The sequence below is a fragment of the Coregonus lavaretus genome (genome assembly GCF_964263955.1).
Source record: "Coregonus lavaretus genome assembly, chromosome: 12".
Taxonomy (NCBI): Eukaryota; Metazoa; Chordata; class Actinopteri; order Salmoniformes; family Salmonidae; genus Coregonus; species Coregonus lavaretus.
In genome coordinates this window covers 49,883,923-50,007,178 of record NC_139999.1, presented here as the reverse complement: position 1 = coordinate 50,007,178, position 123,256 = coordinate 49,883,923, and the positions used below count along the sequence as shown (strand labels likewise).

The window sequence follows — 123,256 nt, the reverse complement described above, 5'->3', positions numbered from 1 at the left end:
AAAAGATATTAAGGGGGTTAGCAATCAGTGACGGAGTTGACAGATATGGAACAGACATTTTTTCCTCAAAAAATAAAAGTTCAATACAAACAATTATTAATTTGAAAATAATAAAAACTCCATTCTATCAGATCTTTCAGCACTCTGACGGAGTTGACAAAAACTCTGACAGAGTTAATGTTTTACGGAGTTGACACATTTCTTAATTCAAGTTGTATACACAGTAGCAATGTTGTTTTTCCTCAGTTACTTTACGACTAAAACCTAATTAAATGTAACATATTTTAACCAAAATTAATATTCTATCTTAATCCATCAGGCAGATGGAGTTGACAGTTTATGGTTGTTACCATGGTGATTTCAATATTGTTTGTTTAAATCTATCAAAAGTACTTTACAGACCATGAGTGGTCTTGTTGCACTACATCTAATGAGGACATGAACAAGGGGTCCTTATGGTATACAGTGCCTTCAGAAAGTATTCACACCCCTTGACTTTTTCTACATTGTGTTACAGCCCGAATTTAAAATGGATTAAAATCTAGATTTTTTTGGTCACTGGCCTACACACAACACCCCATAATGTCAAAGTGGAATTATGTTTTTTGAAATCTTTACAAATTAATTAAAAATGAAAAGCTGAAATGTCTTAAGTCAGTAAGTGTTCAACTCCTTTGGTATGGCATGAGTAAAACATTTGCTAAACAACTCACATAAGTTGCATGGACTCACTTTGTGCAATAATAGTGTTTAACATAATTTTTTTATCACAACCTCATCTCTATAACCCACCCATGAATATAATTGTAAGTTCCCTCAGTCGAGCAGTGAATTTCAAACAAAGATTCAACCACAAAGACCAGGGAGGTTTTCCAATGCCTCGCAAAGTCCTTAACGATTACAAGCATACCCATAACATGATGCAGCCACCACTATGCTTTAAAATATGGAGAGTGGATAATTACATTTACATTTGAGCCATTTAGCAGACGCTCTTATCCAGAGCGACTTACAGGAGCAATTAGGGTTAAGTGCCTTGCTCACGGGCACATTGACAGATTTTTTCACCTAGTCGGCTCAGGGATTAGAACCAGCGACCTTTCGGTTACTGGCACAACGCTCTTAACCACTAAGCTACCTGCCGGCCATTAATTAGTCATGTGTTGTATTGGATTTTCCCCAAACATAACACTTTGTATTCAGGACAAAAAGTTATTTGCTTTGCCACATGTTTTGCAGCATTACTTTTGTGACTTGTTGCAAACAGGATACATGTTTTGGAATATTTTTTAGTCTGTACAGGCTTCCTTCTTTTCACTCTGTCAGTTAGGTTAGTATTATGGAGTAACTACAAAGTTATTGATCCATCCTCAGCTTTCTCCCATCACAGCCATTAAACTCTAACTGTTTTAAAGTCACCATTGGCCTCATGGCGAAATCTCTGAGCAGTTTCCTTCATCTCCGGCAACAGAGTTAGGAGGGCCGCTTGCATCTTTGTTGTGACTGGGTGTATTGATACACCATCCAAAGTTGAAATAACTTCACCATGCTCAAAGGGATATTCAATGTCTGCTTTTTTTTACCCATGTACCTATAGGTGCCCTTCTTTGCGAGGCATTGGAAAACTTCCCTGGTCTTTGTGATTGAATCTGTGTTTGAAATTCACTGCTCGACTGAGGGACCTTACAGATAATTGTATGTGTGGGGTACAGAGATGAGGTAGTCATTCAAAAATAATCTTAAACACTATTATTGCACACAGAGTCCATGCAACTTCTTATGTGACTTGTTAATCACATTTATACTCCTGAACTTAGGCATGCCATGACAAAGGGGTTCAATACATATTGACAAAATTCAAAAAAACATAACTCCACTTTGACATTATGGGGTATTGTGTGTAGGCCAGTGACCCAAAAAATCTACATTTAAGCCATTTTAAATTCAGGCTGTAACAACAAAATGTGGAAAAAGTCAAGGGGTGTGAATACTTTCTGAAGGCACTATACACATCAATGATTTTTCTCCTTGCTTTATGAGTCTATCCTGCACTGCTACTCCCTAGATGAACTGGCCCTGTCCCATTCCCCATAATATTTTACTATAAAATGTTTTATTAAACGTTTTAGGTTAAAATAATTTATCTTCAATGATTTTTGAAACACGCTGTAGCCTCCGTGCAGTCCACGCCTGTACCGTGGGTCTCCCATCCTCCTATATTTTTCAAGTTACCAGACTTCACTGACACGCACACACACAAAAATGTGTTTTGTGAACTCAAATCTGAACCTATACATGTGCTGTCTTACTTTCAGGCGGAGTATGAATGTAAAGCACGAGGGAATGTTTGGCTGTGAATGCTGTCTTACAGGCCTTATTACACACATACACACGCACAACATATGTAGGCATACAAACAAGAGAGAGAGCGAGAGAGATTATATTGATAGAGAGTGTGGTGTCATCTACAGTGGGGGAAAAAAAGTATTTAGTCAGCCACCAATTGTGCAAGTTCTCCCACTTAAAAAGATGAGAGGCCTGTAATTTTCATCATAGGTACACGTCAACTATGACGGACAAAATGAGATTTTTTTTTACAGAAAATCACATTGTAGGATTTTTAATGAATTTATTTGCAAATTATGGTGCAAAATAAATATTTGGTCAATAACAAAAGTTTCTCAATACTTTGTTATATAGCCTTTGTTGGCAATGACACAGGTCAAACGTTTTCTGTAAGTCTTCACAAGGTTTTCACACACTGTTGCTGGTATTTTGGCCCATTCCTCCATGCAGATCTCCTCTAGAGCAGTGATGTTTTGGGGCTGTCGCTGGGCAACACGGACTTTCAACTCCCTCCAAAGATTTTCTATGGGGTTGAGATCTGGAGACTGGCTAGGCCACTCGAGGACCTTGAAATGCTTCTTACGAAGCCACTCCTTCGTTGCCCGGGTGGTGTGTTTGGGATCATTGTCATGCTGAAAGACCCAGCCACGTTTCATCTTCAATGCCCTTGCTGATGGAAGGAGGTTTTCACTCAAAATCTCACGATACATGGCCCCATTCATTCTTTCCTTTACACAGATCAGTCGTCCTGGTCCCTTTGCAGAAAAACAGCCCCAAAGCATGATGTTTCCACCCCCATGCTTCACAGTAGGTATGGTGTTCTTTGGATGCAACTCAGCATTCTTTGTCCTCCAAACACGACGAGTTGAGTTTTTACCAAAAAGTTATATTTTGGTTTCATCTGACCATATGACATTCTCCCAATCCTCTTCTGGATCATCCAAATGCACTCTAGCAAACTTCAGACGGGCCTGGACATGTACTGGCTTAAGCAGGGGGACACATCTGGCACTGCAGGATTTGAGTCCCTGGCGGCGTAGTGTGTTACTGATGGTAGGCTTTGTTACTTTGGTCCCAGCTCTCTGCAGGTCATTCACTAGGTCCCCCTGTGTGGTTCTGGGATTTTTGCTCACCGTTCTTGTGATCATTTTGACCCCACGGGGTGAGATCTTGCGTGGAGCCCCAGATCGAGGGAGATTATCAGTGGTCTTGTATGTCTTCCATTTCCTAATAATTGCTCCCACAGTTGATTTCTTCAAACCAAGCTGCTTACCTATTGCAGATTCAGTCATCCCAGCCTGGTGCAGGTCTACAATTTTGTTTATTTGACAGCTCTTTGGTCTTGGCCATAGTGGAGTTTGGAGTGTGACTGTTTGAGGTTGTGGACAGGTGTCTTTTATACTGATAACAAGTTCAAACAGGTGCCATTAATACAGGTAATGAGTGGAGGACAGAGGAGCCTCTTAAAGAAGAAGTTACAGGTCTGTGAGAGCCAGAAATCTTGCTTGTTTGTAGGTGACCAAATACTTATTTTCCACCATAATTTGCAAATAAATTCATTAAAAATCCTACAATGTGATTTTCTGGAAAAACAGTTCTCAATTTGTCTGTCATAGTTGACGTGTACCTATGATGAAAATTACAGGCCTCTCTCATCTTTTTAAGTGGGAGAACTTGCACAATTGGTGGCTGACTAAATATTTTTTCCCCCCACTGTATTTGATACATGCAGATATACAGATCAAATACATTTTGTACTCCTTTGAAAAATGTATCCATTTCTTGAAGAACTTCCCCCCTTAAATCCTGTACAGGCCCATCTCATTCTGTGGCTATGTTTGAACAATTCTTATTCTTACCAAAGTTTCACATTCTTACAACCCCAAGCTCATCGTTAACTCTTCTCATAATCTTCAATTCACATTGGGTACGTGTACATGCACACAATAATACGATTATTGTGAATAGTCAGATTAATATAACAGTTTGATAAAAACTTTGACATGCTCGAAGAACGTTTTCCCTAATAATCCTGTTTACATGGACACATCTGAAATCAGGCTACCCAATGGGACTTTGATGAATGCAGAAAATTGTCAATCGAAAAACAAACGTTCTACCACAGCGACCATGTCATTTTTGGGAAGGCTATTTGATTATAAAGTTTGTATATGAAAACAATTTCTAAGATATATACTTTCCGTTTTTCCAAACTCTCTTCACTGACACAAAAGAGGGAGGCTCGCTGGGCTGGTGCTAGTACATGTGCAGATCAAATACACCGTTGGAACTCGGATTAAGGTGTTTACATGTCCAAATAACTTGAAAGATTGCTCAGAAATCCAGGTGTTTTAATCGGTGTATGCTTACTTCGATTATGACCTTAAGCAGAGTAAGGTGTTTACATGACTAATGCCATACTCGGCCTACTTCCATAATCAGTTGAATATCAAATTATTAGTGTGCATGTAAATGTACACATTGACATGCTTGATAATCTAAAATCAATACATAAACCATTGTACTGGGCTTGGCTCTTGCGTTCACCAAGACTATATTATTGCTAACCCTAACCATTAGCTTGTGACCCATGTTCTGTCTATCAAGCCGTTAATTCTGCTAGCTAAACCGCTAACCATTGCAAAAACAAAGCTTTTTTGAAAAACTGTATGTAGTTCGAGGCAGTGGAAAACCTCAATGTTTTTTGTGTTTTTTTGAAATTCACTTCTCAACAGAGGGATCTTACAGATAGATAATTGTGTGTGGGGTACAGAGATGAGCAACTTTTTACTCCTGAATTTATTTAGGCTTGTCATAAAAGGGTTGAATACTTAATTTGTGATTCATTTGTAAACATTTAAGAACAATTACACTGACATTATGGGGTAGTGTGTGTAGGCCAGTGACCAAAAAAAGGTAATCAAATTTAAATTCAGGCTGTAACAAAATGTGGAAAAAGTCAAGGGGTGTGAATACTTTGAAGGCACTCTACACAACAGATCATTTTCCCATTAATATCCATTATTGCCAGTTTTTAGAATTTAGAACGTTTTTTTGAGAGTTTCAATTCGGAAAGTATTCAGACCCCTTGACTTTTTCCACATTTTGTTACTTTACAGCCTTATTCTAAATGGATAAAAATATTGTTTTTCCTCAATCTACACACAGCAACCCATTATGACAAAGCAAAAACAGGTTTAGACATTTTGGCAAATGTATTAAAAATTTAAAACAGAAATACCTTATTTACATAAGTATTCAGACCCTTTGCTATGAGACTCGAAATTGACCTCAGGTGCATCCTGTTTCCATTGATCATCCTTGAGATGTGCCTACAACTTGATTGGAGTCCACCTGTGGTAAATTCAATTGATTGGACATGATTCAGAAAGGCACACACCTGTCTATATAAGGTCCCACAGATGACAGTGCATGTCAGAGCAAAAACCAAGCCATGAGGTTGAAGAAATTGTCCGTAGAGCGCCGAGACAGGATTGTGTCGAGGCACAGATCTGGGGAAGGGTACCAAAACATTTCTGCAGCTTTGAAGGTCCCCAAGAACACAGTGACCTCCATCATTCTTAAATATAAGTTTGGAACCACCAAGACTCTTCCTAGAGCTGGCCTCCTGGCCAAACTGAGCATTCAGGGGAGTAGGGCCTTGGACAGGGAGGTGACCAAGAACTCAATGGTCACTGACAGAGCTCAATAGTTACCCTGTGGAGATGGGATAACCTTCCAGAAGGATAACCATCTTTACAACACTCCACCAAATCAGGCCTTTTTGGTAGTGGCCAGACCGAAGCCATTCCTCATTAAAAGGCACGTCAGCCCGCTTGGAGTTTGCCAAAAGGCACCTAAAGACTCTCAGACCATGAAAAACAACATTATCTGGTCTGATGAAACCAAGAACACTTTGACCTGAATGCCAAATGTCACATCTGGAGGAAACCTGGCACCATCCCTACAGTGGAGCATGATGGTGGCAGCATCATGCTGTGGGGATGTTTTTCAGCAGCAGGGACTGTGAGACTAGTCAGGATCGAGGGAAAGATGAACGGAGCAGAGAGATCATTGATGAAAACTGCTCCAGAGCGCTCAGGACCTCATACTGGGGCGAAGGTTCATCTTCCAACAGGACAACGACCCTAGGCACACAGCCAAGACAATGCAGGAGTGGCTTCGGGACAAGTCTCAATGTCCGTGAGTGGCCCAGCCAGAGGCCGGACTTGAACACGATCTAACATCTCTGGAGAGACCTGTGCAAAGCTGTCATCAAGGCAAAGTGTGGCTATTTGAAGAATCTCAAATATATTTTGATTTGTTTAACACTTTTTTGGTTACTATATGATTGTATGTGTTATTTCATAATTTTGATGTCTTCACTATTATTCTACAATGTAGGAAATAGTACAAATAAAGAAAAACCCTTGAATGAGTAGGTGTTCTAAAACTTTTGACCGGTAGTGTATGTACTGTTATGCACAGGCACAATTGATCCATTACTTCAAAATTAGAAAATGTAATCTCAGAGGAATCCTTACATCCTGTCTTGAGTGGCTCAAACATTTTGCCAAATGTTGATATTTTCATAGAATGTGTGAATCACTGCAACAGCTGGAGAAAATATGTGCTTAACTTGATGGCTTTTAATTGTTGTCATTATTGCGTCACTCAGTGTTGAGAAATTGAAACATCTGCACTGTGATTCGGGATAATGGTGACGAGATTTAGTTTGGTTTAGTGAGTCTGTGGGGAGGCATTGTTGCCGTTGGCTGCCAAATTCTGTCAGGATTAAGACCCACCTAAAGTTCCCTGTTGAATAAGTGATGTGCAAGCAACTTCACAGCTTTGATGAGGTACATGGAAACGTATCCAAATATGGGAGAAATATTAATTTATTTGATTATCGGGAATTAGAATGGAGTTATCTGAAAACCTTGTCTCACCATATCAACTCTGGTATAATAAAAAGCTCAAATAACATTGTCAGGCAATTTATTATATAAAACAGTTCAGTTTAAAAAGGCTCAATCATGATCGCAAGTTAAGTTTGCCACTACACTGTGAAGAAAAGACTGAATAATTCATTGTAATTCCTCATGGACAGTCAATATGGGGCTTTCCCCCAAAGTGATTAAAAAGTATTCTCCCCAAAGCCTATGCATCTAACCTCAGAAATCAAAACCCCTTTATGAATAAGAAATACCAAGCTACTTCTGAAAAAACTGCCACGAAACACCTTCCCAATACATCTCAATAGATCAGTAGCATTGCTTGCTAGCTAAAGTTAGCTATCCTACACTTGTAGTATCATCCTTTGACTTCAAATTTCTCCAGTGGAATGGTAGATTTTCATTGGGGACGCTTGTTTTGCGGGGGAAGCCTAGTTATTGCCTGGGTGGGCAGAATTGGCAGTAGATTTGCAATTTAGGAGCCTGGTGGCGAATGCCCCACTCCAAACAGACGAGGCTAGCTATGAGGGGTGGAGTCAAAAACAAAACAACAAAATGCAAGTGGAGGAGAACTTCTGATCATTGATTAACAAACAAATTAGAGGAAAATGGAAATGTCGCGGTGCCATCTGAAAAACGATTCTTCCTTTTTTGATCTGTCTGAATTTCTCCTCATCTGTCGTGATTTACTTAGTGATGACATTCGCAGACCCCTGTCTCTACAGTACTCGGATAGAATGGCAAACTCCTCCTTCGCCGCTTTTGTAGTTCACCGTCCGCTAGCTGTGCATAACGAGCACACCCATTGAGAACCATGTCATCGTTATTGTTGGCTGGCCCAATCAGCGTACTCTGTGAGAATATTCAGAAAGTATTCAGACCCCTTGATTTTTTCCACATTTTGTTACATTACAGCCTTATTCTAAAATGTATTTAAAAAAAAAAAAATCATCAATCTACCCTATAATGACAAAGCAAAAACAGGTTTTTAGAAATGTTTGCAAAATAAAAACGGATATATCACATTTACATAAGTATTCAGACCCTTTATTCAGTACTTTGTTGAAGCACCTTTGGCAGCGATTACAGCCTCCAGTCTTCTTGGGTATGACGCTACAAGATTGGCACACCTGTATTTGGGGAGTTTCTCCCATTCTTCTCTGCAGATCCTCTCAAGCTCTGTCAAGTTGGATGGGGAGAGTTGCTGCACAGCTATTTTCAGGTCTCTCCAGAGATGTTCGATCTGTGTTCAAGTCCGGGGTCTGGCTGGGCCACTCAAGGACATTCAGAGACTTGTCGCGAAGCCACTCCTGTGTTGTCTTGGCTGTGTGATTAGGGTCGTTGTTCTGTTGGAAGGTGAACCCTCGGCCCAGTCTGAGGTCCTGAGCAGGTTTTCATCAAGGATCTCTCTGTACTTTACTCCATTCATCTTTCCCTTGATCCTGTCTAGTCTCCCAGTCCCTGCCGCTGAAAAACATCCCCACAGCATGATGCCGCCGCCACCATGCTTCACCGTTGGGATGGTGCCAGGTTTCCTCCGGACATGACACTTGGCATTCAGGCCAAAGAGTTCAATCTTGGATTCATCAGACCAGAGAATCTTGTTTCTCATGGTCTGAGAGTCTTTAGGTGCCTTTTGGCAAACTCCAAGTGGGCTGCCGTCTGGCCACTACCATAAAGGCCTGATTGGTGGAGTGCTGCAGAGATGGTTGTCCTTCTGGATATCCACAGAGGAACTCTAGAGCTCTGTCAGAGTGACCATCAGACCAAGGCCCTTCTCCCCAGATTGCTCAGTTTGGCCGGGAAGCCTGATCTATGAAAAGTCTTGGTGGTTCCAAACTTATTCCTTTTAAGAATGATGGAGGCCACTGTGTTCGTGGGGACCTTCAATGCTGCAGAAATGTTCTGGTACCCTTCCCCAGATCTGTGCCTCGACACAATCCTGTCTCAAAGCTCTACAGACAATTCCTTCGACGTCATGGCTTGGTTTTTGCTCTGACATGCACTGTCAACTGTGGGACCTTATATAGACGGGCGGCAGGTAGCTTAGTGGGTAAGAGCGTTGTGCCAGGAACCGAAAGGTCGCTGGTTCTAATCCCCGAGCCGACTAGGTGAAAAATCTGTCGATGTGCCCTTAAGCAAGGCACTTAACCCTAATTGCTCCTGTAAGTCGCTCTGGATAAGAGCGTCTGCTAAATGACTAAAATGTAGACAGGTGTGTGCCTTTCCAAATCATGTCCAATCAATTGAATTTACAACAGGTGAACTCCAATCAAGTTGTAGAAACAGCTCAAGGATGATCAACGGAAACAGGATGCACCTGAGCTCAATTGAGTCTCATAGGAAAGGGTCTGAATACTTATGTAAATAAGTTTTAATAAATTTGCTAACATTTCTAAAAACCTGTTTTTGCTTTGTCATTATGGTGTATTTTTTTTAAAGGTTTTTATTTATTTAATCATTTTTAAAATAATGCTGTAACATAACAAAATGTGGAAATAGGGAAGGGGTCTGAATACTTTCCGAATGCGCTGTATGTGCCGTTCATTGGAATCCATCCAAATTGTGCCATGATGCCATTGGCAACATCTTGAAGTGGTATTTTGAAGTCATGTGGCATTTCCATTAATTGGAATCCAGTCATCTTTCTACCATAGTGATGTTATAGTACTAATAGGTCTGTAGGCTATAACTGCACTGAGGTATTGTTTTTAATTGAACACATTTGCATAAATGTCTAAAAACCTGTTTTCCATTTAGTCATTAAGTGGTATTGTGTGTAAATTGCTGAGTATTTTGTATTTTTAAATCCATTTCAGAATAAGGCTGTAACGTAACAAAACATTTGAAAAAGTGAAGGGGTTTGAATACTTTCCGAATCACTGTGTACCTTTATCCTATTCTGCCAGTTAACCTCTACAGGATCGGTGTCCCGTATACAGGACGGTTGAGCTAACGTGTGCTAATGTGAACTTTCCAGGACATAGACGTCTTATATGGGCAGAAAGCTTACATTGTGGGTAGCTTAGTGGTTAAGAGCGTTGTGCCAGTAACCGAAAGGTTGCTGGTTCTAATCCCCGACCCAGTGAAAAATCTGTCGATGTGCCCTTGAGCAAGGCACTTAACCCTAATTGCTCCTGTAAGTCGCTCTAGATAAGAGCGTCTGCTAAATGACGTAAATGTAATAATGCACTTATAATAATTATTATAATTATATAATTATAATTAGTCATTTAGCAGACGCTCTTATCCAGAGCGACTTACAGGAGCAATTAGGGTTAAGTGCCTTGCTCAAGGGCACATCGACAGATTTTTCACCTAGTCGGCTCGGGGATTAGAACCAGCGACCTTTCGGTTACTGGCACAACGCTCTTAACCACTAAGCTAGTAATCTTGCTCGGATTTGTCATCCTCAGTGTCCCAGAGATAAAATGTAGCATATTCTTGTTTGATCAAATCAAATTTTATATATGTAAGAACTGGGTTCTACAGTTTGAACCCCTGCTGTCTCTCGCTCCACACCCACCCCGCCCGGCCATCTAGATGTGTGAAAGTTAGTGTATAAGCTAATGATCCATCACGTATGACATTCCTGGGAGTGTGTAAACTTACAATTTGTATTACCATATCATTTTTGTATGTTCTCTATAGTTATGTACTTGAAAATGTATCAATTGACCAATTAGGCACATTTGGGCAGACTTGATACAAAATAGTCCAGTAATGAAATGCTTCACTGGATCAACCTGAAACTTTGCACACACACTGCTAAAGTGCACCTAAACTGCAATATTATATTGTGGCCTTTCTCTTGCATTTCAAAGATCATGAAAAAAAAATAAGAAATTAGAAAACGCATGTTTTTTAGTTTGTATTATCTTTTACCAGATCTAATGTGTTATATTATCCTACATTAATTTCACATTTCCACAAACTTCAAAGTGTTTCCTTTCAAATTGTATCAAGAATATGCATATCCTTGCTTCAGGTCCTGAGCTACAGGCAGTTAGATTTGGGTATGTCATTTTAGGCAAACATTGAAATAAAGGGTCTGATTTTTTTTACTGCACATAAGGTCAAGTAGGTCAGCCTGGCAAGTCAGCATCCAGTAACAAACTCTTCTTCCTTTTCCTCTGTGGAGAGGGACGGAGCCCAATGCATACCATAAACATAAGCAATCATTTTTACACCACTTTATTTATTTATTACAATTAATTAAATTATATTTTCTTGAGTGTCGACTACTCCTTTCCTTTTCCATTTAAAACAAGTTCGGTATGTGACTATTCTTTTTAGAAACTGAAAAGTCCTGAAGAGAGTGGGTAGGGAAGACGTCTGGGATGGGTTTTGAGTAAGGAAGGAAGGAAGGAGTGATGACTTCCCCAGGTGCCTCTACTCCAGGTGAGGAGATATTCATATTTAATGTGATATTCTTTCATTCGCTGGATCTCCTCTTCTTTCTCCCCTTCTCGTTTTATTCCACGCCGTTCTCCGCGTCATCTCCTTGCTCTCCGTCCATTAGCAGAGCGGCGTATTTACTGGCTGAGCTGAAATTCTGAAACAAAAAACAAAATAGAACATGAGAGATCCTAACATTGCTCACTTGGTCCCACTTTACAATAAATGTTCTAAATACTTATGGTACCACAGGTAACGGATATAACAGTTGTCGTAAGACCTATGTCACAATGTGCACCTAAACTGTAATTACATTGTACCCGCCTACGCATTATATGTATGCATAACTATTATGTATATAGATATTAGAACACTTGTCATAAAGTGGGACCCATGTTTTTCCTGTTATATGACTTTGCAATAAAAGCCAAAAAAGACAGAAGAACAAAAAAGGAAAGATTGAGGGAAAAAGCTGTCGATGATGAGGGATACTGAAAGGGCGGTTCCAAGGACTGAAGCCAATTTGAAGGGATAATGGGTTAAAGGACTGAAGACCGTTTGGGGACAGTTTCAGTGGAAGACTGAAGATGATACAGGGGTAAGTTTCAGTTTCTGAATAATCAAAACTTTACATGGGAGAGGGGAATAGTGTGTGAGGCTTTGGGGAAAATCCAAATACACAATAGGGTGTGTCAAGACCACTTGATGTGGCACCAGGACTCACGAGGGTGGGGGACTCTTCGTATTTCTTTGGCTCTGGGGCAGGTCTCGAGTCTCGGCTTCTTCTTTTATCCTTTCTATAAACAGAATAAACACCCAGTTAAACTTCACCGTCCAGCTAAGTCTTACAGGTCAGAGACTGTGCGCACAAACTGGCACTAGCACACTTCAACAGTAGGACACCAAATAATTATAATTGATCCAATATAATCCACTCATAACTGTATATGCAGGAGAAGACTAATAGTATTCACCCTCACAATCTCTCGAGTAACCTCTAAAGGCTGGCTAATAGTTAATTAGTCACCAACAGGAGTGTTTCGACTTAGAAATGTGTCATGTTGAGAACCTGTTTAAGCCCCACACAAGCATTCCTTATTTAACTACTCAACTAATAGTCAAGCTCAGGTGTGCTTGTGCGGGGCTAGAACACAAATGTTATAAGTTGGGGGTACTGACCAACGTGTGAAAACACCATAGGAACGTATGCAGCCTTAACCAGCGCCATCCAGTTTAAAATAGGAACTGTGACAAAAAAAAATACTAAAACAAAAATCGTTTCCACTTTCGACGACACATGCAAGACAACACCCACATGAACGCACGCCTCTAAGACACAAATAACGTTTCCAGTGGGATTTTTTTTACATGAGGAAAACCAAAGCGAAATCAGCCAGTACTATAACCAAAGAAATGTTGGTTCGCCAAGTTAGGCTACTTGCAAGGAAATACTAGTGAAATATTTCTAATCATAATTATTATTTGCATGGCTAGCCAACAAGCTAGCAAGAATTTTGAGTGTTGCTGGCAAGCTAACAAGTGAGCTAGATGCTACAATAGCTAGCTTTCTGGCTAGTTAGTCAAAACTAGTTTGCTAGCTTGCTATCCTCACTGTCAGCATCTTTTCTTTTTAAGTTTTCTTAAATTTACACTGACAACTGGTATATACCGCTAGCTACTGTTCTGGAGTGTAAGACGCATAAAATGCGCTTACTGTTCGTGGAGTCCCACGCTTGAATTAGCTAGCTAAACAAAGTCTTGTACAAATATATAAGTGTTAATTTTATTCCCCAAAACCATTCAGTTCAGGTTTTACTGTTACCATAACAAGGAACTACAACCCTTGGAAGCGGGTAATTATTATTTAGTTATTTTATCATTAATATTTACATAATACAGTCATGATAACATGATGTTCAAAACTTCCAAATTATCATGTTGTGCTGTTGTCGTGGAGGCAAGCTAGCCCTTGCTTCTTGTCTCATGCTAAGCAGTCACCTTCGGGGGAGCCAAGAGTCGAGGAATTGGCGGTTGCATCTGCAATCTCCTCACTGAAGACAGCATTGGGCCCTGGTGAAGGCGCTTCCACTTAGCTAGCAAGCATTTGGTGACCTTTGATTTGACGGATAAGGGTAGCAATTGCATTGTTTTTAACTTTCTTCATTCCCAAAAGCGGTTGACGCGTCAACCATAAACCAACCTTTAGAGGTTCCCTGGCTGCAATACCCTGCCTATTCCACTAATGCCACTCGTTTTGGGCTGACCTGTCTTCCTCCCTTCGTCGGTTTCTGTTGGCCCCCTCTCCTCGGCCCCGCCCTGCTCCAGGCCCCGCGGCCCCCCCTCTCCCCCGTGGGGGGCCCCGGTCCAGACGCACACCGTCCACTTTATTCTCGTCTGGAAGGGAGAGCCCAAACAGTGAGGATTGAGGGAGGGGTTTGGGTGGCTGGAACTCCACTAAAGGCTACAACAGCATTCCACACAGCCTACGGCCCAGGTTGCGTTCAAGATCATTACGTTTGCGCAGCTATGCAAAAAATCTAGTGTCGAATGGGAGTTTCACACTTCAAACCTTTGTAATCTTGAATACAACCTGGGCCTGGGGAACCCATTTTCCTTACTAGCCGCAGGGTCTGCTGCTTTTACTGACTGACAACCTTCACCTGATTAATAAACCAGAGTCATTAAATAGGTACTCATCTTACCTCATTTTCCAGGAGTTACTGTCATATTCATGGAAAAATCTGTCAACAGCTTGATAACACAAGGGGTGTGATCAAAAAGAACAAACAAGAGAGAACACTTTCAAAATGTTTTACGGAAAGGAGTGTTATTAATACTGGATTCAGGTCGTTTGGTGCCTTTTAAATACTGCCCTGGGAACTAGCAGACACTGCACCCCTACAGGACCAAGCGTTCCCCACTTTTGCTTTACACCAGGGCTGCCCAGTTTTGTTCCTGCCTTCTCCTCTTTCCTGGGTTGTGTCAACTGACAATTAAGTAAATTAGAGTTTGATTGCAATTCTTCAAAGTTGCTTCAGTTGTCCTACCTCATCATCCTCATTCATTTGAAATTATTGTGTGTGAGTGAAGTACTGGTGGGCGAGCTTCCACATTGCTTTTTGTCAACACTCCAGACCAGCTAGCCAATGAAACCAGGCAAGAGAAACAACAGGAGAGATTATCCAGGACCAGAATTGGGCAGTGCTACACTTCAATCCATTTTAGTCAAGATGTGGCCTCCTCGTCCCAATCCACCCATTCACTCCCATATCCTCTGCTTTAGCTAATGACCAAACCCTAGAAGGGTAGAAGAGCTAGAAGGGGAAATAATCAACAATTTATACCAAAATATAAATGTAAAGTGTTGGTCCCATGTTTCATGAGGTTAAATAAAAGAAATCCCAGAAATGTTCTATACGCACAAAAAGCTTAGTGTTCAAATTTTGTGCACGCATTTCTTTACATCCCAGTTAGTGAGCATTTCTCCTTTGCCAAGATAATCCATCCAACTGACAGGTGTGGCATATCAAGAAGCTGATTAAACAGCATGTCATTACACAGGTGAACCTTGTGCTGGGGACAATAAAAGGCCACTAAAATGTGCCGTTTTGTCACAGAACAGAATGCCACAGATGTCTCAAGTTGAGGGAGTGCAATTGTCATGCTGACTACAGGAATGTCCACCAGAGCTGTTGCCAGAGAATTGAATGTTCATTTCTCTACCATAAGCCACCAACACCGTTTTAGAGAATTTGGCAGTCCAACCGGCCTCACAACCACGCCAGCCCAGGACCTCCACATCCGGCTTCTTCACCTTCGGGATCGTCTGAGGGGAGGGATTTTGATTTGATTTATTAGGATCCCCAATAGCCAACACCAATGGCGACAGCAAGTCTTACTGGGATCTGAAGGGGACGTTGCTGAGGAGTATTTCTGTCTAATAAAGCCCTTTTGTGGTTGGGCCTGGCTCCCTAGTGGGTGGGCCTATGCCCTCCCAAGCCCACCCATGGTTCAGCCCCTGCCCAGTCATGTGAGATCCATAGATTAGGGCCTAATGAATTTATTTCAATTGACTGATTTCCTTATATGAACTGTAACTCAGAAAGAAACAAATAAATATATATATATATATATGAAAAAACAATATCTGAAATTGTTGCATGCTGCATTTATATTTTTGTTCAGTATATTTTAGAATTGGAACGTGATCAGGGCTCGACATTAACGCTTGTCCTCTTGTCCGGGACAAGTTTAATAAAAATGCCTGACAAGAAGAATATAGATTTAAGTTGTCTGAATGGACAAGTAAAGAAAATGCCAAAATCAAACAATTACTTAGATCAGAAATGGATCATAATCAGAGAGGCCAACATTGGAATAATACTCAAATCTATTGTTAATGTACATACAGTTGAAGTAGGAAGTTTACATACACTTAGGTTGGAGTCATTGAAACTCGTTTTTCAACCACTCCACAAATTTCTTGTTAACAAACTATAGTTTTGGCAAGTCGGTTAGGATATCTACTTTGTGCATGAAAAGTAATTTTTCAAAAAATTGTTTATAGACAGATTATTTCACTTATAATTCACTGTATCACAATTCCGGTGGGTCAGAAGTTTACATACACTAAGTTGACTGTGCCTTTAAACAGCTTGGAAAATTCCAGAAAATGATGTCATGTCTTTAGAAGATTCTGATAGGCTAATTGACATCATTTGAGTCAATTGGAGGTGTACCTGTGGATGTATTTCAAGGCCTACCTTCAAACTTAGTGCCTCTTTGCTTGACATCATGGGAAAATCTAAAGAAATCAGCCAAGACCTCAGAAATAAAATTGTAGACCTCCACAAGTCTGGTTCATCATTGGGAGCAATTTCCAAATGCCTGAAGGTACCACGTTCATCTGTACAAACAATAGTACGCAAGTATAAACACCATGGGACCACGCAGCTGTCATACCGGTCAGGAAGGAGACGCGTTCTGTCTCCTAGAGATTAACGTACTTTGGTGCGAAAAGTGCAAATCAATCCCAGAACAACAGCAAAGGACCCTGTGAAGATGCTGGAGGAAACAGGTACAAAAGTATCTATATCCACAGAGTCCTATATCGACATAACCTGAAAGGCCGCTCAGCAAGGAAGAAGCCACTGCTCCAAAACCGCCATAAAAAAGCCAGACGACTACGGTTTGCAACTGCACATGCGGACAAAGATCGTACTTTTTGGAGAAATGTCCTCTGGTCTGATGAAACAAAAATAGAACTGTTTGGCCATAATGACCATCGTTATGTTTGGAGGAAAAAGGGGAACGCTTGCAAGCCGAAGAACACCATCCCAACCGTGAAGCACGGGGGTGGCAGCATCATGCTGTGGGGGTGCTTTGCTGCAGGAGGGACTGGTGCACTTCACAAAATAGATGGCATCATGATGAAGGAAAATTATTTGGATATATTGAAGCAATATCTCAAGACATCAGTCAGGAATTTTAATCTTGGTCGCAAATGGGTCTTCCAAATGGACATCAGACCAGAGGACATTTCTCCAAAAAGTACGATCTTTGTCCCCATGTGCAGTTGCAAACCGTAGTCTGGCTTTTTTATTGTGGTTTTGGAGCAGTAGCTTCTTCCTTGCTGAGCAGCCTTTCAGGTTATGTCGATATAGGACTCGTTTTACTGTGGATATAGATACTTTTGTACCTGTTTCCTCCAGCATCTTCACAAGGTCCTTTGCTGTTGTTCTGGGATTGATTTGCACTTTTCGCACCAAAGTACGTTCATCTCTAGGAGACCGAACGCTTCTCCTTCCTGAGCGGTATGACAGCTGCGTGGTCCCATGGTGTTTATACTTGCGTACTATTGTTTGTACAGATGAACGTGGTACCTTCAGGCATTTGGAAATTGCTCCCAAGGAAGAACCAGACTTGTGGAGGTCTACAATTTTTTCTGAGGTCTTGGCTGATTTCTTTTAATTTTCCCATGATGTCAAGCAAAGAGGCACTGAGTTTGAAGGTAGGCCTTGAAATACATCCACAGGTACACCTCCAATTGACACAAATGATGTCAATTAGCCTATCAGAAGCATCTAAAGCCATGAAATCATTTCCTGGAATTTTCCAAGCTGTTTAAAGGCACAGTCAACTTAGTGTATGTAAACTTCTGACCCACTGGAATTGTGATACATTGAATTATAAAAGTGAAATAATCTGTCTGTAAACAATTGTTGGAAAAATTACTTGTGTCATGCACAAAGTAGATGTCCTAACCGACTTGCCAGAACTGTAGTTTGTTAACAAGAACTTGTGGAGTGGTTGAAAAACAAGTTAATGACTCCAACCTAAGTGTATGTAAACTTCTGACTTCAACTGTACTTCCAAAGTTGTGGCAAAATGGCTTAAGGACAACAAAGTCAAGATATTGGAGTGGCCATCTCAAAGCCCTGACCTCAATCCTATAGAACATTTGTGGGCAGAACTGAAAAAGCGTGTTCGAGCAAGGAGGCCTACAAACCTGACTCAGTTACACCAGCTCTGTCAGGAGGAATGGGCCAAAATTCACCCAATTTATTGTGGGAAGCTTGTGGAAGGCTACCCGAAACGTTTGACCCATGTTAAACAATTTAAAGGCAATGCTACCAAATACTATTTGAGTGTATGTAAACTTCTGACCCACTGCGAATGTGATGAAAGAAATAAAAGCTGAAATAAATCACTCGCTACTATTATTCTGCCATTTCACATTCTTAAAATAAAGTGGTGATCCTAACTGACCTAAGACAGGGAATCTTTACTAGGATTAAATGTCAGGAATTGTGAAAACTGAGTTTAAATGTATTTGGCTAAGGTCTATGTAAACTTCCGACTTCAACTGTACATAAAAAAGCCTACATAATAAAGTGTAGGTGATATGCATATTGGCTACAGCCTCATGTCCAAACCAATGCTGACATGAGGTGCCAGAAAATGTCGCCACACTTTAACGAGACTTAATAACATAACTATAGGCTAAACGCCAGTTATGTTTTACAAATATAATAACATAGGATAATTAACATTAATGTCTAAAGGCTTGATTCTGTCGACATAGCCTACTCGAGGCATGGTTCGTTCAGATCAAATGGTCACAAGACCACAAAGTGAAGAACAGAGCCTGTTGCGCACCACATATCACCCACCTTGAATCTGAGCGGAGGCGGTCAGCATTTTAAAACCATTTAACCATAAACTTAAGAGTGCAATATGCAGAAATCGCTCCGCCATTTCCTGGTTGCAAAAATTTGAATAGTTCGCCTAATTTACGTTTGTACCAAAACAAGCAAGCGTAGAGAATCATTGTACCATCTAAACCGCTGTGAAATATATTTTCTATAACCCAAAATATTTCATTTATCTTTTTGAAGCTGGTGTACAAAACCGAAAGTAAAAGACGCAAAAACAAAACTTATCGGGACGCATAGAAATAGAACCAATCTACCACTTCATAAAATGGCTGTCAATGAGAATAATAGATGTATAAACGCACATTTCTATGAGAATTTGGTTGGGTCACCCAAAAAGTTACATATTGCAGCTTTAATTGTTTAAAACTGGAGGTTTATGTCATTTTATGAAGCATATCTTACCTTGGTTCAATCAAAGTAGCCTAGCCAAAATACAACCATATAAATGTTGAGGGAATTATTTTATAAATACTTAATATTCCATTGAAACCAGCATTTTTCTCATGTTCTATCGGTTTTCAAAAATCAACGTTAGTTTATTATCCAGCAGCCAAAGGCATAATCCTAGTCATATTCGCAAACGCATGCTAGTTGATGCGTTTTCACATTTACATTTTAGTTATTTAGCAGACGCGCTTATCCAGAGCGACTTACAGTTAGTGAGTGCATACATTTTCATACTGGTCCCCCGTGGGAATCGAACTCACAACCCTGGCGTTGCAAGCGCCATGCTCTACCAACTGAGCTATAAAAGATCATAATCCAGCAGTGATTCAACAGCGAGGGGGTGAATAGAACCCAAAAGTGTCAATCACACTCATTCTCCCTTCTTAATTTCTAGCAGATATTTTCATCCCTGTCACATGAAACCGCTCGCGTGTGCGGTGTGCTTTTGAGAACAGCGTTTTCCCGCTAATTGCATTTTGGAACATTCAACGTGTGTATTGTTGAGCTTATAATATGAAGAAATAAATCTAACATTTTAAGAAAATGGTCTCATCTGTTGCATCAGCCTCATTGCTTTTTAAATGTTTTAATGTGCAGCAGTTGTATGGATTTTGAATCTGTACTCCCAGAACTGTCCCAGAGTGTTTTGAACCGTAGACATATTTTTTATCGTCCCAGGGAAGACGAGACACCCTTAATTAAGAGCCCTGGAGGGAATTATTTTATAAAGACATAAAAAACTATATGGTTGTAATTGTAATGTAATATTTTATAGGCCACCAACGCTGCGTTTTACACAAGTAGCCCAAATCAGATTTTTTTCACCAATTGGTCTTTGACCAATCAGATCAGCTCTGAAAAATATGATGTTAAAAGATCTGATGTGAATGGTCAACAGACCAATTAGTGGACAAATATCAGAATTGGGCTGCCTGTGTAAACGCAACCCATGCGTGGCAAACAATTGCCTGGCCACCCAGACTCCTTGCTCAGGCCAAACGCTACGCCACGCCCATGTACGTTTTTCTTCTTCGCAATGAGTCTGGATCAGAGTACATCCCCGACCCTTCACCGAATGCGAACACATTCAGGGCCGTCTGATTGGTCCAGTAACTGATGGGTTGGGCCAGAGCCAGAACACACGTTGGTAAAGCGGCGGTTTGAAAATTAGGCTTTGATATTCTGATTGGTTAGAGCCGATCCAATAGCTGAGGATTTTGTTTTTTACAACGCCCCTAGTCAGTGTCACCACAAACAACTTCAATGATGGCAGTCTCAGACCAAAGTATGTAGCGAACGACAGAGCAGCAGAATAATTTCATGTGAGTCGTCAGGCTAACCATTCTCCAGCAGAGCCTTAAAGAGGCAGTGTTGTATTTTGAGACAGGCTTGAATATGCAAAAGAAGCCAATAGCCAGAGTGCAGTCTACATTTTTGTCTGATTCTTTATGGTAAAAAGATAGCATTTTATTTTGTAAAGTGGTTCCTTGCAAATCTATTTTTTTATTTTTAAAACAAGTGACTTGGGCTTTTGAACAAGAAAAAAAAAAAAGGACAAGTGGCTATAAAAGTTAATGTCAAGCCCTGTGGATGTTGTAAAATATCATAATCCAGCAGCGATTCAACAGCGAGGGGGTGAATAGAACCCAAAAGTGTCAATCACACTCAGAATCTCTTAGTTTGAGAGTAGGACCGAAAGGCCTAGTCGGTCCACTCTGGGATTAGATTAGGACAAAGTCTCCATTACTCCTTATTTGGAAGGTACTTCTAACACACAAGCACAAGGTCTTTGCGGTCTCAGAGTCTTACCCTTTCCAGATCCTCTTTCATTTGCAGAACTCGAGCTGAAAAGAGAGACGGGACATTCAGACGTTTAACTAACTAGCTTGCAACAAAACTATTCTAAACTATTCTTAGCTACAGTCACTAAAATAGACAGGCTTTTGGTAATGGCTGTGACATCAATACGAGACATAATTGGCCACTTCGTTATCCAGAGATGCTATACAATATACAAGATGTATAAGAACGTGTTCTGACCTCAGTTTGTGGGGTGCCGCGTCACTGGGGGAGATAGGGGAACGTCCCTCGCTGGACCCTGCGCTCACCGCAGGCCGCTTGGCCCAGGCATTCTCCTTAGGTGGCGGTGCAGGCATCACCTTGAGGGGCTCCTTGGAGGAGAAGGTGGAAGAGTTGGCGGAAGAGGGGCAAGCTCCGAGAGAGGGAGGGTCGTCCTCCTTACCGCTGAATACTTCGTTCTCCACGGAGCGCTCGCTCTCTCTGCGCCGTGAGGCTGTGGGGTGAAGATGGGATGCTGTCTTTTTAGTTTGGTGCAGATAAAGAAGAGAAGTGCAAAGCAAGACCATATACAGCATGCATGCATGCATGCATGCATGCATGCATGCATGCATGCATGCATGCATGCATGTATATATATATATATGTATATATATATATATATATATATATATATATATATATATATATATATATATATATATATATATATATATATATATATATATATATATATATATATATATATATATATATATATATATATATATATATATATATATATATATATATATATATATATATATATATATATATATATATATATATATATATATATATATATATATATATATATATATATATATGCACAGGGGTGCACATAACTGGTACGCAAGCGCGACAGAAATCAGGAATGCGTAATGCCACTTGTGTTACTACGCGCCTTTGCGTACTTGACCGATCTTCTCATCTAACCTTACACATGACATGTTGCTTGTCAACTACTGTCAGGGATGTCCAAAAAGCAACAGACATTAAGCAGCTTCTTTGGCGTTTCGCCACCTACAAAGAAACGCCAACTGGAGCCAGAGCCGAAGAAAATACTTTTTTCGGAAAAGTGGCTCCAAGATGTGCAGTGGCTTGAAGCTAACGATGAGCGCACTGAAATGTGGTGCAAGATTTGCCGCTCAAATCCACATCTAGCAGACAAAACAGGTGCATTTTATAAATATCAGATGGTCTGCATGGAGGCATGAAACACTTAAAAATATCAAGACTATTGCCAGCCATTAAAATGCAACTGGTTACGAGTGATAACAGTGACTTGCAGCATATCTGCACAGAGCGTTTTCAGTGCTTTCTGTCAAACATACTTGACATTTGCAACATTTTGAAGACCACATCCATTAGGTTTCAGAAGGAAAAGCTGACCATTGGAGAATGTAAGGATGAACTCATGGTGGCCATTGGACAGTTCACACTTCTGCTTGATGGTGAAAGCCACAGGGCACACACTGTTTCCAATGCTGATGCTGACAGAGACAAGACACACTTACTCAGGGGGTTAATTGAAGAGTTTGAAATCAGATATGACTCCCTCAAGTCATGTGATCATTTCCTAGTATTTGATCCTTCAACATGGCCTCAGGAAATGCAAGACCTCCACAGTTTTGGAAACACAACCGTTTGCAGCATTCTCAAGAAATATGAGGCCACCTTGCAACTTGACAAAGATACCACTGTGACAGAATGGATGCGCTTAAAGCAGGCAGGAAAACGCCTGGGAGCCTCTTCTGTGTATGACTTGGTCCAAATAGTAAATACAAGTAACCCAGATGCTTACTCCAACATCAACAAGGTGGTTAAGCTGTCTCTTACACTGCCTTTAAGCAGTGCAGCTTGTGAGAGGGGATTCTCACATCTCAACATAATAAAAACCAAGTACAGATCTCGCCTGTCACATGCTCGTCTCTCAGCCCTGATGCACATTCACCTGTCAAAGCAGACCACAGAGACATTTGACCCAAAGCCTGCTGTTGACCTGTGGATGGAGACAGCTAATCGGAGGCTCAACCAAGGACAGGGAGGTGCATCTGCAGCATCTTCATCATCTACCATGCAGGAAGCTGAAGCAGAGGACAGTGGGGGCGACACTGAGGAGGACAGTGGGGGCGACACTGAGGAGGACAGTGGGGGCGACACTGAGGAGGACAGTGGGGGCGACACTGAGGAGGACAGTGGGGGCGACACTGAGGAGGACAGTGGGGGCGACACTGAGGAGGACAGTGAGGAAGACTGCACTTATTAAGACCACGCTACATATGGGGTGAGTACCAGACACCATCTGCTGGTACTCACCTGAGTAACTCACTGAAAAAGTTATGTGCACCCCTGTATACATACATACATACATACATACATACATACATACATACATACATACATACATACATACATACATACATACATACATACATACATACATACATACATACATACATACATACATACATACATACATACATACATACATACATACATACATACATACATACATACATACATACATACATACATACATACATACATACATACATACATACATACATACATACATACATACATACATACATACATACATACATACATACATACATACATACATACATACATACATACATACATACATACATACATACATACATACATACATACATACATACACACAATTGCTCAGATAAATATATTTTGTTTATTGACACCCCTATTTTTCAATACCTCACCTAGCGAGGATAACAATAGAGGATAACAATAGACCTTAATGCTTTATGAGTTGGAGAACACATTGGGAGTGATCTTCGTAGGGCTGTGACGATACCAGTTAGAGGTCTTCACGGATTCACTTGTACTGAATAACCGAGACCCCATCTGGGACCCGAGCGGGTCCGGATCCGGCATTCTAAATGTCACGGGTCTGGGTCGGAGCTGATATGATTGTCACAGGTCTCGGGTATGTGTAACTTTAACTCACTTGTCCGGAAGGGCCCGTACAGATCCGAACGAGACAGCGGCAGCCGAGAGAGAGACATATGATCATTTATGCTGCTGCTTTTCACGAGTGGAGCGTGGCGCGTGTAGCTTGTTGGCCAATCATAAGTCATCAAAGCAGCAATAGGCTAGTCATGGAATTAAAATTACAGAAATAAAAATTAGACAAGGATAGGCTACAACGACCAAGAGCCAACAGGTAGGCTGCTACTTACAGTGCCTTCAGAAAGTACCGTAATTTTCGGACTATAAGCCGTGCCTTTTTTCAAATTTTTCGACCCTGCGGCTTATATAACGGTGCGGCTAATCTATTGATTTTTACAGCTAACGGGCCACTAGAAGACCTCCTAGGTATTAAACATTAAAACACCTGCGGCTTATAGTCCAGTGCGGCTTATATATGTACACATCATTCAATTTAGCTGCTGCGGCTTATACTCCGGTGCGCCTTATAGTGCGGAAAATACGGTACTCACCTTTACTTTTTCCACAATTTGTTGTGTTAAAGCATGAATTTAAAATATTAAATTTAGATTTTTGGTCACTAGCCTACACACAATACCCCATATTGTCAAAGTGGTGTTAATTAAAAATGAAAAGCTGAAATGTCTTGAGTCAATAAGTATTCAACTCCTTTGTTATGGCAAGCCTAAATAAGTTGAGGTGTAAAAATGTGCTTAACAAGTCACAAAAGTTGCATGGAATCACTGTGTGCAATAATAGTGTTTACATTTTTTTTTGGGTATGACTGACTATCTCTGTACCCCACACATACAATTATCTGTAAGGTCCCTCAGATGAGCAGTGAATTTCAAACAGATTCAACCGCCAAGACCAGGAAGGTTTTCCAATGCCTCACAAAGAAGGGGACCTAATTGCTTCATGGAAAATAATTATTTAAAAAAGCTGACAAAAATATATTTAAATAATTTTGAATTCAAGCTGTAACAACAAAATGTGTAATAAGTGAAGGGGTATGAATACTTTCTGAAGGCACTAATATTCTGAATGGAGTTATTTGTAATTGTAGGATGAGAAAGCGCATGCAATGCAGCCTCAATTAGCCTAACTAGCTAACATTAGCTAGTTTAATTAGCTTCTCCTGGTTTGATGCAGTCGAGACAGGTACTTCGTAATCATATTTGATAATAAATAACCTACCTAAGGCAGCTATTAGTCTTCTAAAGCGCAAGTCTGCTTGGTTGGTTGCCGTTTCTCTTCTGTCCCTCACTCCCTCCCTCCTCCGTGTCACTCGCTCACAGTACAGCCCCTCCCCCCTCCTGCTAGAGGGGCACCTCTCCTCTTGCGCTTTATCAACTCCGGTTAATAAAGTAGCTTAAAAAATGACTTTCGGGTTCTGGATCCGACCAGGTCTATACGGAACAGGTTTAGTTGTTCTCGGGTCCAATCGGAACGGGTCTCTATATGAAAAAATATATAATTATGCATATCGGATCCGGGTGGGAAAGCCCCAGGTCCATTTCGGAACGGGTCCAACTTTTTGGACCAGTGTAAACCTCTAATACCAGTATCACAATATTTTTTCCATGCCAAAAATGACAACACAAAGCAGACCAAACACCTTGGAAAATAAATAAAATATGACTCGATGACAAGACAATTGTTTGTTTCCAGCATTAGGGCTGTTTTCCTAAATAAGTTACATCCGCTTCATGTTTTGTTTCCTTGCCACTAGGGTTGGGCAATATTTGGGGAGACCTCTTCTACGATATGCTACTCCAAATATTGCGATAACCGATATAATCATTTTTGCGCCGTTAATGACTAAATTATTTCAGACTGTGCCATTTTTGTGCTTATTAACAATATTATAGTCACATTCTCATTAAATAATCTCTGTGGCAATCAAATAAGGCTTAATTCATTTAGACTTAATTTTCAACATATTGATACAGCCCAACTGATAAAACTGCACAGTTTTGATTTGTAAAATTCAAGTAGAGTATAGTCTTGCACTTTTCTCATGATATTTGATTTAGTCATACATCGGCCCAACCATACTTACCACGATACTAATGAGTATTTCGATAGTGGTATTGTCCCGGCCCTAGATATTAGACCATTCACGTTGCATTTTTTTTTAGTATAGCTCAGTATTTGAACTATTTATTTTATACAGTGATTTTTGCTCATCTTTATCAAGGGTGTCAATCATTTCGGACCCCAATGTATCACAGGAAGCTGGTGGAACCTTAATTGGGAAGGACGGGCTCGTGGTAATGGCTGGAGCGGAAAAGATGGAACGGTATTAAATACATCAAACACATGGTTTCCATTCCATTTGCGCCTTTCTAGACATGATTATGAGCTGTCCTCCCCTCAGCAGCCTCCACTGGAATGTATATATTATAGATATGCATTCCCTGAAATAATGCTGAAAAAGAGTGGCCACTAGTCTGATAACTGACAGAAAACAAATATCTACCGTGACAATACATTGAATATTGTGGTTTAAACTTAAAAGCTGATCATGTAAGGGTGCTTAAACCACAAGCAAAGAGCCCACAAAGAGAACCGGATTGAACTCAGAAGAAGCAGCTAAATAAGGTTGACCCTCACCTCTCCCTCCAGATGTACTTCCTGGCTGTGATGACTCACTTCCTGTGCGGGACCGCTCAGAAGGTGGCTCCTCATTCCTCCAGCTTGGGTCCCTGAGGACAGAAGAGAAAGGTTTTGAGTAAATACTTTAAGACGATATGCATAATATCAATTACATGCTGACTAGACCAGTCACGCGCGTCCATGTGCGCATGTTGATTTTGTCCATCCACACCAGACGCAATCTAGACACGCATGTTGAAATATCAAAACTAACTCTGAACCAACTATATTAATTTGGTGACAGGTCAAAACACATCAAACATTCATGATCCTCTGTAGCTCAATTGGTAGAGCACGGCTCTTGTAACGCCAGGGTAGTGGGTTCGATTCCAGGGACCACCCATACGTAAAAATGTATGCACACATGACTGTAAGTCGCTTTGGATAAAAGCATCTACTAAATGGTATATTATTATTATGGTATATTTAACTAGCTAGCTTGCTGTTGCTAGCTAATTTGTCCTGAGATATAAACATTGGGTTGTTATTTTACCTGAAATGCACAAGGTCCTTTTTTTCCTGGATCTTTGTAGAATTTTGACCTATTTTAGGTCACAAAATCGTGTGTTCTCTACTCCGCCAATTAATCCACAGATAAGGGGAAACCTAGTTAGTTTCTAGTAATCTCTCCTCCTTCAGTCGTCTTTGACTTTATATGGCGGTTGGCAACCAACTTTAAGGTGCATTACCGGCACCAACTGGATGTTCATCTTTCAATCACCCACGTGGGTATATGCTCCTAAAAACCAATGAGGAGAGGCGGGACTTGCAGCACTTCAAGCGTCAAAAATAGAACCAAGTTCTATTTTATCGCCTGGCTACGCAGACAGTCAAGAAGTTTGGATGAAATTATTGAAAATAATGTATGTGTCAATTTATTTTGGTTGCAACGCGGCCGGTGTGGTCAGCATGTTAGTTCTAGCATTGACTAGGCGAGTCAGTTATGAACAAATTCTTATTTACAATGATGGCCTACCCCGGCCAAATCCTGATGACACTGGGCCAATTGTGCGCCTCCCTATGGGACTCCCAATCACGGCCAGTTGTGATACAGCCTGGAATCTAACCAGGGTCTGCAGTGACGCCTCTAGCACTGAGATGCAGTGCCTTAGACCGCTGCGCAAATTTATAATTTAGAGCTGAAAACAGACAGATACGGGCACATAATCTGAGTTTTAGTGCCAATTGCCATGCTGTTTATGTTGCACCAGGTTTGCCCTTGCATAGTGTTTTGCTTACCATAACATTACTCAAGAATTCTGCCAGACCCATGCTCAAGTCAGCTCTGCCGCTTCCTGCTATACACCCAACACCTCACCTGTCTCTGTCGCGGGGTTTCCTTTCAAAGCCCCTGGACTTGTCCTCTTCCAGCTGCCTCTGGAGCTTCTCCTCCACCTCCCGCTCCTTAGCCGCTGTGTCCACGGGTTTGGCCCCTCCGAAGATGGAGGCTCGACCAGAGCTGCGGGCGGCTGCCGGAGCAGCTGGGGGAGCCCCACCACCACCGGCCTGCTCCACCTCCTTAGGCATGCTGCGAGGCTTCAGGACCAGCTTGGGCCTCTCGGTGGGACCACCTGGTTGGGGGGGGGGGGGGGTGGGGGGTTACAGGGTTGACATTTTGTCTATATTTAACCTTTATTTGAACCTTGGATACATCTCCAAGGGAGACCTGATCATATTGTGCTGGAATATAACACTAATTATTTAAAGGGGATCTAGGCAGGGGACCTGAGGGAAGGGTGGTGTCAGTGGGGGGTAGCAGGATGGACATGTGGTTACGTGGTTGAATAATATACAGAATAATAATAATAATAAATAAAATATTGAGCACAATTTGAGGGTAGTTTACCCTCACGTCTCTCCTCACTCCCTTCGTCCTGCCTCTCGTACCGGTCCTCCCGGTCCCCACCGTAGCGATCCCGGTCCCCGTAGCGGCTACCACCACCCCCGCCACTCTGATAGTCATCGTCACGGCGGTACCCACTGCCAAAGGCACGCCGCCCGCCGTCATCCCTATCCCTGCGGGAGCCAAAGGCTGTGGTAGAGTAGAGGGAGTACAAGCGCCAAGACTTAGACAGCGGTATTGATAAAGCGACTGAAATATGAGATACAGTAAGTTTGGACACACTTACTCATTCCAGGGTTTTTCTTTATTTTTACTATTTTCTACATTGTAGAATAATAGTGTTGTAACCAAAAAGTGTTAAACAACTCAACATTTATTTTATATTTGAGATTTTTCAAATAGCCACCCTTTGCCTTGATGACAGCTTTGCACACTCTTGGCGTTCTATTAACCAGCTTCACCTGGAATGCGTTTTCCAACAGTCTTGAAGGAGTTCCCACATATGCTGAGCACTTGTTGGCTGCTTTTCCTTCACTCTGCCGTCCGACTCATCCCAAACCATCTCAATTGGGTTGAGGTCGGGGGATTGTGGATGCCAAGTCATCTGATGCAGCACTCCATCACTCTCCTTCTTGGTAAAATAGCCCTTACACAGCCTGGAGGTGTGTTGGGTCATTGTCCTGTTGAAAAGAAAAATGATAATCCCACTAAGCACAAACCAGATGGGATGGCGAATTGCTGTAAAATGCTGTAGTAGCCATGCTGGTTAAGTGTGCCTTGAATTCTAAATAAATCACTGACAGTGTCACCAGCAAAGCACCCCCACGCCATAACACTTCCTCCTCCATGCTTTACGGTGGGAACTACACATGCGGATATCCGTTCACCTACGCTGCGTCTCACAATGATACGGCGGTTGGAACACAACATTTCAAATTTGGACTCCAGACCAAAGGACAGATTTCCACTGGTCTAATGTCCATTACTCGTTTTTTTTTTACCCAAGCAGGTCTCTTCTTATTATTGGTGTCCTTTAGTAGTGGTTTCTTTGCAGCAATTCGACCATGAAGGCCTGATTCACACAGTCCCCTCTGAATAGTTGATGTTGAGATGTGTCTGTACCTTGAACTCTGTAAAGCATTTATTTGGGCTGCAATTTCTGAGGCTGGTAACTAATGAACTTATCCTCTGCAGCAGAGGTAACTCTGGGTCTTCCATTCCTGTGCCGGTCCTCATGAGAGGCAGTTTCATCATAGCTCGATGGTTTTTGCGACTGAACTAGTTTTGATGTCTTCACTATTATTCTACAATGTAAAAAATAGTAAAAACAAAGAAAAACCCTTGAATGAGTAGGTGTCCAAACTTTTGACTGGTACTGTATATTTATCTCATGAAGGCACACAAATACACATGATGGCTGCTTTAAAAGCTGTTCACAGAACAAAAAAATGGAGCTGCCGTATTTAAGAAACTGCTAGATTTTAGAACGAGCAACCGCAGTCAGATCAATGCAACTGCAGGATCTAAACTTTGCCCCTCTGCAAGGTGTCAGGATGAAAAAAAAGACTTGACTAATGCCAAGCACCCACAGTACGAGTTTGGAGAATGATACTGGCACAATTCACGCGTTGGACTATTTTTCATTATCTTTAGGTCCAAAAACTGGAGCACATGAATCGCACATTGTGGCAGGGTCAACGACATCTGATTTACTGCAGTTGCGAGCTATGGAAGTGCACCAGTCCCTCCTGTAGCAAAGCACTCCCACAGCATGATGCTGCCACCCCCGTGCTTCACGGTTGGGATGGTGTTCTTCAACTTGCAAGCAGCCCCCTTTTTCCTCCTAACGATGGTCATTATGGCCAAACAGTTCTATTTTTGTTTCATCAGACCAGAGGACATTTCTCCAAAAAGTATGATCTTTGTCCCCATGTGCAGTTGCAAACTGTAGTCTTGCTTTTTTATGGCGGATTTGGAGCAGTGGCTTCTTCCTTGCTGAGCAGCCTTTCAGATTATGTCGATATAGGACTTGTTTTACTGTGGATATAGATACTTTTGTACCGGTTTCCTCCAGCATCTTCACAAGGTCCTTTGCTGTTGTTCTGGGATTGATTTGCACTTTTCGCACCAATGTACATTCATCTCTAGGAGACAGAACGCGTCTCCTTCCTGAGCGGTATGACGGCTGTGTGGTCCCATGGTGTTTATACTTGCGTACTATTGTTTGTACAGATGAACGTGGTACCTTCAGGCATTTGGAAATTGCTCCCAAGGATGAACCAGACTTGTGGTGGTCTACACATTTATTTCTGATCTTGATTTTCCCATGATGTCAAGCAAAGAGGCACTGAGTTTGAAGTTGGCCTTGAAATACATCAACAGGTAGACCTCCAATTGACTCAAATTATGTCAATTAGCCTATCAGAAGCTTTTAAAGCCATGACATCATTTTCTGGAATTTTCCGAGCTGTTTAAAGGCACAGTCAACTTAGTGTATGTAAACTTCTGACCCACCGGAAATGTGATACAGTGAATTATAAGTGAAATAATCTGTCCGTAAACAATTGTTGGAAAAATTACTTGCGTCATGCACAATGTAGATGTCCTAACCGACTTACCAAATCTATAGTTTGTTAACAAGACATTTGTGGAGTGGTTGAAAAATGAGTTTTAATGTCTCCGACCTAAGTGTATGTAAACTTCCAACTTCAACTGTACTTCTGCCAGGTAAGCCTACTTTGCAGTTAATATTTAATTGAGAAGTTCTGGGGGAAGTATTTGGCAACCCACAAGATAGTTATATCAACTGCTAGTGATGGGCATTCCGAGTCTTTTCTGTGAGCGGCCTCATTTGGCTCCAATCACCTAAAAAGATACGTTAATTTGGCTCCCAAACGGCTCTTAGTTCAGTAATGCTTAGAAATTTAACTAAAACCATGAAAAAGTAGTCGCTCTAATTTAAGGCCTAAAACATTGCCTACCATTATCTCAGATCGTGAAATGCAAGTTGACATTTTTACCTGACCAAATTATTAGATGGCCTGTAAAAAACACTGCAGAGCACACAAAAAAAGAGTGCGGACCAGAATGAGGCTCTTTCCTCAGTATATTGTTCCTGCACTGAGGAATTATCATCCTCAGAGAATGTTTAGACTTCGCATTTGCTTTTCCCATTTTGATATTGTTTGCTCAATTTCACTTCTTGTTTAATTGAATTTTGGTCATTCAAAATAAAGCTGAGAGAGAATCGCCTAGTCTCCGACTGTCTCAACTGTTACCATTTGAAAGCTGCAACTTTAGGACATTAAACGCTATTAGAATAGCCTATTTGGGAAACACTTCATAACTTCAACTTGTCTTCATGCTTTTGATAGGCTATTTTAATTTTGCTTTTGGCAGTTTGGTTCGCAACGGCAAGAAGGGATGCATGCATTATTTCCTTTAGACTAAGCTTTGCTTAAGGTGTGTTCAAACTACTCATTAGATTTTTTTTATCTTGCTATTGTTTGTTTTACCTCATTATTTCCTTAGGCCTATCATGTTTTTAGGTTATTCAAAAACAAGTTAAAACTTCTTGAACTCTTAGATAAATTACTTAATCATGACAGGGTTCATACAGACAGTGGCAAGTCAAATTCAAGGACTTTCAAGTACTTTTTCAAACACTAATATTCATTTTCAAGGACCATCAATTTGTAATAGTATATATAGTATATATGCAATTGTTTCTAGTCGCCACCAGATGGCAGTATATCGCAAAAAAACCTCATGAAAAAACAAACTTAGTATTCATCACTACCTTACAAGTTCTACTCAATAATACGTTGTTTCACTACTTATTAACTACATACATGAGCCCCTTCATGTGGCTCTTCAGGGCAGATTCACCCATGCTGACACATTTTTCCACCTTACACGGTGTGGGTTGGGTCCAGTGATGTAGTGGGTAAACTATACCGAACAAAAATATAAAAACGCAACATGTAAAGTGTCAGTCCCATGTTTCATGAGCTGAAATAAAAGATAGCAGAAATGTTCCAGACGCACAAAAGGCAAAATTGAATCTACATTTGCCCGGCATCTTAGCTATGGATGTGATATTTGGCGGTTCCAAAGTCAGTTCTATACCTGCCTGGCTGAGTGGCAATGTCGGTGGAATGAGCGAGCTCGCCTGGCAAGCACAGCGCAAAACACGTGAGGAAATAAAACTCTGTAGTCTGCCTGGAAATTAATTGAGACCAATACATTTTTCTAATATTTTTCATAAAAATATTTGAACATTAAATCAAATCAAATGTTTTTTGTCACATAGACATGTTTAGCAGATGTTATTGCGGGTGTAGCGAAATTCTTGTGCTTCTAGCTCCGACAGTGCAGTAATATCTAACAAGTAATATCTAACATTTTCACAACATATACCCAATACACACAAATCTAAGTAAGGAATGGAATTTAAGAATACATACATATATGGACAAGCAATGACAGAGCGGCATGGACTAAGATACAGTAGAATATTATAGAATACATTTTATACACACGAGATGAGTAATGCAAGATATGTAAACATTATTAAAGTGACTAGTGTTCCATTTCTTAAAGTGGCCAGTGATTTCAATAGGCAGCAGCAGCCTCTAATGTGCTCGTGATGGCTATTTAACAGTCTGATGGCCTTGAGATAGAAGCTGTTTTTCATTCTCGGTCCCAGCTTTGTAGTGACCTCGCCTTCTGGATGATAGCGGGGTGAACAGGCAGTGGCTCGGGTGGTTGATGTCCTTGATGATCTTTTTGGCCTTCCTGTGACATCGGGTGCTGTAGGTGTCCTGGAGGGTGGGTAGTTTGCCCCCGGTAATGCCTTCGGCAGACCGCACCACCCTCTGGAGAGCCCTGCGGTTGCTAGCGGTGCAGTTGCCATACCAGGCGCTGATACAGCCCGACAGGATGCTCTCAATTGTGCATCTGTAAAAGTTTGTGAGGATTTTAGGTGCCAAGCCAAATTTCTTCAGCCTCCTGAGGTTGAAGAGGCTCTGTTGCGCTTTCTTCACCACACTGTCTGCGTGGGTGGACCATTTCAGTTTGCCAGTGGTGTACGCCAAGGAACTTGAAACTTTTCACCTTCTCCACTGCGGTCCCGTCAATGTGGATAGGGGGGAGTGCACCCTCTGCTGTTTCCTGAGTCATTATCTGTTCTCCTAATTTTAATTCAAGTACTTTTCAAGTACCAACTTGAGAAAATGTCTGATTTAAGGTATTCCAGTACTTGAATTTCAGAGTGCCAAATTCAAGTACTTTAAGCACCTTGTGTGAACCCTGTCATTAACTAGAATGGTGGAAGGCAGAGGAAGAAAGCCAGCATGCATAAACACTGACGTCATATTCACATCAAATGGAAAGAAAATACAAAAATGTGGCTTTTGAAATTATTAAATACCGGAGTCTCAGATATAAAAAATTAAAAAAGGGGTAGGCCATATGGCCCAGGTCATCCGACGTTGAGAAAAATAAATACATCTGACTGGACATTTGCACTTTACTGTGTGGTGCCAGTCAAGTTGAAATAGGCTATACATAGTCTGTCGCATCATGTTGTCACCATCGACGATGGCTGTCAATCATCTTCGATATCCGATACTATCATAATATCGCCCAACCCTACTTAATATTCATAATCATACAGGAGGCGTTGGGGATTTGGATAACAAAGTAAATACAGCAGTCTAGATTGATGACGATACGTTAAGTTTTGAGCAGTAGTTTCACCTCCGCTCTCACCTCCCCGGTCGTCATAGCGGTCTCTGCCGCGGTCCCGGCCACTGTCCCGGTCGCCACCGAAGCCGCGGTCCCGGTCGCCACCAAAGCCGCGGTCGTTTTCCCTTCGAGGCCCGTCACGGTCTCCGTAGTGGTCGCGTGACCCTGAGAGGGCACAAAAGAGTTAATGGAATTATGAAAGGGATACAAATCAAGTAAAAGTCTCTTGAGATCCAAGCATTATTAAGAAGAAATGTCAAAGGATGTGGTTCTGGTCACACAGTTGCAAGATAACTGGAACTATGTGGACAGCATAAAACATACCCATGCCTGCTTGACATTTCAGATAAATAGTGTAGCATAGAGCTTTGAGACAAAAGGACATTAAGAAAGAGGTTTTAGCAGGGTGCTTTAAAAGAAGGGATGTGTGCTTGCTGAGTGCATACATATAGTCTATAGATCTGTGGCTCTTTTAGCTTAGAGGGAAACACTCTTACCGAAGGCGGATTCCTCTCTCTTTGGGGGTCCATCGTCGGCGTCTGCAGTGGGCCGTGCCCTCCAGTCATCACTGTCTGTCTTTTCAGGGCCTCCCATGTCTCCCATACGGCCCATCCTGTCTCGACCGCCCATCTGGCCATTGTCTCTCCCCTCTGGCCATTCAAGGTTAGGGATCAAATGATAAGATAAATAAAGAAAAAGCCCACACTGTAAATGCTGCCCCCAAGTGCTTTATTCCTACACCACAATAGACAACGTTTGGGCTGCAATGGCCTTCAGCAGTGTTATTTGGCCGGGCACTGGTGGGGAAATGTGGGACGTGCATCAACTGACCTCCTGACACATAGGACCAGTTTGCAAGACACAGATTAAGCCTAGTCCTGGACTGAAATGCACTTTTAATTGAGAATCGCCATTGAGAATACTTTTTAGTCCAGGACTAGGCTTAATCTGTGTCCAGGAAACCACCCCATAAGATAAACATGGATTTATAGAGGCTCTTTTGCCATTCTGTACCCATAGTACAGTAGAAAGTCTAGAATTCGTATTGAAATTACTAAATCGGTGCATCTTTAATTAATTAGGAAGGTCATGGGAAAGTCCCTCTGGATAAGAGTGTCTGCTAAATGACTAAAATGTAAAATGTTGTGTGTAACTTACCCTTGTCGTTGGACTGATCTGCAATATCTACCCGGATCCTGCGGTTTCCCAGGTTCTATTAGGTCAGACAGGCAGGAAACAAGCTCAGAGACATGCAAGTCATTACCAGTAATGTGGCCTAAATGACCAACTCATCTCCTTTCCATAATAGCATGTTCCAGCGTGATAGCTTGAAACTATTTACCTGTCACTAACAGTTAAAATTCCATATACTTGTCTTGAGCACTCATCAAAAAATTTTTTTCCACTAATGATTAATTGAAAGCTCTCTTACTACTTTACTAAATCTACAGCACATCGTTTTTTTTGTTTTTACTATGTCCCTTGTAGATACTGAAGTAAACTACAGACAGGTTGGTTGTTTAGCAACAAAACCGGCGCGTGCGCAACTATGGGGCAAAACAGACGAGTTGGCTTAGATCACATGTGTCAAACTCATTCCACGGAGGGCCGAGTGGCTGCGGGTTTTCACTCCTCCCTTGTCCTTGATTGATGAATTAAGGTCACTAATTAGTAAGGAACTCCCCACACCTGGTTGTCTAGGGCTTAATTGAAAGGAAAAACCAAAAACCTGCAGACACTAGGCCCTCCATGGAATGAGTTTGACACCCCTGGCTTAGATTGTTGACATGTCAACTATATTTAGTCTCTTATTGGAAACAAATGAGCACTTCTGTCTCAAATACATCATTACAGTTGTTGGTTAGCTAGCTAGCAAATGTTTGCCATATTAGCATTGACATGAAATCAGCCAAAACAAAACATGGTATCAAGAACTTACAATTCCCCACATGGCAGTTTGTCATTGTTGGTAGCTATGTGGCCATCCAGAATCACAACTCAGACTTCTGCCCCATTGAAGCGTGCGCATCATTTTCTTGACGTTGTCAGCTAACCCATCTATTACCAAACTATTACCAACGCTGAATGGATGTTGAGATTGATATGATCAATGTATGTGTGATGAATCCTAATTAGAGACAGACACGTGGTTCAGCATTAAGACCCTTCGATCCTTTCTCTCCTCAGTGTGCCGTTCCTTACCTCCTCATTGAGAGTCAGCGCCCTCAAGAGGGAGTCCACGTCGTCAAACTCCGCGTAACCAAAGCCCTTCAGCCTCTCTGGGTTACTAGGCTCCCGTGGCAAGCGCACCGCACTGATCTGAGAACAGAGGGGAGATGTGGACCAGTGAGAGGGTGAGAGGGCTGATGGGGAACTGTACTGGTCTGAGGTTAGAAATAAGACGGACGAGTGAACGCGAGAGGAACCCCACTATAGTCTCAGAAGAGTGGAAATACTGCAGTGACATAACATAAATGGATATATCATGGGTATGGGTATCGTGAGATGAATCAAAATGTCCTTGAGGGCAATAGGATAAACACTTCCCTAGCTTACATTGCCAGCTCTATTCCCACATAACCTTTTGTAATTCCATTTCACTGTTTAAGCTACAGCGAAAAAAAAATGTTTTACTGCAACAACTCCAGTAAAATCTACATTTTTGAGGCACCCTATGTTGACGTGAAAGATATTCCAACGTATGGTGTTTATTTCGCTACACCCACAATAACATCTGCTAAATATGTGTATGTGACCAATAAAACTTGATTTGTATAAAACAGCAACATTTCAGGCAAATCATCTTAACCTTTGGGCAAGTATAAAAATGCTGCCGACTTGCCCAATGGGCAAGTGTCAATCAAGTGTTAATGTCAATACCCAGAAGACCCTTGGTGCTTTCAAAACAGCCTAGACAGGTTGATGGTTTCAGTTAAGCCTATTCTATAGATCTAGGCAAAGGACAACCTCATGTGGTTTGGATGTCAAGCCAAAAGGACAGGCCTTGAATTTCCCAGCGGCATTCCACCTTGTGTGGCCGTAATGCCCCCTAAACAAATCCATGCATTGTGGCCAAAGTGGCCGTTGTGCCCTTGGGCTGAACATAATAATTATAATTCCCTTTTCCGGGCTGCCAATCGCCCTGCTCTGAAGCACCTCTCACTCACATGGCTCTCTCAGATATCTCAATTCTTATTAGCCAACGCCCTTCACGTGATCGGGTCCTTCTCATAGGCATCGCAGCTCCGAAGCAGGTAGCTACAAGTGAAGACGGACACATCAGGGATACAACGGCGCAAGTCCTTCTTATCGAATTCGAACGCAAATATTGAATATGTGAGAAGAACTGTCCACATTTACTTTTCATTACCCAACAAGATGAGTAGCGAACAGCAAAAGCATTAGCCTATGCCAATCAACTATCCTCCACAGAACAAAAGTTGACCTATTCTATTGGTCAGCTTGTCGTTCTGTGCTACAAATAAATATTCCAAACATAGCCTACTCTGGGACAGTCGTGGGACGCAAATTCATACAACCACTGTATATCAAAACTTTTAAAAGCAAATGAGGCTGATGCAACAGATCAGAAAGTTTAGCTTAACATTTTGATAAACTATTTCTTCACATTATGAGCGTAGCAATGCGCACACGGCAGTAGGCTGCAAGCGTGAATGTTCCAAAATGCAATTATTAGCAGGAAAACACTTCTCAAAACTGCACCGCAAATGCGAGCTGTTTCATATGACAGATGAAAATATCCTTCAGTAATGTAGAAACTGAGCATGGGTTGTTAATATGACTAGGATTGTGTATTTCGCTGCTGGACTACGAAAGAAAGTTGAGAACACAAGAAATACTGGTTTAATGGCATTTCAGAAAATGTTTATAAAAGAATCCCCTTAAAATTCCTATGGTCTTAAAATCCCTATGGTCGGAACACAGCAAGACATGTCTCATAAAATGCCAAAAACCGTTGAGGTTTTAAACAATTAAATTTACGGTTAAATAAGTGGGTGATGTTGCAGTGCGCAACAGGCACTGGCCTTTATCTGAACTAAAAGTGCCTCAAGTATGTGGACAGAATCAACCATTTAGACGTTAATTTTAATAATGATCCTACATTATATTTGTCAAACATGACTGGCATTCAGCATATACAGTACCAGTCAGAGGTTTGGACACACCTACTCATTAAAGGGTTTCTTTATATTTACTACTTTCTACATTGTAGAATAATAGTGAAGACATCAAAACGAGGAAATAACACATATGGAATCATGTAGTAACCAAAAAAAGTGTTAAACAAATCAAAATATATTTTATATTTGAAATTCTTCAAAATAGCCACCCTTTGCCTTAATGACAGCTTTGCACACTCTTGGCATTCTCTCAACTAGCGTCATGAGGTAGTCACCTGGAATGCATTTCAATTAACAGGTGTGCCTTGTTCATTTGTGAAATGTATTTCCTTCTTAATGCGTTTGAGCCAATCAGTTGTGTTGTGACAGGGTAGGGGTTGTATACAGAAGATAGTCCTATTTGGTAAAAGACCAAGTCCATATTATGGCAAGAACAGCTCAAATCAGCAAAGAGAAATGACAGTCCATCATTACTTTAAGACATGAAGGTCAGTCCGGAAAATTAAGAAGTGCAGTCGCAAAAACAATCAAGCGCTATGATGAAACTGGCTCTCATGAGGACCGCCACAGGAAATGATGACCCAGAGTTACCTCTGCTGCAGAGGATAAGTTAATTGGAGTTACCAGCCTCAGAAATTGCAGCCCAAATAAATGCTTCAGAGTTCAAGTAACATACACATCTCAACATCAACTGTTCAGAGGAGACTGTGTGAATCAAGCCTTCATGGTCGATTGCTGCAAAGAAACCACTAGTGAACGGCACCAATAAAAAGAAGAGACTTACTTGTGCCAAGAAACACGAGCAATGGACATTAGACCGGTGGAAATCTGTCCTTTGGTCTGATGAGTCCAAATTTGAGATTTTTGGTTCTAACCGCTGTGTCTTTGTGAGACGCAGAGTAGGTGAATGGATGATCCCCGCATGTGTGGTTCCCACCATAAAGCATGGAGGTGGTGTGATGGTGCTTTGCTGGTGACACTGTCTGTGATTTATTTAGAATTCAAGGCACACTTAACCAGCATGGCTACCACAGCATTCTGCAGCGATACGCCATCCCATCTGCTTTGCGCTTATTGGGACTATCATTTGTTTTTCAATAGGACAATGACCTAAAAAACACCTCCAGGCTGTGTAAGGGCAATCTGACCAAGAAGGAGAGAGATGAGTGCTGCATCAGATGACCTCCACAAATCACCCGACCTCAACCCAATTGAGATGGTTTGGGATGAGTTGGACCGCAGAGTGAAGGAAAAGCAGCCAACAAGTGCTCAGCATATGTGGGAACTCCAAGAATGTTGGAAACGCATTCCTCATGAAGCTGGTTGAGAGAATGCCAAGACTTTGCAAAGCTGTCATCAAGGCAAAGGGTGGCTACTTTGAAGAATCTCAAATATAAAATATTTTGATTTGTTTAACACTTTTTTGGTTACTACATGATTCCATATGTGTTATTTAATAGTTTTGATGTTTTGACAATTATTTTACAATGTAGAAAATAGTAAAAATAAAGAAAAACCCTTGAATGAGTAGGCGTGTCCAAACTTCTGACTGGTACTGTATGTGTGTAATCAAGTGTCATTAAAGTTAAATTACATTTTCAGGCGCCTCCCTCATGTTAGCGTCGGTCTGGTCATATTCATAAATTGCGTAACACAAAAAAAGACTGTCGTTCAACACATCTAAAGTAGTCAAGTCTCCTCACACCAGGGTCAAGTTAGCTAAACATTTAGAAATTGGGTCGTTCCATATTAATTCAATCACTTTCTGACTTCACCCCTTTAGATTTGAACGAAACCTTCCAAACATGTTTGCCCATGGTAGAAGTGGTCAGAAGTGACTTTTTAGACCTGAATGCCAAAACATTCAGGAGATAGGTGCTCAAAGTTGACCCACTTTGCATACCCCACCCTACCATGAGACATCCATGTCTTCATCACTGAAAAATATAAAAGTTGAATTTGATATCATTTGAAAACTTAATAACAGGATTGTCAAACTATAATTTCTTGAAAAAGTTGTATTTTTTAAAATCAAAATGTGTAAACTCATATTGCTTTCATTTTCACATATGTTGTAGCTTAGACCCTATTTTACATTGAGGTGTTTGTGTTGTGCCCGTCATCGGTTGAGACACAGCATTCTCTTGAATACAGGCTGGGTGTCATTTCAATTATAGAAAAATAATTAATAGAATGGACCTATCCCTTCAGACCACTGCAAATTAGCTGGTACACCATTAAAATTGATTTGTTTTATACTGAAAAAATATATAAAAACGCAACAGAAATTTCACACACAAAAAGCTTCTCTCAAATTGTGTGCCAATTTGTATACGTCCCTTTTAGTGAGCGTTTCTCCTTTGCTAAAATAATCCATCCACCTGACAGATGTGGCATATAAAGAAGCTGATTAAACATAATTATCATTACACAGGTGCACCTTGTCTGGGGACAATAAAAGGCCACTAATATGTGCAGTTGTCACACAACACAATGCCACAGACATCTCAGGTTTTGTGGGAGCGTGCAATTGGCATGCTGACTGCAGGAATGTCCACCAGAGCTGATGCCAGAGAATTGAATGTTAATTTCTCTACCATATGTCGCCTCCAACTTAATTTCGGAGAATTTGGCAGTACCTCCAGCCGGCCTTAAAACCACATGTATGGCATCGCGTGGGCGAGCGATTTGCTGATGTCAACATTGTGAACAGAGTACCACATGGTGGCAGTGGAGTTATGGTATGGGTAGGCATAAGCTACAGACCATGAACACAATTGCATTTTATCAATGGCAATTTGAATGCACAGAGATTCCGTGACAATATCCAGTGGCCCATTGTCGTGCAATTCAGCCGCCACCGTCGCCTCATGTTTCAGCATGATAATCGCAAGGATCTGTACACAATTCCTGGAAGCTGAAAATGTCCCAGTTCTTCCATGGCCTGCATAATCATATATGTCACCCATTGAGCATGTTTGGGATGCTCTGGATCAACGTGTACGATAGCGTTCCAGTTCCCGCCAATATCCAGCAACTTCGTGCAACCATTGAAGAGGAGTGGGACAACATTCCACAGGAGATGTCATACTGCATGAGGCAAATGGTCACAGCAGATACTGATTGGTTTTCTAATCCACGCCCCTACCTTTTTCTTTAAGGTATCTGTGACCAACAGATGCAAATCTGTATTCCCAGTCATGTGAAATCCATCGATTAGGGCCTGATTTTCATATGAAATATATCTTTGAAATTGTTGCATTTATATTTTTGTTCAGTATAGTTTCAATTACTACCAGAAAGATGACCACTAGTCCACCAACCATCAAATGTCAACTTGAATGGAAATGTCTATTCTATTATCTAGATTTCAATAGGTTTCCTATAGAAGATTGACAGTTTAATTTAAAATAGAGATGTCACAAAATGACATTTTTGCTTAACCTTTGAACAGCCATTTATCGGTTTTCCGTAAATGGCGACGCTAATATTTATGTAAACTCATCACAGTTGTGTTCTGTGGGTGTCACTGAGTAGGCTGATACACCATTTCAATGTTCCACAATGCATAGATAAGGCTGTAAAATGAAATATAAGTATGCCCCCAATGCAATTCTGATGTCTAATACATCCAAAGTGCTTTTTCAGATGTTTCTTATTTTCAAATGAACTAATTGTCTTTTGCTGAATTTATATATAACATTCTAACCTTGTTCAGCATTATCTAGTCCAAAGACGACATGATTCCACTATTTGTATTTGCATCACTTTCAAAAGAGGGACTTTTATTTTGAAGGCGAACTGAAAATTCCACTATTGTGGCTAATCCTTATTGTGGCTAGCTTCACATAGGCGCTAAGGTTAGCCTACCTCAATACAACTCAGATTTGGCTTGGAAATCATGATTGTGATGTCGCCTGATTGACTTTAGATGCAGTATAAGTTTAGCCAGCTACGAACTTTGCTACTAACAGTAATGGCAACATTGCAATCTCCCTAAAGTAAATCTGACGATATGGCAAAGTTGTTTCCTACGAATTATTTGCCTACTTTAAAACAAATGACATCGTATTTTCATCTACAGTAGAAGTCGGAAGTTTACCTACACCTTAGCCAAATACATTTAAACTAAGTTTTTCACAATTCCTGACATTTAATCCTAGTAAGAATTCCCTGTCTTAGGTCAGTTGGGATCACCACTTTATTTTAAGAAAGTGAAATGTCAATAATAGTAGAGAGAATTATTTATTCCACATTGCCAGTGTATGTAAACTTTTGACCCACTGTAATTGTGATACAGTGAATTATAAGTGAAATAATCTGTCTGTAAACAATTGTTAGAAATATTACACAATGTAGATGTCCTAACCGACTTGCCAAAACTATAGTTTGTTAACAAGAAATGTGTGGAGTGGTTGAAAAACGAGTTCTAATGACTACAACCTACGTGTATGTAAACTTCCAACTTCAACTGTAAGTTAGTGTAATTTATACAAAACAGTCACAGCCTCCGAGGTGCAACTCATGTCTAGGGCACAAATAAATATTGGATGCAGCAATGGTGGTACTAGCCAACTCATGTCTGACTAAAACTGTGTACTAACAGCAACAAACTCAAACCAACCCAGGGCCATAGCAAAACATGTCACAGTTGGTTGTTTAGTGTAATGGCATCACCAGCCTGAATCTGGAGCCAGTCAGTCTACATCTTAAAAGCATAGAATAATTAGCTTCCAAACGAGATTACATTATTTCTCTAACTGTGTTTATAATTGAGGGATGATGACAATCGTTGAACCTGTTTTTCCAGTTAGACAAAGTGCATAGTTGGGTGCCAGACTGATATCCCCTGGTCATGAACGGATGCCGGGACCTACCAGAAGGAGTAAAGGTGGGCATCATAACATGTCCAGCAATTTGATTGCAATGGATTAGCGACCTCCAAAATAATTTTATTAAAATTGTTCACTTGTTATTTTCACAGCTTGTCAGGCAAAGCCTCAGAATAAAAGTGTTTCATGCGACACCTCCGCTGTTGCCAGGCTCCCATGAAAAGGACAAGCCATCATGAGGCCTATGATAGTGACTAGAGTTACTGCCCTGTTGACAGACGGCTTCATCAACAATGACAGGTAATGTGTGTTATGTGAAAAGTTGTATTAAAAAATACCCGGCTTGATAAACTAGTAGGCTAATTCCCAAGCAAAGCAAATACAACTAGTAGTAATTTTGGTTGTGAAGTGCATCAGCAAAAAATGTGGTCCTTTCTCTAGAACAAAATGCAATTTACCACTTGGCAGTCAATTATATCACCCGGTCAAAGGCCCTCCCAGTCAACACCACCTCATAAGATTGCCTGCTGCAGTTCGAGAGATGTCCAGTTTGCAGCTCAACATGCAGCATAGAGAAGACCAACAAGGCTGCCCTCATCAGCAGCATCATGCAGACATGCCCTCGCTGTGAGCATTCCTACAAATAGAACAGTCAGCCACGTTGGCAAGTATCCGGCCAGCAAACTTCACCCGTCAGCAGCAACAGCTTTCACAGGCTCATCATTTGTAAAAATACAGACTGTAACCCACTTCATTACTTCGATAACCCAATTATGAAACATAATTTATGTAAACTGAAATGGGTTGCTTATTTTATACTTCTTAGATGCATATAATCTCCAGCGATCAGATTGGTTCCACCAGGTTAATCCCATAACCCCCATTGATAATGTAATCAGTGCTCTCTGTGTGTGTGTGACTGACCAGTATCTTTGAGGGGGGGCCAGGAGCTGATCTACGCTGCTATGCCCATTAATAGGGCTCTGGCAAAGACCTCCCCTCCAGCCTCACCAAAGGTTGTCGGTGGGGAGAACAGAATTCGGTAGGTTTAGTCTGACCTGTCCAACTTTAACATAGGATAGTATATATGTTTGTATCAGATTTCCCCTAACAGACATTTGTAATAGAACAGTGACTACTTGTGTATGTGTTCACAGACACATGCATGAAGAAAGCACGGAGACTTGCAAAATTATGTGCAGACTGACTTGATACTTGTGGTCCTCTGTAGCTCAGCTGGTAGAGCACGGCGCTTGTAACGCCAGGGTAGTGGGTACGATCCCCGGGACCACCCATACGTAAAAATGTATGCACGCATGACTAAGTCACGTTGGATAAAAGCGTCTGCTAAATGGCATATATTATATTATACGGATGTCTCTGAATGGAGAGACACCTGCCAATCGGCAATACAATTTTACTACACAACTTTCATTTGTATTGTCTTTTTATTATTATTTTATGGTATAAGTCATTGGGGGAGGGAGAAACCCTGATCAGGGAACTCCTGTTGTATACGGGACACCACATAGGAAGGTATGACCACTCTGACATGTTCGCCATGGTAGCCCCATTACCACCAGACTAAATGGCGATAGGCACAGTATCTGTATCGGCTGGGAAAGACAATGAAAGATGAAAGGTGCACATTGTTATATTAGCTGAACCCTGCTTCTATGGTATTATGTACAGGGTTGGTTATTCTATATGGACCTGTTACTACACTGAAAGCTATAAAAACACTTAGTTTAGAAAATCTACATAAATTCAGCAGTTGCATCCTTCTCATGTTACTCTGTAGACTACTGACCTATTCAAAGCTTTCTCCAGCATCTCTCCATGAAAAAACAATTAAAACAATGGATATTCCCAATCAAGTCAACATTCTCTGATGTGTGGACCTCCAACCATCTTTGTGGTACCATTTGAAAGTTAACATTTACATTTTAGTTAATTTATTAGCCAAAACATGACACCCACCCTGTATTCATGTACATGCTGTCTCTCAACCGGTGGTTGGAATAACACAAACACCTCTGAGGATGTAAAATAGTCTAAGCTACAACATATACTGAAAAATAAATGCAAAATGCAACAATTTCAAAGACTTTACTGAGTTCCAGTTCATAAGGAAAATCAGTCAACTGAAATAAATACATTTGACCCTAATATATGGATTTCACATGACTGGGAATACAGATATGCATCTGTTGGTCAAAGATACACTACATGGCCAAATGTATGTGGACACCATCTCATTCCAAAATCATGGGCATTAATATGGCGTTGGTCCCCCCTTTGATGCTATAACAGCCTCCACTCTTCTGGAAAGGCTTTCCACTAGATGTTGGAACATTGCTGGGGGGACTTGCTTCCATTTAGCGACAAGAGCATTACTGAGGTCGGGCACAGATTTTGGGCGATTAGGCCTGGCTCGCAGTCAGCATTCCACTTCATCCCAAAGGTGCTCGATGGGGTTGAGGTCAGGGCTGTGTGCAGGCCAGTCAAGTCTTCCACACCGATCTCGACAAACCATTTCTGTATGGACCTCGTTTTGTGAATAGGGGCATTGTCATGCTGAAACAGGAAAGGGCCTTCCCCAAATTGTTGCCACAAAGCTGGAAGAATCGTAATCATCTAGAATGTCATATTATGCTGTAGAGTTAAGAATCCCTTCACTGGAACCAAGGGGCCTAGCCCGAACCATGAAAAACAGCCCCAGACCATTATTCCTTCTCCACCAAACTTTACAGTTGGCATATGAATTGGGGCAGGTAGAGTTCTCCTGGCATCTGCCAAACCCGGATTCGTCCGTCGGACTGCCAGATGGTGAAGCATCACTCCAGAGAACGCGTTTCCACTGCTCCAGAGTCCAATGGCGGCAAGCTTTACAACACTCCAGCCGACGCTTGATATTGCGCATGGTGATCTTAGACTTGTGTTCGGCTGCTCGGCCATGGAAACCAGACGAACTGTTCTTGTGCTGACGTTGCTTCCAGAGGCAGGACTTGGTTTTGAGTGTTGCAACCGAGGACAGACGATTTTTACGCGCTACGCACTTCAGCGGTCCCTTTCTGTGAGCTTGTGTGGCCTACCACTTCGCAACTGAGTCGTTGTTGCTCCTAGACATTTCCACTTCTCAAAAACAGCACTTACAGTTAACACGGCAGCTCTAGAAGGACAGAAGTTTGACGAACTGACTTGTTGGAAAGGTGGCATCCTATGACGGTGCCACGTTGAAAGTCACTGAGCTCTTCAGTACGGGCCATTCCACTGCCAATGCTTGTCTATGGAGATTGCATGGCTGTGTGGCTGAAATAGCCGAATCCACTCATTTGAAGGGGTGTCCACATACGTTTGGCTATGTAGTGTACCTTTAAAAAAAAAGTTAGGGGAGTGGATCAGAAAACCAGTCAGTATCTGGTGTGACCACAATAAGCCTCATGCAATGACATAGAAATCATATGGAATGACCCAATTGTAAACTAGCTTTCTGATTAGACAAGTTCAGGTAGGACTAGGACTGCACAATTAATCGAATTCAGATTGAAATTGTGATATTGACTTGTGCAATATCCATTTCGTAAGGGGCTGCCATTCTCTTTTCTTTGACACTCTGTTAATGCAACAAAAGCTAGACTACGGTACCTCCTCCAATGAGATGTGCTAGATGTTCATTCACTATCTACATGCACAGAGGATGCTGACCAATCACAAGCGGGCTCTCTCACGCTCTGCATGGCATGCACATGCTGGCCAATCACAAGAGTCCCCGCTTAGAGCATGAAGTTAGATGCTGGTGAGCAGAGAAAGGGCTTTACCTCGGGGTGTGTGTCGGAAACATGAGTGCTGCAAGTGCTAACAAGAATGTCGATTTGGTGCCAAAGGCGGACACATTTTCAGTGGTATGGCAGTATTTCGGCTACATGCAAACCGATATCAATGAAATGCAAGTGTTGTGCAAATAGTGCCTGAGAGTTGTGGCGACAACATGAGGCAACACGACAAATGTATTCAATCATTTGAAGAAAAAACACCCCGCAGACACATAGAAATCACAGAGGCTATCACATAGCCAAAGACATGGTTCCTATTTACAGAGTCAGCAAAGAATGCTTCAAGAAGATGAAGAAGCTGGACAGGAGATACAAGATTCCATCTCTCATATTTCTCCCAAGTTGCCATTCCAACACTGTATAACAAAATGAGAGAATTTGAAACATTGAATGTCGCGTTGAATGAGTGGACCAGACTCCAATGTTTTGGACACAGGCTGCACCTTGCAATCGGTAAGCTACGTGTTACAGTACATGTTAAGGCACTTTGACTTATAATTTAAATTATAATAATAATAATTAAGCCTACTTATACATAATTACACAATCATAAGCTTCCTATTCCATCTGCAGCCTATGGCTGCCTGAATAAATAATTAACTTAGTTTATTTAAGAACTCATAGGCTTAATGTTAAGTGCTCCGCTTATATCACACTACATTTTGATGACCATGTTAAAAATGTATGTTTGTTAATATACACTGCTCAAAAAAATTAAGGGAACACTAAAATAAAACATCCTAGATCTGAATGAATGAAATAATCTTAATACTTTTTTCTTTACATAGTTGAATGTGCTGAGAACAAAATCACACAAAAATTATCAATGGAAATCAAATGTATCAACCCATGGTGGTCTGTATTTGGAGTCACCCTCAAAATTAAAGTGAAAAACCACACTACAGGCTGATCCAACTTTGATGTAATGTCCTTAAACGTGCCTGTATGACCTCCCTACAACGCCTGGGCATGCTCCTGATGAGGTGGCGGATGGTCTCCTGAGGGATCTCCTCCCAGACCTGGACTAAAGCATCCGCCAACTCCTGGACAGTCTGTGGTGCAACGTGGCGTTGATGGATGGAGCGAGATATGATGTCCCAGATGTGCTCAATTGGATTCAGGTCTGGGGAACGGGCGGGCCAGTCCATAGCATCAATGCCTTCCTCTTGCAGGAACTGCTGACACACTCCAGCCACATGAGGTCTAGCATTGTCTTGCATTAGGAGGAACCCAGGGCCAACCGCACCAGCATATGGTCTCACAAGGGGTCTGAGGATCTCATCTCGGTACCTAATGGCAGTCAGGCTACCTCTGGCGAGCACATGGAGGGCTGTGCGGTCCCCCCAAAGAAATGCCACCCCAAACCATGACTGACCCACCGCCAAACCGGTCATGCTGGAGGATGTTGCAGGCAGCAGAAAGTTCTCCACAGCGTCTCCAGACTCTGTCACGTCTGTCACGTGCTCAGTGTGAACCTGCTTTCATCTGTGAAGAGCACAGGGCACCAGTGGCGAAGTTGCCAATCTTGGTGTTCTCTGGCAAATGCCAAACATCCTGCACGGTGTTGGGCTGTAAGCACAACCCCCACCTGTGGACGTCGGGCCCTCATACCACCCTCATGGAGTCTGTTTCTGACCGTTTGAGCAGACACATGCACATTTGTGGCCTGCTGGAGGGAATTTTGCAGGGCTCTGGCAGTGCTCCTCCTGCTCCTCCTTGCACAAAGGCGGAGGTAGCAGTCCTGCTGCTGGGTTGTTGCCCTCTTACGGCCTCCTCCACGTCTCCTGATGTACTGGCCTGTCTCCTGGTAGCGCCTCCATACTCTGGACACTACGCTGACAGACACAGCAAACCTTCTTGCCACAGCTCGCATTGATGTGCCATCCTGGATGAGCTGCACTACCTGAGCCACTTGTGTGGGTTGTAGACTCCGTCTCATGCTACCACTAGAGTGAAAGCACCGCCAGCATTCAAAAGTGACCAAAACATCAGCCAGGAAGCATAGGAACTGAGAAGTGGTCTGTGGTCACCACCTGCAAAACCAGTCCTTTATTGGGGGTGTGTTGCTAATTGCCTATAATTTCCACCTGTTGTCTATTCCATTTGCACAACAGCATGTGAAATTTATTGTCAATCAGTGTTGCTTCCTAAGTGGACAGTTTGATTTCACAGAAGTGTGATTGACTTGGAGTTACATTGTGTTGTTTGTTTAAGTGTTCCCTTTATTTATTTTTAGCAGTGTATATTATCATATGTAGCCTACAACAAGGTTGGACAATATTTTTCATTTGGTTTTGTATTCAGTTAGCACAGCATGTATTCATTCATATGTTGTCATTTTAGAAGGGATGTTCTCTACCGTGACAGTTGTTTTAACCAAGTTCTTAAAAATCGCAATTCATAATCGCAAGTGCAATATCTGGCCCAATAAAATCACAATTCGATATTTTGTCCAAATCGTGCAGCCCTAGGTAGGACAAAAAAATGTTGCGCCATTTTGTGCAAACTGAACACGACCCAGATTTTGTCCCCATTTGATAACACAGCTGAGTACATACCGCTAGGCCCCGGAAGAAGTCCTTGATAGATTCCTCTGAGACGTCGTAGGGCAGGTTGCCCAGGAAGGCAGTGTAGGGGGGGCTGCGGGGGAGGCGCGAGCGGTCCACATCGGGCTCGCGGGCCGACCGTGGCGCTGTGGGCAGGATGTTGCGGTCTATTGCCGGGGCCCGGTAACTGTCCTCCCCTGTGTGCCAGGAGGTGGACACTGAGGGAGAGAAAGATGGAGGAAAAGAGGAGTGAGGAAGAGGGATTTGTTTTTCCAGAGACAAATGGATTTCAATGGATAGGTGAGATGTCATAGCAAAAATGTGGAACAACAAGAGATGATTCCCAATGGTACATGACAGAGAAGCATGTTAGCTCTTTACAAGACATTTCACAGATCTGAGACATCCTGTACATTGCACATTGAAACCCTGTAAAGTTTGTTTCTTTGGATGTGCCCCCATATGAAACTTCAAGAATGAAGTTGTCCCTCACCATCTCCTTCCAGGTCATCGGTTTCGTCAGCCCAGCTGGTGGACTTGGCGTAGCTGGGTTGCGGTGGTGGAGCATTGCCCCCACTCCCACTGTCCTCTGCCAGGAAGTCAGTAAGCGTCAGTGTCTTCCCCTTCTTATTCCCCTTTTTCTTAGCTGGAAAGAGAGCGAGTTGAGAGCTGAGGGGTCTGCCTTCCGTTTCTGCCTTCCTGAGAACTCCTTCTGGAACTGTCATGACAAACATTGTTGGCAAGAGCGCAAACAGATCTGGGATCAGGCCAGGTCTGGATGGGTGTAAGTAATGTGGCTCCGACTGGTGTATTGCTTAGACCTATCCAGAGTGTCTTCAGGTAATTGAAAACCGAAGGGGTAAGGGGACAGGTTAAGGGGTTGTATTCGGACCAGGCATGGGAGTAATTGTAATCAAATTTAAATGGACCACGTAAAGTGGGATATGGCTTCAAGTCATTACATCAGCCAGTGTCTTCAAAACTGAAGACACCAAGCAGGTGGATGGAGAGCTCTTATGTAAGATAAAGAGGGTACATTTTGAAGACACTGATGTAATGACTTGAAGCCATAGCCCACTACACACGGTCCATTAAACTTGATTTGTAACTACTAGCCTCCAGGCAGCCCACCACTTGTTTCGCAAACCACAAAGAAACAGTGTCCATATGGAGCTAGTGGAAATGCCTGAACCTATAGTGCATCGTTTTCACATACTGCCATTGACATTCTCTGACAAAAGCGAAATAAGCGCATTGGTTTAGAAAAGGGCTCAAACCTCCCTTTATGCCGACAGCTGCGCACAAACGATTACTCTATTTGAACCGTTGTTGTAGAGTGCTCTGGTCCAGCAGCATGTCAGATAAGGGAGCGGCAATGTGCAGACCATGATAAGTGTGTGTGTTTAATGGTCCTTCATATTGTGTGTGTGTGGGTGTATGGCCAAAGCCAGCCAGATGAGCCTTGGCTTCACTCACACATTCTAAAACAGGGAGTGGTCCCTCTCGCTGCATATTAACCGCCACTATTTTGCAAAGTTCCAAAACAAACTGGGCATCACAGACAAGTGTTTTTACAACTCAAAATACGAGTAGGTGGAAGAGAAGGGTGCAACGAAAAATGTCAGCTTATCGTATTTACAGCAACTGAGTTTGATTGTTTCTTCAAGGGCAACACCACTTAGTGCCTTCAGAAAGTATTCAGACCCCTTGACTTTTTCCACATTTTGCTGTGGTACAGCCTGAATTTAAAATTGATTAAATTGAGATTTTGTGTCACTGGCCTACACACAATACCCTATCATGTCAAAGTGGATTTATTTTATTTTTTTCCGAATTTATTTACAAATTAATTAAAAATGAAAAGCTGAAATGTCATGAGTCAATAAGTATTCAACCCCTTTGCTATGGCAAGACTAAATAAGTTCAGAAGTAAAAAATTGCTTAACAAGTCACATAATAAGTTGCAATAATCGTGTTTAACATGTTTTTTTAAATGACTACCTCATGTCTCTACCCCACACATACAATTATCTGTAAGGTCCCTCAGTCGAGCAGTGAATTTCTAACACAGATTCAACCACAAAGACCAGGGAGGTTTTCCAATGCTTCGCAAAGAAGGGGGTTAAAGATGGGTAAAAAAATATTATACACATTGAATATCCCTTTGAGCATGGTGAAGTTATTAATTACACTTTGGATTGTGTACCAATACACCCAGTCACCATGAGGCCAATGGTGACTTTAAAACAGCTACTGAGTGTAATGGCAGTGATAGGAGAAGACTGAGGATGGATCAACAACATTAAAAACAGATTAAAAAATATTCCAAAACATGCATCCAGTTTGCAACAAGGCACAAAAGTAATACTGCAAAAAACGTGGCAAAGCAATAAACTTTTTGTCCTGAATACAAAGTGTTATGTTGGGGGAAATCCAGTACATTACTAAGTCCCACTCTCCATATTTTCAAGCATAGTGTTGGATGCATCATGTTATGGGGTGCTTGTAATCGTTAAGGACTGGGGAGTTTTTCAGGATAAAAAAAGAAACTGAATGGAGCTAAGCACAGGCAAAATCCTAGAGAAAACCTGGTTCAGTCTGCTTTCCATCAGACACTGGGAGATGAATTCACCTTTCAGCAGGCCAATAACCTAAAACACAAGGGCAAATGTACACTGGAGTTGCTTACCAAGACGACATTGAATGTTCCTGAGTGGTCTAATTATAGTTTTGACTCAAATCTATGGCAAGACTTAAATAGTTGTCTAGCAACGATCACAACCAACTTGACAGAGCTTGAAGAATTAAAAAAATAATACATGTGGAAATATTGTACAATCCAGTTGTGCAAAGCTCTTAGATTTACCCAGAAAGACTCACAGCTGTAATCGCTGCCAAAGGTGATTCTAGCATATATTGACTCAGTGTGAATACTTATTTCATTTTCAATAAATTTGCTGAACATGTTTCCACTATCATTATGGGGTATTGTATGTAGATGGGTGAGGGAAAAAATATATTTAATCAATTTTGAATGTGTGTAACAACAAAATGTGGAATAAGTCAAGGGGTATGACTACTTTCTGAGACACTCATCATAATGAGTTTTAGTGACCTAGAAATGGTTGACTACTGCTTCCAGGGGTTTCAATGGACCCAGCTATTCTGATGGAGCAGGTTTGGTCTGTTTATTTTGGTTTGAAGCAGACTGAGAAAAACAAACGAGGGCTGTGAGTGTCATTGTGAAAATCCCAGCTGTCAGGACATTCTTTTCACACACTCCAGAGCATCACAGCCTGTTTACAATTGGTATCTAGTCAGTGGGTCACACACGCACACTGTTTACAATGGATGATGGCACTCGTGCAATGAGTAGCAACTAATACCATGAATGCACACTTGAACTGTAGAAGTAGTGAGTTATGAGCTTTATCCATCCTGGCAACTAGCTAGCCTTATTTATCCTAGCAGACAGCATATAGGCCTACGTGCAAGGTATTGTATCATTATTATGAATTATCTGAAACCAAGTTAAGGATAGTCCCAGTCGGTATTAAACATAACGTTGCGGCTCTGCCTGCCTGTTGGGAAAACAACTTGTGGTTACCCCATTGGCTAACAGCAAAAAGTATCTTGCTGTCTGCTTGTTTTAGTCATTTAGAAAAACTACATTTAAGATAAGTAAAACATTACGTTTCAACATTGCCTGCTCCCACGTGTTCTCACTACTTAGAAAAACGTAATATTGTAAGTCTTCTCTCATGCTCTCATTAGGGCAGCAGGTAGCTTAGTGGTTAAGAGCCTTGTGCCAGTAACCGAAAGGTCGCTGGTTCTAATCCCCGAGCCGACTAGGTGAAAAATATGTCGATGTGCCCTTGAGCAAGGCACTTAACCCTAATTGCTCCTGCAAGTCGCTCTGGATAAGAGCGTCTGCTAAATGACTAATTATTAATGCCCCTTTTCATGATGGCGCTAATGTTAGCAACATGAGTGCTAGCTAGCTACCAACCAGTTAATTATGCTTACCAAGATCAACACAAACAAACGGACTATAAAACTACAAGTAGTGAGTGGAGTTACAAACGGACTATACTAAACGAGTTAAATGTCTTACCTGTGATTAAATGTTTTCCACACACACAGTTAGGTGTAGCCTACTTGGACACCGGGTCCCCAGAATTACCCACTCGATTTTTGACCTGGTTACATGTCCATTGAACAACACAGCAGCTTTTCGGCATGTTTTGTTAAATAAAAAATCTAAGACGAAGTGGGGGGTTAATTGGAAAGAATGTTACCCCCAATTTGTGGGCGTGGTCGAGGGGAATTCCTTCTTATGACATGAATACCGACTCAGAGTTTAGCCACCTTACCAAAGCTTGCTAGTTACACAAATCCATTTAGAACAACTAGATGGTTCCTAGCTAGTTATCAATACAGATTAAGCTCACTAGCTAGTTACTAACCCATACCTAGACGCTAACTGGTTTTAGCGCCTATTGACGATAGTATCTTCTGGACGGGGGAGTTTTGTTAACAGACCCAACGCTCGTTCTGAAAGTTTAAACGGTTTTGGAAACAAGGGACGTAGCCATATTTCATATCAGCAATAAAGGAAAGGTTAAATTACTACACACCTTTATAGGGTTAGTGATCCCACACGACCATATCTCCATGTTACAGTGCATGTTTACGGAAAACAGAAGGAAGACAGTCGACTACCTCAGCTAATTAGGTATCTGCGCCTCCTAACACCTGTGTGTAAACGGAAGACCGGCGCCACAAACGTGTTGTCAATAAGAAACAGTCGGCTGCAACTGTTAAACCCGGTTAACAAGTGCTAACACGGTGCTTCTAACAGTAAGTGTATATTTGGCATTTGTGAAGTTATTTTGATGTAATATGAAAATAGAGGGATTTATCTTTCTAGACCGTACTGCAATTGAGAATCGATTCACGTTTAGATGCGAGTATTTGGCTGTTTTGGCTTCCAGTGCCAATTCACCTTTAAACAGAACAATGTAAGGTCCTTGGACTATAAGGAGTAACGTTAGGCTCCTTTAGTCCAATATTGGACTAGCTAGCTACCTGCTAAGCTAGCCATTGTCATTACACCCACTTGCTTAAGGCGTCAGCATGCTTCAGTTCGGCTAGCGCCTAGCCAGAGTGTGCTCGCATACTCCCTTAAAATACAATTTTGAGACGCATTAGCCAGTATACACGTCCTCAAAATAGTTAGAATTAATCTAAGATAACTCAAGAAATCGGCCATACATTTTACGTTTTTGCCGAGGAGATCTTAGTCGCCCAATTTTACATATAACCAATGTTTGGTGAATTGAAAAATGTTGCATGAAAACGAGTCATCTCTCGTTGAATGACAAACACTTCATTGACGAATCCCTACTGTTGACCAATTACCAACGAAGGGGCTTAGACTTCTGCTGCCAATTTAGATTGCCTCAAGAAAAATGTTGTGCCCGAACAACAGAAATAACCTTTGCCGAAGACCAAAACATCACAATGTCATCATAATATATGCACAAACTGTTCTGGCTGGGAAGCATGCAGTCGCCTTTAGTCAGCAAAAGACAGGGAAGACTGCTTGAATGAAAGTGAAACTAACAGCGTTTAATCCATATCATGTTTGGGAAGGCATTTGTGAAAATTCTATAGCAATATAGTGGGAAAGCGGACATGCGTTTGGACAATGAATTGACACTGCAGCAAATAAAACCGAATAACAAAAATATTTATTGTCCAGGACCGGAGTCTACGCAGACCGATGCGCGTTGCCAATCAGAGCTACAGTAGGCCTATATGCAAATAAGTCATACGGGCCTGCCATAATTCACTTTGAACGGGACTGTGTGTTTACAGGCACGTTGCCAATCAGAGCTACAGTAGGCCTATATGCAAATAAGTCATACGGGCCTGCCATAATTCACTTTGAACGGGACTGTGTGTTTACAGGCAGAGACAACGTGACTTTAGATCATTAGAACGCATTCGCCAAAAGCCACCTGAATGGATTTCTGTAAATACCACGGGAGTCCCCTTACATTTGGGAACTTCTGTCCTATTGATCAAACAACCATGAAAATGTAGGCCCTCTCTCCCTCAGTTGCAAATGCACATCAACAACTAATGTTAGCATAACAGAGATGAGCTCAAATCTAAGGAGGGAACATTAGATAAACCTTCAACCTTTTTCAACTAGTTGGCCATCAAAATTCCACTGATAAACGATTGGGAATAGTAGCTTGCTCATCCTTCTGCAGCTTGCCTGCCAATGCATATTTGTCCTAACCCACGTTGAGAACTGAATGGGAACTTGCCTGCCCGCCAATTTGATCGATGCCAAATACATTTGATTGACAACTAAGAGATATGCTAACTGTGGATAACAGTCGTTCAAGTTCAGCATAGCTAGCGAAGCAATTCAAATGTCTTGCTAGCTAACCAAATGACACCTGCATCTCTAGCTGTAGCCAATGAAAAACGATATAAGGAGAAAAAGTAGGTCGTTCACCCACTTCTCCAATGACATGACATCCTCCTGGCAGCTAGCTAGCTAACATTAGGCTACGTGTTTTTAGCTTGCTAAATAAACAGCTAGTTACATAAATAAATACGCTAGCCCAGGGGTGTCAGTCAATCAGCACACGGGCCATATTGAAAAAATCAACGAATTCGCGGGCCAGACATAGCCCATTTTATTTTACACAAAAACTTGCAACCCAAACTGCCCATTGCTTTATTCGAAAAAAATATGGCCCTTCATAATGTCCACTTATGACACAGTATAAAGCATTTTAAGATATTAAAACAAAAGAAAAATAATATTTGTCCAGCCTTTGCTGCTATGCTTGCAGATGTGCATAATATGCTGCGACCCTAATCAAAAAGTATTTAACTCAATAACAAAAACATAGCTACAGGTCGTTGTAACATTTAAACTTAGAAAATGTTTTTCATGTTTTTGCACTACATGGATCAACGTTGTTGAATGTAGCATTGCTGTATGGTGCACTCAAAATGTATTATAGTTGAGTAGCAAGCCTAGACTACTGCTCAAATGTTGCTGTAATAGGCCTACATGTTTCTTCTTCGCATGGTGTTTTGTTGCAGGTTTTGTTTTTTGGTTATTAATTGTCAAGCTTTAAACACCGAAGCCAAACTGCAACATTTTAGTAGCCTAGCAAGGACTGTGGCATGTGTCTGTACACTTTCCTTTCGTTGAATTTACCGATGAGAGCGCATCAGGCTGTAATTTCATACTCGCTTGTGTCCTATTCGGCCTGAGGGCCTTGTTCTTCACACATATGCGCTAGCCTATTAGCCACATTATGACTGACTCATTGCCCTTGCTAGTTTGATTGTATTGACATTCCCAGCCTTAGTTACAGTAGTCCGTTTTTGTTCAAAATATTGAGTCATTAAAACTGAAGCAGTGCATCCCGAATGGGTGGTGGCAGCAACCAATGTACCATGCCAACTGTGATTTACAACCTGATAGCAATATTTTTTGGACTATCAAGAAATGTATTGGTTAATTATATTGAAGATGCACTATGCAGAAATCGCTCTGCCATTGCCTGGTTGCTGAAATTCTAATAGTTCGCCTAATTTCAGTTTGTGACAAAACAAGCAAGTATAGTGTAGAGAATCATTGTTCCATCTAAACAGCTGTGAAATATATTTTCCATTACCAAAAATATTGTATTTTCAGCTGTTTGAAGCTGGTGTACAAAACCGAAAGCAAAAGATGCAAAAACGAAACTTAACGGGAAGCATATAAATAACGCACATAGAACAGATCTACTGCTTTCAACGAGAATGATAGATCTATATGCACGCATGACCGTAAGTCGCTTTGGATAAAAGCGTCTGCTAAATGGCATATTATCATTATTATAAATTTGGTCAGGTCACCCAGAAAGTTATATTGCAGATTTTTTTTTATTTAACTAGGCAAGTCAGTTAAAAACATTATTATTTACAATGACGGCCTACACCGGCCAAACCCGGACGACGCTGGGCCAATTGTGCACTGCCCTATGGGACTTCCAATCACGGCCGGTTGTTGATACAGCCTGGAATCGAACCAGGGGGTCTGTAGTGACGCCTCAAGCACTGAGATGCAGTGCCTTAGAACGCTGCGCCACTCGGGAGCATCATCCATTGAACTGCGTCCATCTATTCTGCCAACAATGCATTACTGTATGTCATGGAATTTTGAGTCAAATAACCTACTTTTAAAAACGTATAAAGTTGGTTTTGAAGCATAAACTCGGAATTTGATATTTGACAGATTTTATTATTGTATGTTTGTTTCATATCTGCAAAGTAGTTAAAACGAGTTCAGCTCCACTTTAAGGCCTAGTGGCTATGACATACTGATATATGCCATCGCCAGAACAGGACTTGGCTATCCAGCCTGCTAAAAGTTGGGGAGAGGCCAGTGATGGTTAGTACGAGTGTCCGGCAACTGTCGCACTTCACCCATCCGTTACCAAAAACGCGCACGTGGGGAATTTCATTCAACCAACCCCTCCTCCAAGAAATTCGCTTGCGCCTCTAACAATAGCGTAGCTTGTCTGAGTGCACAGTAAATCGTCCACTATCTAACGTTAGACACAATGTGGGCGTTCTTTCAGTAACGTTAGTTGTTTATGTATAACAACATTACATCACATAACGACCTGCTTAACAATTTATAATGAAAGCAAAAGACTACCTCTAAAGTCAACTTGCTACACGTAACATTATGAAAAACACCGGCGGGACAAAATGATTGAACTTGCAAATCGCTGCCTCGCGTAACGCTAGCTAGCTTTAACGTTACATCCCTTCGCCGGCCGGGCCGTCTTTATCCCTCAGAAACAGTCCTTTGATACAATTATACACATAGGACACGACAAGGTGTAAACAACCGTCAAACAATATTAGCTGATACCTTCTGAAATCTCCCAACTCGTTCACCCACATAAACCTCACCTGCCGCCGCCATGTTGGAGAGCGAGTCCGTACCAGATACCCGGATGAAGACGTCCGAAGTTTATTTACGAGAACGCGCATCTTTGGTCGCGAGCCTCAAACCCTACCGCCTTGCCCATGCCGTGTATTTTCTATTAGGACAATTTTCTATTACAATATTCTGTTATGGTGTGTATGCCTACATAGTACTGGCCAATTCTAGGCATCTCAAAGCGTTTTCATACTTTTTATTTTTTATATGTAGGCAGGATATGTGTTTTACATGCTGTTGTCTATTTTTTAATAATTATTAATTCATTTATCCATCAACCCATTCATTAATTTACTCATTCATTCGATTAATTCATTATAGTACCAACCTGACCAATAAAAACAGTCGTACCTAATGTCAATATTATGTCTTCTAGTCTCATGATTTGGTTCTGGGTGCCAAGATGAGGTGTCTCACTAACTCTCCATGTGTGTTTTTGTGCTTCATCTCATCTTGTGCTATTGAACTGAAAGTTTGCTGCACTCAAGGATAATTCACTGCAAGAAAAAAACAAGCAGATTCACATCTTTATTTTTATAAACCAAAATAGATCAATATTCTAAGGAAGTACAGTTATTCCTCCTTATGTTATCCATGTTGTAGGCTATTGATTCAGTATTTGAGTGACAGCTTGTAGATATATCGATAACATAACCTACTGACCTTCATAATAGGTAGCATAAACTATGCATTGCACTCTAGTCTTTCTTATTTATTACCTATTATAAACTGGGTCGTTCGAGCCCTGAACGCTGATTTGCTGATATCCGTGGTATATCAGACCGTATACCACAGGTATGACAAAACATTTATTTTTACTGCTCTAATTACGTTGGTAAACAGTTTATAATAGCAATAAGGCACCTCAGGGGTTTGTGATATATGGCCAATATACCACGGCTAAGGGCTGTGTCCAGGCACTCCGCGTTGCGTCGTGCTTAAGAACAGCCCTTACCCGTGGTATATTGGCCATATACCACACCCCCTCGGGCCTTATTGCTTAAATGTAGCCTAACAGAGTAGCCTACTTAAATTCAAGAAGAGCAATAGCATCAATTGCTTCCTAAAGCATTCTGCTCCATAGTAGCCTATTCACAATGAGTTACAGTGGGGGAAAAAGTATTTAGTCAGCCATCAATTGTGCAAGTTCTCCCACTTAAAAAGATGAGAGAGGCCTGTAATTTTCATCATAGGTACACGTCAACTATGAAAGACAAATTGAGAAAAAAAAATCCAGAAAATCACATTGTAGGATTTTTAATGAATTTATTTGCAAATTATGGTGGAAAATAAGTATTTGGTCACCTACAAACAAGCAAGATTTCTGGCTCTCACAGACCTGTAACTTCTTCTTTAAGAGGCTCCTCTGTCCTCCACTCGTTACCTGTATTAATGGCACCTGTTTGAACTTGTTATCAGTATAAAAGACACCTGTCCACAACCTCAAACAGTCACACTCCAAACTCCACTATGGCCAAGACCAAAGAGCTGTCAAAGGACACCAGAAACAAAATTGTAGACCTGCACCAGGCTGGGAAGACTGAATCTGCAATAGTTAAGCAGCTTGGTTTGAAGAAATGAGAGCAATTATTAGGAAATGGAAGACATACAAGACCACTGATAAAATCTCCCTTGATCTGGGGCTCCACGCAAGATCTCACCCCGTGGGGTCAAAATGATCACAAGAACGGTGAGCAAAAATCCCAGAACCACACGGGGGGACCTAGTGAATGACCTGCAGAGAGCTGGGACCAAAGTAACAAAGCCTACCATCAGTAACACACTACGCCGCCAGGGACTCAAATCCTGCAGTGCCAGACGTGTCCCCCTGCTTAAGCCAGTACATGTCCAGGCCCGTCTGAAGTTTGCTAGAGTGCATTTGGATGATCCAGAAGAGGATTGGGAGAATGTCATATGGTCAGATGAAACCAAAATAGAACTTTTTGGTAAAAACTCAACTCGTCGTGTTTGGAGGACAAAGAATGCTGAGTTGCATCCAAAGAACACCATACCTACTGTGAAGCATGGGGGTGGACACATCATGCTTTGGGGCTGTTTTTCTGCAAAGGGACCAGGACGTCTGATCCGTGTAAAGGAAAGAATGAATGGGGCCATGTATCGTGAGATTTTGAGTGAAAACCTCCTTCCAGCAGCAAGGTCATTGAAGATGAAACGTGGCTGGGTCTTTCAGCATGACAATGATCCCAAACACACTGCCCGGGCAATGAAGGAGTGGCTTCGTAAGAAGCATTTCAAGGTCCTGGAGTGGCCTAGCTAGTCTCCAGATCTCAACCCCATAGAAAATCTTTGGAGGGAGTTGAAAGTCCGTGTTGCCCAGCGACAGCCCCAAAACATCACTGCTCTAGAGGAGATCTGCATGGAGGAATGGGCCAAAATACCAGCAACAGTGTGTGAAAACCTTGTGAAGACTTACAGAAAACGTTTGACCTGTGTCATTGCCAACAAAGGGTATATAAAAGTATTGAGAAACTTTTGTTATTGACCAAATACTTATTTTCCACCATAATTTGCAAATAAATTCATAAAAAATCCTACAATGTGATTTTCTGGATTTTTTTTCTCATTTTGTCTGTAATAGTTGTGTACCTATGATGAAAATTACAGGCCTCTCTCATCTTTTTAAGTGGGAGAACTTGCACAATTGGTGGCTGACTAAATACTTTTTTCCCCCACTGTATAATGAATGATTTTCTGTATGTGTTGTGATTATGTACTTTATGGATGTTTAGTTTCTAGTTGTTTACCTCACATTTGGTTTAAATTATGACTGTATGGTTATACACATGATAAATATTCATCAATATCTTCCCTCATTACTAAACCACACCATCCTTAGTTTTATTGTGATAAGCTTTTTTTCCAATCACATATTATGATTTTTTCATGATGGTTTTAAGGTTTTTGTAACTTTACTTGTATTTCTTGTATTGCCACTTAAGAGGTGTTTATGAGTTTGTGACTTTTTGATTGCCAGTACTTGGTAATATGAAAAATAAATGGAATAACTGTTTTCTATCCATCACATAAAAAAAATATACATTTGAGATACTCCTAAAATTTCGCAATGGGCTCAGTTCATCATGGTGCAAGAAACAAATATAAGAAACAACATGTTAAATGGTAACCATTGCATTTATTGCATCAAAGTTTGATTTTTTGTTGTTGTCATGATGACACGATGTTATGCCCATTTGATGGGTTTGACTCCTCTGCGTCTGTGGGTATATCTCTCTCTCCATGAAGTTTACAATTGGTCATCACTTTTGTCCGCCCTCATTCCCTTATGCTTTCAGTTCATCCATAGCGTCTTGGAGCCTGGAATAGAATTAATAGGTATTAGAACACAGGAAATGAATTCATTGACAGGACAGATGATACTGCCATACCTAGTTTTTACTGTAGATGGCGTCAAACCACCTCAAGTACTGTACTTCACACATACTAATTGCTACTGATGTGTCCAAAATCATATTTGTGTTTCTCCCATTTCACTTTGTCACAATTTCCAAGTATGTGAATAATGGTATGTGTCACCCCCACTTCCCCATCATTATTTCCTGTTTCAACTCCCTCAATTTTATTTAAACTATGCTCTGTGGCCGTTTGTGGTACTTTAACTTGAAGCATAGCTGACATAAGCATTGAGATGCTAAAAGAATAAACATTTTAATTACTATCAATCCTCAAGCCTAAGAGCAGAGTGTGCATCTCAATTGTCAAAAGTTGCTTCATCTCCTTCTCACATCCTTTCCTTCACCTTCACTAATGTGCAAGGAACTGGATTGGTGGACAAAGCCACCACCCTATAACAGTCACCTATCCATGTGTCTTTAGTTCAGTGCAGATGATGGAAACAAACAGAGGAGAGTCAGTCAGCCACTCCCCCTCATCCACTTGCTTGAAGTCTCTTGAAAGGAAGCCACTTTAGACTGAGACACAGCCCTAGTCAACTACTAGCCCCTATTCCCTCATCCACTTGCTTGAAGTCTCTTGAAAGGAATCCACTTTAGACTGAGACACACCCCTAGTCAGCCATTAGCCCCTTTAGTCCCTCGTCCACTTACTTGAAGTCTCCCCCATCGAGCAGGCTCCTATAGGTGGCGATCTCGGCCTCCAGCTTCATCTTCATATTGAGGAGTGCCTCATACTCCTGGCCCTGCTGCTGGATGTTGCCCCGCAGGTTGGTCAGCTCACCCTCCAGACGGATGAGGATAGCATTGTACTTCTCCACCTCCATGTTGGAGCGCATCTCTGTGTTGCGCAAGGTATCTTCCAAGGAGGATTTCTGTTGGGAATAACAGGGGAATGTTGGGAATGGTCTTCGAAATGTTGTTGAATGATACTGGGATTATTAGAATGTTGGAGATATGGATGGTATGGCTAAGGTATGGCAGCGGACTTCAAAAGGAGGTCGTACATAGAGGACATACATGGGCTACTATCAGTTCAATTTGTACTCGGAGGAATTAAGGAATTTTACGGAAATATGTTATCATATTGAAAGAATGTCCTTGCCAAGCTCTGTTGGGATGCCAGCTCGATCTCGAGGGTCTGTAACTGTCTCTGTAGGTCGCTCATCTCCATCTGGGCCCCCTGCAGGGCCTCTGTGTTCTGGGATACCTGCACCTGTACGTCTGAGATCTATACCACAGCATAGAGGAAGAAAGGAAGGGAAGGAGATAGGCAAGGAGAGAGGGAGGGAAGAAGGGAAGGAGATATGGAAGTAGGGAAGGAGTTAGGGAAGAAGGGAAAGTTAGGGCTCTATTCAATCTGTAATGCTGAAGCGTTACAGATTCAGCGATATACATTTATAGGTCATTTCCGATTGCGCCAACATATGCAGCATTTACCGTGAATGCAGTCTCCGCTAAAGCGGGAACATTGCCTTACATTTCAATCACGCTGTAAAGCTGAACATCCGCGATGCGGATTGAAAAGAGCCCTTAGTCATCTTGAAAGTTTAATTCATGTTTTGGATTTCAGGCTTTTTTTGTCTGACTAGACCACCCATACAACAAAACATTTTTTCAATGGCAAGCTACACTTTCAGTGGATAATTTTTTTTATGTTGTCCAGTGGGTGTGGGTTACTCCATTTTAGTTCCAATTGCAGATCAAAAACCAATAATTATAGGTTTGATGTGGTGTGTAATGATAGTATGATACAATGATGTACCTTCTGGACACTGAAAATAAGATGGGGTACCTGGTTTTCGTGCCACATTTTGAGGTCCTTTGCGTTCTTCAGAGCCATCTTCTCGTAGTTGGCCCTCATCTCCTCCATCACCAGGCTCAGGTCCTGACCTTTCGGGGCGTCCACGTCCACCTGCACCCCTGACTGGGATATCTGGGTCCTCATCTCCATCACCTCCTGTTGGAGAGGGGTCAGGGGAAGGGGAGAGAGAGAGAGAGACAGAAACAGACAGCGACAGAAAAAAAGACAGACAAAGGAAAGTAAGGCATTCCAATATTAGCCAACTGTGACATTTGAAAAGTTCATAGCTAGTGATAATGTTAGTCTGATATTATCACGTTATCGTTGTTCTTCATGGAATTGGATTGTTCCATTTATTCTATTTCTATTCTCCATACTGAAAATGTTATATTTCAAATGATTATTTGATATGGACATTCGATCTCAATGCTATAGCTCACATTGTCATGGTTCTTCCTGAGGAAGATGAGCTCCTCCCTCACGGCCTCGATCTCACTCTCCACATTCATCCTGCCCATGTTGGTGTTATCGATGACCTTCTTCAGCCCAGCAATGTCCGCCTCCACTGACTGACGAATGCTGTACTCAGATTCAAATCTGTGGGCACAGGGACACTCACTAAACTCTGCATTGACATGAAATACACTGACATTTTGGGGTAAAGGCACAAAATGGCTGCCATGTTTCAGTTTACTAGGAGTAGGATGGAGTTGAAGCAGACACTGATCTGAGGTCAATTTTGTATTTTTCTCCTCCTTTTGATTATCATTAGAATTTTGGGAGGGAAAGTTGATCCTAGATCTGTGTCTGTGGGCAATTACTATCTCTGGAGCAGTTCACCAAGGTTATAAGAGCTATGCAGCATAGGGGTTGCATGTAAGAGGTTACATGCACATCAGACATTCACGTACAGATGCCAAGATGACAGATTCATTATGAGAGATTAGACTTTCTGTGCCAACTCGGCACACTGGTACCGGCACAAGACTTCCTCTCTTGTGGGTCTGGCATGTCTCAAACTCTTGAGAGTTTTTCCTTGCTTAATGGCTGACTTTATAGTGGCCCACTGGGCACACACTGGATGAACTAACGTTGTTTCCACATCATTTCAATGAAATTATGTGGAATAGACGTTGAACTGACATCTGTGCCCAGTGGGGGGTTTGAGTCAATGAACTTTGTGAGAAGCACAAGTACAGTAGGAAATTGAACAGATCAATTGATTTTCATAACAGAAAAACAAAATCCCAAATGAACCCCTGTATTGTATACAAAGTTATGGCTCAACATGCGTGCAGAAAGATGTCATTTACAGTGGTAAACTCACTTTACTCTGAAGTCATCTGCAGCTAAGCGAGCATTATCGATTTGGAGGACAATACTAGCGTTGTCCACTGTCGCATCGAATACCTATTGGAGAAAAATATAGTTAATTTCCATTGAATATATACAAAAAGAGATATAATGGACTTACTTCTTATTTATCATGAAAGACAAAATATTTTCAGAAACTATTTTTGCATGTGACATAAGCCTGCTTTATGATGCTTTACTTTCCTTGACTTTTGAATCCATGTCAGTTATAGAGGAAGGCCTTTCTCCCATTTACTGTTTAATGCAAATATATATGAACTTCTAACTAATTTTGTGTGTCATACATTAGCTGGCAATAAAAAAGAAGAACTAATATGTTCCATCATAGGATTTGCTGCTCATCACCATCCTAAAACCTGTGTTTTAAATTTACGCCTCCCAGGGGGGTGATATTGAAACCGCAGAGTCTGAGTGATTACATAATGGGACCAAAACACAACTGAATCTATGGTTACGGCCATATAACTACGACTGCACCTGAAAAAGAGGAACCCGCAAACGGAAAAGCAGCAAAATGGGTTTCCGTGCCAGGGCTGTCTGTTCTCAGTTTGCATTGTTAGAGAAAACGGGCCAGGCTTCCTGTCCTCCCCCTCAATCTGTGTGTTTGTAACCATGGCATTCTGATGTGAATCACAAAAAAAAGGGGAACTCTTGTCGGTTTATGTGTCCGGCAAGTGGAACAAGGCTAACATTCATCATAAGAGTGTCATCATAAACTATAGAGGACTTTGGAATTCTTTTGAACAAATGTCCGTTTTTGCAGGGAGTTCGTGAGATCTTGTTGGAATTCTTTGACTGTGCTGTTTGGAGCTATAATGGTTATAGAAACAACACACCCGCCAGCAATGTGTTTCCAATCTCACAGGGAATTCTTTTTGTGTGTTGTCACACACATCTGGTTCATATCGCTGGTCCCTCCCACACTACACTACGCCCCAGAGTGGAGACAGTGACCTGGTGAGGTCAAAACGCTTGGAACGTTGTGTATGGGTTTTGTTCCGTTTTTTGTGATTCATTTGAGGAACTCTTTGACCAAATTGAGGAGTGAGGGAACTAGGGAAGGAGGGGGAGGGAAAGTGGCTATCTGGCTGGCCTGCCACACCCTCTACAATGATTTATATATACACTAGATGACTCACAGGGGGCGCTGTTTTGAAGCCTCCATCTTGGCACTCCCCCACCGTTGTAAAAACGGATTAATTTTTTTGGAAGCTATAGAAATGTATTTACAAAGGTCTGAATTTGTTTTTGCCACGTGTATTCTATTACCGACACCTTAATACATACCTTTTTAATTATTTTTTGTGAGCTAAACATAAACATTTACATTTTAATAATATAACAAATAAATGTCCTTAAAGTATTAATTTTTGAAAGTACTAATGTTACTGTCCCCACTACAACAACAAAATACTCAAATACATGTAATTTTGTCCTTGAAACATTTAAATGAAATACTGTAGAATTCCATTCATTCATATGGAGGACTGCTTTTACTGGGGAGTGCCAATATGGCCGACTGGTCGCTTCAAAGTCTCTCATTGGCCAATACATAGCATCAGCAAAATCAGGGTTTAGATACATGATTGACCCTCTATTCAGTTAGGAATTTTGAGAAGCCAGTTGTTCCAATGCAGGGTTCCCCACAGAAATGTTGAAGTCAAAGCATAAGCAAAGTAAATTGGTAAATAAATAATTGTCATTATGCTTAAACTCATTCTTGGACAGACATCTTCTCTCATACCATAATGGGTTTTAGTTCAACGAAAAGTTGCAGGAGTGGTGACATTACATTCATATTTTGATTTACTGGTTGATCAAATCAACATACTAATCTAAAGCAACAAAGACAACAAAACCACAAATTCCTCAACTTAACCCTTTTCTTACACACATTATTCTTCCTCAACACCCCCCCCTCTCTCTCTCTCTCTCTTGTCTCTATCACTCTTGTAATGATACTGTATTTGTTTGAATGTGATATGGCTCAACACCCCCCTCTCTCTTTCTCATTCACACCCCCACCTTCTTGCGCAGGTCTTCCAGTATGGTGGTATACTTGCTATAGTCGCGGGCGTCCGGTCCTCCCTTCTCCAGGGCCTCTCGGATCTTCACCTCCAGCTGTCCGTTGGCCTGCTCCAGGTGCCTCACCGTCTCCAGGTAGTTGGCCAGGCGGTCATTCAGGTTCTGCATGGCCCCCTTCTCGTTGCCCATGACGTGACCACTGCCACCACCTACTGCCGCAGCGTTGATTAGACCACCCATGCCGCCCATGCCGGCACCCATGCCACCACCAATGCCCGTGCCCATACCACCGCCGCTCACCTTAAAGGAGGATGAGGAGTAGGAGGAAGAGCCGGCTGGGGCACCGCTGCGGAGGCCCCCGTAGGCTGCGGAGGAGATGCGGGTGCCCTGGCCGCCGGCCCCGCCATAGGTGCTGGCGGCCCGGTAGGAGGACACGGGCATGGTGCGTTGGAAGGAGATGTGACTGTTGGACGGTCTGTAACTCATGACTGCTGATGGAGTAGTCGGAACGAATGAACAAATGGAAAAGAGAGAGAGAGAAAGGAGCCTCTGAGCTGAGCTACAGAAAGAGTGACGTGGATAGAGTGAACCGGAGAACTTATACTTCCCCCACACAACCCTCCTCTCTCTCTCTTTTGCAGGCCGGCCTCCAAGACCCTGCCTATATCCACATCCCCCATCCTCTCTTTCCTACTCTCCCACCTCTTCTCTCATGCTCTCATTCCACACTCTTTTCCCTAGCATTTGCATTTGCCCTTGGACACTCCTCAACTTCTATCTACATGCAAAACGTTGCTAATTATGTTATTTTAGCATGAATCTAATGTAAAACACATATTTGTGAAATCTAATACAAGAGAACGTTCTATCTTGTCAATTCAGATGACAAATTCCTCACACTGCAAAAAGAAAATGTAAGACAGAAAAAAAGAAAGAGACACAAAAAGAAAGAGAAGAGAGAAGACTGGAGTTAATGATGAAGAAAACAATTAAAGAAAGCAAGGTTTTATCCTGGGCATGCTTTGACATTCTTTGGTTTTTCCCATAAAAGGCATAATTTGGAATGGTTGCTGCATACCCACTGGGCAAAAATGGGTTGAATCCACAGGAGGTTGGTGGCACCTTAATTGGGGGTAACATGCTTGTGGTAATGACTGGAGCGGAATCAGTGTAATGGTATTAAATACATTGAACACATGGTTTCCAGGTGTTTGATGCCATTCCATTGCTCTGTTCCGACCATTATTATGAGCCGTTCTCATTGTTTCCACATTATTTCAACCAAACAATTCTATGTGAATAACATCCTAGCTAGCACATTTGGTTCCTTGGAAGTTGTGGGAACGTACATTTTTGTTTTCCCAATTGGTTCTGGGAACGAAGCCAGAAGTTTCCTGACCTGTAAAATTGAACATTTCTTAAACGTTCTGAGAACGGAAGTAAAAATGTCACCTCTTCTGGGAACTTACATTTTTAGGTTGCAGGGAGGTTCTGAGAACGTTTTACTATGGTTCCTTTAATGTTTTCCTACGAGGTTTTATTAACATTTTGAAGGTCATTAAATAAAGTTCTGAGAACATATTTCCATAAGACTTTTAATAACACTGCTAGCTTAGTTCAGGTTAACTGTTTTGAACTCCATTGCCAGGAAGTTGTGAAAAGGTTGTATGCAAAATAACCATAGGACAACCAGGCTCTCACCAAGCTCTAAGAAACATATGGTTCTCAGAACGTTATGTGCTAGGTGGGATTGAATCAAGTGGAAAACTGATTGGATTTGAAAAAAGCCATCAATGTAAGGGAATTTCGTATTTTTTTCTTTTAACCTAAATCCAATGACATGGTGACATTTTTTGTTGATTTCACATTGAGTTCATGTTAGTTGACAACTCAACCAAATGTAAATCAAAACTAGATGTTGAACTGACATCTGTGCCCAGTGTGTAGTTTCTATGTACTTGATCAGCCAAACCCCCAAAATAACTGGATACGGACACACTTAGCAGCAGGGCTAAACTAAACTGGCTTGCAGAAAGGAAAGGGAAAGGGGGATACCTAGTCAGTTGTACAACTGAATGTATTCAACTGAAATGTGTCTTCCGCATTTAACCCAACCCCTCTGATTCAGAGAGGTGCGGGGGGCTCCCTTAATCGACATCCACATCATCGGCGCCCGGGGAACAGTGAAGAGAATGGGCTGTTGCAATGTATGTAGTGATCACAAGAACAGCTTATTCCCATTAGTGTATAGAATAAGCATGTATTGAAACGCCCCATCACCCATATTAAAAAGGCAACACCCAAGCTTCAAATACACCTAGAACGGCACATTCTGTAAATGAGGTGATGTGCACAAAGACTTTGGTAAGCTGATACCACAGTGTCTCTGTCTCTCTGTCTTCGGCGATAGGATTGGGGGAAGGGAGGGGGTGCTCTTGAGTCACCTTTGAGTGATAGAATGCCGGACACTGATTTCACGAAATTCCTTGGTTGAGTAGTTGATATCTTCAAGGTGATACCTTTGAGAAGACGTCTGCAGATAGCTGTGACAGGCTGAATTATATCTTTTAGTGGTTTGTATCTCATTGATCATCAGGAATGTTGATTGTGTCACCCGAAAGGTAATAAGGTCACACAGACACAGACAGACAGAGCCATTGAGTTTTTCATCCAGTACACAAAAAACCCATCAATATCCATTGTTCTTAAGAAAACATACCAGAAAAGGACTGTGAGTGGAAACGTTACCTCTCAAAGGTCAGAAACAACATAGCATGACATAATAGATGAATGGACAGACTTGAAAGATGCAGTATGTAACATTTGACTCTGACTCTTGCCACTTTTATTTTGACAATAAACAAGCAAGTTCATAGCCTCAAACTATCTTCTCAAACTAGCACATGTCCAGGGTGTGTACTTGTATGTCAAGCTGCCTCACGCTACAGAAACATGGGCCGTTCTTGCTCGGACAAGGCTTAAAGGGATACTTCAGGATTTTGGCAACGATGAATTCAGGGATACCATTTTTATGTTTCTGTGTCCAGTATGAAGGAAGTTAGAAGTAGTTTTGCGAGCCAATGCTAACTAGCGTTACCACAACGACTGGAAGTCTATGGGTATTGGCTACCATGCCAAAATCCCGAAGTATCCCTTTAACGCTACTTGCTTTTTTACTTACTACAGCTATATCATAGACATAATTAAATGAAGGGCTATTTGTTTGTGGAAATGTAACAAATTGCACCAAAATAAAACCTGTGCCCTTAGGGAGATGGTCTCAAAGTTAATAGGTGGTGGCGTTTATAGCAGTGGAAAATAACAGGTTCCCAATGACCCTCACTGACGACACTACTGTATGCCCTGGTTAGGGCAGATTCACAAAATGGATCCCAGAGACAAAATAACAAAACACAGTACCCAGGGGAAGTTGGCTAAAGCTCATACACTTCCCCTGTTTTCTTTATACTCTGACTCTACCTCACCTTCATGGTTGATCAAGTTTCAAAGCTTCACCTCTTCATCATAACAGTTCTCATATCATTCAGTATGTATCAATGTCCAGTCATATCACACAAAGCTTGGACAGTACAGCTCAATGATTTAAAACAGTTTAATGGCAGAAGAAGAGGAACTTCTCAATAGAATCAGAGTGACTCACCTCACTGCTTCTACGCCATTTCTAAATGTTTAAAATGATTGTCCACTATGAAATTAAAGTTTGTCAGTGAAAATCCACATTCTACAATTGATTGTATACAGGCCATGGTCTAACTTTAAATCCATTGGAGCATGCATTAAGCTCAAGACGTGGACTTATCTCAACATTTGACCTCTTTTGAACTAATCTGACAAACGTTTGTTTCGGGAGGCACTATCACTTCAAACTGCTGCATGTGCAGAAATCCAGGCCTTAGTAGCTCTGGAGACCCTCAGTCCAGGGAGGCCAAGGGAGAGAGGGAAAGAGAGAAGAAAATTGAGGAGAAACTTGAGACTCTGACTCATACCAATAACAGCAGGATTCTGGGAAACTCAACAGGAGCTTATGTGCTTCAGGGATTCTGGACAACTGTCAGAGAATGAAAGCTCCCAGCTTGATCTTTCTTGGATGAACTTGGACTTGTTCATTCTCCTCTTCTATTTTACTAACTTTCCACTCTGTTACCCCTAAACTTGGGAGTGCTTACCCAGCTAAGAAAATTACAGTGCTTCAACGTTGTGCCAACGTCATATGTCAGTAGGGCAGTTACTCACTCAATCCCATGACCGGGACTTGTGCCAGGGTGGGGAAAAAAAGAGGAACAAGGGTAAGAAAAGGGAGGGTGGATCTTGATCTCTTTATAGCAAATTAGGAGTATAAATCTTAGATAAAGACCTGAGACACCCTGAGACCCTGAACATTATTGGATGTCCTGCTTACATTCTTATATCTGCGTGGGAATTCCAGTTTTACGAGCAAGGTGTGGCCATGGGGGTCTGTGCTGACCACGGTCAAGGTGTGAAGGTCACTTATCAGTCATGAGTGAAATGTGACAGTTACGGGCCATTTTCTCTCAGAGTTGTCATGTCCATCTTTAGAGTCTTAGTACCAGTATGTTCCGTTTTTACACGTCCACAAATACAGTAACACACCATTGAAAATGCATAGTCAGCACAATGGTCACTTAATTAATATGCTCCCTTTTAACTTGCACACGTATATGACAACGAATACACGAACCCTCTACTGAAAATGCAGTCAATCACCACAATAGCCTCTTAAAGGGATAGTTCACCCAAATACAAAATTGCATAATGGTTTCCTTAACCTATAAGCAGTCTATGGGCAAGGTATGACATCAATCCATGCTTTGGTTTTGTTTAACTTTTTAGCATTTGTGGACCAAAACCAATGCAAGTCAATATCCTATATTAGATTGCTTACAGCAGGGATCATCAACTAGATTAATCCGTGGGTCAATTTTCTGTTGAGCGGATGGTCGGGCGGCCTGAATATAATTACAAATAATTTGTAACTACACATTTACCGCAAGCCCAAACAGATATGTTTGACTAAAACATAATCATTTCAAAACTTGCTTACATTTGTATGCGATCACATGTCTCTCTATTATGTGTGGGAATACTTGGGAACAGATTTCTTAAATTAAAATCACTTAGAGCTGATTTCCTGGTGTTTTTAGTCTTTTATGTACAACAATGAAAATTATTATTATTATTATTATAGAAGCTCAGAAAACTTGGAGGGCCAAATGAAACCACCCGCGGGCCAAATTCGGCCGCCAGTTGGGGAACCCTGGCTTACGGGGTAAGGAAACTGATAACTATCCCTTTAACATGTTCCCTGTAGACTTACAGTTCATGAGTCTATAAAATTCCACTGAAAATACATAGTCAGCCTTCATCCTCCTTTAGGAACATAGGAATAAAGGTTATTTGGATGACACCTCTTTTCTATTAGGATCCTTGCACAGGAAAATTAAGACAGTATGCCTGCACACACATTCACACACCAGAACATCTGGTTACACTTCATTTTACAGTCCTATTTTGGCTGGTATTTATTTGTATTTGCAATTAAATTACATGGTAACAATAATGCATGGTAATTCAACAAACTCACTCTAGGAACCAACACATCATTATTTTGATTGTATAATAAATATGTTTTTTTCCATTTTAACTTGGCATTGGGAGGTAAATACCAGATAGATAGGGGACTGTAAAATAAAGCTTAGTTAGTTAGTAACTATCTACTTACTTACTTACCTTTATTGAATCCCCTTGAAAAAAAAATGTCTTGTTTTCCTATTAAACAAGCTTGGCTTTATTGCATTTATGATGTATCACAAGACAAAAAACAACACAGGGGTTTACATACACATTACAGTCCACCAATTTTACAGCGTATTGTGCTGAAAGCATCAGATTCTTCCGAAGGAGCACTAGGGGGAGCCAGCCCCAAGTCAAGGTGTGGCAGTCAAGGTGCAAACGGGCAGGCGTACTTTGACCATCCCATTGTTTTTATGGGATGCTAATATCGCTACCCTAGTGTTGACTACACTTCAGACACAGATGTAGGTGGCAGGAAGAGGCCTGTAGGGCAATTATGCAACCCCTACCGACACGTCCTTAGGGTTATTTGGAACAGCAGCCCCTCTGACTCTTTCTAAAGAGGGTCTGTATCTTCTCAGCGCTAATCGTTGTCTTCTGCCCCTCCAACGCTCACCCACTCATCGCATGTACGTGTTTACCTCAGCACATTCCAATCTTTATGTGTCGCATTTGAAGACCGACGCACACAAACCAAAACATCTCTCGACTCTGGAGGCTACGGGGCGAGAGGGTCAGATGTCAAAGGGCGTCTTAAATTACCCAAGGTCTCTGACGACAGATGAGGAATGCAGTGATTTCTCCCAGAAAGGAAAAGAGAGATTTTGTCCCACGTATGTCAGTTATTAAGGTCGATAGGATTAGAGAGCTGCAGCTGTTTTTGTTTGTTTAGTGATGAATGTGTTTAACAATAGGTCATTGGTAACGCTTGAGCCAGATAAGGCTCCCAATGGCCGATGCAAACATGAGCCATGTTACTTCCGTATGGCAAAATATACATACAGTAATCCATTGGTGCAAACTCTTCACAGCGCAACTTCGGGACTGTTTACAAATGGAGTTCAAGTTTCCAATACCTGGGATAAACTGAAAAATATTGATTTACTACTCGATCAGATCAGTCTAAATTATTAGAAAAATGAAATACTATATCATTTTCCCCCAACTGACTTCATTGAGGTGAGTTATTTAGTTCATTGAGTGACAGTCATTACTTATCTCTTCAACCCAGCAGTTAAACTCTGATAAGCCTTTCCCAGGGGAGTGCATGGGTTAACTTGGGTAAAACACCTACACACCCACATCCATACACATGCTTCATGTCTGGGTCAACAGTCAGCACAGACTTTTACTTTCTCCTCAGAACATTTGATATGCTCTCTTGTCATTACAGTCATCCTGTACAGTGCTCCACGTGTTTATAGGAGCATTTCATTGCTCAGGGCTAAATAAAAAAAAGGGGCCCCTTGCTTTGCATGTGAACACAATAGGCCAGGCTCTTTCAAGGACCCCATTCTCTAAAGCAGGGGTGTCAAACACGCATTCGGTCTTCAACGAGGTCCCGAGGGCCGCATTGAAAATTGGTTATATTTCCTTGCATTCAGAATTTGCAAAAAATAGTCCTCTATCCATCGTTTTGGGAATTTTCCATGCTCCCTGACTGTCTAGTGACTATTAGCGAGCTGGACAGCAAATCAACTATATGAATGTAGGTCTACTGACTGTGCACAGCCATTACTAGTGAGCTGGATAGTCAAGAAACTGTATGAATATAGGTCCATTATAATTTCTACACAGTTTCGATTTGGTTTTAGTCATTTTAAAGTATATTGGGTTCGTATCCCCCCCCCCCAGAAAAATATTTTACTCAAACCACCCGCGGCCCATATTGGACCCGGCTCGCGGGTGGTTTGTTTGACACCCCTGCTCTAACTGCTAACTATTAATCAACTAAATCACATTATTTCCATTGAAGTACAGTGAGTGTCTTATTCTAGTCAATCACGGTGTCAACACTAGAAGAAGTGAAGCCCGAAGGTAAAGATACAGTATACATCGTACTTTAAAGAAATGTACAGGTACAAGAACGACAACTTGTACAGGATGTGACTTCCGGGTATAGATGTCTGGCCAGTATCTATAAAACGAGTGCTGATCTAGGATCAGATTCCACCTGTCCATATAGTCTTTATTTATTATGATCTAAAAGGCATTCCTACTCTGGGACACTTTATGAATACGGGTCATACACTGCTTTTCATGGTGCAGGGGAAAAAGGGTGTGTCTGACCAAGGTGGGCTTGGGCATTCTTTATAGAGAGGAAACTAAAACAACCACTGTTTGCTCTTCGTTCAGAAGATAAGAGAGGAAGGTAATCAATAGCCTATGTGACACTCTCCACACAATAAAGTTGTCTGTGTAAAAATGTATTGCAACATATTATACAGTATGTGTGACTCACTTTAAGGGGTGTTAAGATATGGAATGTCACTAAAGTCTACGTTAAAACCCACTTTTCCCACAACTGTGAGTCATTCAGTCACTATCAACACAGACTCGCCATATCTGACAGTAAAAAGCTGCACAATCTGCTGTATGAGGTTTAATGTGTATAGAAGGACTGGCTTACAAGTGCAGTTGGTCTGTGTAAGATTTCATTGGTCATATTGAAATACGCCTCTTGATTTTGGGAGAATATGACTAATGGAATATCTTTGCACTATATACTGTATGTTAGCTCACTAATACAGTTCTGGGCATTAGAAAGTTACTTTTTCCACACGCAAAATGCCTGCTGCAGCAAGGTACATTCTTAATGGTGACAAACTGTTAATGATAATGCCAAGCACCAAGTTCATTAACAATCATCTAACAAGAGCCCATTCCCAGACCTGTACTTTGTTTTTGTACAATTAATTAGGAATTTTGAAGAGGTTTTTGATGATGCAAAGAATGCATTCTGCACTGGTCAACTGCATTGAGACTCTAACATAAATACATTATAATATGAATGGTCAGAATATCATTATAACAGCACATAATGCTGCAAACAAGGAAAAGCAGCTCCAATCCCTGTTATGTACGTTTTGTACTCTCAAATTCACTCTGTGTGCTGTAAATATGTAACATGACTCTATTCTTTTTCTCCAGCATTCTGCGCTCCCCTACTGCATGCTAGCCAATCACAACACCCCTCGGACCCTCCCCTTTCCAGATAAAAAGAGGGCCAGGGAACAGTGAGCTCCATCTGCACGAGTCTCTCTCTCTCTGCAGCGAATCTCCCAGTCTCCACAGACCACCTACTGTAGCACTTGCTAAAACCAAAGTCATCATGTCCACCAGAGCTGTGAAGAGTACCAGCTACTCTGTGAGGTCCTCCTCTGCAGGCATGGGGCCTCAAAACTTCAGCAGCAACTCCTTCTCCGACGGCTATGGCGGCGGCGCCAGACAACAGAGCTACAGCGTCCGCAGCTCTTATGGGGGCGTTGGCAGCAGTGCCGGGGGTGTGGCAGCAGGTGGCTATAGGGTAGTTGGGGGGTACGTGGCTGGTGGGTCCGGGCAAAGAGGGGGCGTGATGGAGTTTGGGTATGCGGGCATGGGTGTTGGTGGTGGTTTGGGAATGGGGGGTGGTATGGGGATGGGGGGTGGGAAGATGACATGTACGGGACCCCCTCAAATCACCGCTGTTCAGGTGAACAAGAGCCTGCTGGCACCCTTGAACCTGGAGATCGACCCCAACATCCAGGTGGTCCGCACCCACGAGAAGGAGCAGATCAAGACCCTCAACAACCGCTTCGCTTCCTTCATCGATAAGGTCAGTTACTCATGAGTTTTGATCACACCAGGGTCAAATGCATAGTGCATGCCAAATACTTTCATACACTTGAGCTGAGCTTGATTTAGCTTGTCTTTTACAATGGTGGAGTAGTCCTGAAGGTGCAAACCTCGCCCACTCTGCACAGCGGTCAAGCTAAATCTAACTCACATCAGGTATTTTACAGCATTGCACAGTAAAATACCTGACCCATGTCTGGTTTGTATTAACTTGGCCTTTGGGAAGGGGCAGATTCACTTGTGATTTCGGTCATCTGTTTTGGATTTTTTATGTTAGCTATAACAATTCCTTTTAACTTCATCGAATAAGCTCCCTGCTCCAGTCAATCCGTACTGAATATACATTGTGTGCAAAACATTGTGCACAAAACTGAAGGTATATTGTCAACAAAACTATGGAAATACATTAAGACTAATTGGGTACTATTTAGGCATGCAAGAATATAAAATACAAACTTGGTTTTCAACAGAAAACCCTCCCGCACTGACCACTCCCCTTTTACTGTAAAATAAAGAGTGGCATGATGGGCTCAATTGGTAGAGCATGGCGCTTGTAACGCCAGGGTAGTGGGTTCGATCCCCGGGACCACCCATACGTAAACATTTATGCACACATGACTGTAAGTCGCTTTGGATAAAAGCGTCTGCTAAATGGCTTATTATTATTATTATTATTATTATTATTATTATTATTATTATTATTATTATTAAATAGGGCCAGAGGCACAAGATGTGGTTGGTTGTATGAATACAGAGTTTGTTTTTTGGAAACCCCTTCTAGAAATTAACTACTGACTCTTAAGTCCACAAAATGATATATGGTGACACTTTGTTGTCTGCAGAATTTGTAGGCTACTAGGGATTTGTTGTTGGGCAGGAATCTATCTTGTCACAGGATCCTGTCTGCTCAATGTGCCATTGTGGCCTACACACTCAAACAGGATTTGGCAGGTTCACTGTCAGATATATCAGCCCATTCCTGCACAGGGCTTATCAACTGTCAACTACATTGATTACATGTTTCAAGCATCCCTTATTTGTAAAGAACCAAAGAATTCAAGGATCAATTAACAGGTTAAGCCATAAATCAGTTATGTTTACCGCCAGGTTAACCTATGTGCGGCATTCGACCCCTCCTCGACCCCTCCTCCACACCTTAGAGATACACACCTCCTCTGTTCTCTCCTCCATGCTTGTGTTTGAGTGGAACCCCACCCAGGGGCAGGGGGTCAAAAGAAAACACTTGAACAACATGAATCATGTGTGTAACTTTGATTGAGAAAGAGTGCCACATCATGCTGAAACACGGTACTCTGCTTCAATGACACACATTTGTTTGTTGGCCATTCATTAGTCTGTACATAAATTCACACTTTTGCTCCATCCATTCATGCATAATATATATACATGAATTCATTCATTAATTCATCCTACCATTCATTCATTTGTTTGTTCGTGCCTTCCATCCATCCATCCACCCTTCCTTCCTCTCTCACCTTGGCCATCCCTTCCTTCCTTCATCCAGTCATTCACAAGTTTCAGTCAATGACACTGACCATTTCCCTTTTTGTCCCTGCAGGTGCGTTTCCTGGAGCAGCAGAACAAGATGCTGGAGACCAAGTGGAGCCTCCTGCAGGACCAGACCACCACCCGCTCCGACATCGACGCCATGTTTGAGGCCTACATCTCCAACTTGCGCAGACAGCTCGACGGCCTGGGCAACGAGAAGATGAGGTTGGAGTCGGACCTGCACAACATGAAAGGGCTTGTGGAAGACTTCAAGACCAAGTGAGTGGGTTTGACATTAAAAGTTAAAGGGGTAGTTCACTCAAATTTGATTATTATTGAACTACTTTCTTAACTTAAAAGTGGTGTATGTTGAGTCTCAAATACAGTGTTATGATTTCAAGGAGCTATTGTTTTTGATTGAATAAATTCAAATCTTTAATCCTAAACGTTCTTTAATTTTAAGCTTGTCAGCAATGCTTCTTGTTTGATTGATGGGCTTGCTCTATTCTCAGGTATGAGGATGAGATCAACAAGCGTACCGAGTCTGAAAACAACTTTGTTCTCCTCAAGAAGGTCAGTAGACTAAATAATTCTACAAGCCCCCCTACATGGATAACTTACAGTGCATTGTTGCTTAACCACAAAAATTGGCTGAAGTAGAAAAGTACATGAACCAGGTATGTTCTACTATGCTTTCTCAGGATGCAGATGCTGCCTACATGATGGAGATGGAGCTGAAGGCCAAGCGGGACTGTCTTACTGATGAGCTTGAGTTCCTCAGGACTATCTATGACGCGGTAATGTACCACGTCTATATTGCAATGGGAGAGACTGACAGAAAACATTTGAATGCCTAGCTCAGGGGTCTCCAACAGGTCGATTGCAAGCTACCAGTAGCTCGAAGACCACCTATGAGTAGCTCGCCAAACAATTCTGAAAGTACATGCAATTTTCACGTGTTCCACCGCAAAATGTGATAAGCAAATCTCACAAGTATCAGACACTGCAAGCTCCCAGCTACTATTTAATCAGCGGAACTTGACATTAAGATAATGGCGTCGGAGGGGATGGCTGCCGTTTTACGGCTCCTAACCAACAGGGCTATTTTGTATGTTTTTTTGCATTGTTTGTAATTTGTTTTGTACATAATGTTGCTGCTACCGTCTCTTATGACCGAAAAGAGCTTCTGGACATCAGAACAGCGATTAATCACCTCGAACTGGATAAAGATTTTTCTTGAATGAGTCCGATACGAAGGATATACTGCTTCTCCGAGACCAGGCCCAAATCCCAGTCATTATCGAGAAGAAAAGACAGAAATACAGGGGGCGGAGATCAAATCAAATCAAAATTTATTTGCCACATGCGCAGAATACAACAGGTGTAGACATTACAGTAAACAGCAAATAATTAAAGAGCAACAGTAAAATAAAATAACAGTAGGGAGGTTATATACAGGGGATACCGAAACAGAGTCAATGTGCGGGGGCACCGGTTAGTCGAGGTAATTGAGGACATTTTTACATGTGGGTAGAGTTAAAGTGATTATGCATAAATAATAAACGGAGTAGCAGTAGCGTAAAAGAGGGGGTGGGGTGGACAATGCAAATAGTCCGGGTAGCCATGATTAGCTGTTCAGGAGTCTTATGGCTTGGGGGTAGAAGCTGTTAAGAAGCCTTTTGAACCTAGACTTGGTGCTCCGGTACCGCTTGCCGTGCGGTAGCAGAGAGAACAGTCTATGACTAGGGTGGTTGGAGTCTTTGATAATTTCCAGGACCTTCCTCTGACACCTCCTGGTATAGAGGTCCTGGATGGCAGGAAGCTTGGCCCCAGTGATGTACTGGGCTGTACGCACTACCCTCTGTAGTGCCTTGTGGTTGGAGGCCGAGCAGTTGCCATACCAGGCGGTGATGCAACCAGTCGGAATGCTCTCGATGGTGCAGCAGTATAACTTTATGAGGATCTGAGGACCCATGCCAAATCTTGAGGGAGAATAGGCTTTGTCGTGCCCTCTTCACGACTGTCTTGGTGTGTTTGATGTGTTCGGGGTGCCTTGTGAGAATTCGTCCGCGAGTGGGTAACCCGCCTCTACCATCCGTTCTATTGTCCAACGTGCAATCACTGGAAAATAAACAATGATATCCGTTCGAGACTATCCTGACGGACATAAAAAACTGTAATATCTTATGTTTCACTGAACAACGACACGGATAATATAGAGCTGGCTGGGTTTTCCGTGCATCGGCAGGACAGAACAGCTACGTCTGGTAAGACGAGGGGTGAGGATGTGTGTCTATTTGTCAATAACAGCTGGTGTGCGATAATATTAAAGAAGTCTCGAGGTATTGCTCACCTGAGGTAGAGTACCTCATGATAAGCTGTTGACCACACTATCTACCAAAAGAGTTTTCATCAATATTATTCTTAGCCGTCTATTTACCACCAAAAAGACCGTACCCAATGAGCTGTATAAGGACATAAGCAAACAAGAAAATGCTCATCCAGAAGCGGCACTCCTAGTGGCCAGGGACGTTAATGCAGGCAAACTTAAATACGTTTGACCTCATTTCTACCAGCATGTCACATAAATAATATAAATAATATGCCATTTAGCAGACACTTTTATCCAAAGCGACTTACAGTCATGTGTGCATACATTTTTACGTATGGGTGGTCCCGGGGATCAAACCCACTACCCTGGCGTTACAAGTGCCATGCTCTACCAATTGAGCTACAGAGGACCACGTGTGCAACCAGAGAAAAAAAAAAACTCCAGACCACCTTTACTCGACACACAGACGCATACAAAGCTCTCCCTCACCCTCCATTTGGCAAATCTGACCATAATTCTATCCTCCTGATTCCTGGTTAAAAGCAAAAACTAAAGCAGGAAGTACCATTGACTCGCTCAATTCGGAAGCGGTCAGATTCAGGACTGTTTTGCTAGCACAGACTGGAATATGTTCCGAGATTCATCCAATGGCATTGAGGAGTATACCACCTCAGTCAACGGCTTCATCAATAAGTTCATCGACGACGTCGTCCCCACAGTGACCGTGCATACATATCCCAACCAGAGCCATGGATTACAGGCAACATCCGCACTGAACTAAAGGCTAGAGCTGCCGCTTTCAAGGAGCGGGACACTAAACCGGACGCTTATAAAAATCCTGCTATGCCCTCAGACGAACCATCAAACAGGCAAAGCGTCAATACAGGACTAAGATTGAATCCTACTACACCGGCTCTGAAGATCGTCGGATGTGGCAGGGCTTGCAAACTATTACAGACTACAAAGGGAATCCCAGCCGCGAGCTGCCCAGTGACGTGAGCCTACCAGACGGGCTAAATGTCTTTTATGCTCGCTTTGAGGCTAGCAACACTGAAGCATGCATGAGAGCACCAGCTGTTCTGGATGACCGTGTGATCACGCTCTCCATAGTCAATGTGAGCAAGACCTTTAAACAGGTCAACATTCACAAGGCCGCGGGGCCAGACGGATTGCCAGGACGTGTACTCCGAGCATGCGTGGACCAACTGGCAAGTGTCTTCACTCACATTTCCAACCTCTCCCTGACCGAGTCTGTAATACCTACATGTTTCAAGCAGACCACCATAGTCCCTGTGCCAGAGAAAGCGAAGGTAACCTGCCTAAATGACTAACGCCCCGTAACACTCACGTCAGTAGCCATGAAATGCTTTGATTTGATGGTCATGACTCACATCAAAACCATCATCCCGGAAACCCTAGACCCACTCCAATTCGCATACCACCCCAACAGATCCACAGATGACGCAATCTCAATCGCACTCCACACTGCCCTTTCCCACCTGGACAAAAGGAACACCTATATGAGAATGCTGTTCATTGACTACAGCTCAGCGTTCAACACCAAAGTGCTCACAAAGCTCATCACTAATCTAAGGACCCTGGGACTAAACACCTCCCTCTGCAACTGGATCCTGGACTTCCTGACAGGCCGCCCCCAGGTGATAAGGGTAGGCAACAACACATCTGCCACACTGATCCTCAACACTGGGGCCCCTCAGGGGTGCGTGCTTAGTCCCCTCCTGTACTCCCTGTTCACCCTTGACTGCGTGGCCAAGCACGACTCCAACACCATCATTAAGTTTGCTGATGACACAACAGTGTTAGGCTTGATCACCAACAACGATGAGACAGCCTATAGAGAGAAGGTCAGAGACCTGGCAGTGTGGTGCCAGGAAAACAACCTATCCCTCAATGTGAGCAAGACAAATGAGCTGATCGTGGACTACAGGAAAAGGAGGGCCGAACAGGCCCCTATTAACGACGGGGCTGTAGTGGAGCAGGTCGAGAGTTTCAAGTTCCTTGGTGTCCATATCACCAACAAACTATCATGGTCCAAACACACCAAGACAGTCATGGAGACAACACCTTTCCCCCCCAGGAGACTGAAAATATTTGGCATGGGTCCCCAGATCCTCAAAAAGTTATACAGCTGCACCACTGAGAACATCCTGACCGGTTGCATCACCGACTGGTATGGCAACTGCTCGGCATCCGACCGTAAGGCACTACAGAGGTTAGTGCGTACAGCCCAGTACATCACTGAGGCCAAGCTTCCTGCCATCCAGGACCTACTGTATATACTAGGCGGTGTCAGAAGAAAATTGTCAAAGAATCCAGTCACCCAAGTCATAGACTGTTCTCTCTGCTACCGCATAGCAAGCGGTACCGGAGCGCCAAGTCTAGGTCCAAAAGGCTCCTTAACAGCTTCTACCCCCAAGCCATAAGACTGCTGAACAACTAATCAAATGGCCACCTGGACTATTTACATTGACCCCCCCTCGCTGTTTATTATCTATGCATAGTCCCTACCTACCTCGACTAACCTGTACCCCCGCACATTGACTCGATACCGGTACCCCCTGTATATAGCCTCGTTATTGTTATTTTATTGTGTTATTTTTCATTTTTTACTTTAAATATTTTCTTAACTCTATTTCTTGAACTGCATTGTTGGTTAAGGGCTTGTAAGTAAGCATTTCATGGTAAGGTTGTACCTGTTGTATTCCGTATGTGACAAATAAAATGTGATTTGAATTTGATTTGATTATCCCACCCCTGGTTAGCCAATATTAGCTTAAAAAGTCAAACCTAAAACAATTTCCAGCAATATTGCCCCTTTCTGTCCGTGTGGTGTGGGAATTTTTCTATCACTCTGTGTGTAGCCAATAGTGATGGGTCGTTTGCGAATTAATGGCTCTTTTTGAACTTCTCTTTTTGGTGAACGTCAGGAACCGAATCGCATATGTGAAAGAGCCATTCATTTGGCTCCCTGATTTGCGTACTTTTACTATTGCTTTTTGAGCAGTTATCTGGAGATAAATTATAAAACATTCTCTGAGGATGATAATTCCTCAGTGCAGGAACTATATAGTGAGGAGTCGTCCATTTTTTTTGTAGGCCATCTAATAATTTGGTCAGTTAAAAATGAATTTGAACTCACGTTTCACGTTCTGACATAATGGTAGGCAACGTTTCAGGCTTTTAATGAGAGATTTACTATTTTTTCATGCTTTAGGTCAATATCTAAGCATTACTGAACGAAGAGCCGTTTGGGAGCCAAATTAACTTATCTTTTAGGTGAATGGAGCCAAATGAGCCGGCTCACAGAAAAGACTCGGAATGCCCATCACTAGAGCCAGTTGATGTGATAACTGGCTTGTGGGTTGACAGAAATACTGTTAATGGCAAAGTAGACTTACCTGGCAGAAGTATATCATGAGTAAGTTTATCATTTGTATCTATTATGTGTTATTTGCAAACTTTGCCATGAAATGAGCAGCAGCAGTACAGAACCATCACTAGACAGGAACATTAGATGGCACACTATATGTGCAATTAAAGGGCAAGATGCCCAATTAAAGGGGAATTACAGACCAAAATAAAATGTTTTCTGATGTGAATTAAGCATTGACATTTACTCAGAACATCCAATTTCGCTGTTTCTCGATAAACAATTTTAATTTTGAGACTGAAACCCCCCAAAAAATCTAAAACCAGGAAAAATAAACCTGAGAAAACATAATTTGGGAAAATATAAAACAAAATATGGCAAAGAAATCACTGATTTTTTTTTGTGGCCCCCTAAGAGCTTTTTATTAATCATTATTTTACCAGGTACACTACCAGTCAAACGTTTGGACAAACCTACTCATTCAAGGGTTCTTCTTTATATTTACTATTTTTTACATTGTAGAATAATAGTGAAGACATCAAAAGTACTTAATAACACATATGGAATCATATAGTAACCAAAAAAGTGTTAAACAAATCAAAATACATTTTATATTTGAGATTATTCAAATAGCCACCCTTTGCCTTGATGACAGCTTTGCACACTCTTGGCATTCCCTCAACCAGCGTCATGAGGTAGTCACCTGGAATGCATTTAAATTAACATTGTGGAATTTCTTTGTTGTGATAAGGTAGGGGGTATACAGAAGATAGCCCTATTTGGTAAAAGACCAAGTCCATATTATGGCAAGAACAGGTCAAATAAGTAAAGAGAAACGACAGTCCATCATTAATAGAAGACATGAAGGTCAGTCAATACGGAAAATTTCAAGAACTTTGAAAGTTCATTGGATTTTGAATAAATTGTGTGTAGAGTATTTTCTATTTATTTAACTAGGCAAGTCAGTTTAGAACAAATTCTTATTTACAATGACAGACTACCCTGGCGCTGCTGGGCCAATTGTGCACTGCCCTATGGGACTCCCAATCACAGCCTGATTGTGATATTGCCTGGAATCGAACCAGGGTCTTTAGTGACGCATCTAGCACTGAGATGCTTCAGACCGCTGCGCCACTCGGGAGCCCATGCTTTATGAAATCTAAAGGCTTCTCTCCATCCTCTCTTGGTTCTTCAGGAGCTGCGTGAGCTGCAGGGCCAGATCAAGGACACCTCTGTCGTGGTGGAGATGGACAACAGCCGTAACCTGGACATGGACTCCATCGTGGCCGAAGTGCGCGCTCAGTACGAGGACATCGCCAACCGCAGCAGAGCTGAGGCCGAGACCTGGTACACGCAGAAAGTAAGCCCCTTCTCCAGTGAGGCACCCGAAACCGCCTATGTGACCTTTCCGAGATTCAAAACTGGCTATGCTCCAATGTCCATACTAGCATATCACTGAGAATGGATGCCCAATGCCTAAATGGTGTGCTAGTGTGGAGACCAGTGGAGGCTGCTGAGGGGAGGATGGCTTATAATAATGTCTGGAATGGAATCAATGGAATGTCTCAGGTATCCACTCTGCTAGCCAGAAGCTAGCATTGATGGATGACTTCACTGTTATGTTATGTCTCTATGTTTTGGCTGCTGACAGTAACGTGATTTTGTCTCTGTAACAGTATGAACAGATGCAGGTGTCAGCCAGCAACTATGAGGACGACCTGAAAAACACCAAGGCAGAGATCGCAGATATCAACCGCAAAATCATGAGATATCAGTCTGAAATTGATATGATAAAGGGTCAGGTGAGTGCCACATTATGTTCCTCAATAAATATGTATCCCAGTGTATTTTTATGTAACACCCCTGGTGTGGATAGACTTTCTCTCCTACTCAGTGGTAGGGTAACCAACATCTACCAATACGAACATGACTAAAAACATTGTTTGCCTGAAAACAGCGCGGCCACCTGGAGAACCAGATCGCTGAGGCAGAGGAGCGTGGTGAGCTGGCGGTGAAGGATGCTAGGCTTCGCATTAACGACCTCAAGGTGGCCCTGCAGAGAGCCAAACAGGATATGACCATGCAAGTACGCCAGTACCAGGAGCTGATGAATGTCAAGCTGGCCCTGGACATTGAGATCGCCACCTACAGGAAGCTGCTGGAGGGAGAGGAGAGCAGGTACGAGACTTGGGGCCATGTTCTTTTAGATTAGTCACAGGAAGGAGGAAATCATTCAGGCATGAGAGCATTAAAACATTGTGTTGAATGACCAGACTCTAAGATTAGGAGAATTTGATAATGACCAATTAGTTCATTTGCTCACTGAACATTCCCTTCTCTCTCTCTCTCTCTCTCTCTCTCTCCTCTCCTCTCCTCTCCTCTCCTCTCCTCTCCTCTCCTCTCCTCTCCTCTCCTCTCCTCTCCTCTCCTCTCCTCTCCTCTCCTCTCCTCTCCTCTCCTCTCCCCTCCTCTCCTCTCCCCTCCCCAGGCTGGTGAATGGAATCAAGTCGGTCAACATCTCCAAACAGTCTTCTTGTAAGTGAATGCCCTCACACCCCACAGCTATGCTGTTTCACTTATTGTTTATTACTTATTAATGTACATCACAGGAGGTTCGTGGCACCTTAATTGGGGAGGGCAGACTTGTGGTAATGGTTCGTGATATGGGTGTCCATAAGAGTCCATAAGAGGAATGAGTGGAATGGTATCAAATACATTAAACACATGGTTTCTATGTGTTTGATGCCATTCCATTTACTCAATTTCAGCCATTGTTATGAGCTGTCCTCCACTCAGCAGCCTCCACTGATGTACATTGTACCTGTCAAATAAATGGGAGAAATAAATAACACAAATCCATGTTAACTCCAATAACCCGACGTGTTCATTTCCACTTCCAGCAATGAACTACAACTCTTACCCCCTGGAGAGCAGTCGCACCACCAGTTATGTCAGCGGCTCAATGGGGGGATACAAGGGCAGCAGCACCAGCTACGGCATCAGCACTTACGCCAGTTGCCATGAGAGCAGCCATGTAGGCAGCAGCTTCGACCTGCCTGGCAGCATCACCCTGGGAGGCACCAACGGTATCCAGGTCTCTACCAGCAGAGACGTGGATGCCAGCATCAGCCTGGGAGGTGCCAAAGGCACCAGCAGAGACGTGGATGCCAGTATCAGCCTGGAAGGCAGCAACAGCATGGCTACCAGCAGAGACATGGATGCCAGCGTCAGTGTCGATAGCAGTTCCACTGTCCCAAACACCAAATCCCAGACCACCTTCGTCAAGACTGTTGAAGCCGAGGTGACCTTGAATGTGGCTTCTGATGCGGCGTCCGACCATGCCGAGGAACAGCCGGCTGAGAGCGACGAATGAGGAGACTTCATCATCACGGGCGACGGTGCAGTTAGTTTACTGTAGATCTATCTGTCGCAGATTTGTGCTTCTCCAACCTACCTTTCACCCTTCCACTAGTTTCACTTTTCTAGCCAAGTTATTACTGTATTTACCTGCAGAACAGAACAGTGACATGTCAAACAGGCTACATATATCCACCTAGAATCACAGGAAGTCGAACTGTATCCTCAGTCTAACTGTAACTTTTCCTACCCACAAAGGGTTTGTTTTAAATTGTAAAAGCCCCATGAAAGTCAACCCCTAGTGTCCATTCAAGTCACCAGCAGGTGTCATTGTGGTACATGTTTTTCTCTCTGCTTGCTCTGAGACCCATTAAAGTACTTGGAGAACAAACAACCTCTATGTGCTGTGACATTTATTCTATGAGTGTCCATAAGAGTCATTTTATAGGGGGATGCTGTTATCCTTATGCCCACCAAAAGGGACAATTTCATGAAAAGTGTCCATGTCATTCACCATTCACCAACAGCATTTTCATAATATGGAATGAAGATTCTATAGTTGTCAATGGAGATGAGGAAAATATCAAAACACACAACAACAAAAAATGAAACACTTTTGTATAAGAGATCAGAATGACAGACAGAGGTTTATAATAACAAGGAGCATAGCAGAGTGCAGCTACAAAAACACAAAAGGTCTTCAGATCAACAGACCATCAGTATTGATAGACAGGTACTGGCCTGAAGCATGTCACTCTCCAACCTCTACTTAGTACAAACAACCAAACACATTCCAACCACACTGTCCATGGACACACGTGAAAACACAAATGCATGCATGCAGACAGACACACACACACAGGCGCATGCGCGCGCACACACACACACACAAACGCAACATGTAAAATGTTGGTCCCATGTTTCATGAGCTGAAATAAAAGATCCCAGAAATTCTTCATATGCACAAAAAGCTTATTTCTCTCAAATGTTGCGCACACATTTGTTTACATACCTGTTAGTGAGCATTTCTCATTTGCCAAGATAATCCATCCACCTGACAGGTGTGACATATCAATAAGCTGATTAAACAGCATGATCATTACACAGGTGCACCTTGTGCTGGGGACAATAAAAGGCCACTCTAAAATGTGCAGTTTTGTCACACAACACAATGCCACAGATGTCTCACGTTTTGAGGGAAAGTGCAATTGGCATGCTGACTGCAGGATTATCCACCAGAGCTGTTGCCAGAGAATGTAATGTTCATTTATCTACCATAAGCCGCCTCCAACATCGTTTTAGAGAATTTGGCAGTACGCCCAACCGGCCTCACAACTGCAGACCATGTGTAACCACGCAAGCCCAGGACATTCACATCTGGCTTCTTCACCGGCGAGATCGTCTGAGACCAGCCACCGGGACAGCTGATGAAACTGTGGGTTTGCACAGCCGAATAATTTTTGCACAAACCGTCAGAAACCATCTCAGAGAAGCTCATCTGCGTGCTTGTTGTCCTCACCAGGGACTTGACCTGACTGCAGAGGGCAAATGCTCACCTTAGATAGCGACTGGTTCGCTGGAGAAGTGTGCTCTTCACGGATGAATCCCGGTTTCAACTGTACCAGGCTGATGGCGTTGTGTGGGTGAGCGGTTTGCTAATCTCAACCATGTGAACAGAGTGCCCCATGATGGCGGTGGGGTTATGGTATGGGCATAAGCTACGGACAATGAACACAATTATATTTTATCGATGGAAATTTGAATGCACAGAGATACCGTGATGAGATCCTGAGGCCCATTGTCGTGCCATTCATCCGCCACCATTACCTCATGTTTCAGCATGATAGTGCACGGCCCCATGTCGCAAAGATCTGTACACAATTCCTGGAGGCTGAAAATGTCCCAGTTCTTCCATGGCCTGCATACTCACCAGACATGTCACCCATTGAGTATGTTTGGGATCCTCTGGATCGGCGTGTAAGACAGCGTGATCCAGTTCCCGCCAATATCCAGCAACTTCGCACAGCCATTGAAGAGGAGTGGAACAAAATTCCACAGGCCACAATCAACAGCCTGATCAACTCTATGCGAAAAAGATGTGTCGTGCAGAATGAGGCAAATTATGGTCACACCAGATACTGACTGGTTTTCTGATCCACACCCCTACCTTTTTTTAAGGTATCTGTGACCAACATACAGTATGCATACCTGAATTCCCTCATGTGAAATTCATAGATTCATTTATTTAAATTGATTGATTTCCTTATATGAATTGTAACTCAGTAAAAGATTTGAAATTGTTGCATGTTGTGTTCATTGTTTTGTTCAGTGTACAGTATGTGTGTACAGCGCATTTGGAAAGTATTCAGACCCCTTTACTTTTTCCACATTTTGTTACTTTACAGCCTTATTCTAAAATGGATTAAATAGTTTTTTCCCCTTATCAATCTACAAACAATACCCCATAATGACAAATCAAAACAGCTTTTTAGACATTTTTGTTAAAATAAAATAAAAAAAACGGAAATATCACATTTACATGCGTATTCAGACCCTTTACTCAGTACTTTGTTGAGGCACCTTCAGTAGTGAGACTTGAGTCTTCTTGGGTATGACGCTACAAGCTTGGCACACCTGTATTTGGGGAGTTTCTCCCATTCTTCTCTGCAGATCCTTTCAAGTCTGTCAGGTTGGATGGGGAACGTCGCTGCAAAGCTATTTTCAGGTCTCTCCAGAGATGTTAGATCGGGTTCAGGCTGGGCCACTCAAGGACATTCAGAGACTTGTCCCCTAGCCACTCCTGCATTGTCTTGGCTGTGTGCTTAGCATCGTCGTCCTGTTAGAAGGTGAACCTTCACCCCAGTTTGAGGTCCTGAGCGCTATGGAGCAGGTTTTCATCAAGGATCTCTCTGTACTTTGCTCCGTTCATCTTTCCCTCGATCCTGACTAGTCTCCCAGTGTCTGCCACTGAAAAACATCCACACAGCATGATGCTGCCACCACCATGCTTCACCGTAGGGATGATGCCAGGTTTCCCCCAGACGTGATGCTTGGCATTCAGGCCAAAGAGTTCAATCTTGGTTTCATCAGAACAGAGAATCGTGTTTCTCATGGTCTGAGAGTCTTTAGGTGCCTTTTGGCAAACTCCAAGCAGGCTGTCATGTGCCTTTTACTGAGGAGTGGATTCCGTCTGGCAACATATAGGCCTGATTGGCGGAGTGCTGCAGAGATGGTTGTCCTTCTGGAAGGTTCTCCCATATCCACGGAGGAACTGGAGCTCTGTCAGAGTGACCATTGGGTTTTTGGTCACCTCCCTGACCAAGGCCCTTCTCCCCCGATTGCACAGTTTGGCCGGGCGGTCAGCTCTAGGAAAAGTCTTGGTGGTCCAAACTTCTTCCATTTCAGAATGATGGCGGCCACTGTGTTCTTGGGGACCTTCAATGCTGCAGAAATATTTTGGTACTCTTCCCCAGATCTGTGCCTCGACACAATCCTGTATCGGAGCTCTATGGACAATTCCTTCGACCTCATGGATTGGTCTTTGCTCCTGGCATGCACTGCTAACTGTGGGACCTTATATAGACAGGTGTGTGCCTTTCCAAATCATGTCCAATCAATTGAATTTACCACAGGTGGACTCCAATCAAGTTGTAGAAACATCTCAAGGATGATCAATGGAAACAGGATGCACCTGAAGTCAATTTCGAGTCTCATAGCAAAGGGTCTGAATACTTATGTGAATAAGTTATTTCTGTTTGTTATTTTTAATAAATTTGCAAACATTTCTAAAAACCTGTTTTTGTTTTGTCATTATGGGGTATTATGTGTAGATTGATGAGAAAAAAACATTTATCAATTGTAGACGAAGGCTGTAACGTAACAACATTTGTTAACAGGAAGGATTCTGAATACTTTCCGAATGCACTGTTCTCTCTCTCTCTCTCTCAAAACCAACAATTGCGCTCAGTAGTATGCTGAATCCACAGTTCACTCTGCAGCCTCTGACAAGCCCAAACTGGGCCTGCATTTGACATTTAATGTGACTTAGCAGTGTGAGAAACCGGAGAGACCAATTCATGCATTATGATGAAGCCTGCAGTATCTATTATCATCTTTATAATGCCAAAGGGATTTAAGGTCATGCATTCCTGACATGACTTGTCAAATGTCATTGAATGTCACTGTCTACCTGTGTTTTTTTCTAACGACATTTGTGTGTATTCAATAGATATTTCTTTTTGAAGACTCGAAACAAGAAATATTTCAACACTGCACAACATGCTTTGCTGCGTACTTAAGGGTTTATTTGATTCCCCTAACTCAACTAGAAACTGGCATAAATCATGCACTTGTAGTATGCCAATGGAATATTACTGTGAGTCGATTTCTGTTTGAGTTGCCCCTTGCCACAATGTTTGCAAACAATGTTTGGGTTAAACACATTCGTGATGAATTTGATTTGTTTCATGATGGAGGGGGCATAGATTACACAAGAGGGGTTTAGGGCAGAGGGGAACAGGTCTGTACCTACAAGAAGTGCGGGGTATCGCTAAAGCTGTTATCTAAATTTAAGGCCAAAACACAAATGTCACCCATCCACTACGCAGAGGAAAGCCCACCCCACTCCCCCTCCACCAACTGCATCCATTGATGCTGACAAAACTGTAGCACTTAGCACTGCAGTACATACAGAAACAGACTGCTCCATATTACGGTTTCAAGGGGTGGCATTATGACTGTCATATGTCCATAGCATGTGGGCATGTGCCTCAGGCTGCTTTTATTTCATCCTTTGCATTACAGAGTGAGCTTAGCATGGGAACAATATTAAAGGGAGAATTACTTGAAATTAACAGATGAATGAAGAGATAGAGAGCGCTATTCCTAAAATAAACAAAGGACACTGCATAGGTGCAGACTGAAGGCAGAGCCAAGCGCAAATATAAAAGCTTAACTCGTGTCTTTGTGATTGATGGATGTGGACCGTCATCCATTTTAATTCTGCACAGCAGATGAAAGACATCTGTTATGTAACTCTTTGTAGCAGGCCGAGAGAACACCTCCAGAACAGCATGAACCCACAAGGCTCTCTTCTACACAAACAACCGACTTACACTGTAGTTCTGCAAGACCAGAGTAAGCCACCACTAGTCAAGGTAGAGAAAGAGAGAAAGCTCCAGTGTCATTCATTTCAGTGTCCCTTACATCAGGTCAAGTGTATATATATACACTACCAGTCAAAAGTTTTAGGACACCTACTCATTTAAGGGTTTTTCTTTATTTCTACTATTTTTTATATTGTAGAATAATAGTGAAGTCATCAAAACTATGAAATAACACATATGGAATCATGTAGTAACCAAAAAAGTATTAAACAAATCAAAATATATTTTATATTTGAGATTCTTAAAATAGCCACCCTTTGCCCTTTGCACACTCTTGGCATTCTCTCAACCAGCTTCACCTGGGGATGCCCCGTGAAATTCTAGGCATTATCAAGCACTTGTCAAATTGTGAATGAGTGTCTGATGTAGTGTGTATAGCCTGCGCAAAAAATAAAGCAGAGCTCATGACTTTCAAGCGACTTTTTCCAAATCATCATTAGAGTTGCATCATGCAGCCTTACAATGTATTAAAAATCAAAACATATAGCCCAACGTTTGTAGAACAACTAAAGTTACACTAATAACTCTAAATTAAGCATATGGGAAACGATTTGAGGGAGTGCGCACATGCGGCTATTCTGTGTTGAGCGGTTAACAAATACATTTGGCATAGCCAGATCAGGACCTAACATAAGGACCTAACATAAGGACAACTCAGAGTATGCTATTCTGTTCTTCTGAAATAGACAACATTTTCTTCTTATCATGCTTCTTTAGACCCGTCTAAAATAAATAATGGATTTATTGTGAAGGTGTAGGCTATATTAAATGGATTTATTATACTTTTTTAAATCTAGATGTTCCAAAGGTCAGCATCAGTGGCTTGTAGGCTATGTGTGGAAGCCAGGAGATGCTAATTGTGTTTATGTTAATTGACGGTCAATTACCGTGAGACCGATAGTTATTTGCTTGACAATCACCGGCTGACGAAATTTCGTGACCGCCACAACCCTAGCAGAAACCAAAGGAATTTCCAGAGTTAGCCATCCCTGAGACCGTGTGTGGTAACTCATAGTCTAGTCTAGTCTAATAAAGTTTAGTAATGATGTTAGGTACAGTGGGAGTTTTTGTAAAAGGGCTTTATACATGAAAACATAGCAATGTATCAACCTATCTGACATCAAAGAGGGCCCAACTTTCTGGTAGAGAATGCAGTGATGAGTACTAAAACTGTCGCCTGTAATAAAGTGCATTGCCCTATGATAAACTGCATATAATGGCTTTAATGAAGTGGCAGCTGTATTCATATAGATGTTGTCGCTATAGTCTAGGACCGATAGGAACGTCGACTGAATAATCTGCTTTCTACTATTTAGAGAGAGGCAAGAAGCCCATTTTTATCTCAGCTTCTTAACTAACTCATCAATATGCTTTTTAAAAGACAGCTTTTCATCTATCCAGATGCCCAGATATTTGTAAGCAGGGATACGATCAATATGGACACCATCCAAAGTACATATGTTTAAATCAGAGTTATTTTTATGTGCTCTAGAGCAGTGTTTCCCAAACTCAGTCCTGGGGCCCCCCCTGGGTGCACGTTTTGGTTTTTGCCCTAGCACTACACAGCTGATTCAAATAACCAACTCATCATCAAGCTTTGATTATTTGAATTATTTGAAACCAAAATGTGCACCGAGTGGGGGCCCCAGGACCGAGTTTGGGAAACCCTGCTCTAGAGAACAACATATACAGTACTTAGTTTTACCTGCATTCAATACTAATTTCAGGTCAGTAAAGTCATGTATGATTTACTGTGCACTGTGGCCTTTAGCACATGCAGACCATAAAACTGCAGTGAATGTTGAAAGTATGCGTTTAGAAAATGTTATGGTAATAACATACTGTACAATTCACCCAGGTGGAGGTGACAGACAGGGTTAGTTCTAACTACAGAACCTTCTCAAAACACATTGTTAGAGAAGATTCAAGGTTCACCCCTCTGACCTTCTCTTCCATTGCGTTTTGAGAAGGATGAGAGGAGAGGGCGCAAGCAATCAAGGAACGACAATTGAGAATCACCTGATGACCACAATATTCTAATTGCAATTTGTGTAGAGATGTGGACTTTCATCCAAGCCGCATGCATGTACTAACTCACTTTAAACCTCCAGGCGGTCAGCTGGCTAGACCAGTTCACTTAGACAACTAGGTCAAGAGCCTGTTATCGATGGTGTAACAGGCCCCAGGATGGCAGTGGGCATACCATTTTCACATGAAGAGATGGAAAACAGGTTCACTACATACAAGGGGAGCTATCTCTTAGTCCATAATAGGTGGAGAAAGTGTCACTAATTGCAATTTGTGTAGAGATCATAAAAGCAGAATAGATGTACTAACTCACTTTAAACCTCCATTCAATTTCCTTGCCAATTTGTTTTTGTCTTGTAGCTAACCAACTCATTCATAAATCTACGCCTTGACTCAACTTGTGCACCAATCATTTAGTATTTCCACTTATCTGTGTGTGGCATTCTACTAAAATCATTGAACTATACAAGGAACAAGACATATGTACAAGGCCATTAAATTGTAAATGTTGTTTAACGGCTTTAATTTAATGCATAATATGATATACCACCAGTAATCCACTGCAAAGTTGACTTGTCTCATCATAGCTCTTTCGATGCCTCAGGACTCAACATAAGTCATACAGTGACAGCTACTTTTCACAACTTTGTAGGCTGCTTGCTGTCTTTTTTCTATCATGCCTTTGTTGCTGTAGTAACAGGTTTGCATTCTTCCCCATGAGTCCTCTGACGGAACACAATCTGCTGAGCCGTTGGAAACAAAACTTATTTTACAAAAGCTGGTGGATGCTCGGCAAAGGTGTGTCTCATTCCAACAGTGTGGGACACGAAACCAGCAGGTCTTTTGACTGCTTCTACCTGCTGACCTTGTCAAAATGTATTGTAGGGGTTAGTTAGCGCCATGCTATCATTATGACTATGAGTTCACCTGTAACCATCAAAGCTAATACTGACATGTACCTCGCAAACGCATAGCCAAAGGCCTATTAATAATCTCAGCACGTATCCCATGTGCAGGGGTTGAATAAACTAATAGTAACCCCTGTCTAAACTCAAGCCCTATTGCAGAGTTACTTTTACAATACTCAGCTTATGTACAATAGAGTTATGTTTTGAGGATCGGAGCAGGGTCCTTCACTTAGCAAGCTGGTGATCAGGTGAGAGATTACAAGGTTTTCATTAAGTATGGAATCTGAGGGAGGTGTACGTTGGCTGAATGAACAAAGGATAGGCTGGTCGATTTATTTTCTCTTTCCTCGCTTTGTTCTTGACATTGTTGAGTAACACCATAGTTACTTTGATTGCTGTATATCAGGGTATCAAATCAGTGATTTTGAGTTGTAGAGATTAGTGCTTTCCATTGCTTTGTGAGTCTTCCATTTAAGATGTATGCCATTTGGTTTCTGAATTATGTTAAATTGGACCTGAGTTGAGATTAGATTGCTAGGTTGATGCTCAGCATTTTGTCTTTTGCGAATGCCACACATTGAAACAAAACAATCTGATTCAAATGCAACATGTAACACCAACACATAATTTACAAGTGATAAAAACACTTTCTACAGGGGGTATCAATGAAAAACACATTCGTTTTGACATCGATTGACAGGTAAGTTTGGCCTTTGCCTAAAGCATGGCCCAAAAGCAAGGATGGTCAGACAGACTAGAGTAGAGGATTGTATTGACTTCCCTTCTTAACCCACCTTGACTCAGTTGTCTAAGTGAACTGGTCCAGCCAGCTGACAGGCAGTCAGCTGGCTGGACCAGCCGGTCAGCTGGCTGGACCAGTTCACTTAGACAACTAGGTCAAGAGCCTGTTATCGATGGTGTAACAGGCCCCAGGATGACAGTGGGCATACCATTGTCACCCGAAGAGATGGAAAACAGGTTCACTACATACAAGGGGAGCTATCCTTTACTCCATAATAGGTGTTTCTCTTTAGTTGGATTGAGGGAGCTAGACCTCTGCAAGCAGATTTGTGGAAGGCTTCACAGAACATGGGTCAACACTGGTCTTCTCACAAACTCCTCTCTTTCTGCGATTTTTACAAGTTTCCCTCCCTGGAACATGAAATGTATTGGTTGGGGCTCCATCCCTAGGGTTAAAACAAAAGAGAGTATAAAAGAAATGCAACATACAAGTGTCTCATTACAAAATATGTTTGAACAGTTCTGTTTCTCTCCATGTAACTTCGTCCGCCCCAAGTGTCAACAAACAAGGCCTAGGTTGAAGGGAAGGCTAACAAGCAGCTGTGGCCATACCCTATATCCTGCCTATCACGGTGATAAGGAGGACATGAAAGACATTTCCCCCCGCCCTCATCATCCCATTTCACTACCTTGCAATCTCCTAAACAAACCATGCACAAGTAAAGTGTCTGTGTACAACCAGACTGTGAGATATGGTTTTCAAAATTCTTTGCCCATTACAGTGCGGTTGTCATCCAACTTGTCTTTTCAATATTATACAACATCTATGCATTGCTCTTATACAAAATACCGTACATATCTATCAGTGTGTGTAGGAGCTTTTACTGGCCAGATGCCAAAACTGCATTCTTATTACAGATGTCAATCAAAAGTCTTATGATGACCTCTGTACCTTTTTCATTCATGTTGTTACAATGCAAATGCTTTCCAAACAAGTGCCAAATGTAAAAGATTACAAACCCAATCATCTTAAGATGTGTTGACAAGATGTACTTGGCCATGTCAAGTCTTGGCCAAATTCCTAATCTTATTGTTTGTAGCCCATAGGTTGTCTCCCTTCCATGCCTTATCTGTAAGGGTTGTTGTGTGGTGTGACCCAGGTGCGGTGCAGAATAGACAGTAGGCAAAGATGGTGAAACAAGGATCTTTACTTGTGGTCCCAAAGCCAGGATACAAAATAACAGACTTATCACAAAAAATAAAGGAGGAGCAAATTGGTCTCCAAAAACAGGCTGACAGCAAAAATACAAAATACTAACTATGACTGAAAACAACAATGAAACAGGGAGAACACTTCTCACGTACCTGTACTTCCGTCTCTTGATCAGACACTGATTCGTACTGCTTGACATCAAGAAACTAGCAGAAAAAACAGAGCAAGGGAACACAGGGAAGTGAGGGCATAAATACACAGGTGAACAGATAGACACAGGTGACACCAATAGAATGATGATTAGTCCCGACTGTGAGTGAGGAGGTGCCTAAGGTTGTCGGAGGATGACACCTAGTGGGTCGCTCCAGAACTGCGACACCCTCCTGTAACTGCTGCCTCAATTACCTTGTACCCCTGCACATCGGCTAAGTACTGGTACTCCCTGTATATAGCCATGTTACTTTTACTCATGATTGTTATTCACTGTGTGTTTATTCCTCATGTCACTATTTCTATGTTTTATTTGCATTGTTGGAATAGGACCAGTAAGTAAGCATTTTCACTGTTAGTCTATGCCTGTTGCTCACGAAGTACACTACCGGTCAAAAGTTTTAGAACACCTACTCAAGGGTTTTTCTTAATTTTTACTATTTTCTACATTGTACAATAATAGTGAAGACATGAAAACTATGAAATAACACATATGGAATCATGTAGTAACCAAATAAATCAGCTGTATTTTATATTTGAGATTCTTCATATAGCCACCCTTTGCATTGATGACAGCTTTCCACACTCTTGGCATTCTCTCAACCACCTTTCATGAGGTAGTCACCTGGAATGCATTTCAAATAACAGGTGTGCCTTCTTAAAAGTTAATTTGTGGAAGTTCTTACCTTCTTAATGTGTTAGCGCCAATCAGTTGTCTTGTGACAAGGTAGGTGGGGTATACAGAAGATAGCCCTATTTGGTAAATACCAAGTCCATATTATGGCAAGAACAGCTGAAATAAGCAAAGAGAAACGACAGTCCATCATTACTTTCAGACATGAAAGTCAGTCAATAGGGAAACGTTCAAGAACTTTGAAAGTTTCTTCAAGTGCAGTCGCAAAAACCATCAAGCGCTATGATGAAACTGGCTCTCATGAGGACCACCACAGGAATGGAAGACCCAGAGTTACCTCTGCTGCAGAGAATAAGTTCAGTAGAGTTACCAGCCTCAGAAATTGCAGCCCAAATAAATGCTTCACAGAGTTCAAGTAACAGACACCTCTCAACATCAACTGTTCAGAGGAGACTGTGTGAATCAGGCCTTCATTGTCGAACTGCTGCAAAGAAACCACTACTAAAGGACACCAATAATAAGAAGAGACCTGCTTGGGCCAAGAAACATGAGGAATGGACATTTGACCAGTGGAAATTTGTCCTTTGGTCTGGAGTCCAAATTTGAGATTTCTTGGCTCCAACCGCCGTGTCTTTGTGAGACGTGGTGTGGGTGAAGGGATGATCTCCGCATGTGTATTTCTCACCATAAAGCATGGAGGAGGAGGTTTTATGGTGTGGGGATGCTTTGCTGGCGACACTGTCTGATTTATTTCAAATTCAAGGCACACTTAACCAGCATGGCTACCACAGCATTCTGCAGCGATACGCCATCCCGTCTGGTTTGGGCTTAGTGGGACTATAATTTGTTTTTCAACAGGACAATAACCCAACACACCGTGAGGGCTGTTTTACCAAGAAGGAGAGTGATGGAGTGCTGCTTCAGATGACCTGGCCTCCACAATTCCCCGACCTCAACCAAATTGAGATGGTTTGGGATGAGTTGGACCGCAGAGTGAAGGAAAAGCAGCTAACAAGTGCTCAGCGTATGTGGAAACTCCTTCAAGACTGTTGGAAAAGCATTCCAGGTGAAGCTCGTTGAGAGAATGCCAAGAGTGTGCAAAGCTGTCATCAAGGCAAAGGGTGACTATTTGAAGAATCTCAAATATAAAATATAGTTTGATTTGTTTAACACTTTTTGGGTTACTACATGATTCCATATGTGTTATTTCACAGTTGTCATGTCTTCACTATTATTGTACAATGTAGAAAATAGTAAAAATGAAGAAAAACCCTTGAATAAGTAGCTGTTCTAAAACTTATGACTGGTAGTGTATGTGACACATGACATTTGATTAGGAGTCTCATTAGGTCATTATCTAACATTTTCATAGGAATATTCCAGTGATGTGCAAGGACTGTTTCCAAGAGACCATTCACAGCTCTTTGTCTGTTGGCAAGGTTACACACGCGCGCACACACACACCCTGGTTACATTGTGCATGTTCATTTATACAGTAATTATCATTCAACATGTCTTCACCTGGGATTTGAACTCACAACCTCTTGGTTCACTGCATTCTGATCTTCCTGCTATTCCACAATGTCTGTGTCAGTTATCAGCAAATCTGACTATTCTCTCATCAATGATTTGATTGACTTATTTAAGCAATTTTAGGGTTTTCTGTATAGTTGTTTAATGTTGGTGGGGCATATTATTCTGTTTTAATGTTACACCTTAATCAGTATGATAAATAAAATAGTTTTTCTTGAGTGCACCTTTAACAGAGTTTAGATTTACTTAGAAGTGCAAAGTGTAGTAATACAGGTGAAATCAGTCATTGACACAGACATGGTGCTGTAGCAGGAAGATCGGTATGCGGTGAATCAAGAGGTTGCGAGTTAAAATCTCAGGTGTGGACATGTCGAATAATAATAATTACTGTATAAATGAACATGTGCAATGCAACCAGGGTGTGTGTGTGCGAGTGTGTTTAACCTTGCCAACAGACAAAGAGCTGTCTATGGTCTCTTGGAAACAGTCCTTGCACATCACTGGAACATTCCTATGAAAATGTTAGTTAATGACCTAATGAGACTCTTAAAGTAATGTAATCATTACATTTGACATTTTAGTCATTTAGCATGTATGCCAAAGCGTGAAAGCACTGTTTGTGTGTGTGTGTGTTGCTAACCTTGCCAACAGACAATGAGCCTGAATGGATCAGTGGTTCACCAATCAGTATGGAGGTAGAATCATGACTTAATTATACAAGCATGTCAAGTATGATTTGCACATGTAAAATCTGAGTTGCACCTGTATACTTTGAGAATAAATGTAACAACACTTGCAAGCGCATAACATGATGTGTGAATTAATGCAACAATACTTTCAAACAGGTAAGTTGATATGTGAATAAATTCAATAAGATTTGCAAGCATGCAACTACATTTGAGAATGAATGCAACTCATTTACTAAACTTGTGACTGGTGAATCTTCTGTGAATCAAAACTACACTTGTAGATGTCGAATATGTGCACTCAGAGTTTTGGCATTCATTTTGCCACTAACCTGTGTCAAAAGTTTAGCAGTTGTAAAAAAATTATAATCTGTAAGCAGGCAGCACAGAAAAACACGAGCTCTGGTGGACAGGGCTTTTACTTCCGACCAATCGGGTGAGGTGTTGTCATTCTTGAACGTGCTTCCACATTTTGCAGGGCTCTGGTCTGGATGCACTTTTTCTACTGTCCAAAAATGGATAAAATGTGTTACAATTAATAGCTAGCTAGCTGAATGATTATACAGAATTTGAAAGTTACAACAAGAAGGGAATAATTAAACAAGTGTTTCCACATAGCATAACCGCTACAAAACGGATATTTTTCTATTGGCATTACATTTCTGGTTATCTAGCTAGCTAGCATTAATTTTGAATCTAATGCCATTAGAGCCTTCTGGCTAGCCTGTATCTAGTGGTTCTTACGTTGTGTATCAGAGCAATAGGTTTAGCTATGTACTTGTCATTTGGTTGAGACTAACATTAGAAAATAATTGTTTGACCTTTGTATATTCGTTGTATAGTTGGTTGACTTTGCTAGTTAGAAAGCTGAGAACTCTGCTCAAGTTGGCTAACGTTAGATAGCTTGCTAATAATGTTTTGAGGAGAACAGGCTTGCTCCCTGTAGAATCAAGACAAGAGGGGACGGGGGAGAACATTAGATGCAGTTGTTCATCTGCAGTTGCTTCATCTGGCTGATGCAGTGCCCAGGCGAGATGAGCTAGCTAGATGCCAATGTTGATCCAATGCAATGATATTCATTTTATTGGCTTGCTATATGAGCTGCTTTTCCTGAAAATGTCTCTCTCATATAGCTAGCTAGTTGTTGTTGTTGTTCTATAATCCGTTAAATGTTACAGCCACAACATCATGATCATGTAGTCTGCAGACCAGCGAGGAGAAGAAACGCCTGCTTTGGGTGAGCTAGCTAGAACAACATCAACTAGCTAGCTATAATATCAGATAAACATGTTCAGGAAAAGCATGGACCGAGCAAGCTATCTATAGTAACATTATTATTTGAAACCACCACATGCACATAATCTGTATCTGTATTACATTCCATATGATGTTTTACTATATTGTACTGTATTGCTATCTGTCTCAAGTTGTTCAAATCATCAGCATGAAGAATACGGAATTCTGTTTGAATTGTCGAGTGGGCTGAATTCTCATTCAAATAATGTTGTGGCTCTCTTTCAGATCTGCTAAGCACACCTCTGCCACTGCTAGCCACACAACCACTGCCTCAGAGTGGTTGGGTAAGCTCCTTCCTGGCTGGCCCTGTCCAAGGGGTACATTGTACAGGGCCACAGTGTCTCCCAACCACTGTCTCAGTCTCTCTGTGTCTCCCCTCCCGGAGGAGCTGAGTACCTAGTCGTGCTGCAGTTCTGACTGCAGCTATGGACCCCTGGGCTGATTTCACCGGGCGTTCCACCTTGTCTCAGACCCCTGCTGATCAGGTTTAGCCAGGTAGTCACTGTGCTTCTGACTCTGCATTACTAGCTCTTTTGAGTTTTAGGCTGGGTATCTATAAAGCACTTTGTGACTGTTGATCAGGGCTGTCCTGATTAACGTGAGACAATAGTCATGCATTTGTAATAAGAACAGGTTGCTTGCAGAATAGCTCTTACAAGCACAGATTCTTTTTTTTTACAACTACAAAACTTTTGGCACAGGTTAGTCGCTAAATTAGTGCCAAAACAGATTCGACAAAGGCAAATGTAGTTTTGATTCACAGAAGAAGATTCACCAGTCACAAAATCTTTATTGGATTTGTTAACATATCAAGTTACATGTTTGCAAGTGTTGTTGTATTTATTCACACATTACATGACCTGCTTGCTAGTGTTGTTGCATTTATTCACTTTTGCAAATATATTTTGCAACTACAAAACTGATTATACAGGCGCAACTCATATTTTACATGCTTGTACACTTATGACATTAATTTACCTTCATAAATCAGGTCCTTGATGGGCTCAGCCACAGTTACAATGAGTAATGTGTAACTTTATTTTTTGGAGAACGTTTCTTTGGGACCATCAGGCAAAGTCCTAAAAACATCCCCAGAACAAGCTGGGAACTAAACAAAAACCTCCAGTGGACCATGACAGAATGTCATATGTTTTAAACATCCTTGGACACAGGAATGTTCTTGCAACGTTCCAATAAAATGTGTCTAGAACATTAATATAATATATTCTGAAAGCATGGCAACCATGTTCTGGGTAAGTTCGGTTTGACATTAAGGGAATGTTTTTCTAACTCTAGGATCAAAACATGCTAAAAGGGTTCTCAGAAGGTTTTTGCTAACATAGAATGTTCCCCTAACTAATGGAAAACTGGACACTCAAACATTAAGGGAACATAATGGGTAACACTACATTTACATTTACATTTACGTCATTTAGCAGACGCTCTTATCCAGAGCGACTTACAAATAGGTGCATTCACCTTATAGCCAGTGGGATCACCACTTCACAATGTTTTATTTTTTATTTTTTATTTTTTTTGGGGTTGGGGTTTGGGGGGGTAGAATGATTACTTTATCCTATCCCAGGTATTCCTTAAAGAGGTGGGGTTTCAAATGTCTCCGGAAGGTGGTGAGTGACTCCGCTGTCCTGGCGTCGTGAGGGAGCTTGTTCCACCATTGGGGTGCCAGAGCAGCAAACAGTTTTGACTGGGCTGAGCGGGAACTATGCTTCCGCAGAGGTAGGGGAGCCAGCAGGCCAGAGGTGGATGAACGCAATGCCCTCGTTTGGGTGTAGAGACTGATCAGAGCCTGAAGGTACGGAGGTGCCGTTCCCCTCACAGCTCCGTAGGCAAGCACCATGGTCTTGTAGCAGATGCGAGCTTCAACTGGAAGCCAGTGGAGTGTGCGGAGGAGCGGGGTGACGTGAGAGAACTTGGGAAGGTTGAACACCAGACGGGCTGCGGCATTCTGGATGAGTTGTAGGGGTTTAATGGCACAGGCAGGGAGCCCAGCCAACAGCGAGTTGCAGTAATCCAGACGGGAGATGACAAGTGCCTGGATTAGGACCTGTGCTGCTTCCTGTGTAAGGCAGGGTCGTACTCTCCGAATGTTGTAGAGCATGAACCTACAGGATCGGGTCACCGCCTTGATGTTAGCGGAGAACGACAGGGTGTTGTCCAGGGTCACGCCAAGGCTCTTCGCACTCTGGGAGGAGGACACAACGGAGTTGTCAACCGTGATGGCGAGATCATGGAACAGGCAGTCCTTCCCCGGGAGGAAGAGCAGCTCCGTCTTGCCAAGGTTCAGCTTGAGGTGGTGATCCGTCATCCATACTGATATGTCTGCCAGACATGCAGAGATGCGATTTGCCACCTGGTTATCAGAAGGGGGAAAGGAGAAGATTAGTTGTGTGTCGTCAGCGTAGCAATGATAGGAGAGGCCATGTGAGGATATGACAGAGCCAAGTGACTTGGTGTATAGGGAGAATAGGAGATGGCCTAGAATTGAGCCCTGGGGGACACCAGTGGTGAGAGCACGTGGTGCGGAGACAGCTTCTCACCACGCCACTTGGTAGTAGCGACCGGTCAGGTAGGACGCAATCCAAGAGTGAGCCGCGCCGGAGATGCCCAGCTCAGAGAGGGTGGAGAGGAGGATCTGATGGTTCACAGTATCAAAGGCAGCAGACAGGTCTAGAAGGACAAGAGCAGAGGAGAGAGAGTTAGCTTTAGCAGTGCGGAGAGCCTCCGTGACACAGAGAAGAGTAGTCTCAGTTGAATGACCAGTCTTGAAACCTGACTGGTTTGGATCAAGAAGGTCATTCTGAGAGAGATAGCAAGAGAGTTGGCTAAAGACGGCACGCTCAATAGTTTTGGAGAGAAAAGAAAGAAGGGATACTGGTCTGTAGTTGTTGACATCAGAGGGATCGAGTGTTGGTTTTTTGAGAAGGGGTGCAACTCTCGCTCTCTTGAAGACGGAAGGGACATAGCCAGCGGTCAAGGATGAGTTGATCAGCGAGGTGAGGTAAGGGAGAAGGTCACCGGAGATGGTCTGGAGAAGAGAGGATGGGATAGGGTCAAGCGGGCAGGTTGTTGGGCGGCCTGCCGTCACAAGTCGCAAGATTTTATCTGGAGAGAGAGGGGAGAAAGAAGTCAAAGCATAGGGTAGGGCAGTGTGAGCAGGACCAGCAGTGTCATTTGACTTAACAAACGAGGATCGGATGTCGTCAACCTTCTTTTCAAAATGGTTTACGAAGTCATCCACAGAGAGGGAGGAGGGGGGGGGGGGGGGGGAGGAGGATTCAGCAGGGAGGAGAATGTGGCAAAGAGCTTCCTAGGGTTAGAGGCAGATGCTTGGAATTTAGAGTGGTAGAAAGTGGCCTTAGCAGCAGAAACAGATGAAGAAAATGTAGAGAGGAGGGAGTGAAAAGATGCCAGGTCCGCAGGGAGTCTAGTTTTCTTCCATTTCCGCTCAGCTGCCCGGAGCTCTTTTCTGTGAGCTCGCAATGAGTCATCAAGCCACGGAGCTGGAGAGGAGGACCGAGCTGGCCGGGAGGATAGGGGACATAGAGAGTCAAAGGATGCAGAAAGGGAGGAGAGGAGGGTTGAGGAGGCAGAGTCAGGAGATTGGAGGGAGAAGGACTGAGCAGAGGGAAGAGATGATAGGATGGAAGAGGAGAGAGTAGCGGGAGAGAGAGAGCGAAGGTTGAGACGGCGCATTACCATCTGTGTAGGGGCAGAGTGAGTAGTGTTGGAGGAGAGCGAGAAAGAAAAGGATACAAAGTAGTGGTCGGAGACATGGAGGGGAGTTGCAGTGAGATTAGTAGAAGAACAGCATCTAGTAAAGATGAGGTCAAGCGTATTGCCTGCCTTGTGAGTAGGGGGGGACGGTGAGAGTGTGAGGTCAAAAGAGGAGAGGAGTGGAAAGAAGGAGGCAGAGAGAAATGAGTCAAATGTAGACGTAGGGAGGTTGAAATCCCCCAGAACTGTGAGGGGTGAGCCATCCTCAGGAAAGGAACTTATCAAGGCGTCAAGCTCATTGATGAACTCTCCAAGGGAACCTGGAGGGCGATAGATGACAAGGATATTAAGCTTAAATGGGCTAGTGACTGTGACAGCATGGAATTCAAATGAGGAGATAGACAGATGGGTCAGGGGAAAAATTTAGAATGTCCACTTGGGAGAGATGAGGATTCCTGTGCCACCACCCCGCTGACCAGATGCTCTCGGGGTATGCGAGAACACATGGTCAGACGAGGAGAGAGCAGTAGGAGTAGCAGTGTTTTCAGTGGTAATCCATGTTTCCGTCAGTGCCAAGAAGTCGAGGGACTGGAGGGTAGCATAGGCTGAGATGAACTCTGCCTTGTTGGCAGCAGAACGGCAGTTCCAGAGGCTGCCTGAGACCTGGAACTCCACGTGGGTGGTACGTGCAGGGACCACCAGGTTAGAGAGGCAGCAGCCACGCGGTGTGAGGCGTTTGTGTAGCCTGTGCGGAGAGGAGAGAACAGGGATAGGCAGAGGCATAGTTGACAGGCTGCAGCAGATGGCTACAATAACGCAGAGGAGATCGGAATGAAATGAACTAAACATCTGGGAAAGGAGAGAGCGGGGCCTCCCTCACCACAACTCCCAAATATAACTCTCCCAACTTCCACCTCAGAAACTATAATTGTTGTAAACTACAGCGGTTCAATGTTTTCTAGGAATAGACTAACTTAGTTTATTCAGCTAGCTAACTAGGTGCAGTATTATTCCGTGAAAATCGTCCGGGCACTTAGTCATAAGACACCACAGCCAGCTAGCATGCCGGACTCCAACAACACGGTTTAGCGCCAATACTCGGCCACAACAAACCACCAGTGTATCAACACGCAAGCAGATCGTTCGTGTCCGTGTCTAACGTTGTGGGTTAGTCCCGACAGCTTGAGCGAGTCCGTCGTCAACTTATTCAGCCAGTTAGTTAGCTAGAATAGTTAGCAAACTAGCTAGCCATTGCTTTCAGACAAAGAAGAACCCCTCCTTTCACGGCACGAACACACAGAGAGAGCCAAACTAACGTTAACTAGTCACCCATGTCCCGAATTCCTTGAACGACTCGGGCTATCAATATGTAAAAAACAAAACACAAATGTAGGTTATGACTTACCCCTAGCAGCTACTGTTAGCTAGCCAAGTGCAAAGCTAGCCACTGAATTGACTCAGCCAGTTCGCGTCTGTTCGCTCGGTCGTTCCAGCTATTGTTTACTAGTAGCTATCAAGGTAGCAACAAGCTAGCTAAATTTCAAGCACAGTAGCCACTTGCTACCTAACGTTACCGGTTCAGACAATGAGGTTAGAAAACAGCTGAATGGTAGGCAATTATTGTATGTCATTATTGTAGGCAGCCAGCTGGCGTAAATACAGGCACTCTCAGGCGTGAAACAACTATACCGTTGCTAATAGCTACTCGCCAGCTACATTCTCTCTCATGGGCTAAATAAAAAGAGAAATTGTGGATTGTGGTCCGCCCACCCCTCGTAGACTGTTGTCAACACAGGAAAACAAATGAGCATTGTGTTTTTCTATTACATTACAGAAATTACAGCTGCCCACTGTTAAGTTACTCTGGTTCATTGCATGTATTCAATCAAACACAAACATTTCTGTGTCACTTTCACATCCATTCTTTACTCGCTGGCTTAGCCTCTGGCACAGTAAGGTCACTCCCTGACCTGGTTAAGGGCACTCCCAGCAGGTACAGTGTGGTCACCACCCACTGAGGTTAATCATTTTCCACTCTCCCTGCTCACTGCCAGTCAACTACACACATGGCGCTTTGTGTCTCTGTGGCAATAGGGCTATTAAGGGTGCGGACGTGTGTAAGGGGTGGTGTAGCTATGCTGTGCAGGGATACACACACACACAGGCACACACACACACACTCAGACAGGGAGGGAGGGGAGGGGGACCTCCAAATAAGGAGTCAGTACATGAATGAGACATTATCTCAGTGAATACTAGAATGACTGGATTTGTAGTTTTGGAAACACTGTCATAGAGGGGAGAAAAACAACCAACGGTTTCTCTGACAACTCACACTGTGTGTGCGTGTTAGAGAGAGAGAGAGAGAGAGAGAGAGAGAGAGAGAGCGCACAGTAAGCTATCTTTATGCCAAGAAAAGGTTTTAGACTCCTTTTTTTAACTGAACTCAACAGCACAGTCTGACATATTTTAAATGCAATTTAAATAAAGTTTGATGTGAGTTGTTTTGTTGTGTTCAAAACACATTGCCATAGTTTCCTTGCTAATAAAGATCAGGACAAACAAACTGTGAGAGTACACATGCAGTGCAATGCTATCAACAATATGCTTAAGCGTCACAAACTGGACCCTAGTTGACTATAGACATGAATGAAATACAGTAAAGGCTATATGGCCATAAACCTTGTTTACAGGGCTGTAGTGTAAAGCCTGTTGCATGCTTCCCAGTCTAAACAGTTTGCGCATATATAATGGTGGACATTTTGTGAAGTTTTTGTTCATTTTGGTGTTCGGCAGTTTTTTTTGGGGGGGGGCTTTTCGCGCACACAAAACATTTCCTTGAGGTAAGTTGAAGTTCGGTAGCCGAAGTCTACGCCCCTTCGTCAGTGATTGGTCAACAGTACTATTCTTAGTAGGAGTGGGAACTATGGATGGAATTCTTAAATTAAGTGTTTGTTGTCATTCAACGAGAGATGACTAGTTTCAAGATGGACAAGCATTAATATAATTTTTTTTTAAGCAAAAGTATTTTAAGGGAGTATGCAAGACACAGACGTTCGCTTCGCCTTGCCGAGCAAACCGAACCTAGTATGCGGGTGCCTTTACACACAGCTGCGGCCAAAGGTTGCTCCACACCAGGCTCATAATAATGGCTGGAACGGAGCAAATGGAATGGCATCGCATCAAACACATGGAAACCAAGTGTTTGATGTATTTGATACCATTCCACTTAATCCACTCCAACCATTACCACAAGCCCGTCCTCCCCAATTAAGGTGCCACCGCACCTCCTTGCTCCACACAGTCTGCAAGAGGAGGGTCAATGATCATGTGCTCATAGTGGTTGCTAGGCACTGCAAAGCTATGGCAACAACAACAAGTGGAGTCCAGATGCCAAAAGTCATGACACACTGTTGGAACTGAAACAGGGCTAGTCTGAAAACAGGAAACACTTTCAGCCTCTCTGATTAAAGGCTGGTAGAAGTGGGGCACTGTCCCAATACTAAAAGAATTGGATAGACAAAATATGGTAGTAACTCCACCATGCCCTATGATAGGCTAGCTTTAATTTCTATGCAATATCCAATCCTTTCATATCTAGACTAAGGGGCAGATTCAGAAATGTACCCCTTTACTATGCACGCCTTTCCTAAGCACTTCTCAGTATTTGGTATTCAGACTTACCTTATTCAGTCGGGCTCTGCGTGTGGCTACCTTGCGCGCTCTGAATGCATTTCATTCATCCCCTGAAAACCCTCCCACTTGCTGGCCTACAGATTTTCACCTGGAGGTTTTCATTCAATAGGGTTTTCAGTACATTTATCTTAAGCCATCCCTTTAAATACAGTGTAATTTTTAGTTTGAATTTCGTGACGGACTCACTACAATACATCGAGAGAACGGGTTCAGAATATTAGGGATCAATGAAAGAAAGCCATCTAAATATACGCATATTCGTCTCCGTTTCAGCACCAAATGGTAGATCAAAAAATACTCTGATCTTGTAGATTATTTATGAATCATAAAAAATTGGTTTGGAGAGCCTTGACGCACGAAAGAAAGGCTCTCCAAACGAATGGTTTGAATCATTCTGAAAATTTACACATTCAGTTCTTCAACCCATGGTAATGTTGGAAGATTAGTGTACATATAATTATAATAGGGAGAATAGTGTGCAATAGTAGGCTATACCCTCGTCTATTGCCTGCACTAACCATGGAACTGTGTGATCACATGGCCAAGTGTTGCGTTCAAACTGTTAAACCTGCACTCCGCTCCATAACGATTTAATTAGCCTACATATCTTTTTTTGATATGATCAACTGTTACTAATGATCCTCAGCAACAACCGCACGGCTGTGTCGGCGTTTAAAGAGGAAGTAAATGAATGTAAACAAAAAAATATAATTAAATGGAATGATAATGTAGGCCACAGGTGTCAAACTCATTCCACAGAGCGCCGAGTGGCTGCGGCTCCCTTGTACTTGATTGATTAATTAAGGTCACTAATTAGTAAGGAACTCCCCACACCTGGTTGTCTAGGGCTTAATTGAAAGGCAAAAACCTGCAGACTATAGGCCCTCCGTGGAATGAGTTTGACACCCCTGATGTAGGCTATACCAACTGAAGGGAACTAAGAGTAAATTGGCAGTTACATATGTGTGGTTATTAGGCCTACTGACAGTGGATACTGATAGTGGCTAATATTAACATGATAGAAATAGGAAACAGAGAAAGTCTATAATTAAGACATTTGAGAGTGCCCATCCCTGCAAGTTAAAAGGTTGTACAATTAAAATTCTGCATAATGGCTCAGCATTTCATAACCTTTACTGTGGGAAAGTTGATATTTTGATAAGCTTCAGTTTGCTGCCATACGGCTGGTATCACATTTGTTTACAGCGATTATGAGGTAAAATAGATCTAAAACAAGTGTCCTTTACATGTACAAATGGATTACTCATTTACTTAGCTCTTATCAATAGCTCTTATCACGTTGTAAACTACAGTACATGGAGAATGGTGTTATTTTTTGTAGATGCTTTTTCTATTTGGAACCGGTAAGTTCCAAAGACCTTATTCATGGTTTCCTCACACGTAAAGGTGGAAGCATTATTAGGGAATTAAGTCAAGGTCAGAATACAACGTATCTATAGACACGTCCACCACACCTTAATTTATTTGATCCCCACCCCAAATGAAAAGTGGGTGAATAGCATGCTATTCTCGTGCTTAGGAGAATATTCCATAAACGTCCCAACAAACATATACAGAACATTGTTGCCATGTTCTCAGAACATAAGATTTCATGGAAACGTTGAAAGAACATTTATGTGTCCAGTTTTCTGAGCATTAGGAAAATATTCCATCAATGTCCCACCAAACATACAACTTTCTCCCATTTTTTTTGAACAAATAATTAAACATCACGAGTTGTTACAGTTGCTGAGCCAATCAAGGCCCTGATTGGTAAACCACTGATCCATTCATGGCTCCTTGTCTGTTAGCAAGGTTAGGCATACTCACACACACAGTGGTTTTAACATATTTATGTTTTGAATTTACATATTTGACACACATGGCTACATTGTGCATGTTCATTTATAAAGTCATTATTATTCAACATGTCGTCACCTTGAATCTTCCTGCTACGCCACCATGTCCATGTCATGTATCGGTTAATCTGACTTTTCTCATAATTGATTTGATTTACAGTGGGCCTACTTATTTCAGCAATTTAAGGGCTTTCAGTATAATTGTCTAATGTTGGCATGTTACCTGTTTTAATGATACTCCTGGATCACTATGATCAATAAAAGTTTTTCTTGAGTGTACTTTTAAAAGAGCTGAGATTTACTTCAAAGTGCATTCACCCTATTTTTTATAGCCTTCCACCTATCAAGTTGTTTCTACACAAGTGCACACAAGTGCCTAGGGCGGAGGCGATAGGGATTCTTCTGGACAGTACAGGGCCTAACTATACTGGCCCAATAAGCACTTGTCCTAAAGATATCCCTTATTGGGACAGCGTTTACGGTGTTTGCCATTGATGCTGGTGGCCTCATTTTGAGACCCGCCAGGGGAGTTACTCTGCTCTCACATTCTTAGCAATATATGTTAATGTCATTATTTTGCAAAAGTTACAATACACCTAGTTTATCTAATTAAAATGTGTTTCTCATTGAAAGATGGGAATCTGTAGGGTTTCCCCTTGAGCATGAATTATGACCCATTTCCACTACCTCATAAATAATCAGTAGGCTTATTTATTAATTCTATATAGCTGAGCATCTCAAAGAGAACTCTACCGTCTTTTTTAAAATCTATTGAGAAACGTATTTTAATTAGATAAGATAGGTGTGTTGTAATGGTTGCCAAATAATGACATTAATATTCAGTACCAGTCGAAAGTTTGGACACACCTACTCATTAAAGGGTTTTTCTTTATTTTTACTATTTTCTACATTGTAGAATAATAATGAAGACATCTAAACTATGAAATAACACATATGAATCATGTAGTAACCAAAAAAGTGTAAGCAAATCAAAATATATTTTATATTTTATATTCTTCAAAGTAGGCACCCTTTGCCTTGATGACAGCTTTGCACACTCTTGACATTCTCTCAACCAGCTTCATGAGGAATGCTTTTCCAACAGTCTTGAAGGAGTTCCCACATATGCTGAGCACTTGTTGGCTGCTTTTCCTTCACTCTGCGGTCCAACTAATCTCAAACCATCTCAATTGGGTTGAGGTGGGGTGACTGTGGAGGCCAGGTCATCTGATGCAGCACTCCATCACTCTCCTTCTTGGTCAAATAGCCCTTACACAGCCTGGAGGTGTGTTGGGTCATTGTCCTGTTGAAAAACAAATGATAGTCCCACTAAGCGCAAACCAGATGGGATGGCGTATCGCTGCAGAATGCTGTGGTAGCCATGCTGGTTAAGTGTGCCTTGAATTCTAAATAAATCACTGACAGTGTCACCAGCAAAGCACCCCCACACCATCACACCTCCTCCTCCATGCTTCACGGTGGGAACCACACATGCGGACATCATCCGTTCACCTACTCTGCGTCTCACAAAGACACGGAGGTTGAACCAAAAATCTCAAATTTGGACACATCAGACCAAAGGACAGATTTCCACCGGTCTAATGTCCATTGCTCGTGTTTCTTGACCCAAGCAAGTCTCTTATTCTTATTGGTGTCCTTTAGTAGTGGTTTCTTTGCAACAATTTGATTATGAAGGCCTGATTCACACAGTCTCCTCTGAACAGTTGATGTTGAGATGTGTCTGTTACTTGAACTCCGTGAAGCATTTATTTGGGCTGCAATCTGAGGTGCAGTTAACTCTAATGAACTTATCCTCTGCAGCAGAGGTAACTCTGGGTCTTCCTTTCCTGTTGTGGTCCTCATGAGAGCCAGTGTCATCAAAGCGCTTGATGGTTTTTGCGACTGCACTTGAAGAAACTTTCAAAGTTGTTGAAATTTTCCAGATTGACTGACCTTCATGTCTTAAAGTAATGATGGACTGTAATTTCTCTTGCCATAATATGGACTTGGTCTTTTACCAAATAGGGCTATCTTCTGTATACCACCCCTACTTTGTCACAACACAACTGATTGGCTCAAACGCATTAAGAAGGAAAGAAATTCCACAAATTGACTTTTAACAAGGCACACCTGTTAATTGAAATGCATTCCAGGTGACTACCTCATGAAGCTGGTTGAGAGAATGCCAAGAGTGTTCAAAGCTGTCATCAAGGCAAAGGGTGGCTACTTCGAAGAATCTCAAATATAAAATATATTCTGATTTATTTAACACTTTTTTGGTTACTACATGATTCCATATGTGTTATTTCATAGTTTTGATGTCTTCATTATTATTCTACAATGTAGAAAATAGTAAAAATAAAGAAAAACCCTTGAATTAGTAGGTGTGTCCAAACTTTTAACTGGTATGTGAGAGTAGGGTGACCTCCCCTAACGGGTCTCAATCCCAGGCCACCAGCACCAATGAAGCCCTTACCACTGTCCCAAAAAGGGTTATCTCTAGGGCATGTGTTTATTGGGCCAGTATAGTTAGGGCCTATCCAGAAGAAACCCTAACGCCTCTCCCACTTACAGTGGGGAAATAAAGTATTTAGTCAGCCACCAATTGTGCAAGTTCTCCCACTTAAAAAGATGAGAGAGGCCTGTAATTTTCATCATAGGTACACGTCAACTATGAGAGACAAAATGAGGAAAAAAAATCCAGAAAATCACATTGTAGGATTTTTTATGAATTTATTTGCAAATTATGGTGGAAAATAAGTATTTGGTCAATAACAAAAGTTTCTCAATACTTTGTTATGTACCCTTTGTTGGCAATGACACAGGTCAAATGTTTTCTCTAAGTCTTCACAAGGTTTTCACACACTGTTGCTGGTATTATGGCCCATTCCTCCATGCAGATCTCCTCTAGAGCAGTGATGTTTTGGGGCTGTCGCTGGGCAACACAGACTTTCAACTCCCTCCAAAGATTTTCTATGGGGTTGAGATCTGGAGACTGGCTAGGCCACTCCAGGACCTTGAAATGCTTCTTACGAAGCCACTCCTTCGTTGCCCGGGCGGTGTGTTTGGGATCATTGTCATGCTGAAAGACCCAGCCACGTTTCATCTTCAATGCCCTTGCTGATGGAAGGAGGTTTTCACTCAAAATCTCACGATACATGGCCCCATTCATTTTTTCCTTTACACGGATCAGTCGTCCTGGTCCCTTTGCAGAAAAACAGCGCCAAAGCATGATGTTTCCACCCCCATGCTTCACAGTAGGTATGGTGTTCTTTGGATGCAACTCAGCATTATTTGTCCTCCAAACACGACGAGTTGAGTTTTTACCAAAAAGTTATATTTTGGTTTCATCTGACCATATGACATTCTCCCAATCCTCTTTTGGATCATCCAAATGCACTCTAGCAAACTTCAGACGGGCCTGGACATGTACTGGCTTAAGCAGGGGGACACATCTGGCACTGCATGATTTGAGTCCCTGGCGGCGTAGTGTGTTACTGATGGTAGGCTTTGTTACTTTGGTCCCAGCTCTCTGCAGGTCATTCACTAGGTCCCCCCGTGTGGTTCTGGGATTTTTGCTCACCGTTCTTGTGATCAACTGTGGGAGCCCCAGATCGAGGGAGATTATCAGTTGTCTTATATGTCTTCCATTTCCTAATAATTGCTCCCACAGTTGATTTCTTCAAACCAAGCTGCTTACCTATTGCAGATTCAGTCTTCCCAGCCTGGTGCAGGTCTACAATTTTGTTTCTGGTGTCCTTTGACAGCTCTTTGGTCTTGGCCATAGTGGTGTTTCGAGTGTGACTGTTTGAGGTTGTGGACAGGTGTCTTTTATACTGACAACAAGTTCAAACAGGTGCCATTAATACAGGTAACGATTGGAGGAAAGAGGAGCCTCTTAAAAAAGAAGTTACAGGTCTGTGAGAGCCAGAAATCTTGCTTGTTTGTAGGTGACCAAATACTTATTTTCCACCATCATTTGCAAATAAATTCATAAAAAATCCTACAATGTGATTTTCTGGAAAAAAAATTCTCAATTTGTCTGTCATAGTTGACATGTACCTATGATGAAAATTACAGGCCTCTCTCATATTTTTAAGTGGGAGAACTTGCACAATTGGTGGCTGACTAAATACTTTTTTCCCCCACTGTACGTAGATTAAACAACTTGATAGATGGGAAATGGAGATGGCTCTCCTTTTCCAAGTCAGTTTCAGAGCAACAATGGTTTCTAGGAAACAACTGGGATGAAAAATATGCATAATGTGGGTTCTAACGATGTTACAAAGATAACAAAGACGTTACAATGCTATGAAGGCTCTGGAAAACGACAAGAACCTGGAAAGGGGGTACCTATACACACTTTGTCCAAATCTGAGTTGGTACATACATGTCACGTAATCATCTCAATTCCTCAGATACTGTGTCCCCTTTGACATGTGATAAACAACCACTGTCACACATCTACATGTTGCCAGTTGTCTTGACTCCACTCCCCTCTGACTGAGAGATACACCAAATAGGTTTTAAAAGCCCCAGCATGCTTTCATGTAATCGAGGGGATCATCAATCAAATTGTAAAATGTGTGGCAAAGGATCTAGTCTTCCTTATGTCCCTGTTATTTCTACTGTATATACATTTAGTGCAGTGTCTCCCAATCCTTGCCCTAGGCACCCAAAGGGTTGCATATCTTTGTTATGTCCCTGCACTAACACACCTGATTCAACTAATCAAAGGCCTAATGATTTGATTTGATTTATTAGGATCCCCATTAGTCGACGCCAATGGCGACAGCTAGTCTTACTGGGGCCCAACACATAAAGAAAAATACATTACAGAACAAAAACATTCTTTGCAATTTACATACATTTAAAAACACTACCATGTAGTGTGTGTGTGTGCATCCATCAGTTACACATACCTGTCAGTACATACACACTACAAGTTGATCACATGGGAGTGAGGCGTTGTGCTGTGAGGTGTTGCTTTATTTGTTTTTTGAAACCAGCTTTGCTGTTCACTTGCACTATATAATATGGAAGGGAGTTCCATGCACTCATGGCTTTGTATAATACTGTATGTTTCCTTGAATTTGTTCTGGACCTGGAGACTGTGAAAAGACCCCTGATGGCATGTCTGGTGGGGTAAGTGTGTGTGTCAGTGCAGTGTGTAAGTTGACTATGCAAACAATTTGGAATTTCCAACACATTACTGTTTCTTATAAAAACAAGAAGTGATGCAGTCAGTCTTTCCTCAACTCTCAGCCAAGAGAGACTGGCATGCATAGTATTAATATTAGCCCTCTGATTACAATGAAGAGCAAGATGTGCCGCTCTGTTCTGGGCCAGATGCAACTTAACTAGGTATATATTTGCAGCACTTGACTACATGACTGGACTATAATCAAGATAAGATAAAACTGGAGCCTGCAGGACTTGCTTTGTGGAGTGTGGTGTCAAAAAAGTAGAGCATCACTTTATTACAGACAGACCTCTCCCCCATGTTTTGACCATGACAGTTTACAATCTAAGGTAACACCAATCATTTAGTCTCCTCAACTTGTTCAACAGCCACATCATTCATTACCAGATTCAGTTGAGGTCTAGAACTTAGGGAATGATTTGTACCAAATACAATGCTCTTAGTTTCAGAGATGTTCAGGACCAGTTTATTACTGGCCAACCATTACAAAACAGACTGCAACTATTTTATAAGGGTTTCAGTGATGTCATTAGCTGTGGTTGCTGATGCGTATATGGTTGAATCATTAGCATACATGGACACACATGCTTTGTTTAATGCCAGTGGCAGGTCAGTGGTAAAAATAGAAAAGAGTAGAGGGCCCAGAGAGCTGCCCTGCGGTATACCACACATGTTTGCAATTAGAAAATAATTAGATAGATAGCTCTGAATCCACGATATGGCAGAGATTTAAAAGCCATACCATATAAGTTTTCTCAGCAACAAGTTATGGTCAATAATATCAAAGGCTGTATTGAAATCAAATGGTACAGCTCCAAAATCTTTATCAATTTCTTTTAACCAATCATCAGTAATTTCTGTCAGTGCAGTACATGTTGAGTGCCCTTCTCTATAAGCATGCTGAAAGTCTGTTGAAAATGTGTTATAGAGAAATAGCATTGTATTTGGTCAAACCCATTTTTTTCCAACAGTTTGTTAATAGCTGGCAGCTAGCTGATAGGTCTGCTGTTAGAACCAGTAAGGGCAGCAGAATGACTTTGGCTTCCCTCCAGGCCTAAGGACAAAGACTTTCCTCTAGGCTCAGATTAAAGATATGACAGATAGTAGTGGCTATAGAGTCAGCTACCATCCTCAGTAGCTTTCCATCTAAGTTATCAACAATTATTTTTCCACCTCTCCCACACTAACTTTACAATGCTTTTCCTTCATTATTTGTTGTTTTATGCATGAGTACGATGGCTCAGGCTCACTGTTCATTGTTGGCATTTCCTGCCTAATTTTGCCCACTTTGCAAATTAAGTAATCATTAAAATAATTGGCAACATCAAATGGTTTTGTGATGATTAAGCCATCTGATTCGATGAAGAGTTGAATTTGTCTTTCTGCCCATCATTTCATTTATTGTACTCCAAAGTTTTAAAAATATATATAATTGATCTTGGCTTCATAATACAGTTTCTTCTTCTTTTTAGTCACACAATTTCTCAATTTGTAGTTAGTCAGACTTTTGCCCCATCTCTTTCAGACATACAGGTTTTAAATTCATCATCAATCCATGAAGCCTTAACAGTTCTAACAGTCAGTTTCTTAACAGGTGCATGTTTATCAATAATTGGAAGAAGCAATTTCATAAATTCATCAAGTGCAGCGTCTGGATGTTCTTTATTAATCACATCAGACCAACAAATATTTGTTACTTCATCCACATAAGAATCACAGCAAAATCTTTTGTATGATCTCTTATACTCTATTTTAGGCCCAGCTTTTGGAACTATGGCTTTCCTGGATATAGCCACTATATTGTGATCACTGCATCCGATGGGTATGGATACAGCTTTAGAACAAATTTCTACAGTATTAGTAAAAATGTGATCTTGTTCCTGTAGTGTTTGTAAACACCCTGGTAGGTTGATTAATAACCTGAATCAGATAACAGACACTGGTTCAGTAAGAAGCTTCCTCTTGAGCGGACAGCTTGATGAAAACCAGTTAATATTCAGGTCCCCAAGAAAGTAGACCTCTCTGTTTACATCACATACACTATCAATAATTTCACACATATTATTTAGATACTGATTGTTAGCACTTGGCGGCCTAAAGCAACACCCCCAAAGAAAAGGCTTTAGATGTACCAGGTGAACCTGCAACCACCACACTTGACATAAGATATTATCTAGGCATTATAGGGATATGGCTCTGAATACATACAGCAACACCTCCCCCATAAGCATGTGTCTCTTCTATAGATGTTATATCCTTGTATTACTACTGCTGTATCATCAAATGAATTACCTAAGCGAGTCTCAGAAATGGCTACTATATGAATGGTATCTGATGTTAGCAAGTTATTGATTTCATGAAACTTATTTCTAAGGCTACATATATTAATATGGGCTATTTTCAGCCCTTTCCTGGGTAGCTTATCAGAGATAGACATAATATGGAAAAGAGCAAACAAAGCAAGATAAAAACATATACATTCAGCTGTCCGCTAATCAGTTGGCGTGTGTAAGTGTGTGTGTGTGCTGCAGGGTTGAAGTTACAAACCCATAGGCTTGGCTCGCTCATCCCTTCCAGGTTTTTGGGAGGGAGGGTGGACAATGACCCTGTCATAGCAGATGTAAGCAATGCCCCTATGTGCTCTGGCAGCATTCATGGCTGGGATACGTTCTTTCCTCTTCTGGCGCACAGCTTCAGGATAGTTGTCGTTGAAGAAGATGTAAGTTCCTCTCAAGTTCTTGGCTCTAGGAACTTGACCATTATCGGCCCGGGCCTGTCACCTGGGCCGGTGGTGGGTTTTCCAGTCCTGTGGTTCGCTCCACCTCAATCTTTCCGTGGTCCATCTTCAGTTTCTCCTAGATCATTTCCCTCACTTTGTCCTTGGACTCTGTCCAGGTCTCATGGAGATTCAGCAATTCCGTCCACAACAATGTTGTTCCGCCTTGATTGTTCCTCGAGATAATCAGATTTCTCTGTCATTGTTATCATGGATTCATATACAGAACTGATGTCCTCTCTCAATGACTTACAGATTGCTGTCATCTTGCTGTTCTCATGTTTACATTAATGGAGCTGACCCTGGGAGAACTGCAAACTGTTCTTCAGGTCCTGGACCTCTCTGGCCAGGTCGTCTATTCTTTTATTAGTTGACTCCACCAGTATTTGGACAGAACACTTGAAGATGTTTTCTTGTTGTTGTAACAACTGTTTGCATAACTATTTTTGTTAGTTTAAAAGATCCTTCACCTGTGATAGAGAGACACAACTGTCCTCAACGGTACTCCTGCCGGCTTTGGTCTTCGTCATGGTAGCAACTTAGGTTACGCTGTTACTCCTCGCAGTTCCAGACAGGTGCCAGGGAAGATTGGAAACAACAACAACAAACAGCAGGGATCTAGTTAGCCTAATGGCTAACCACATCGTGGGCTGCGCTCAAGCCCTCAAGAAAACCGCTCTAGCTTGCTGCTACGTCAAGCAGCTCCTCAAACCCGGCCTTGGTCGGCAGGATCACTGGACAAATAGTGGCAGTCCCAGCAATGGATGCCAACCATGTCGCGGGATCCAAACTCAAACGGTAGCTAGCTTTTCGCCAACCTTTTTTTATAGACTTCCAAAACAACAAACTGAGCACTCCCTCATTCCACGTTCAACAGGAGTAGTTTGTTAGTTAAATTGTGTGTGTGAGTGCTGAGATAGAACAGAAATGTGCACCATTTTGGGTGCCTACGGACAGGATTGGGAGGCACTGCACTAAATCTATACATAAATAACAGGGACGTAAGGAAGACTAGACTACTTTGCCACACCTTTTACAATTTGATTGATGATTCCAGTCGATGACATATAGCCTTTAGCTGCACTATAGCTATAAATTCCATGTACTTTCCTGGTTAACTGTTGTAGCATCAGCAGCTGTGGGCGGATTACATACATATTTATGTTAATCCTGACATTAATATGAAAAATCAGGACATGGTATTTGATAGAGAACCTTTTCTGGAAAAAGTGAGAGGCAGATGCACTCATCAAGATTGCTGGGTTAAGTAATGGTTATGTCATGTGGGATCTCTGCGAAGGGTTTAAATGAGAGAATGTTCCAGGAGATGACTGTACTGAGGTTGGACTCATTCAAACAAGCTGTCAAGGACTGAACTTGTTTGTCAAAAGAAGCCAATAAAAGGCTATTAAACAACACACACCTTTCTTGACTTGTAAATGTTCTCCGCTTGTGTAACTCAGGGCACTGCCATTCCATACGTATGTTCCAAAATAATGAAAAATCTGGTCTAATAATTATTGATGATTAGCTACATTTATAATGGTTTACCCATTTGTCCCTTTCAACTTGCATTGAGAGATCTTGCAATATCTAAATAAAAATCCCTGCTGTACATCTTGAACAATGGGAACACCAGCCAGCTACACCTGCAAAGACATTCACAGACAATGACAGATACACACAGTCATACATATGCAGGTGTAAAAACACCTTGCATGATGTTCTCACAGTGTCACATTAGGGGTGTGTCACACAAAAATACCACAGTGATAAGGTGTGTGAGCACACAAAGCCATGCCTAACTTATTCCAACCACAAAGATACCAGACGTAGCATGGCATTGGTGGGCACTAAAGTCAACACATGCACACACGCACGCACGCACACACACACACGCACGCACGCACGCACGCACACACACACACACACTCTCACACACACTCTCACACACACACACACACACACACACACACACACACACACACACACACACACACACACACACACACACACATAGTTGTTGTTTTTACATATTGTCACACCAAACCTTTCCATAGAACTGCATTTGCAATGGGATTTGCAATTGTTCTAGCTATTGTAAATTGCTTGCCAGAACCATTTTCAAGTTTCCACATTCTGCTGCATATTGCCAAGCTTCTACTCAGGATAGTCATAGATTGGAGTGTAGTTCAACAGCATTCCCTCTGTCTGTCATAGCTTGTGCTATCGTGGACTCCCACAGTGCAGCTAGTTCACAAAACGCCCCCGCAGAAACACACCCACAAACATATGGGAAAGCCAAAGCAAGCACAGAGGGGTGTGTTGAAAGTACAAGGGTTCAAACGCTCTGTTGGCTTTGTTGGCTTTTAATACCCATTGTCAATGAATGGTGTGATTTATTTTCATTCAGATCAAGTAAGTTGGGTGGATGTTGACTTTATTGTACTTGAAGAGTTCATCAATGAGCTTGACACCTTGATAAGTTCCTTTCCTAAGGATGTCACCACTCACAGTTCTGGATGACTGTAACCTGCCGACGTCTGCCTTTGACTCATTTCCCTCTGCCTCCTTCTTTCCACTCCTTTCCTCTTTTGACCTCACCCTCTCACCGTCCCCCGTCCCCCCCTACTCACAAGGCAGGCAATACGCTTGACCTCATCTTTACTAGATGCTGTTCTTCTACTAATCTCACTTCAACTCCCCTCGAGTCTCCGACCACTACTTTGTATCCTTTTCTCTCTCGCTCTCCTCCAACACTACTCACTCTGCCCCTACTCAGATGGTAATGCGCCGTTGCAACCTTCGCTCTCTCTCTCCCGCTACTCTTTCCTCTTCCATCCTATCATCTCTTCCCTCTGCTAAATCCTTCTCCCTCCGGTCTCCTGATTCTGCCTCCTCGACCCTCCTCTCCTCCCTTTCTGCATCTTTTGACTCTCTATGTCCCCTATCCTCCTGGCCGGCTCGGTCCTCCCCTCCTGCTCCATGGCTTGACGACTCATTGCGAGCTCACAGAACAGGGCTCCGGGCAGCCGTGCGGAAATGGAGGAAAACTGGACTCCCTGCGGACCTGTCATCTTTTCACTCCCTCCTCTCTACTTTTTCTTCCTCTGTTTCTGCTGCTAAAGCCACTTTCTACCACTCTAAATTTCAAGCCTCTTCCTCTAACCCTAGGAAGCTCTTTGCCACCTTCTGCTCCCTGCTGAATCCTCCTCCTCCTCCCCATCCCTCCTCCCTCTCTGTGGATGACTTTGTCAACCATTTTGAAAAGAAGCTTGACGACATCCGATCCTTATTTATTAAGTCAAATGACACCGCTGGTCCTGCTCACACTGCCCTACCCTATGCTTTGACTTCTTTCTCCCCTCTCTCTCCAGATGACATCTTGCGACATGTGATGGCCGGCCGCCCAACAACCTGCCCGCTTGACCCTATCCCCTCCTCTCTTCTCCAGACCATTTCCGGAGACCTTCTCCCTTACCTCACCTCGCTCATCAACTCATCCTTGACCGCTGGCTATGTCCCTACCCTCTTCAAGAGGGCGAGAGTTGCACCCCTCCTCAAAAAACCTACACTCGATCCCTCCGATGTCAACAACTACAGACCAGTATCCCTTCTTTCTTTTCTCTCCAAAACTCTTGAGGATGCCGTCTCTAGCCAACTCTCCTGCTATCTCTCTCAGAATGACCTTATTGATCCTGACCAGTCAGGTTTCAAGACTGGTCATTCAACTGAGACTGCTCAACTCTGTGTCACGGAGGCTCTCCGCACTGCCAAAGCTAACTCTCTCTCCTCTGCTCTTATCCTTCTAGACCTATCTGCTGCCTTTGATACTGTGAACCATCAGATCCTCCTCTCCACCCTCTCTGAGTTGGGCATCTCCGGCGCTGCTCACTCTTGGATTGCGTCCTACCAGACAGGTCACTCCTACCAGGTGGCGTGGCGAGTATCTGTCTCCGCACCACGTGCTCTCACCACTGGTGTCCCCCAGGGCTCAGTTCTAGGCCCTCTCCTATTCTCGCTATACACCAAGTCACTTGGATCTGTCGTATCCTCACATGGTCTCTCCAATCATTGCTACGCAGATGACACACA

General features: G+C 42.1%; 3 protein-coding genes across 10 annotated transcripts; 1 reads left to right on the top strand and 2 right to left on the bottom strand.

The window, feature by feature from the left end:
* Positions 1–11,479: 11,479 nt before the first annotated feature.
* LOC311139070 (eukaryotic translation initiation factor 4B-like) lies at positions 11,480–58,817 on the bottom strand. 8 transcript variants are annotated; one of them, XM_084173933.1, is made up of 15 exons: positions 58,778–58,800; positions 50,271–50,423; positions 49,790–49,995; positions 36,624–36,740; positions 35,580–35,634; positions 34,919–35,071; positions 34,434–34,586; positions 28,677–28,862; positions 28,149–28,401; positions 26,789–26,880; positions 21,404–21,656; positions 21,173–21,207; positions 13,964–14,093; positions 12,424–12,496; positions 11,480–11,856 (listed from the first exon to the last, which is right to left on the bottom strand). In XM_084173933.1, exons 1-15 carry the CDS (start codon positions 58,788–58,790, stop codon positions 11,776–11,778), a joined length of 1,953 nt encoding a protein of 650 aa, XP_084030059.1. In that variant the 5' UTR covers positions 58,791–58,800; the 3' UTR covers positions 11,480–11,775. The 8 variants fall into 8 exon arrangements, with proteins under 8 accessions (XP_084030059.1, XP_084030061.1, XP_084030062.1 ...); XM_084173935.1 differs by lacking the exon at positions 13,964–14,093 and having other exon boundaries at positions 50,271–50,495; positions 58,778–58,817; XM_084173936.1 differs by lacking the exon at positions 13,964–14,093 and having other exon boundaries at positions 58,778–58,802.
* Positions 58,818–61,942: 3,125 nt separating this feature from the next.
* krt18b (keratin 18b) lies at positions 61,943–68,073 on the bottom strand. Its single transcript, XM_084173481.1, has 7 exons — positions 67,443–68,073; positions 65,371–65,453; positions 64,484–64,640; positions 64,035–64,199; positions 63,345–63,470; positions 62,894–63,114; positions 61,943–62,144 (listed from the first exon to the last, which is right to left on the bottom strand). Exons 1-7 carry the CDS (start codon positions 67,926–67,928, stop codon positions 62,111–62,113), a joined length of 1,272 nt encoding a protein of 423 aa, XP_084029607.1. The 5' UTR covers positions 67,929–68,073; the 3' UTR covers positions 61,943–62,110.
* An 8,233-nt stretch (positions 68,074–76,306) lies between these two features.
* Positions 76,307–87,872, top strand: LOC311139036 (keratin, type II cytoskeletal 8-like). The gene is made up of 9 exons (XM_084173879.1): positions 76,307–76,869; positions 78,469–78,677; positions 78,911–78,971; positions 79,100–79,195; positions 85,317–85,481; positions 85,798–85,923; positions 86,079–86,299; positions 86,610–86,656; positions 87,022–87,872. The coding sequence occupies exons 1-9, from the start codon at positions 76,387–76,389 to the stop codon at positions 87,492–87,494; spliced, it is 1,881 nt and encodes a 626-aa protein (XP_084030005.1). The 5' UTR covers positions 76,307–76,386; the 3' UTR covers positions 87,495–87,872.
* Positions 87,873–123,256: the final 35,384 nt, after the last annotated feature.

Excerpts from the sequence above, each read along its gene's own strand:
- LOC311139036 (XM_084173879.1), top strand. The coding sequence starts at position 76,387 with ATGTCCACCAGAGCTGTGAAGAGTACCAGCTACTCTGTGAGGTCCTCC. Across the intron at positions 76,870-78,468 it reads TCGCTTCCTTCATCGATAAG|GTGCGTTTCCTGGAGCAGCA; the intron begins GTCAGTTACTCA and ends TTGTCCCTGCAG. Across the intron at positions 86,657-87,021 it reads CATCTCCAAACAGTCTTCTT|CAATGAACTACAACTCTTAC; the intron begins GTAAGTGAATGC and ends TTCCACTTCCAG.
- krt18b (XM_084173481.1), bottom strand. The coding sequence starts at position 67,928 with ATGAGTTACAGACCGTCCAACAGTCACATCTCCTTCCAACGCACCATG. Across the intron at positions 64,641-65,370 it reads GCAGATGACTTCAGAGTAAA|ATTTGAATCTGAGTACAGCA; the intron begins GTGAGTTTACCA and ends CTGTGCCCACAG. Across the intron at positions 64,200-64,483 it reads TCAGGAAGAACCATGACAAT|GAGGTGATGGAGATGAGGAC; the intron begins GTGAGCTATAGC and ends CCTCTCCAACAG.
- LOC311139070 (XM_084173931.1), bottom strand. The coding sequence starts at position 50,511 with ATGTTTGTCATGACAGTTCCAGAAGGAGTTCTCAGGAAGGCAGAAACG. Across the intron at positions 36,741-49,789 it reads ACTTCTTCCGGGGCCTAGCG|ATCAGTGCGGTGCGCTTGCC; the intron begins GTATGTACTCAG and ends CTCTGTTCTCAG. Across the intron at positions 21,208-21,403 it reads GCGGCACCCCACAAACTGAG|CTCGAGTTCTGCAAATGAAA; the intron begins GTCAGAACACGT and ends CTCTCTTTTCAG.